The following is a 121,896-nucleotide window of genomic DNA, read 5'->3' as shown; positions in this document are numbered from 1 at the left end:
AAACAGTGTCTGTCTATGTGCCTCCGTGAACCACAGTCCTGCAGGGTACGCTCATAATACACTAATCTACAATGGACAAACAGTTCAAAGTGCTTTACATGAAGGTTCCTTCGATACATTCACCTCTACACAAGGAAGTCTGCTAGAATACCACACAGGTAACGAGTGAGCTGCAGGTGATCAGGAATCCTTTGGCAAAAGTAACGTTTGCTTGGAACAGAAGAGTCGGAGTGTTTCAGAGGAGAGTGAGGCTCGAGGATGAAGAGTTTCAATACGATAGAAAAATAGCTTATATGTTTAAACAGAGCGGAACAGAGCTCTGTGAAAGTCAGTTTATTAGTGCAAAACTTCTGGAAATGAGCAGTCTGATGGAAAAATCTGCAGGATAAAGTCGGATTTTTATGATACTGGATAAAACTGAAAATTGCTTAAATTTTGGAAAATTTCATTGATTTATAAGACCAGTACAGAGGACAGGAAAAAATCTATCAAAGTCTGTGCTTACAGTACTGTGAAAGAGTATTTGCCCCCTTCCTGATTTCTATTTCTTTCTTTCTTTTTTTTTTTTTTTTTGCATATTTGCCAAACTAAATGTTTTAGATTGTCAAACAAGTTTTATTGTCAGACAAAGATAACCTGAGTAAATACAGAAGTAAGTTTTTTTGTTTTGTTTTGGTTTATTTTAAGATTTATTTTAGGCATTTTTGTGCCTTCATTTGATAGAGGAAGACTGTGGACAGAGTCGGAAACAGGGACAAAAGCAGGAGAAAGACTTGCGGTAAAGGGCCTCAGGCCGGATTTGAACCCGGGCCGTCCGCATACATGGGCGCGCCTTAAGGCACTAGGCCGCCTGCACCCCCAAAAGTAAGTTTTTTAATGATGATTTCATTTATCAAGGGATAAAATCCATCTAAACCTACCTGGCCCTATGTGATAATGTCCCTGCCCCCCCTCTGTTAGCCACACCCAGACCTGATCACTCCCAAACCGGTCCCTTCAATAAAACCGGTCTGACAAAGTCAAGTAGGCTACAAGATCTCAAAAGCAACACATCATGGAGCCATCGAAAGAAAATTCAAGAATACATGAGAAATCACTGACATCTATCAGTCTGGAAAGGTTACCAAGACATTTCTAAGGCTTTGGGACTCCAGTGAACCATGCTGAGAGCCATTATCCACAAATGGGGAAAACTTGGAACAGCAGTGAACCTTCCCCGGAGTGGCAGGCCTTCCAGAATGACTACAAGAGCGCATCAACTACTCATCCAGGAGGCCGCAAAAGAACCCAGAACAACATCCCAAAGACCTGCAGGCCTCACTGACTCAGTTAGGGTCAGAGGTCATCAATCAGAAAGAGACTGAGCAAAAATGGCATCATGGGAGAGTTCCAAGGCCCAAACCACTGCTGACAAAAAAAAGAACACAAAGGCTCGTCTCACATTTGACTTAAACATCCTGATGATCCCCGAGACTTCTGGGAAAATGTTCCGTGGACTGACAAGAAAAGTTCTGGAAGGTGTGCGTCCCGTTCTATCTGGAGTCAAGCTAACACATCAGAAGAACATCAGACCAGCAGTCTAACATGGTGGTGGTAGTGTGATGGTCTGGACCAGGACCACTTGGATGGAACCATGAATTCTGCTCTAACAGAAAGTCCTGAAGGAGAATGTCCAACCATCAGTTCATGACCTCAAGCTCAAGCACACCTGGGTTATGGAGCAGGACAATGATCTCAAACATACCAGCAAGTCCACCTCTGAATGGACTGAAAACTAAATGAAGGTTTTGGAGTGGTCTAGCCAAAGTCCGGACTTAAATCTGACTGAGATGCTGCAGGCTGTTCATGATGGAAAACTCTCCAATGTTGCTGAATGAAAACAATCCTGCAAACGACAGTGGGACAAAATTCCTCATTGACAGTTACCACAGATGCTTGCACTTGTTGCTGCCAAGGATGGAACAACCAGTTCTTAGGTTTAGTGGCAATGGCTTCTTCACAGAGGACCAGGTAGGTTTGGATGGCTTTTTTCCATTATTAAATCATCATTAAAAAACAGACTTTTATATTTACTCAGGTTATCTTTGTCTAACATTAAAATATGTTTGATGATCTAAAACAGTGTGGAAAAATGCACAATATGAGCAAATACTTTCTCAGAGCACTGTAGCTGCATAAAAACACTGGTACCAAAATGATGGCTATGTTTTTGTGCATTTAAGTCATAGTAATGGAGTTTGCCTGCAATAGTTGACAAATGAAAGGCTAGACTAAGTTAAGTTTTATTTGCATTTCAGTCCAAATATTTGACTATTTTGTGCCATTTAGGGTTTGATTTGTACAATTATTTTTATAAACTTGCATACTTTGGAGGAAAACTCTTCCATCCTCAAGCCTGTGCACAGAAGGATAAAAATAAAGAAGAATACATGGGTGTAAATCAGTGCCAGGTTTTTGTTCAGATCATCATTCACACAGTTTTCAGTCTATTGCACATGAGACTTCCTCAAAGAGTCTTTTCTCTTGTCTTTAACAATCAGTCGACAGTCTCTGAAATCGAGGATCCAAAACGTCTTCTTTATGGTTTGAAACAAGATGACGGTCTTTTTTTTTCTCCTTGTTACAAGGCAGCTGCTCTTATTTTCATATAATCTGGATTAAATGTGCTGTGCCTTATTAAATAAAAAACACGATGGCATAGGGTGAAACCTGGGCGCTCGTACAGCATGTTAAAGGTTAGAAGTCTTTTCTAATTATCATAGAATTAATGTTCCTCAAAAGTCTATAAAACATCAGCAGGATAAAAAGCTGAAATATTCTTGTCTTCAGACGTTTTTACATAAATAGAAAATTAAAAAAACACGCAAAAGATTAAATAATCAAACAAAGCGGGAGTTTAAATTAAGACGGCAGAATAGAAGACGAAGAAGAAGTGTGCGGTGGGGAGAGAATGGAGGGGGCGGGGTTAAAAGCTGTTGGCACGAGGGGAAAGTAAAGGGGGCGCTGTCCTCAGTGGTTCAGTCTCTTAGGTGCTGCTAGTATGGGCCCTTGGAGTGTCCAAAGATCCCGATGGGGAAGTGTTTGACGTGTGAGGACCACTGTGCCGCCAGCTGGAAAAATTTGACGTCATTCCACTCGACGCCGTCAATCAGGACTGCAGAGGAGGAAACACACGTTATTTACACACTGTGCTCACTGATCGATAGCAAGGTACAACACAATGAAAACACAATTTCCTCTGTTTTAATGATCACATGTGGCTCTATGAAGTCTAAAAGAGCTTCATAAATATTCAAAATGAAAACAGAGCTATGTTAGCAAAAACCATAAAGTGTGAGTCACATCATTCATTCTGTTTACCACAATAGTCAAGCAGCTGGGTCCAGTAACATTACCAACTGTTGCCATTGCATGTAAGCTACATTTTTGCTGCCACTGGGCCAAAACCTCGTATCTCCATTTTTCATGACTTTAATCTTTTTCTCAGAAATCAGGAAAATATAACTAATTTGTGTTTTAATTTCATATTTTTAATTTTGCCTCTCACAATTACAACTTAAACTTGTGAATTTGGTTTTTCATTTGATATTTAGACATTTCAATTCATAATTTCGACCTTTAAGGATGACATTTTCTTATTTTAAGCCAAATACATGAATACATACATGATTTTAAATTTTCTCTCACTTTTTGACCTTTTCAACTCCTAACTTAGACTTTAACATATAAACTTTGACCTTAAAAACTTAAACTCATGATATTGACCTTTGTCTCTCATTATTTCCCTTTTAACTCATGATTTCAAAATTTCTCATATTTTGACCTTTAAACATATAATTTTGGCTTTTGTCTCTCATTTTTGCCTTCTAGAGTCATGATTTTGACATTAAATTTCATTTGTTTACCTTTTAAACTAATGATTACAATTTTGTCTTTTATTTTTACATTTTAAACTCTTGGTTTTGAATTTTACCTCTTATTTATGCTTTCTAGACTCATGATTTGACATTTTATCTCATTTGTTAACCTTTTAAACCAATGATTATGAATTTTTTTCTTATATTTTGACCTTTAAAACTCATGATGTTGAATTTTATCTCTTATTTTTACCTTTTAAACTTACAATTTTGGCATTTTATCTCAGCTGTTTACCTTTTAAACCAAGGATTATGAATTTTATCTCTTATTTTTGCCTTTTAAACTCATGATTTTGATATTTTATCTTATTTGTTTACCTTTTAAACTAATGATTATGAATTTTATCTTATATTTTGACCTTTAAAACTCATGATGTTGAATTTTATCTCTCATTTTTCCTTTTATACTCAGAATTTCAGATTGTATCTCAAACTTAGGCCTTTTTAACCCATGATTTCAAATTTCAGCTTATCTTTTAGCCCTTTAAATGCCTGGTTTTGAATTGTATCCTTTATTTTGACCAATAAAACTTGTATATCATATGTTTGCCTTTTAAAAACTTTATTTTGACTTTTGATATTGTGTTTTTTTCTGTTTAACTAGTAAGTTTGACTTTCTATCTCAGATTTTGAGCCTTTAAATTTATAATTTTAATACTTGTAAATCTCAAAATCATGTCTCACCAGTGCTAAGTTTTTTTTCCATATTTCATCACTGGTGAAAATTTGGTTGACAGATTATGGTTAAATGTGGACCCTGTTACGCTCTCTGGTTGGACCTAGATTCAGAATCTGGCCCCCGCTGTGATTGAGTTTGCTCTATGGGGTGTAAGTCTGGAGATTAACTTGGCCAATTTAACCCATTGTTTTAAAGTAGCTCACTAACTTTGGAGCGATGCAGTTAAAGATATCATCTCCATGCTGACTGAATCACACATATCCACTGGGAGCATCTCCCTCTGTGTGCTCGTCGTACCTCTCAGCATGGTCTGCTGTTGCTTGGCAGTGCAGATGAGCCTGCTGATGCCCTCGATCACTTGACTCTTGGACTCCACCTCCTTGTCTTTGCTCTTTTTTGGCAGGAACATGACTGGCAGAGGGAGAAAACGCCGACACACGCTGAGAGTTAATGAGGGGTCATAATCTTTCTGCTTCACTGAGTTAAAATGACATTTGGCGTGAAAACGACAGGATTTAATCAGTCCTGAGGAAAAGCAGCAGTCACATTCTTCCTTGTAATCTGCTACAGTACAGCACATACATCCAAACAGCGCCACCTACCCTTCTTATTCTTCTCCTTGGTCACTACAGTCATGGACATGGTGGGCTGGGGGCTCGGCTCTGCGCCCCCTAGTGGCAGCCGGCTGACCTGCAGCGAGCGGAAATTGCACTTCAGAGTGTTTTTGGAGGAGGAGTCCCGCTTCTCCAAGTCTTTCTTCCTTTCTGTGGGAGCCACCCAGTAATCCACCTGCAGCCCCATCAGCTCCGCCTGACCCGCAGAACTACGGACACAGAGGGAGAGAGGGAATGATGCTTTTTTAATGAATGCACAACACTAAGGATTCATTTTGCTGACTTCAGCAACAACCTGATTAGGATTTTCCGAATAAAGTCTACATTTTAGTCCAGGTTTGCTTCATCATCTCCTCGTGAGGCTTTGTACCTGTGCGCACTGAAGCTGGTGTTGACAGATGGAGACGATGGAGGGGTGGGCGACGCCTCTTTGAGTGCAGGTGAGACTTGAGGAGGGGTTGAGGAGAGCAGCGAGGAGCTGAGAGGTGCAGCATCATCAGAGTCTCCTGTGGAAAGAAAAAGTCACCTGATTAAAAAAAAAAAAAAATCAACAACATTTTTCATCACAAAGTTGGCTGCATCCTACGTACTGATGGGACTCAAAACTATGAGCGACCAACGTCACATGATGCAAACAACCCGATGCAACTAAAGTCTTGCTTCTATTCATGATGTACTGCACGTAGCTAGCATGACAGGATACATAACAATGCAGGCTAGGCCAGTGGGGTTTTACTTTCTTTTCTGACTTGTTAGGTCATAATCCCACATATAAAGCAAACAGGGGAATACTGATTAGTATGTAAACCTCGTGGAGTGCTGCTTTGATAACAATCGTCACTTAAGAGTGACAAATGCTTCGGGCTTGCATCAGAGAAAGCTCATGGTGCGTGCTTCGGCGACCCAAAGATTCCTTAGTGGTGCAGGGATTTGCATCCCAAAAATTGCAAATAAGGGCAATGGAAATATATTGACAAAAAAATAAAGGTTGACAATTAAAGCAAGTGTGGGAAACAAACTGATTAATGTGGTATTTCTGAGGTCAAAGTTTCCCTTATTAAAAGTTTTCTGTGGGATAATATTTCAAATTAAGACAAAAGAGCCACATGTGGCTCTAGAGCCACATGTTGAGTATCACTGCTTTAGGATTAATTTACACCTTTAAGCTATAGAGGATGCTGAGGTGGGGGAGGGGAAGCTTTGCCATCAGCAGCAGTGTGGTGCATCAGCATTAATGCAAGCAGGGATTAGTGATCAGTATGTCATTTAAATACACTGCTGAGTGATTGGCTGTGGGAGCGGGAGGCTTTAATTGGGATCAGCTGGCCGTCAGCTGATCACACTTGGGCGTATGACTACCATGTCCTGCATGATCTATTGCTAAGCTTCATTTGTTATTGCACATTAAGGAAAGATCATACTTCAGTGTTAAAAAAACTTTCATAACAAAACCCATCACTTGCCTGACGTTGCAGATGTTTGCTCCACGATGCCGACTTTCACCATCTGCAGAATTCAAAACAAAGAAATAATTGTCTGTGTCAACTTCAGCTGTTGTTTCAGTTATCTAAAATGGATAATAAGCACCTACAACTGGGCATACACGTGTTTTTATTTCTAATTATAGTGAATTTTAAGTATACAGTAAATTAAAAGTCAACTTACCCCAATAAAAGGGATGAATTTCTGACACGAGTCCTCATCAGGGCTGTGGAGCAGCAGCAGGAACAGACGGAGAGTTCAGATTATTAGAAAATAAGTGAAATTTATCCAGAACATATGAAAAACAAGGAAATTTACTGAACCTAAAGAACTAACTACTAAATTTACAGTTTAATTGATCTATAGTTAGTAACACTAGGATCTAATAATTAGTAAATCATCAAGGTTTTACGGGTTCCAATGAGTCACATTGGAAAATGTCATTATCTTGCATTGCATAGAGAGAATGCAAAGTCATCACATCCCAAACAGAGCATGCTGCACCTCCTGCTGGGATTGAAACCTCCACTACAAAGCAGAAAGCAAAACATGCAAGCTATCGGACCAATCAGAGGCCTCCAAGACACCAAAAAGCCATCCAGGAACTGCAGAAAAAAGCCGGATCTGTCAAACTGAAGCGAGGGGGAGGAAAACAACGACACTACTGCGTCGTTCAGAAGTGGATGCGAAGGAAGAGCACCAACCTACATCCAACTCTTCTCCAGCTCGATGCACGACCCCAGAGCGGCAGTGCATCACTACAAGCCGTTCATGAACTATTTTCCCGGCATGGACCAGAAAAATAGCCGGAGTATTTCTACGTCTACGTTTTTCTAACATGTATTTGATGATGTGAGAGGTTGTTGCTCTTGCCTTGAAGAAACCTGCCATCGCCCCCCCAGGGAAGAAACAGAGAGACTACAGGAGGGAGGGGAGACAAAGAGAGAAGACAGTCTGCAGTAGGTCACAGTTTGAACGTCATCAAGGCCCCTTCCTGTTCTCCCAACACGACACATCTCAGCGAGAGTCAGATTCAGAGCAGCCAGAGAGAGAGAAAGAGCCGGATGTCTGCCAGCTATGAGAGCGTTTGATGCTCAGCTCGCCTTGAAGGAGGATTCAGACGGAAAACACAAAGTTTCTGTCCGAGGTTTCTGAGCCACCTTAAAGGGGAGTGCAGGTGGGTTTTTAAAGCCTAGGGCCTGTTTATAAAGTCTTTCAAGGCCTGAATGAGTTCTGAAACTGAAAGATTATAGATTATAACGAGGAACACAAAAAAGCAGAAATACCAGGTAACGAATGAGGAACTACAGGCCAACCAACCAGGGACTAGATCAGTAACTACCCGCATGTTTACCACAGGAAAAATGAGTAACTGACCAGATGTACAAAAGAAAATAAATTAGTAACTGCATATGGACAAAAAACATATGTGCGACTGACTGCATGTTTACAAGAGAATAAATGTGCAACAAATTGCATGTGTACAAGGGAATAAATGTGCAATAAACTGCATGTTCACAAGGGAATAAATGTGCAATAAACTGCATGTCTACAAGGGAATAAATGTGCAATAAACTGCATGTGTACAAGGGAATAAATGTGCAATAAACTGCATGTCTACAGGGGAATAAATGTGATAAACTTCATGTGACAAGGGAATCAATGTGCAATTAAGTGCATGTGTAAAAGGGAATAAATGTGCAATAAACCACCTGCATGTGTACAAGGGAATAAATGCATTACTATCTGCATGTGTACAAGTGAATAAATGTGCAATAAATGGTATGTGTATGTGTACAAGTGAATAAATGTGCAATAAACTATATGTCTACAAGTGAAAAAATGTGCAATAAACTGCATGTGTACAAGGGAATAAATGTTCAATAAACTACCTGCATGTGTACAAGGGAATAAATGTGCAATAAACCACCTGCATGTGTACAAGGGAATAAATGTTCAATAAACTACCTGCATGTGTACAAGGGAATAAATGTGCAATAACCTACCTGCATGTGTACAAGGGAATAAATGTGCAATAACCTACCTGCATGTGTACAAGGGAATAAATGTGCAATAACCTACCTGCATGTGTACAAGGGAATAAATGTGCAATAAACTACCTGCATGTGTACAAGGGAATAAATGTGCAATAAACTACTTGCATGTGTACAAGGGAATAAATGTGCAATAAACTGCTTGCATGTGTACAAGGGAATAAATGTGCAATAAACTGCATGTGTACAAGGGAATAACTAAGTAATTAACTGCATGCTTACAAGGGAAAAAATGAGAAACTAACTGCATGTTTACACAAGAATAAATGGGCAAATTTTTGCATGGTTTAAAAGGAATTAGTGACTTTTGTACTGCTACATAAACAAGATTCAACATGTAGATGATTGCTGACAAAGTTTAAAATAACCCTATCACAAATTGTAAAATATAATCTTTCAGTTGCGCAATTTTGCATCATAAAATGTGTTATTGAAATTACTGTGTTATATTTTAGTTTTTTTTTGTTTTAGTTACTGAGTTTGATATACAACCCTCATATGTCTTAATTCTATATCTTAAAGCAATTAATTTGATATTGTGTAACTACTAAGAAAACTTCTTTATTAGTCATATCTACTCGATGGATCCATACCTTATGTCTATTCTCATACTGTATCACGACTGCTTTACAATAATCCCAGTAAAGTTAGAACGCTCTCATGTCAAATATCTAACAGTACAAAGACTGAACATGTCAACACTACAGCATCATCATTTTAATGACCGTCTAAGCTCAAGATTTCTACTCTAACGGGACGATAACAGACAGACATGAATGGCTAGAGGCACACGATGGAGAGGAAACAGCAGGGGGGAGGAAAAAAGAGGAAAAAGCTTCAGAGAAGGAAGAGAAGCAGAACTTATTTGGTCTCCTGCCACTTTATCAGCACATTTTAGCCTCCAGTCAGTCCTCTGGAGTCTCACCACACAGGACTGTTTGGAGGAGAATCTTTAAAGTCAAAGGGATTTTTATTTGTGGAGAAAATTCTTAAATGACGCCAGGATTTAAAATTTTTTTTTAAAAAAAGAGCACAAAAACACTGGATTAAGAAAACTAGAATTTTTGACCAAATATGTGCCAACCTTCATAGAAGCCCTCACAAAGAGGAAATGCTAGTTCTACATTTTGCAAAAATATTAAGCAATAATTTCCTTCCTTTCTGAAGAAAAAAATATTTAAATAAAAAGTAAATATTAAACTATTAGGCCAGTCTGTTTGTCTTAACTTCACATGAGATAAGACTTTATCCTGACACGTGGCTATGATAAAAAAGTACACTTACCTCTAATTAACCTCCTAAGACCCTGCATACATATGAGGACACAACATTTAAGCTTTCCTAACACACAGTTAGAATTCCTGCTATTGGAATTATTCAGAATGTCTGTAGAGGTTTCAGTAACTGGCTTGAAATGGTGGGAAAAATTTGGTATAACATTTTCAGGAAATTTCATGGAAATTTAGGGAATTTGTTTGGATATTTTGGGGAATTTCATTGGAAATTTTCAAGTATTTTCATTGAATTTTTGGGGAAATGTTTGCATGTTTTGGGGGGAATTTGCTTTGAAATTTTTGGATATTCACCAGAACTTTAAAAATTTCTTTTGTAAATTTTCAGGCTTTTCATTAAAATTTGGGAATTGTATTACTATTTTGGGGGGTAATTGATTTGAATCTTTTTGTATTTTCATGGATATTTGGGAAATTTATTTGTAAACATTCAGGATTTTCATTGGGAATTTTGGGGTGTGTGCTTTGATTTTTTACATTTTTCAATTAAAATTTCAGGGAATTCTTCTGGAAGAATTTTCTATGATTTTGATTGGGGATGTGGAATGTATTTGAAAGATTGGAATTTTTTGGTCTTTTGGAAATTTTCTTTGTTAATTTGTGGAAATTTGATTGGGAGTTTTGGCTGGTGTCCTCAAACCATTTGTATAAAATTCATGGAAAATATTCCACTATTTTCACTGAATGTTTGAGGGATGCGTTTGTAAAAATGTATCACTCTTTTTATGGATATTTATTTTGGGGATTTGATTGGGAATTTGGGAGTGTGTGTTTCCTGAAAATTTAGGGGAATTTTATTTAGAAATTTCAAGAATGTTCTGTTATATTCATTACATAGCATTATATCATTATATTTCCATTATATTTATTGAATTTTTGAGGATTGTATTTGTAAAACTGGAAGTTTGAAAAAAAAAATAACTAGGAGGATTTGCTTTGAAATTTTGGGAAATTAGTAGAATTAGCAGGAATTTACATGGAATATTGAGTGAAATTTATTTTGTAATGTTTAGGACTCATAATAAAGTTTCACTTAAACATCTGGGGAATATTTTAAGACATTCTGTGGTATTTTTCTGGTATATTTTATATTTCAAAACTTAAAAAAACCATTGAGCTATCTTCTTTGCATTTTGGAGAATTTTGTTGGTTTTGGAAAGAAAAAATACTTACATTCAGAGCTTTTAGTGTTTATTTTGTTGGTGCTTGGACTTGTCAGTCCACTAACAGCAGAAATGACTCCACCATCCCTCTCTAGATAACTGAAACGACCAACAGCATTAAAAATGAGAGCTCAGGTCTCAGGAGGTTCAGCTACAAACATTGTGACTTTTAAATCACAGATTTCCTGAACAAATATCCAATATGTTGATAATAAACTAGAGGCTGGTAGGTAGCTTTAGATCTTTGTTGATCAGCCCCCCCCCCAAAAAAAAACAAGATGGCCGTTAAAGTGGCAAGCTCCAGAAAATGCTTGGGGGGTTCAGGGAGAAAATGTTTCCGACACACACACACACACAAAGCGCATGAATCAACGAGCTACTGAGAAACTCAATCGACCACAATACCTTACTGCAAAATCAAAATGAAAGCTCTTTTTCCTTCAAAGACAGAAAAGAAAAAATACAACAAACATGTTATTCACGGACGCAGAGATGGAGAGACGGTGATGTTAACAGGACTGACACCAACACAAACATTAGTCAAACTTTATTTAAAACTGTTTTCAGAAGGGGGCTGAACGTCTCAGTGATTAGCATTCTTTAGTTAGCAGTTAGCAGGTGAAATGCTGATTCACCCATCCTAGCTAACTCTGCCTGGGATTAGAGTGACATTTACTTACATTATTCCTCTTTAAATATAAGAATATGTGAAATATCTACCCAAAATTCAAGCTAAAGTACCATCTTTATGCTCATAGAGTTCTTTTTAGACAAAACAATTCAACCCCCTCTTGAAAACATCTGAACCTCTGCATTAGAAGTATTTGTTAGATGAAAACACCCACTGGACTAATCTTTAAATCTTCCAGTGTTGCTCATAAATCATATTTAACTGCAGCTTTACAGCTCAGGATGAAATTGTCACGTCTCTATATTGTCTTTATGACTTTGGGTAAAGAAGCTGATGGTAAAAAGGAGAGCTACCTCTTCTGTTTGTAGGTGAGCATGGCCTCAGCGATGGGGAGCTGGTGAGCTCCGTTGGCTCCCAACATGTACTGGGTCACCCTGGACACCACGTCTGGGTTCTCCTGGGCTGCTCATGAAACAGAAACTAGTTAAACCTCCACTATTCACTGTACGCATGTTTGCATTATCAGGAACAATAATACAAATACTTATAATTTCATTTCTGATTCTGTAACTTAAAGTGACCAGTTTTCCTGATCGTCCTGAAACAGTTTTAAAGAACAAAAAACTTTATTTAAATTTCAGATTAGTGACATCGGAGCCCACCGACAACAGGAGCCTCCGGTTTGAGAAACAGGTCCCTCCAAGCAGCGTCCTGGAACAAACTGTTGTACCGATAGTCGATAGTGCCGAGATATTTGGAGACCGGATGTGCACCTAAAACAAACAAAGAGAAACAGTTAAATTCAGACCTTTAACAGCTGCAAGGAAGCCCATCGTCAGCCTAGTTGAAGGGTGGGTGTTCTTTAGCCCCCAAAAATGGGCCTTTGCCTTGTTTGACATGTCTTCCCCCATTCTTTCTTCCCACATTTCCTGTCTCTCTTCATCTGCCCCATCAAAGAAAAGCAATTATTCCCAAAAATAATGTTAAAAAAGACTTATATTACAACACAAAGGTACAATAAGGCATGTTTGACATCTAGGAAAAGTTTTTAACAAAAACATATGAAATGGACTTTCTTTGTTGCATAAAATGTGAAAAGGTTCTGATACAACAGGCACAAATTTGTCATGTCTGGAATGAGACAAAACACATGCTCTGTTCTCTCCAATCAAATGAAGCTCTCCTTTAATCAACTGACCTTTCCTGACACAAATTAAACAAAAACTGCATGTTATACCTCTCTTTCTTTCACTGATTTCATACATATACGTAATTAATGTGCAAATTACTGCACAGATTAATGAACAATTAATGAACAGACTAGTGGGTAATAAATGCACAAAATAATGATGCAGATTAATGCACATTAAATATACAAATGAATTCTCAAATTAATGCATGAATAATGCACAAACGTCTGCACAATAAATGCAGAGATAAATGCACTAATAAATGTAAACAGTAATGCACAAATTAATGCACAGAATAATGCAAAAAAGAAGGCACAATAAATGCAAAATATTGCATGAATTTATGTACAATAAATGCACAACGTAATGCAACAACTAATCCACAAAAATGCAAAAATTAATGGAAATATTTATGCCAAATATATGGACAATAAATGCACAAATGTCGCACAAATCAATGCACAGATTAATGCACAAATCAATGCAAAGATTAATGCAAAATATTGCACAAATTTATCCACAATAAATGCAACTTAATGCAAAATTTAATCCACAAATATGCACAAATTAATGCAAAAATTAATCCACAAAAATGCACAAATTAATGCATAATAAATTCAAAAAATAATAATAAAGCAAATTAATGCAGATTAAAAATAAAAATGAATTCTAAAACTAATGCATAAATTAATGCAAAAATTAATCCACAAAATGCACAAATTTATGGAAAAAGTTTATCTGTCAATAGCTGCACAATAAATGCACAAATTAATGTACAAAATGTCTGCACAATATATGCACAAGCTAATACAAAAATTATACACAAAAATGCAGAAATAAATAAAAAAATCTATGCACCAATGTCTGCACAAAGTAATGCACAATAAATGCACACAATAATGCAAAAATGAATGCACGAATTAATGCTGAATAAATGCACAAATGAATGCAAAAATTAATCCACAAAATGGCAGAAAGTAATGGAAAATGTTTGCTCAAATGTCTGCACAATAAATGCACAAATTAATGCACATTTCTGAAAAGAGCAGGATGGGGGAAGACGAAAAAGATTGATTTCTCATAAGCACATTCAAATATACATTAAGTTGTACTTTTGAGAGCAAGTACGCTACTAAAGATATGTTTACTTTGGCAAGACTTTATTCCAAAAAAAAAAAAAAAGCATTTTGACCTAAAAAAAAAAAAGGAAAGTAACAAATTGCAATACTCAAAAAAAATTGCATGCACTAAAAGGGGAGAAACCAGGCTTTTCAATCTTGAATACTAAAGAAAGGAGGAAGGAAACACTTACAAGCCTTTAATCCAAAGGCCAAATCATTTAAAAAGCCAAGATGTTTCAGCCTTTTAAAGATATGGCCAATATTTTAAAGGTTTTTGGTTTTTCCTTCTTATTTTTGCATTTTTCATGGCTGGTTTCTCTCCTCTAAGTGTGCTTCATTTCCAGCTGATTTCCAAGAGCACCCAGTATTTCTTCTACTTTGACCACACTGAGCTGCCAACATCCCCTTTATCCTGTTCTGAAGAACAAATTTAAAGTTTTTGTCTTGATTATGTCCAATATATTCAGTATTGTACAAATCTTAATCTTCACCCTGTCTGACGTCTGTCTGACAGCTTTGGTATCTTCACAGGTTTCCATATCAAAAACATTCTGCTGGTTAGTAACACATTTTCAAGTGCAGTGATTTTACATTTTTGGAAATTATTGAGGGATTAGGATGTCCTTGGTGGGTTAAGAAAATTCTCCTTCTTCTAAAGCATGATAATCTACTTAAAATAACCCTGAATCAGCAGAAAAATGGATCAACACAGAAGTGAAAACAACATTTTTTCAGCTCACATAAGTGGAACTTTAAGGAGAAGACAGCTGCAAAAATATAAGCTAAATAAATAAAGAAATCATCAATCCAAAAACAGAATTGATGCACCAGGAATACTTATAATTATATTTTAAGAAAATCATATAGTTAGATATTCACCCAAAGAGGAGAGTGTAGAATTAGTATTTAATCCTAAGAAAAAGGGCCTAAGTTCGTCTTTTGTCGGCTGTATTCGTGTGTATTTATGAGTAAAATAAGATTTAAGGTGTCACTGACCCAGAGGGATGATGAGGAACCTCATGTACCCTAGCCAGTCTGGGGTTTTATGGGAGAGGTGGTCCACAAAGAGCCTCAGGACGGCACTGAGGTAGTGCTGCGCTCCAGCCACCGCGATCTTTATGGGGATGGGCGTCTGGGAGTTACAGTTACAGCTGGGAAAGAAATACAAAGATGGTGCACAGTTTTAGCATTAATGGCATCAAATATGGCAAAAAAAAAAAACTGAGACTGCAAACAAAAACAGTCCTGGTATGATGGGGATAAAGTCAGCCAGTCGGGGCTGACTTACAATCTCTGTATGCGGGAGACGATGGTGTTGAACGCAGCCTGGATGTCGGCCGTGGTGCAGGTGCAGACCACCGGTAGATGGTGGTTTTGGAGCATGTCTGAAAGATACTGAGAGGAGACGACAACAGAGAAACAAACAAGTCAGAAACACATAACTTTCAAAAAGGAGATCAGGAATGTCATAAATCATCTGTTTCCATCTATCTGATGCTTTCTAGACCGGGTTGACTTTAATAAATGTGCAGCATTTGTCACTTTTTAACGTCTACCATCAGCTCTTCCAAATATTCCAAAATATTAAAGTATTCAGACAGAAATACACAGACTGTGATCCACTTTCAGCCTCTTTGCAGACGCTCTTACCTGGCCCTGCCAGTCTGACGTGTTGATGAGAATGATGCTGTCAGGGAGGTGATTATCAGACACCAGGATGTGGTTTAGCTGGTCATAAACTGTCTTTCTAGGGATCTACACAAGAAACATGAGACACCTTTGTGTTAAAATGGAGACTTTTAATCATGAGTTTTAATTCTAAGACCATATCGTCATTGAGGAGTGAAGTGTGATCTTGATCTTTTAGCCTGTTGTTTGGTGTTCAGCCCATTACTGTGTAGAAGAACACAATAAAAGCTACAAACCAGTGTTACTCAACCCTGCTCAACCAAAGAGCCAAACTGTTAAAAAATACCTTTGCAAGTAGTGAAAAGTGCTAAAAACAACTTCAGTAGAAATAAAAATAAGATAAAGGTGGAAAAAAAATGGTCCAAAAGTGGCAAAAACATTGCAAAAAAAGAGAGGAAGGTGACCAAAATGGGCAAAAGCAGTCAAGAGTGGCAAAAATGGGAAAAAATGAGGAAACAAGTGATATTTAATGGCAAATGGAAGCTTAATTGGGTGAAAAGTGGTAAAAAAAAAAAAAAGAAAAGGGGGCAAAAAATGTGATAAATGTGGCAAAAAAAAGTTGCAAAATTGGGCAAAAAAGAGGAAACAAGTGGTATTTGATGGCAAATGGTAGCTTGGATGGGCAAAACATGGGATAAATGTGGCAGAAAATTTGGAAAAGTAGCAAAAAAAGTTGCAAAAATGGGCAAAAAAGAGGAAACAAGTGGTATTTAATGGGAAATGGTAGCTTAAATGGGCAAAAAGGGGAAAAAAGGTGGCAGAAATGGGCAAAAAATTAAAAAAAAAGTGGTATTTAATAACCATGTAGCTTAACTGGGTGAAAAGTGGCAAAAAACTGTGAAAAAGGGCAAAAATGGGATAAAGGAGACAATTAAGTTTAAAAAGTAAAGCCTTCAGTATAAGTCTGGGAAACAAACTGATCAATGTGATTAAATTAAGACATCAACGAGCCACACGTTGAGTATCACTGCTATAAAACAACATTTTAGGACTGTGCAGCAGTCCTCTCTCCTACCTGTAGGTGGCAGCGTGTGTCCATGGACCGCTCGTTGTCCAGGCTGTTGGCCCTCTCGTTCTGCGGCCTGCTGGCCTGGCGCTCCTTCAGTGACGTGCTCCTGCCTCGCCTCCCTGCCAGCTTTGGTTCCTGCCTGAAAACAGCAGAAGAAGAGAGCTGGAGGACTGACAGGGTCAACAACAGGAAGAGAATTCACGGATCTGTGAGCCATGATTACAGAAAAGTACCCAATAATGAAGTGAATTATTCTGATTCTGATAAATCTAAATTTACTTTGTTTGAGTTTCCATTCACCAGAATTTTCTTCCTGAGACTGGAGCTTTACTCAGAATGCCTTTTTAGTTTCTCCCACTCATTTGGGATCAGAAGGGCAGGGACGGTAAAGTTGGTTTGATGATGGACTACAGGGACTTATTCAGGCCAAACATGAACAAAATTTCCACTAAAAACTCTGAATTATGTGGAAATTTTCTTTCAAATATCCACACAAATTCCCCCAAATGTCAAAGAATTTACCAAAAATTTCAGGGAAATTCTTTGACATTTTTTCAAAGTATCTCATTAAACAAATAAAAAATTTCTCCAGATTTTCCCTGAAAGTTTCAGTGAAACTTTACCATAAAGCCTAAACATTCCAACAAAAAAAATCTCCCAAAATTCCACATAAATTCCCTCAAGTAAACACCCAAAATATGAAAGCATAGCCCCCTTAAATGTCTAAGCAAATAAAAAGAAAGTTAAAAAAAAAGAAAGAAAGAAAAGAAAAGAAAATTCAAGGAAATTTGACAGAATTTCCCCCAAACATCCAAAAATATCCTGAAAATTTCATAAAAATTCTTGAAATTCCTCTCCCCCATTTCAAATCACATTCCCAAAAATGAACAAATATTTTTTCAATATTGACATGAAAATACCAGAAACATTTAAAAGAAAATCTTCCTCTAAATGTCCAATGAAACTCTTCAGAAAATATAAACACATACCCAAAATTTACACGAAAACAGCAAATTCATCCCAACAACAAATACATTTCCTAAATTTACATGAAAAAAAAAAGTCCGACATAAGAGCAAAATACTTAATCCTTGTGGGGTGTTGTGGGAAATGATCTCAAAAGTTCTAATAGCAGGAATCTAACTGTGTTGTCCTGTAACTGTGTTCCTCGTATGACCATGTCGAGTCTTAGAGGGTTGAATATGACAGAATTTCTCTGAAAGCCAGCATCACAGACATCACAGACATGCATGAGTCCTGGAACGACGTGTCCATGTTGTGTTTCTGTTTTTCTACCTGTTGGATGAAATGATGAGAGACTCGGTCTTGGTCATTTTGCCGCTCGGTGGCAGCCGCTCTAAAAACGTGTCCATGTTGTCCATCTCTAACTCTGTGGTCGGAGTCACCGCCTCCGGCTGCTCCTGATGGAAAACAGAGTGGAGAAAACAGAGAGAGGAGAAAACAGAGAGAGCAGAAAACAGAGAGAGGAGAAAACAGAGAGAGGAGAAAACAGAGAGAGCAGAAAACAGAGAGAGCAGAAAACAGAGAGAGGAGAAAACAGAGAGAGGAGAAAACAGAGAGAGCAGAAATCAGAGAGAGGAGAAAACAGCGAGAGGAGAAAACAGAGAGGACAAAACAGAGAGAGCAGAAATCAGAGAGAGGAGAAAACAGAGAGGAGAAAACAGAGAGAGGAGAAATCAGAGAGAGGAGAAAACAGAGAGAACAGAAAACAGAGAGAGGAGAAAACAGAGAGAGGAGAAAACAGAGAGAGGAGAAAACAGAGAGAGCAGAAAACAGAGAGAGCAGAAATCAGAGAGAGGAGAAAACAGCGAGAGGAGAAAACAGAGAGGAGAAAACAGAGAGAGCAGAAATCAGAGAGAGGGGAAACAGAGAGAGGAGAAAACAGAGAGAGCAGAAAACAGAGAGAGCAGAAAACAGAGAGAACAGAAAACAGAGAGAGGAGAAAACAGAGAGAGGAGAAAACAGAGAGAGGAGAAAACAGAGAGAGCAGAAAACAGAGAGAACAGAAAACAGAGAGAGGAGAAAACAGAGAGAGCAGAAAACAGAGAGAACAGAAAACAGAGAGAGGAGAAAACAGCGAGAGGAGAAATCAGAGAGGAGAAAACAGAGAGGAGAAAACAGAGAGAGGAGAAAACAGAGAGAGTAGAAAAGAGAGAGAGCAGAAAAGAGAGAGAGGAGAAAACAGAGAGGAGAAAACAGAGAGGAGAAAACAGAGAGAGGAGAAAACAGAGAGAGGAGAAAACAGAGAGAGTAGAAAAGAGAGAGAGCAGAAAAGAGAGAGAGGAGAAAACAGAGAGGAGAAAACAGAGAGAGGAGAAAACAGAGAGGAGAAAACAGAGAGGAGAAAACAGAGAGAGGAGAAAACAGAGAGAGGAGAAAACAGAGAGAGGAGAAATCAGAGAGAGGAGAAATCAGAGAGGAGAAAACAGAGAGAGGAGAAAACAGGCAGGTTTATGAGTTTGGAGCTGAGCAGAGCGTCGATGCATTTCTGTCTACAAAACAAGTTTCTAATCTTAAGGGTCACTTCTGTCTTTGAGGGTTTTCGCTGTTATCCAGCGTGAATTTTAACAATTAAATCAGGATGCTTTAAACTCCAGACTCAGACAGATAAAATTTCCTTAATAATTTCATGTAATATCCTTAAAATTAAAAAGCAAATTCCCCAAATTTACATGGCAAATTAAAGGCAAATTAAATTTCCCTTTTCTAAAAATCAATTATAACGATAAATTCCCTGAAAATGTGTTACCAACGACAAATACTTCTGAATACCCAAAAAAAATCCCTGGAGTTTCAATTAAATTCTAGACTATTTTGAAGTATGACCCCCCCACACAAAAAAATCCTACCCAAATCCTCCAAATTAACAATTAACAAATACATTTTCCAATTTCCATTAAAAAAATATAATTTCCCCAAAACATTTAAATCAAATTTCACACTGAAATTTGTAATGGAATTAATGGTTTAATTCTTGGAAATTTCAAAGGACATTATAATTAAATTCCTTAATATTTACCTATAATTTTCACAAATTTCCATGAAAAGTCTTAAAAATTTTAGAGGATAACCTCCCTCCTCCCCTAAAATATTCCCAACGAAATATATATATATATATATATATATATAAAATGGAATTAATGGAATTAAATCATTTAATTCTTGAAAATTTCAAAGGACATTATCATAAAAATTCCCAATCAAATTCCTAAAAATTTACATATAATTTTTCCATGAAAATCAAAATTTCCCCAAGCATCGACAACAATTCCCTTTAATTTTCATGAAAAGTCTTAAAAATCTTAAAGGATAATCCACCTCCTCCCCTAAAACATCCCCAACCAAATATATATATTAAACATCTCAAATTTACAGGAAAAACCTAAAAATCTTTAAAGCAAATTTTTCAATCCAATAATACAATGAAACTCTCAATATACAAAAGTATCCAAAATTTACTTGAAAATATTAGAAAATTCTGTAAAAAATGCAAACAAATTTACCCAGAATTTCCCTGAAAATTTCGTAGCAAATTCATGATAAATATTTCCAGCTGGCTCCACCAATCAGAGATGTCACCGTGACACTAGAGTATTGTGGGTAGTGTAGTTCTATTCCCTGAGATAAAAAAAAAACCTGTGTTTTTTCTTAAAATGAGGCCGGTATCATTATGAACTTGTGTCTGAGATGGGAGGATAAACTTTTGTTTCACTACCTTGGATGATTATGACATCATGACTGATAATAAGGTCAGCTAAGGAGAAAAATACTTGGATTTTAATGTCTGGAAGCAAACTGCTGAACTCTAGGGAGAAGGATTTAAATGCTTGTGCTGCACATTTAAACAACATGCTGAATCCATGCTCATTCACGGTACATAAAGGTATTAAGAGAAATCTAAACTATATAAGAAGAAACACAAACAATCAAAGCACTTCTAAAGGCTAAAAAAGCCCCTACTTTAAGGTTTTCCCCTAAATAACTGACTTAAAGTTGACAGTTATGGATCCTCAGCAGCTGAAAGAATTGATACTCACATAGGGGATGTTATCAGACACGCTGTCATCAGGATATTTGGCTCCTCCGGACTTTGTTTTATCTGGGTCAATCTGGTGAGAACAACAACAAGCATATCATGGATCCCATCTAACCTCAGGCTTTTATTTTAAAAGAAATTTAAGAACCGTTTCACTCCACATCTCATGACACTTCCACAGAAGCATCAGAGCTTTGGAACATGTCAGAGCTGCTTTAAAACTACAGACTGAGTTTTTCCTCCTCTGTAGCTCAGTGAATGATGCCCCTAAGCAGAACAATTATCGCCTTTCTGCCTCAGTGGGTTTTCTGATGTGCCGTCAGTACAGTTCACTGGTTTCTGTGGTTTAGCTCTAACCTAGTTTGTTTAACTAAATATAGCACGTGATCAGAGAAGGCTCAGGGAAGGAGGATCTCATCCAAAACAAGTGGAAGTTGTTGTTCCTTTGAAATCTGCAGTTGAAGTTGGACTGTGTTAATTATTGTGTTGTGTTATGTTAAATCCATGCGTCATGTGTCTCACCGGGCTGGGAGGCTCTCTGTGGCTCCGACTGCTGTGGATGCTGCCGATCTCTGTTTGAGAGCTGGAGAGGGAGAGACCCTCGAAATATGGCCTGAAACACAAGAAATACCAGTTGTTTCAGTTAAGGATGGATGGATGATGGATGGATGGATGCATGGATGGATGCATAGATGGATGAATGGATGACTGCATGGATGGATGGATGGATGGATCGATGCATGGATGCATGGATGGATGGATGCATAGATGGATGCATAGATGGATGGATGCATGGATGGATGGATGGATGGATGCATCCATGCATGGATGCATAGATGGATGGATGGATGGATGGATGGATGGATGGATGCATAGATGGATGGATGCATGGATGCATAGATGCATGGATGGATGGATGGATGCATGGATGGATGGATGGATAGATGCACAGATGGATGGATGCATGGATGCATGGATGCATACATGGATGGATGCATGGATGCATGGATGGATGGATGGATGGATGCATAGATGGATGGATGGATGGATGCATAGATAGATGGATGCATAGATGGATGGATGCATGGATGGATGGATGGATGCATGGAAGGATGGATGGATGGATGCATGGATGGATGAATGGATGGATCGATGCATGGATGGATGGATGGATGGATAGATGCATGGATGGATGGATGCATGGATGCATGGATGCATGGATGGATGGATGCATGGATGGATGCATGGATGCATGGATGCATACATGGATGGATGCATGGATGCATGGATGCATGGATGGATGGATGCATGGATGGATGGATGGATGGATGCATAGATGGATGGATGCATAGATGGATGGATGCATGGATGGATGGATGGATGCATGGAAGGATGGATGGATGGATGCATGGATGGATGAATGGATGGATCGATGCATGGATGGATGGATGCATGGATGGATGAATGGATGGATAGATGCATGGATGGATGGATGCATGGATGCATGAATGGATGGATGCATGGATGGATGCATAGATGGATGAATGGATGACTGCATGGATGACTGCATGGATGGATGGATGGATGGATGGATGCATGGATGGATGGATGGATGGACGGATGCATGGATGCATGGATGGATGAATGCATGGACAGGCTGATGGTTATACAGTAGGTTAGAGGAGGTGGGCGTGTCTTATCCCCCTCCCTTTCAGGTTCATGATGTTTTTAAAAACTTTGAGTTGTAGTTTCTCTCTAAACCTGAGAAGACTCACTTTAGTTTGGGTTTGGGCGTACTCAGGACGCTGTCATCATCATCGAGCTCTGGCCCACTGTCACTCGGGTTCTCAAACTCCACGCTGTCCAGGTCCAGGTCCTCCTCCTCCACCTCTGGTGGAGGCTCTGCGGGGTCCTGCTCTGAGTCCAGAACCTTTAAGGATACAAACCCACAGAGAAAGAGAGACATTAAATCTTCAGCAGATCCATACAGACTCACAGGAGGAAAATGAATCCCCAAATCAACAGGAGACAGAAACACCCACCTCATCTGACACTCTGAAGCGCTTCAGAAGAGCCACGACTCGCTGCTTAAAGTTCTGCTGCTAAAACACACCAGAGCAAACACAGTCAGTCTGTGACCTACTTCTGCTTTCCTATACAGAGAAAACTGCTCCTCCATTTCACTCATTTTACCGGCACTAGATACATTTGCAGGGTCGGCTGGGTATTGATTTTGTGGCTCGTGCTGGTGTAAATCAATAATCAAGCAGCATCGGTCCTTGTCTGCTTTCTGGGCTTTTATCTGCGGCTCACTGAGCTGTATGAAACCATCATACTCCAGAGCAAAAACATGTCTGAGCTGCCTCATTCAGGCTGAAAGGTGTCGAAGAATTCTTTACAGCCTGCTAATGAATCGCCTTCAGCAGGTGTTAAAAGGAAATCAGTGTTTAAATGAGAAGTTACTAATAAAATACAGCAAATGGAGCTAAAGGAGTCATGTAAACTACTTAATAAAGCTGTGAGAGATGGGCTGGCGAGTCTAAGCAGAGCTGAAAATGCTGCAAAAAGAAAAAGCATGGAGGAGATTCAAGTAGTGCTGATTCTGATTTAAAAGACAGAGAAATTCTCAGTGGGGCCTGGATGTTACTGTCAGCCCAGACATGCATGTTTGCAGCTGCATGGTTTTTAAATGGCAGCTGAAAAAAGATTCACTGTGCTGTTGCTTTATTTAATTTGGGTCTAATTTTGTGTCTGGTTTCTGTCTCTTACTCTGGTGATGGAGGGGGTCCGTACAATCGACCTCCTCTGCTTCTTTGGCTTCCTCACATCGTACTCGTCATCCTCCAGATCCTGAAAACAGAAAGCAAAACTGCAAAGAGACGCCTCTACGTATGTGGAGAATGACCTGGATGGACTGAGGTGGTTCCCCTTTAATGGAGCTTCCTAATCATGTAGGCTCACCTGACCCTGCACAGCGTCGTCGCTGGCTTCCTGCTCTGAGGAGAAGGATTCATATTCCTCCTCCGAGTAGTTATCTGAGGCAGGAGACGAGCAGAGCAGAGAGATTAAAGCACGAAGGTGATCGACGCCTCATACATATTTCATTGACCCTTTAAAGTTTGACACACAGCCAGAATCTAAATATACATAATGTACAGAGCACAGCCGGATCAGTATGGCATGGATTTAAATCATCTAAGAGTAAAACAACAGAAATCAAACCATGTAAGGGCACATGAGAGGGTACTGAAGCTGCTTTCTTATATTTACAACCCTCCTGAAAATGATACGTTTCAAGTGTAAACACAAACGGCCGACTAAGGGGGGATAAAGGGAGGAGCTTTCTGGGTCCCATGGAGGTCAGCAGAATTATGGTCTACTGTAAAGTTAAACTGGGATATCACTATTTTATTTCTAACCTGAATAATAACCACTCCTATCAGAGAAAATGTTTTCTTTACTTATGCTATTGTGCAAATCCAGCCTTGTAAAACCCTTTTTCTCGAATCTGAATTAATTTCACTGGTAATGTTATTAACATGGATGGGCAGATTGAACTAAACTATTTGGAGAGTAAAGCTGCGCCATGATGTGCAAAAATGCCAAGATGCAAGAAAATAAAGGAGAAAAACTGAAGGAACTTGGAGAATATTGAGATAATTGTGAAAATAGGCGAAATGGGCTACAGCTGGTGAAAAATGGTGAAAAATTTTGACCCAACCATGAGTCAAAATTGGCAAAAACCAAAAGTGGATTAAAAGTCCTAAAGAATGGTCAAAAAGCATCAAAAATAGGTGTTAATGGTAAAATTGTGTCAAAAGTCAGCAAAAAAGGGGCAAAAATCAAATAGAAGTGGTAAATAGAAGTGGTAAAAATGGGTTATAACTGCAGAAAAATGGGTAAAAATGGCCAATTTTGACCCAAAAAAGAGTAGTTATTGGCAAAAAAAAATTTAAAGGACAATTAAATGTGTTAAAGAATAGGCAAAATGCATTGAAATAGGTGTTAAGTGGTAAAATTGTGTCAAAAGTCAGCAAAAAAATCAAATAAAAGTGGTAAACACAGGTGGCTAAAAAGGGTAAAAATAGCCAATTTTGACTCAACGCGTAAAATTGCCAAAAAGTGGATCAAAAATGGGGGAAAAAAAATGAAAAAATGTGTTGTAAGTGGTAAAACTGTGAAAATAGTCAGCGAAAAAAAAAAATGGGTAAAAAGCCAATAGAAGTGTGAAAAAGAAGAGGAAAAATGGACAAAAAGCAGCCTAGTGGGTTATAACTTGTAAAAGAAATTGGAAATCATGGCAAAAAAGTTACAAAAATGGTTCAACCTGGAAAAAAAGGGGCAAACATGGGCAAATATTGGCAAAAATAGGGGAAAAGAAACAGAAGTTCAAAAATGACAAAAAGGCAGCAGAGGTGGCCTAAAAGTTGAAAAAAAATGAACACAAAAACATAAGCAATGGGTTAAAAGTCGGAAACCTGTCAAAAGTCAGCAAATGAGGGGCAAAAATCAAAAGAAGTGACAAAAAATGGACAAAAAGCAAAAAGTTAGTTTTGGCTGGCAAAACATTGCCAAACGTGTTCAAAAAGTTGCAAAAATTGGCTTAAACTGCAAAAAAAAAATGGTATAATGGGGAAAAGCAACAACAACAGGTTAAAATAGACAAAAAGCAGCAGTGTGGATTATAATGGGGACCATTTGGGAATTTTCTGATACTGGTGCTAAATCAACATTTTTTATAAGGCGCCGGTGCTTAAACGGTGCCTGAATCAATACTGTTGAAAGTCAGCTGTATGGGTATCATAAATGATTTGCAGAAATGTCTTTATAAAAGGTGCCGGTCAAACATGGTCTAAAAAAGGAAACTGGTGTAACTTAACACAAAAACCACTCAAATTCCATAACATATTTCTTGCCTTTCATCGGGTGGCAGGGGGTCAAAATAAAGTATCAGTATCTACGTTGTAATCCAGTCCGGTAGGTATCGGATGTGTTGGTACCCGGACCATGTCAGTACCGGTTTTCGCTGTTCATCCCCGATTAAAAGTGGATGAAATGGACATAAAGCATCAAAATGGGTTAGGAGAGGCAAAGCTTTGTGAAAAGGGGCAAAAATTAGGAAAAAAGGGGAAAAGAAATGGGCAGACATCGATAAAAAGCTGCAAAATTGGTTATAACTAGCAAAATGACGGGCGTTCCGGTAGTCAGGTGGCCCAAATCCGAGTTTAAATCCGGCCTGTGGCACCATTTCTCCCATGTTTCTCCCCGCTCTCCTCCCTGTTTCCGAGTCTATCCGCTGTCCTCCTCTATCTAATAAAGGCACGAAAAGGCCCAAAAATAAATCTTAAAAAAAAGTACCAAAATGAAGCAGAACAGTCTCACAAATGGGCAAAACTGGCTAAAGGTGACAAAAAGACATGGCAAAAATGGAAAAATAATAATAAAAATGTACATAGAGTGGCAAAACAGTGGCAAAGTGGTATAAAAGGGAAAAAAACAGTGAAATTTGATTTTAGGTAGCTAGAACTGATGAAACAGCATCAAAACTGTGCAAAAACGGGCAAAAATGGGATAAAAGTAAAAGGACAGAAAACAGTGAAATATGGTTAAAAGTGACTAGAACTGACAAAACAGTTGCAAAAGTGGGTGAAAAGTGGCAAAAAAGGCATGAAAAGGCAGCCAACTGCAAAAATGAACTTTAAGTGGTAAAAAGACGAAGCAAAAATTGGCAGAAATTGTGTTAAAAAGGAGCTCAAAGTTGCACCAAATAATTCCAACATCAGAACCATGTTATAGTTCGTCACACTTTTCAGGTCCAAAGTGAGGAAACAGTTAGCCCGGATGCTAGCACCAATGCTACTGATCCCACACACATGCACTGATGCTATCAGTGAATCTTAAATGGGGCGGGCCACTCTCTGGGTTTTCAGGGGACCCGCTGATTCTGTGGACAGGCCTGGGTGTGGGTGATGATTATATAAAATGACTGGTGAGCAAAAGGTTAAATTTTGATTCTGTAAACTCTTCTGCTCATGTTCAGGTTTTTGCACTCTTTAGTGCAGAGAGGTTTAGTCCTGGGGATTACGATGGAGTTTAACACAGGGAGACTGTAGTTACCAGAACACTTGATCTTCTGTCCCCCCTGCAGAGCTGCGTCCTCGTGGTCGATGGGCTGACTGGACAAGGAGAAGATCCAGATCTCGGCCACCTTCCCGAGCATGTCCTTCTGGTTACTGCAGAGAGGAAGAACCTGGCCGCCCTCCGTCGGGTGCTGCATCACCTGTGGGAAAAAGATGAATAGGACTGAGTTCTCAACCCTGAAGTGTTCTTGAGATATTTTATCCTAGAAAACAGGGCGGAGTTACAAAGGCACAGATGAATAGACTTCCTGAAAACATGGCACTTCCTGGCTTGTACAGGCCAAAAATAAGAGCAAATTTCTCTAACTGCCTCTCTTTGACTCCTCACCACCAACAAATTCACAACCATTTTATTGGGATGTTTCAGATTAAAAGCCTGCTGTTCCTTGTTGTAGCTGCAGCTCTGTTGAAGCGTGCTATCAACCGAGTTTCAGGCTGATCCTGATGCATTGTGAGCATATTTTAACACACTCCAGAGAAGCAAAGCGAGGTCACTTCAGGACAGCGACGCCCCGAATCTGAGCGAGTCTCTCTGTTCCTACTCACTGAAGTGGAGCCATGTCAGCTTTAGCAGATTTAATACACTCTCTTTTTTCATTTCTCATGTCAGAGCTTCTTTGTATTCATGAGTTCAGAAGCGAAAATCATTCCAGTCATGTGCTGAGCCCGAAAATCTGTTTCATTTTCTACTTTCCTCCCAGGCTCTAAACTGTGTTTTATTTGTCATCTCTCAGCTGCAGAGATGTGACCTTAATAAGCTCCTCAGAGCTTTGTCAGCCATGTGGGAGCTCCTGCATCATCTGGGCTGCAGAACAAGCAGAAGAGAAAAGTCACTTATTCATGAATTTATGGCATAATTTAACCACAGAGTGAGATCACTTTAAATGAGGAGGTTCTCCTTATTCTAGGAGACACTTTAAAAGGTCAGATTCATTCTCCAAAAATGAGAATTCCAGTATTAAACCCATGTTTCAGTCCCATTAGGAGGTGGAACGACCTACTTTGAGATGTTCTAATGACAGAAAAAATAAAAAAGGTCACAATGAGTAAATGTCCAGCTAAAACATCCACCAGGCTCTCATTTCTACAGCAGTAAACCCTCCTAAATTCCAAAAGTGTCAGACATAATAGTTGTAAAAAGTATACTCCTGCCCGCCACTCCTGGGAAGGTTCACCGCTGTTTCAAGTTTTCTCCATTTGTGGGCAATGGCTCTCGGCATGGTTTGTTGGAGTCTCAAAGCCTTAGAAATGTCTTTGTAACCATGACTGATAGAAGTCAGTCGAGTTTCTTTAGACGGCGGTATGATGTGTTGCTTTTTGATTCTTTTAGCGTACCTCACTCTGTCAGACAGGGTTAGGGTTAATGATGGGTTAGTGACCTGCAGGTCTTTAGATGTTGTTCTGGGTTCTTTTGTGGCCTCTAAGATGAGTCGATGTTACGCTCTTGGATTAATTTTGGTGGGCTTGCCAGGCCTTGGAAGGTTCATCACTGTTTCAAGTTTTCTCCATTTATGGGCAATGGCTCTCGGCATGGTTTGTTGGAGTCTCTAAGCCTTGGAAATGTCTTTGTAACCATGACTGATAGATGTCAGAAACTTTTCATCTGATGGCGCTGTGATGTGCTTTAGCCTACCTCACTTTGTCAGACAGGTTCTGTTTAAGGGATTTCTGGATTCAACAGGTCTGGCAGTAATCAGGTCTGGGTGTGGATGGTGAAGCTCACGACTGACTTGTTGTTCATGTTTCAGTCTTGTTGTCCTTAATTTAATGGCAGGACCTGCAGTGTAACGCCAGCTAGGCTAGCTGCTCACAGGAAGTCCATGTTTCCCTCAGAGCTTCAGGAAAGGTACAGCTTCCTTCAGAAAGAACTGGGAATAAATATGCTTTGTTTTTCTCACTACGGGTGTCTTTTTTCAGTCGCTCATGGTGGAATATGACCTTGTGTGTCCTTCACACAAAACATATTCAAACTAGGTAGAGGCAGGAAGTAGCACAGTACTCCAGAGGAAACATGAGTGAGGGCTGACTCTGCAGGCAGCTCAGGATCTGCATTCATATTAACAGCAGTATCCAATCACACCTTCTTTACTATTGACTTTACAGCTGAAAAGTCACATTTTTGTGTTATATATTTCTTTTGAGTTTATACCCTCTAAAACCCTGCATGCACACATGAGGAAATTATATTTTGGCTTTCCTACAACATAGTGATAATTTCTGCAATAGCATTTTTTTAGATAATTGTCTGGAATGTCCACTGAATTTTAAGTAATTTACATAAAATGTTCTTTCAACAATTTTCATGGAAATTTCCAGGAATTTCTTTTGATATTTTGGGGAATTTTCTTGGAGATTTTCAGGTATTTTCATGGAAGTTTTGGGGATGCATCCGAACATTTTGGAAAGTTTCAATGGGAGTTTTGGGGGAAATTTTCCTTGAAATTTTTGAGCATTTTGATGTGAATTTGTGAAATTAGTCTGGAAGTATGGCATTGGTTCAGTAGGCACTTGTTTGGAAATTTTCAGGCATTTTCACGGAAATGTGGATTACTTATGTTCCAGCACTTTTAGAGAACTTGACTTAATTTTCTGAAGAAAAACTGCTTTAAATTTTTAGGTATCTTCATGAAAATTTTGAAATTTTTTATGTTAATATTTGGGAATGTCTATTAAAATAAGGTTGAAGAAGTCCTTTGAAATCTTCAAGAATTTTTATGGGAATTTTAGAAAATTTGTGTGTATATTTGGGGGGAATTTTCCTTCATTTTCTTTGAATTTTGTGTAGTTCTTTTGTAAAGTTTTGGTAAATTTTATAAGAAAATATGGAGGGAATTTTATCTAAAAACTAGGCTCTCTTGTGTAAAGATTTCATGAATATTCATGTATATTTTTTGAATTATTTATTGGAATGTTAAAGCTTTAAAAAAAATTACAGAAATATTTTGGAAATATTAGAAGAATTTTGGAGGTACTTTTTATAGGATAAATTGAAATATGTTTAAGAATGTTGACCAAAATTTTGGGTTATGTCTTTGAAAATGTGCGGATTTAGGAAAGGAAAATTTCCAAGATACTCAGAACTTTTATCAGTCCTAAATAAAAGGATAAACTAAAAGTTTATTCCAAACAAAAAGTCAGGTCTCAGGAGGATATCAGCCACATATTTCCAGGCCTATCTTGTTTTCTTGAAAAAAATATTTTTTAAATGAAGATTTTAGTTGATATTTGGGAAATGTGATTTTTTTTCACATGCTGAGGCATTGTCATGGTGTTGAAAGATGAAAATAACATGGTACATGAGCTCAAACATGTAGGATTGTGATCAATCCAAGTGTTTTTATTTGGAGGGTTGAAAATAAGCTCATCCTAGAGTAAGTTTCCCTACACTTTTGCTTCAACACCATGACAGCGTTGATTTTCCCTGTGGACCTTGTTGTCTGACAGTTTACCTCGGCCATGTCGATAGATCCCACAGCCAGAGTCTTGTAGCCCAGGATGGTTCGGTTCTTGTACCTCTTCCTCCTCTGCAGCATGATCTGCAGCTTGTTTCCCTCTCGTTTTAAGAAGTGAGGGTACTGGAGGCGAAGAAACACAGAAAAATAAAACAAATATAACAAAGGACTTAATTCAGATACTTGGATGGTGACATTTATGGCTGTGGAAGCTAATATTTCATGACTTTTTACATGTAAAGAATCCAAAACAGTTATTATGTGACCCTTTACATACACTAGATCAGTGGTTTACAAACTTTTTTCACCCAAGGCACACCTAAGGTTAAGCCAAAATCTCAAGGCACACCATATACACATCAATACAAAATAGACTTTTGAAATAATATAACAGTCAAGGTGGCCCATAAGGGGGGATACAGGGGAGATGTTTCTTGGGCCCAGACAACAGAGGGGGGCAAAAGTGGGCAAAAGGTGGAAAATATTGGTGAAATGTGATGAAAAAACATGGCAAAATTGGAAAAAAAGTGGTCAGACAAAGTCAAAAATGGGTAAAAATTGTCCTAGGGTGCCAAAAATAGATTAAAAGTGGCAAAAACATGTTGAAAGTGTCAAAAAGGTGGCAAAAATGGGTAACAAGTGGCCAAACTGGGTTAAATGTTGTAAAAAGGTGGTGAATTGGGTTAGAAGTGATTTCAAAAATGGGCAAAATTGGCCAAAAAAGTGGCCAAACAAATGCAAAGTGGGTGAAAATTGGAAAGAAGGTGGCAAAATAGATTATAAGTGGCAGAAGAGTAGCAAAAAGTGTTAAAATTGCTAAAAGGAGGTAAAAAGGATTAAAGGTGATGGAAAAAGGGCAAAAAAATCCAAATAATGGCAGTAGGCAAAACCCGGTAAAAAGGTAGCAAAAATTGTGAGCAAAAATGTAGCTAAAAGTTCCAAAAAAGTTGAAAAACTGGGTAAAAAGTATTTGAAAATAGTTGCATGATTGCAAAAAGCAGCAAAAAATGGTCTAAGTTGTCAAAATAAGTGGCAAAATGGTCAGAAAAATTGGTTAAATTGGTTAAAAGTAGCATTTCAACACCAATTTCAACTTAATAATAGCTTGCCAAATGAGGTAAGTGTTAGCCAGGATGCTAGCACCAATGCTACTGATCCAACACACATGCACTGATATCATCAATAAATCACAGCTGGGCAGGACCTATCCTCTGGGTCTATCAGGGCCCAGCCAGATCCCTAAGGCACACTTGACTTGATAATAGTGCTGAGTCTCAGCATTGTCACAATGAGCTTTCAACAAGAAACACATTTTTAGATACCACAGCAATAAAACGTAATCTCTAACCACCAAATATTGATAATATGTTGTGTTTATTTAACATAAAGTGCAGGAGAACTCCTTCACACCGTTGTGATTGCACAAAAACATTTACAACATTTTAGTACTGAAGCATCTCCAGACAGCAAGTTAGAGGAAATATGCATGTAGTGAATGAGGTTTATAGCTAATCAAAAGTAAAAAAAATAATAATTAAAGCAGACATTATAGACCTAGAGAGCCCTCAGCCCCGTCTTATTCTGCATACTTTACTGTTTCTTTAAACCCAATAGCAGCTTGGTGATATCTGCCTCTCCTACCTGCAGAGAAAAGGTGAGAGCCAGGTCGGTCTCCACGGACCCACTGGGTGGCAGCACAATCTCATGGGACCTCAGGATCCGCTTCGAGCCCTGAAGGAAGAAAAAGGTGAGTTACACTCAGTGGGAATTTCTTTACCTGCAGGAAATCTGTTCCTCTGTGTCAGATGTTGAATATTCAGCCAATATGTAGAATTTCTGCACTGAAATGTCTAAATTACTCAAAAAGCAACTGAACTGATGATTCATGTGTTTCAGTTAAGTACTTAAAGAAGCTCAAATACGTCCAGCAGTTTTAAAACCAGAGAAATCCTTTGTTTTTACACTTGTGCTGCTGATTTTGTACTGATTTTAAAAATGTGGGAGACCACAGACATGAGGACACTTTCAGCTTTTTATCTGATAGGTTCTTTGCAGTCATGTGATTCAGATGACATGTAAATGTCCGCTGGGGTTCAGGAAGTGGGGGAGCCATAGGAATGAATGGGAAGAGAGGAAAGTTAGAACTTTACAGCTCTAAATGGAGCTGGACGCTGAAATTATCAGAAAAATTCTACATACACAGAATATGAGCCCTAAAAGGTTTTTTTTTCCCCACAGTTCAACCGATTTGCTTGTTTTGAAGAAAACCAGTGTCATAAATTACTCAGTCCTGCAGACCTCCTGGTGTTGTCTAGTCAGATGAAGGGAGACCAGACTCTAGAGGAGTCTAGTACTGAGCTAGGAGGCTAGCTGAGCCAATTTAACATATCAAAAATTCTATTTTTATCACAAGCATGCTTTTATTTAAAATGGAGATGCACCGTAGCTAGCTCCTCTTTGAGTGTCAGTTTCCTTTCCTGCTTCCTTTGTAGTTATTTGATCCATATTTTAAAAGCCAAACTGGTACCAGATAAGGAGCAACCAGCTCTACTGAGCTGAGCCACATGATCTGGATCTCTAAAGAAAATACGAACATCCAGTCAAAACAAGGGAGGCTGGAGGCTGGACAACATCTGAGGAAACACGGTAAGATCTAAAGGTCTAATGAGCTAAACTGTGGCAAAACCGGACTGAACCAACCCAGACCACTTTGTGGAAAAGGACCATACATGAGTGTTGTGTGACGCTGCTCGTCCAGGCTTTTTTCATCCCTGCCTGCTGCCGTTTTCTCTTTATTTATGTAAATAATGAGCAACAACTTTGTTCTTGTGCTTTTTTTTTTTATTTTAAGATTTTAATAAATTTTTTCACTCAGAGTGTAAGAGGCCCAAAAGGGACACCACATACATAGCAGCAAAAACAAACAAACAAAAAAAAAAACATGTATTATATGTAAAAATTATAAAAATTAAAAATTATAATATATATGCCATTTTTCCCAATTCTTCTTCTTTATTTAATCAAGATCAGACCTGATCATAAATATTAAATATTGATTAATTTTGAGAATTTAAAGGTCACATATTTGACCTTTTTAGGACAAGTTTACATCGATCTCAGAGGCCCCAAAAACATGCCTGTGAAGTCTGTTGCTGAAAAAACACTCCAGTATTGAATTTTTGCGTGTCTAAAAACCCCTCTGTTTCAGCCCTGCTCAGAATGAGCTGTTTCTGTGTCTGTGGCTTTAAATGTTACTGAGCTGTCTGACTCCACCCCTGACCACGCCCCTCTCAGGAAATGGATGCGGCTTAATGGATGTGGCTCTCCTGATCCTCCTCTAAGGAGAGGAGGGCGGAGATTTCTTATAAGGGGGGGGGGGGGGCAACTGAACCTGGGGGTGGGGCTAACTATCCACATGACATCATGAGGGGAAAATCTGAGGACGACTTGTTTCAGCACACGTTTTCTGAGAGTTTGTGACTCACCAGAGTGAGGGGGGATTTTTCTGGTACTTGAGCGGACTGTGGACAGGCCAAGGGCACATATTTTTCTTAGAAAAGCCTCAATAGTGATTATTGCATAATATGTCCCCTTTAACCCTTTAAACATTAGTTCAAGTGCAAAATGCCATGATTTTTGTGTGGTTAAAAACACAAAAATGAAATATTCTTCATATCATACATGCAAAATTTTATTTCCTTGAAGGGCATTATCACAGCCTTGACGGTGTTGAAAAAGAAAAAAAATCTATTTTTTAATCCTTTTTTTAAATTTTAAGATTTAAATACATTATTGCAATATTAATTCTATAGAAAACCATAATAAAACATGCATTTTCCCACATGCAAATTATGGTAAAACACCTGACATTTGATGACAAACAGGAAAAACTGCAAATTTGAAGCAAAGAATTAAAGTTTAATATCATGAAATGCACATTTTTACTACGATGGCTGGGGGGTCAAATATTGTGGTTTTAATGGGTTTCTATGGGACATTTTTTGGTCCCCAACAGCCTGAGTGGTAGAAAATGTCTACAAAGCTTTATATTGACGTGTTCTCATATTAAAATTTAAAAATTCTATTAAAAAGCCCTATAAAATGTATGTTGTTAGCATTAAAACAGTCAAAAATTAGAAAAAGACCAAAAAAATGACCATCGATTATTTGTCCTCTAAAGAGTTAATGTCTTTTCTCCCTCCTGATGTGAAATACATCCTCAAACAACCTTTCTTAGTAGAAACTCCTCACATAGAGCAGTTTTTATTGTTTTAATGAGAGAACAGTGGAGGCTACATATTTTATATGTATCTCATTATATAAATCTTACTGTTGTTTCTGCATGCTGAAAGTGTACCACAGGTCTTTAAAAGTCAGTAAAGTTGTAGTTTTTGTTAGAAGCTATGTAGATAAAACAGCTTAAATCTGACACAGACTTTTTATCTACTAAGTAGAGACGTGGTGGTGTGAGATTAGGGCAGAAAAACTCAGATCTGATGATAACTGCTCTTCTCCTGCCCTCATCTCAGCACGTGTTCCATTTATTTTTGTTTGTATGTGAATGTTCTGCAGGTCCGTACACGTCCGAGTGTTTCTGCTGCATACCTGGATTTTCACAGCGATGACCACAGAGATCAGCTCCTTATCGAGTTCTCTCATCACAACCAGCTTCTTCAGGGTCAAACTGCACAACCTGAACATCCAGAGAGAGAGAGGAGACGTGTTTAGTTCTGCTGTTTTTATCAAATATGCATTCACAGATGAGTCAGTCACAGCGAGAGAGCAGACGGTGTTTGTTCAACAGTTTATCAGGGTGATAAACAGACAGATCTGTCACACACAGGGTTAATGAGTCTGAGCAGGTGGGATCATGCCACAGCTTTACACAGGTGTTTATGTCACCTTTATTACACCAAACCCAGGGAAACATATAAGAACAGACCAGCCGTTGTAATATCAGAGCTAGGTTAATGAAATCAGTGCATAACATAAATATCAATTAAATAGGTACAGTGATGAGACAAGAACAGATAGCTTCTAAGAAGCTACAACACCCTCCTGAGATCCATTTTTAGTTTCTCACACTTATTTTGGGTAAATTTGACCTGATAAATTAAAAATCTAAAGAACAAACAGCACCCCGGAAATATGACTTTTCTGAGTAGCTTCTTTTGACGCTACGTTTTGGCTGATAAAAAAAATACAAAATTTAAAAAACATAACTCCTTAAATATTCCACAAATATTTCAGTGAAACTTTCTGAAAAAAGCCGAAATATATAAATACACCCCCCCAAAAAATCCATCAAAATTCCCCAACATTTCCAGTAGATTCCTCAATCCAATCAAATCCAAATCTATCAAAATTCCCTCAAATGTTATAGAAAATTTTCAATTTAATACCCTAAACATTCAGTAAAATTCCCTAGAAGTTCCAATGTCATTCAGGAAAATTTCAAAGCAAATTCCAACCAAAAAAGTCCAATTAAACTAAAAATAAATTACACCAAAATTCTGTATAAAATCATAAAACATAAAAAAAAAAAAAAAGATCAAACAAAACAATCATCCAGGCAAATAATTTCCCAAATTCCCGCTAAAGTATGCCAAAAAATTCATTGCAAATCTTCAAACCAAACTACAAAATAAAGCAACATATTCCCAAAAATTTTAAGGAAAACTCCTTAAAGTTTTAGAGTAAATTCCATCAAATATTATGGAAAATTTTCTATTTAATACCCCTAAACATTCAATTAAATTCTCTAGAAGTTCCAATGTCATTCAGAAAAATTTCAAAATAAATTTCCAACCAAAAAGTACAATAAAACTAAAAATAAATTTAACCAAAATTCTGTAGAAAATCCTAAAAAAATAAAAAAATAAAAAAGATCAAACGAACAAATCAATCATACAGTCAAATAATTTCCCAAATTTCCAAATTAAAGTCCGCCAAAAATTTCAATGCAAATCCCGCCCCACAACTTCAAACCAAATCTGTACAAAACATAGGAGCATATCCCCAAAAATTTCAGGAAAATTCCTGAAAGTTTCAGAGTAAATTACCCGACCCAATCAGATCAAATCCAGTCAAATTACAAATACCTTCCAAAATTCCGAAATTCCATAGAATATTTTGGGGAGTTCCCAATTTAAAACCTCTTAACATTCAATTAAAATTAATCAAATTTCTAATGATATTCATGAAAATTTTGAAGCTTAATTTCACCCAAAATTTTCAATTAGATAAAAAAAATCCACCAAAATTCCATAAAAATCATGAGGAGAAAAAAATAACCAAACTAATAAAATAAAGCTTCCCCCAGATTTACAAAAACTCAAATCATTTTTCCTAATTCTGATTTAATTCCCCCCCCCCCCCCCCCAAAAAAAAAAAAAAAAAAAAAAAAATTTTAACGCGAATCAACCGCTAAAACTTCAAACAAAACTCTTCACAACCCCGGAGTACATGACCAAAAAATTCCTGAAAATTTCAAACCAATTTCCCCAAACATTCTAACTTCTATGGAAATTCTGAACAATTTTGTCAGAAATTCTAACAGCAGAATTTATTTCTATGTTGTAGGAAAGCCCAAAGTAAAGTCCTCTTCTCCACATGCAGAGTCTTTGGAGGATCTGGTGCAGGGAGTTTCTGACTCTGATTATGAAAAGTTACACCAACCTTTAACCACCAAAATCTGATTCATTCCCACCAAGACCAAGAGCAGGTTTGTGCAAAGTTGGACAAAAATCACATTCTTGACATATTATGCTCTGCTTTTTAAATCCCAGTAACCTTGTACCTCCAATCCAATCCTTGAGCCATGTGGACATTTGCAAAGGATGACCTCGAATGGCCCTGACCTTTGACCTACAAAATATAATGTGTTCATCCTTAAGGCAGAGAAGATGCTTGTGAAAAGTTTAAAATCCCTCACAGCATTCTTGAGACATTGCATTTACAAAAAAGGTTTGGACAGATGTCTAACCTGGAAAAATCACGCCTCTGGTCTTGGCAGCCAGTATGGAGGCACAGATGAATGTTCCTGCTAATTCTGCTCCATAGTATGAGCCACATAAACCTATCTCACTCATTCTTTATGCTCTGTTTGCTTGTCTCTGTTGTTGCTCTACAAATGAAAATGTAGTGATTGATTTTGATTTATTTTACAAAAGAATCTCATCAAAAATGCAGGAATGCAGAAACAAAGAAGTTTTCTCATCAATGAATCCTGAAACTAAAGAAACTGGCTCCAAATCAAACAAAGTTTCTAAATTCCTTCTCTTGTTATTTAGCAGCGGGGCGAGCTAAACCCTCTTTTTTAACTGGCAGGCCTGTGCCAACAGAAACACAGAAGCAGCCGGGAGGCTTTGTTAAAGCAGCGTGTGAGCTTTAACAAGCCTGTCACGATTTTTTAAGACACTTCCTCAGCAGACCGGAGTGAAAGAGAAAAAGCTTTTCTTTCCTCTTTTTAAGGAGCTTTTCTGCAGTGGCAGAGTTATTCAGGAGAACCGGCTGCTCACAATCCACAGTCCTGTTCTCAGCCTCCATTTATCATCTGCTTCTCCCTCAGCAGCAGAATTAAAGCGTGTTAATGTGGCGGCCGCTCAGAATGACATCACTGCTACGTTATTCTGGAGCGCCACAACAATACGGTATTAAATGTCGTCCAGCAGAGGGAATGGCTTTATTTTCACACACTGTAAAAGAATGTGGGTCAAAACTGCCATAATAAAGACAGAGAGAGAAAACTACGGAAGCCCGGAGTGGTGACTGTGAAAGAAATCTAGTGACCCATTTTTATGTAGTAGAGTATTTCTCTCAGAGTTAGCTCTTCTCCCCACAGCGAGCCATGGCTCTGACACCTAACACGGCAAATTTAGGAGGAGTTTCTTTTGAAAAGTCTCGTACGTGGAGGCTGAAGTCAGACTGTGTGGCTGAGTGTGTGTGTGTGTGTGTGGGTGGTTTCAGAGGGGTCACATCCGAATCCTTGTTTATCTTCCAGTCATGGCGACCGAGGTGGAGCGGGTGTGTTTGGAGTTGGAGCTCATCAATATTGATGAACAAATTCTTTTGTTGCAAATGTTGAAGCGCAGACGACAGGGAGGACGTTTGCAGAGGTGGTCTGTACGACCGCTAAACGAGTCCAGGCTGAGAACGGGTGAATTTACCACACTGGTTCGCCCACTGAGGGACCTGGATGAAGAAATGGCGTTTTGAGGGGACCAATCACAGCCCTTCAGTCCTCGTTGCCGCGACTTATCTTATAATTGAGTGTTTATTTTCATTATTGTAACTTTATGTACAGCCCTTTGAAAGCACTTTATACTAAAAAATGTATTATTATTATTATTATTATTATTATTATTATTATTACTATCTATAAATTAAACTTCTAAATACTACCATTTACTTGTGTTTTTGTTTGAGATAAATTAGTACAAGTATGGTGTTTAAATGAAGAAATATTAACTAAACTAGAGTTATTAAACTTATTTGTGGTTTGTAAATCAGAGTGTCTTATTTCACTGAGCAATAATATTTATAAACTGCCCAGCAGACAAACACATCAGGTAGAAAATAACTCCTGCTGTAAGGTGAATGATCAGGTGTGCTGTTACCCCGAGGTAGCTGAAATCGCTGACTGATGTCCAGGGGTCTCTGGTCAGTGAAATGACTGTAGCTCGGGCCAGCTGCTCCACTTTAGTTGCCTTTTTAGCTGTCATACAGTTCCCGGATTCTTGTGACAGTAGTTTCTACAGGTGTTCTGAGATACGGGTCATCAGAGGCAGCCCGGATGACGTCTTGAAGCTAACATTAGCAACATTAGCTATCATGGCTCTATCTTGTGTCATTGTTAGCGTCTTTGCTAACATTAGCAACATCAACTATCATGGCTTGATCCCGTGTTGTTGTTAGCATCTTTGCTAACATTAGCAAAGATGTGTTTTGCCCAGAGGTGGTACTTCAGACTCGTGCTTTGTGTTGAAGTCAGTTTATCGCCTCAGTATGGACACACAACTTCCAGACTTCCATTAAGCAGCTTTTTGAACTTAAATTTGCCGTGAAGCAGACCTGGGTCCGTCTCCTCACTTGTTACTGCTGACTGGGTTTGACCCGCCTTTAACCTTTCACCCCAGGGATGTAAACTACGGGAGGAAGTTGTGGTCAAACTTAGTCACATGATTAAATTGCGTTATTATTTTTTTAACGCGTTAAGCTTCCCAGATTAATCACGAGCGTTGACACCTTAATAGTAACAGGCCTAAAAAAAACACTTGTTTTTTTTGGTCAGGGAATGTCTGAAATGCATTCCTGCTGTTTCCATGGTGATGCTGTACAATAGTTTACAAATTGAAAATGCCTCAAAGTTGGGGAATCTGCTCTCGGTCCCATGTGCAGTCATACAACCAAAATTTTAAACATGCCAGAAACCAGTCTGACCAGTCACGAGTAACTGGTCGTGTCCCCCCCTGCAGGATAAATGATGCGCAGCAAAAGCCCCAACTTCCAACTGAGTCATGTGACTCAAACTCATGTCTGAAGCAGCTGAAAATTACATCCCACTTTACGGGGTCCTGCACCTCAGATTGGGAACCTATGGCAGTAGCACAATACTAATTCTTCTTCCAATTCCAAACAATTAAATAACCAAAATCTGCACATGCTCGTCATCAAAATATGTTGACAACAGATTCAGTCCTGCTGTGCAAGAAACATTCCTACAACATAAATACAATATAAATGAAGGAGGAGAATGTTGAACTGTCATCCTTTAACAGTCTTAAATATGGAGGAAATACCTTCATCAGCCCTCTGTTTAAATCTCCAGTGGCACTTGCATTGCCTCTTTAATTCACACGTCTTTTTATCTGAAAACATCTTTTACGTTGTTGTTACATCACATTAGTCCAACAAGCCTTGAGAATAAGCTAGAGAACCGTCTTTTCTTTGTGTTTTTGATGAATCCTTCCTGGATTAATCGGTGCTCAGCATTAGAAGGGAGGTGTTCAAACATAAAAACAGCTGATTATTCCCTTTAACGTATTACGTAGAGCCCAATTCCTAAATTTAAAGAGAATAAATGACAGGTATGTGTGGGTAACACTGAAACCATTCCTTGTGACATTCAGAGTGAGGACTGGAGAGTTGACCTTGGATGTAACTTAACTCCTCTCCATTTCTCCTATTTTAAGAGTTGGAGGGAAAACAGTGACAGAGAGGTGAAGCTGTAAAGAAAAGAAAATCAGCCAGCACTTTCATAACCCTCTGAGTGACACCACGCTGCAGCGGACAGGAATCAATCAGCCCCGGGAGAAAGGAAAACACTGAGACGGAGAGAGAAGAAGCAGAGATGACAATAGCGGGTTTGAAGAGGTCTGAATGAAGACCTTTCTCTTCTTCACGGCCCAAGAAACCCCAGGCACAACAGACACAAGGCCAGAGAAGGCTCACATTGTCTTCAGCCAGCACTCACATAGACAATACGCTGCATTCTTCTTCTGCTGTTTTGTATTCTGCCCCGTTCTCATTGGTTCCGAGCCCACAACAGCATCTATTCCAGTTATGCAAGGTGGCTGGATGTTGGTTTGCGTGGGCAGAGAAAGTCAAATAATCGCAACAAGTCAGGCTGCTCTGCTCATATTGTCACGCTCAGCTTTTGCATGTTTGGTTTCTGTGTTTTTATAGGAAAGCTACCATTGTAAACAGCTTTCTACTGAAATAGCACTTATTTTGTAGGGGAATCTTTCTGTCTTTTAAAAATAACCCCTAAAAGTTTCTATTTCTGCCTCAAATGAAAAGACCCTGCTCTTAAGATTATCCTCCCTAATGTATGCATTTCCACTGGCCAGGCTTTGAGCCATATGATGGTATGAAAAAAGAGTCCAATGTAAGTGAGCCAAAACTGCAGTTCCACAAATGGCCACTTGGGGATGGCTCCAAAAGTAATTATATCTACTGGTATTAATTTTCATATAATGCCCATTACACACCCAAAAAAACAGAAAAATAAGATTCTTCAATGTGTACAGTGAAGTAAAGAAACACTAAATACAGCATATACTACAATACAACACAACACGAAAACAATTTTTTAAAATCAAGATATGACACAATACAAAACAATGCAACATAATGCAAGTCAATACATGTCCAAGATATGCGAGGAAAGATCAGGACACTTTATGGACCTTGCTTTGTGCACTGGTGCACAGTCATGTTGGAACAGGAAGGGGCCATCCCCAAACTGTTCCCACAAAGTTGGGAACATGGAATTGTCCAAAATCTCTTGGTATGCTGAAGCATTCAGAGTTCCTTTGACTGGAACTAAGGGACCAAGCCCAGCTCCTGAAAAACAAGCCCACACCATAATCCCCCCTCCACCAAATTTTACACTTGGCACAATGCAGTCAGACAAGTACCGTTCTCCTGGCAACCGACAAACCCAGACTCGTCCATCAGATTGCAAGGTGGAGAAGCGCGATTCGTCACTCAAGAGAACGTGTTTCCACTGCACTAGAGTCCAGTGGCGGCGTGCTTTACACCACTGCATCCGACACTTTGCATTGACCTTGGTGATGTATGGCTTGGATGCAGCTGCTCAGCCATGGAAATCCATTCCATGAAGCTCTCCTCCACTGTTCTTGAGCTAATCTGAAGGCCACATGAAGTTTGGAGGTCTGCAGCCATTGACTCTGCAGAAAGTTGGTGATCTCTGCGCACTATGCGCCTTAGAATCGTAGCCTACCACTCAGTGGCTGAGTTGCTGTCATTCCCGTTCGCTTCCACTTTGTTATAATACCACTGACAGTTGACTGTCATTAGCTGACAGCCAGCTGATTCGTTTTAAGCATGTTATTAACTAATCACACTAATGCTGCCATATTTAAACTGCTCTAACCTGGCTACACTCTGCTGCTCCCTCTGCAAGCTGCTTTCTGCAAACCCTCCTCCACCCCAGCTCCTCCTTTATACTTTAAATTAATCAATGTCATTGTGTTTTCATCGATGCCTGTTCTACTCTGGGTTTTTGCTGCTTCTCTCCCTGCCCCAGGCTTTCTTTGATCGATCTGACACGATTTGATACAATTCAGTCTGACTCGATTCATGTCCAAGATACAGTCCAATAAATCAGAATGCAATAGGATACCATGAATCAGAAAAAACATACCTTACAATAAAATTATTTTCAATGCAATTTGATATAATGCAAAACCATACAATATGGTGCAAGGCTAAGCAATGAATGATATGAAATAAAACAATACCATACAATACAACGCAGTAATTCCAGATATGTTACAATCTGATACCAGACTAGAGACCTGATGTTTACAGGGGAATTTCTCTTGAACTCCATTAAGTATAAAAAAACCCCAGAAACTTTTGTAATGGTTGCGTCACACTGGTTTAGCAATTTATCATTCAGGGGTAGGAATAAGAAAGAATTTATCATCTGTGATAAGTGAAATGTTTTAGTCCTGATGTGTCAGAGAAAACATAACTTTTCTGTGATTTTAAAGTGGTTCAGTCCCTGAGGTGTAAAAGTTTGGAGTTTTCCAAGGTGACACCACACTTTCATCACACCTATCTCATCAAAGAGTTTAAAGAGAAGCTTCAGCAGTCGGTGTAGTCTTTAAAGATGTGTCTGTTCCTCTGATACAAAGAACGATATCTATCTGAAGGTTTCACCAAACAGCTGCTGCCTTATTTCCCTCTAAATTCAAGTCCTCGCTCTCTGTTCCAGCATTCAGCCACTGAGCTGTCTGTCCGTCTCCACACACAGCTGCCGTCTTGGCTCTGCAGCAAAGAAACCTGTTCCCGTCCTGTCCCCTCGCTGCCGACTCAGAGGGAATCAGACACGCAGCCTGCCGCCTGCAGACGGGGTCTTGCCAAACTCTGATACAGAGTCCAGGTCAGCACAGATGCTCTGGCGGAGGCTGAGGGGAGGACCGGCCGGCTCCGTGTGGAGCTGTGAGAGCACAATAACAATCGTTTCACCTGCCAAGAACAACAGACCAACAGGAATCTGTTTATGTGTCACTGAGGCGAAGACGAATCAACAACAAGCTCAAAGTAAACAGAAGAAGAGCGGGGGCTGAAGACCGACATAAATCACTGCAGACTTTAAACATTCCAAAATATGTTCATTCTACTACACTTACATCATGATAGATACTTCAACTTGCTTGCTGGAGGAGGAGGCAAATTTCCAACATCCATGCTTACTAAGGGTAACATGCAAAGCTGTAGCTAAAGACCTCCAGATCCTGAATGACGCTAAAGAGAGGGACTCCATGTTTGTCATCAGGCAAATCCATTTAGTAAAGCTCTAATTTACAATGTTTGTGTCAGACCCAAAATGATTTAGACCAACCAGTGTCAAGGAGAAGGAGGTGGTAGTTAGCAGTACTGGAAGCCAGTATCAGTGGCTGCTGCTGGTGAGTTGAAGCTCAGTACAGCTGTAGTACAAGTTTAATTATTTACACAGCGTAAATCACATTTCATGCTTGATAAATATTGATACTGAACAACTGTTACAAAGTCGGGATTCTCCTGGAAAGGATGGAGCAAAGAGCCAGATGCAGAGCTACATTACATACTGAGGAGAGAGTCTGCACTCAGGCCATTAATTAGGACCATCTACTACCACAGGTAGGAAGTGGCCAACTCAGTGGATAACTTCACTCATGGTGCAGAAGAACAATCCTTCACCAGAAACATCAGCAAAGGAATCCCAGCAGTGACCTTTGTACAACAGACAACATCTAAACTAGTGTTACTCAACACTGCTCAACCAAAGAGCCAAATTGTTGGAAAATACATCTGCAAGAGCCACAATCTAAGTGGTGGGAAGTGGCAAAGATGGGGTTAAGGGGCAATAAAAAAATAAACTTATGGTGGCAAAAATGGTCAAAAAGCGGCAAAAAAAGTGTCAAAAATGGGTGAAAAAGGGTTAAAGGGCAATAAAAGTATGTTTATGGTGGCAAAATTGGTCAAAAAGTGGCAAAAATGGATGAAAATGGGTTTAAAGGGCAGTAAAAATAAGTTTATGGTGGCAAAATTGTCCAAAATGGCAAAAAAAAGTGTCAAAAAGGATGAAAAGGGTCAAATTGGCAAAACATGGCAAAACCTTGGTGAAAAGTGTCAAAAAGGGGTGAAAATGGGTGAAAATGAGTTTAAGGGGCAATAAAAATAAGTTTATGGTGGCAAAAAGGTTCAAAAGTGGCAAAAAGTGTCAAAATATGTGAAAGGGGTGAAAATGGGTTTAAGGGCCAATGAAAAATAAGTTTATGGTGGCAAAATGGTCCAAAAAAAAAAAAAGTGTCAGAAATGAATGAAAAGGGTCAAAAAATGAGTCACTGATAACTAAAATGGGCAAAAATCAGCAAAAAGGTGAAAATATTGGCAAAAAACCTGTGCAAAGATTGGCAAATTAGAAAAAAAATGGATTTAATGACAAAAGGCAGCTTAAAGGGGAGAATAGTGGCAAAAAATGGCAAGAATGGGATAAAAGTGGAAAAAATAAGTGGAAAAAATCAGCCTGTGTGACGCCAGCCGTCTGATTACAATAGGCCGACTCAAACCGCTTTGGAAGCAATCCATGGAGGCTTCATACTGAATACGTGGCCTCAACCAAACTTTGGATCAACCTAACGACCCGCCCACTAAGCTCAACTTCCTGTCAGCTAGCTAGCTAGCATTCTGGCTAACAGAAACGTACCTTCTGCCTGTCGAGCTATCTGTCAATCAAATGAGACGCTCCAATCAGTGCACAGTGATTTTTTTCCTAAATATAATCTAAACCATTGTGGTACAACCCCGTACAGTGAGAGCACATGAAGACACTAGCTAATGAGACATGTTTTGTGTTTTGAACCAGGCTGTAAACCAGTTTATTTCTAGCGTAAAAACACTAACATGTGTCCAGACGGGACTCCAGTGTTCCTGCAGCCAACCTCGAGTGGACACTCGCAGTATTGCAGTTTTTTGCACTTCCCCATTGGCCTCATTTTTCAGGACCAGAGTTTGCCGCTTGATTACATCTAAACACTCTGCCAAAGGGCATGATGGGAAAACTCCACCCCCTGATTTCAAACAGAGTTAGATTATAACTGACTGTCTCTAACTCCAACACTGAAGGCCATTCCAGTCAGAATGGAGATAAAATTACACTTCAGGGATGCTCAGATGGCCGAGTGGTTAGGTGACGCCGCATGTTCCCTAAGTCATCCTGAGGCTCCTTTCCAGCACGTCTCTCCCCCATTTTCTCATTCCTGTTTCTGATTCTATCTACTCTTCTTCTCTACTAATAAAGGCATAAAAAGCCCCAAAATGTGAGATTTAAAATCAACTCTGAAATGAGAATTCAGCACTCCAGCTTTTGCTGTGTTGGATCCCCCTTTTTAAAAACAGAAACCCCCCTCCTGGCACCGCCCCAGACCTCCATGTAGCATTGAAGAGGCCCAACAAAGTCTTCAGCAACTTGGGACGGATCTCATTCCACACCTGGTACCCCAGCAATGGGACTCCCCTCAGCAAACTTACAGGTGAGTCTTCCTCTTGACCAGACTCCGCCTCCTCATTAGAGGAAGTGTTGGTAGGGTTCAGAAGCTCCTCGCTAAGCGCTCTTTCAAATGTTCCTTTCACCACCCAAAAACATTCCCAGTCTGGATCTAGTCTGAGTTTCCAGACGACATAAACACGGCTATTCTAACAGTAAACTGGTGAGACTGATTTCTGTGATATGTGACCCATTATCATGACTCAGTCTGCCATTATGCAGAGGGATGCTTCAGTTTAACATCGGTATCAGCTGATGTCAGCCCTGCTGACAAACATCCATCAGGAAATAAAGCTGCATGAACAGATATGAGTAGGCGGTGTTCATCTGGAAACTGCTGAATCAAATTAGAGATTTTATTAGGCAGAAGAAGTCACCTATCAGACAAACTTCTATCTGTTTTCTTAGTCTAATGAGAGAAATTTCTGGCATACTACAAGTCTGACACCTAAATAAAACCCATCAACACCAGCTATTTTTTAAACATCAGTATCAGCCTTGTTTTTCTCTCCCCATGCATGTCTATTTTGCAAATGTGATTGGAACTCTGCATCACATTTGCACAATAGTTTTGCTCCCAGCTCAATCCTCAGCGGAGATGCACGGTGATGTTTTTATGCAGAAAGTGTTCATCAGCCAGGATGTCGACGGCACGCAGGTCTGGTTACATAAACTTCCGAGGTTCAGTTCCTCCTCCTGGATTTGCTCCATCTGTTCAAAGTGAGAGTCGGGGAATCGGACACCGAGTGCTCTGCTGCACCGAGCCGCATCCATAATGAGATTTCCACACTCCACACCGCCACTTCCTGCTCCATATGCACACGCATGCCGAGGCACTCAAAATAGATGCTCAAACACGACGTAAGAATTGAGTTAACGGGGTATCTGGTATCAGGAGAGGAGTGGGCCAGAGTGGCTGATGGGTAATCCACCCTATGCATCAAACAGAGTGATGCAGTTAGAAAAATGAGGATGATTGTAGCCCATATCTGGGCGGAAAAAGTCACATTTTTGCTCTACCACAGGCAGGAAGCGACCAACTCAGTGGATAACTTCACTCATGGTGCAGAAGAACAATCATTTACCAGAAACATCAGCAAAGGAATCCCAGCAGTGACCTTTGAACAACAGGCAACATCTAAACCAGTGTTTCTCAACCCTGCTCAATCCAAGGCCAAAAAATGCATCCCTCAAGAGCCACAATCTAAGTGGTGGGAAGTAGCAAAGATGGGTTTAAGTGGAAATAAAAGTAAGTTTATGGTGGCAAAATGGTCAGAAAGCAGTAAAAAGGTGTCAAAAAGGGGTGAAAAGGGGTGAAAATGGTTTAAGGGGCAATAAAATAAGTTTATGGTGGCATAATTGGTCTAAAAATGGCAAAAAAAAGTGTCAAAAATGGGTGAGAAAGGGGTAAAATAGGCATAAATGGCAAAACCTTGGTAAAAAGTGGCAAAAGTGGGGAGAAAGAGTGGCAAAAAGGGGCAGAAAGTGGCAAAAATGGGTGAGAAGTGACAAAAAAATGAGTCACTGATGACTAAAATTGCCAAAAATATCAGCAGAAAGGTGGAAATATAGGCAAAAGACATCAAAAAAATTGGTGAAAATGGGTTTAAGGGGCAATAAAAATAAGTTTATGGTGGCAAAAATGGTCAAAGAGTGGCAAAAATTGTCAAAAAAGCGGCAAAAAGGGGCAAAATAGGCAAAGCATGGCAAAAGTGGAGAAAACAAAATTGTAAAAAAATGGGTGAGAAGTGACAAAAAATGAGTCACTGATGACTAAAATGGGCAAAGATCAGCAGAAAGGTGGAATTTTTGGCAAAAAAAAACCCGAGCAAAGATTGGCAAGATAGGAATAAATGGAATTTAATGGCAAAACCCAGCTTAAATGGGCGAAAAGTGTCAAAAAATTAGATATAAGTGGCAAAATTAGCCTCAAAATGAAAAAAATAAGTGGGAAAAAATGGGCTACGAGCAGTAAAAATTGATTTAAAATGGCAGAAAAAAGAAAAGGGGCAAAAGATTGCAAATAAGGGCAATAGATATATACGGACAAAAAATAAAGGTTGACAATTTAATCTTATTGTATAAGTGCTGGAAACAAACTGGTTAAAATGACATGCAATGGATAATTTTTAAGGTCAAATTTCCCATTTTAAGGTTTTCTGGGGAATCATATTTCAAATTGAGACATAAAAAGACCACAAATCATCACAAAGAGCTGCACGATGCTACAGAGCCACTGGTTGAGTATCGCTACATCACTAGAGATCCAAACAAATGAATTACATCCACAGACTGTAGAAAGAATTGGACAAACCTGTGTGACGCCAGCCGTCTGCTTACAATAGGCCGACTCAAACTGCTTTGGAAGCCAATCCACGGCAGCTTCCATTTTGAAATCGCGGCCTCAACCAAACTTTGGATCAACCTAACAGCCCGCCCACTAAGCTTGACTTCTTGTCAGCTAGCTAGCTAGCATTCTGGCTGACAGATTGAGCTATCTGTAAAATATAATCAAAACCCTGTGCACCAAACAGAGTGATGCAGTTAGAAAAATGAGGAGGATTTTAGTCCACATCTGGGTGGAAAAAGTTACATTTTTGCACCAGAGCAATAAAAAAAATTCCTAAAAAGAAAACTGTGATAAAAACAAGCCCTTCGTTTCATATCTTTCGATAGTTGGGGTTGGATGTGACAGCTGAGCTCAGGTATATTTCATATATTTTTTAAAGTCCTGTGCAGAGGAGAAAGGAGCAGGCAGGGGGGGTTCCAATTTGTTCCAGCTGAGGTAAAATGCAGAGTGAAACTGCGACTGAGAGGCTGATAACGAAGCCTCATCCTGGGAGAGAGGAGACACGCCGTGCTTTCTGAGACTTTCAATCTTTGAAAGAAAAATCCAATTTCTGAATCTGCTGAATTGAAATTGGATTAAAGCCGACCTTCAACACTTCAGGGGGGAAAAAAAAGAAGCAAAAAAAATCGTTTAAGAGCACGACAAAGCACACAAACCCTGACTTTGCAGACCTCCAGCGTTTCCACTTTGTGTGTTAACATCACGCAGGAAGAGCGGGGACGACTCGCTGCAGCAAATTAGAGTGAAACACCTTCTTAAGGAAGCGTATTCTGACGTTAGTGAGGGAGAAAAATATTAGATCCCCTACTCTGTACATCAGACTGTAGCCTGGCATGGCTCTGATCATGCATGTGGCTGTTTTTCTGCCTTAATGTTTCTTTTCACTTCTGTTTTTATGTTTATTGTGCAGAGGAGATCTGTATTTTAAGCAACAGGCCAATTAAAGGAGGAGGAGGCGGAGGAGCACGCATGTGGTGTACCAGAGAAGTGTTAAAACAAAGTGGCTCGCTACTGGAAAGTAAAGCACTGTGATATTTTCCAGTATATCTTCACACCCTTGTTATTTTAGCTCTGACTTTCCTAAATTAGCTGGAGTATATGGAGCAAACCAACCCTTCTGCATAGCAGTGTAGCCCCACTCCATGTAGCCAGTCTCCTCTTAAAGGGGACATATTATGCAAAGATCACTTTTTCAGGTTTTTCTAACAAAAACATGTGCTGCCGGCCCGTTCACAATCCCCTCAAATAGCATTCCCTCCCATCTCTTTTTCTCCACCTATTAGAAAATGTGTGCTGAAACAAGCTGTTCTCAGATCCCCTCATGATGTCATGTGGGGAGTTAGCCCCGCCCCCAGGTTTGGTTGGCCTGATCCTCCTGATCCTCCTCTCACCTGCCAGCTGACAGGAGGATCAGGGATCCACTTCCATTAAGCCACATCCATTTCCTGAGAAGGGCGTGGTCAGGGGCGGGGTCAGACAGCTCATCAACATTTAAAGCCACAGACACAGAAACAGCTTGTTCTGAGCAGGGTTCTTTTAGAAATGCAAAAATCCACTACTGGAGTGTTTTTCTCAGCAACAAACTTCACAGGCATGTTCTGGGGACCTCTGAGACCAATATAAACTGGTCTTAGAAGGGTGAAATATGTCCCCTTTAAACTGGCTCCTGTGGAGAACATATGAACTATCAACAAGTACTGCATGCAAACAGACTTCAAAAATCCAGAACTATTCCTTTAAAACTCCAAGAATGGATGGGTTATATATACCCAGAGGATTTCATGGTGCAGCCTGTTGATTTGTGAACTGTCATGGACGCCCCGTTGACTCGCTGGATGAACATCCAGGTCACCACTAGGGATGGGCACAAGTACACGACTATTTGAGTAACGTTTACTACTCCAGCAGTGCTGACGAGCTGTTTTAGGTGAACTAATAACTGAATTTACTTGGTAAGAAATCCAACCTCACTTCCAAAAAAGCTGGTACTTACCATCCCTTGTGATTCACGGCTGGATTTACAGAGCCAATAAGATAAGGAATGGGTACATGTTGTCACCTCTCAATGTGTGCTATTGGTTGAATCCTTTGTTGAACCACTTTTCCTGCATGTTTTATTCCCTTTGTGCCACTTTTTATCCATTTTGGCCACTTTTTTCTATTTTTGACTTTTCATTACATTCTTTTTCAACAATTCTTGCAACATTAAAACCAATTTTTGTCCCTTTTAACCCGATTTTTGCCACTCTTTAACCCATTTAAACCACTTTTCCTGCATGTTTTATCCCCTCTGTGCCACTCTTTTATCAATTTAGCAACGTTTCTTCTATTTTTGGCCACTTTTTATCCCTTTCCATAACTTTTTCTGCCAATTTTTGTCCCTTTGTGCCACTCCACAACCCATTTTTGCTACTCTCTAACCCATTTTCACCACTTTATCTGGTCATTTTGCAGCACTTCAGCCAACTTTAACCCTTTTTTAAATCTCTACTAATTATGATTTCAGTAAAACAGATCAGATGTGAAGTCATTCTAAAACTATTTCTAGTATTAATTGTTTGTGGGATGGATTTAACAGCTGCAGACATTTAAAACCAAAGGATAATCTTAAAACCACAACACCTTATTTTCTTGCTTTTCTGAATTTAATGATCTTTCGGGGGGGACATGAGGCTTTGGGGGGCCTGATATGGCCCCCGGGCCTCCAGTTGAGGATCAGTGTTGTAGAGCAACATATGCTCCCATCCAGACAACGTCTGACTATTTCAGCAAGACAGTGCTAGACCACATTCCACATTGATCACAACAGCATGGCTTCACGAGAGAATAGTCCAGGTCCTAAACTGGTCTGCCAGCAGTTCAGACCTTTCAGCAATAGAAAACATTTGGAGCATCAGAGAAGAAGACCCAAGACTTTTGAGTAGCTAAAATCAGACAAGAATGGGACAACATTACTCTCCCAAAACTCATTCAACATGGGTTCTACATTAGCTTTGATGAGTGTGATTCCAGTCACACTAGACTGTTTACATGTACGTAAAGACTCCAGTTTTAGTTGGACTTTGACCTTTAAACAAGCTGACTTAATTGCACAAATATGGGAAACATTTCAAAAACGAAACATTACCAATATTTTTTTTTATTTCAGCAGTGTCCTCAGCTGTCCTGAGCAGAGATGGATATGCTGTACTGAAAAGTATCAAAGTTTGAAGGATCTGACAACCTTCGGGAGCCTTTGGCGTCACATTTTGAAGCGTTGGGCAGCTGAACGTCTGTATTTGATGACTCAGGAGTGATATAAACATCACTCTTTCTTCCTCTCAGTACGAGAGTGTTTGTGTGTCAGCGAGCTGATGTGACCTCGATTCTGTCGTCTCTGGAGGTTCTGGAAAACTCTCATCCTCTCGCCTCTGTCCATCTCCCTCTCTCTGTCTGTCAGTCCTTCTCCTTCTGTTTTTCTCTATGTGAGCCTGATTCAAACCAGCTCTGTTGCCGTGACTCACTGAGAAAAACCGAGAAAACAAACCTTCAGAGACTCAGCAGGAAGTGGAGTCAAATTTAAGCATTTCTTCACTAAACTGAGAGGAAACTCTGAGCTGTTGTGTAGTAAGACGGAGGCAGCAGATCCTTCGTCTGTCAGAGTGAAAATGTCACACCTTTCTTTGGATCTGGCATCATCAGAAGACTGAGAAAAAACATAGGAAGTCTTATTTCTGCATTTCACTCAAACTTTCAGAGCAGAAATCTTTGTTGCAAACAGGAATTCATGGTAGAGTCAACAAAACATTTAAAACTGAGACTAAGATGGAAAAAAATTCTGCAAGCAGCACTGAAGGGCCCTCGCACCCTAGTGTATGTCAAGTGCATCCCAACCATGGGAGTGTGGGAATTACAGCAGAGCACAAAAAGCCTGTCGATCTTCCTAAGACATTTATTTATCATGTAAAATGAGAAAAAAACAGGACAGTATATGTTAGAACTACTTCTGCTTTCTTGCAGTAGTTGGCACATTAGCAAAATCATAATACACATTTAAATACACATCTACATATGCAGAAGTGCAAACCCTTATCATACTTGTGAGATTTGATGCAAATCAGAAGTCAAGAGCTACAGTGACTTCCTGTGAAACGGTGAATTGCTCACCAATAAAGAAATAGCCTAAATGTGCCACTTACTGTTGCCACTTGGGGTGCCACATTAAAACGATGAAATTAGCATTCGAATATGTAGAAGGGCAGACCTTGATTCTACATGTGAAATTTGCTTGGTATGAGAGTTTTACATACTTCCTGCTAAATTGGCGAGATATTGAAATACTTGTCATCACCAGGGAGACGTCCTTTAACGAAAGATATCTGTGTTGTAGCCAATTATTGATGCCTTTCTTTCAAAATAAGCTCAATCGGTTAAAGGGATACTTCAACATTTTGGCAAAATTCGCCCACTGCCATAATCCCTATAGTCTTAGTAATAGGTTTGTTTCCTTTAGTTGTTGGTGCAAGCTGTTTTTAGAGCTGGGGGGCTGATATGCCAGCTGCTCAGCTAACGCTATGGAGACCTTCGATATTTCCAGCTTTCCCTCATCAAACTCATCAAATACACAATCCAACAACTCCAAAATGCTCTCGTGAACGAGTTGTGACCTGTACATTCATACTCCAGGTGAAACCAGGTAACTATGGCACTGCCTGAGGTGCGCACTGTGTCACTCCGCCCAGTGGTTTACTCAGCAAAGTAGTTCCGAGTATTTGCTTCATGTGTCATAATGTTCCATAATTGTACGTTTTAACATAGCGTGGTGACTAAACTAAAGGGAACGAACCTATTACTAAGACTTAGGGATTATGGAAATGGGCAAATTTGCCAAAATGTTGAAGAATCCTTTTAAGCACAATGAGAGAAATGAAGATATGACCCATTTGTGTCACTTCCTGTTGCCAGAAGGGGGCACTATGATGAGATGTTTGCGTGTGGGCGTGTTCAGTGTGATACCCTTGTCTTTCAAGAAAGAGCAGAAGATCACAAAATTGGGGCTCGTTATATATAGTATTTGGATACTAGTTATAATAGGTTAAAGTCATTTGGCACCATTAAAAATGCCTTATTTTGAAATTGAGATGAAGCTAGTGGACTTCCTGTTGGGATTTGGGCATGGCTCCAAGAGGATTTTTTGAAGGTCTTATAATGACCCATATACAGACCAAAATTTATAGGCCTTGGCTGAATGGTGAGCAGGGGCTGAATTTTTAAAGTGAAAATTCAAAAAATCAGAGGCTGAAATGTTCCATTACCAGAAGGGGGCGCTGAGACAAAGTAATGATATTGATGTATGAATGTATTCAGGATCAATGTGTGATCATCCCTGTAAAGTTTACTGATGATAGACATAAGCATTAAAAAGTTATACAATATTATTGGTGTATTTTCACTGCAAATAAATGTTCAGAATATAGTTTATGTTTGGGCTCTGGTAACAGCCCCGCCCTATTGTGAAAACTCACAGTTTGCACAAATTTTGATCCCTAGGTTGTCTAGAATGAGCAAAAAATTCTGGAGTCCATCTGATGAAACCCCCAGACGAGTTTGGTAAAATATTAAACTTGTGAATCGCCCAAAAACACCAAAATTTGACCTTTAGCTGTTTGTAGTGTGCTTCCTGTACATTTTAGAGGATGGCCCCAAGAGACCTTTTTTTTTTGTCTTATCCTGATACATATGTGTGCCGTTTTTAATGCACGTAGCTCTTACCCAGTCCCCTATCTCAGTTTTAGGGCGCCTGTGGGTGTGGGTGTGGGTCCGCCAAAATACAAACATTTCCACTGGGGGACAATTTTCTGTAATTTTTGGTGAGTTTCTGAGCATGTTAACACCCTAAATTAGTGACTCTTCTGACAAAAAAATGACATACAGATACAATAGGGTCCTCGCCACTGAGGTCGAGGCTCGGGCCCTAACTAACGATGAAATCTGACTTCATTTGTTCCTGAAATCCCTATCTCCAAAGTTTTGGATCAGGATCTTCCCATGTGACATTAACCTGCAGCAGTCTTAGTCCATCCATCAGTGTGGCAGGCTGCGCTCTTCATTTAGCTATGACTTACACAGTTAAGTACTGTTAAATTAACAGGTCCGCTCTCTGCAGCAGCTTACACGTCAATCACCTGCCTGTCCCCCATCAGAGCGAGCCCACCTGCTCACAATGACTCATTTAAAAGCCTCTTACGGATGTGCTGTACTGTATGAGAGTGCTGTTCACTTTGAAGAAAGAAAATCAAACCTCTATTATCTTCAACTCGACCCACACATCTGCTGAGGCTTTAAAAGAGGTTGTTTTTATTCTCTACAGCCTCTGAAGAGAGCGTCAGCTGAACAGTACAGATGTGACTATAATTGCTGCATGTTCGTCCAACACGGCTTATTCATCAAAACGTTTTAAACTTCAGAGAAACTTTGAGAGGACAGATTGTCCACCTGTTACATATAACAAGGCATGATTGGTAGCAAACAGGAGCACAACTAAAGCGTTCTGTAGCTGTTTTAAGCAAACACAACAGGCTGTTTTGAATGGATGAAGTCACCAGTTGGCCCACTGCCTTATCTATTTTGGCAGATTTAATCCGTTTCCATGTTTTCTAGCGCTAGAAATAACCACAGCTGTGTCCAGAACCACATAATTCATACTCAACCATACTGCATACTGAGCTAACTGATTCACCCATACTGAAAGCCTGTCATCTCCACATACCTGACTTTGTTATTAAAATATTTGCTGCAAATTTATGCAAAAGCTGCATAACAAAGCTCCACACCTGAGACCATCACAGTCTGTGCTGTTTTCACAAATGATACAGAACCAGGCATTTTCAGAGCTCTGCACCAGTTTTTCTTAACACCATGCTCTCAGCACTTTCAGATGAAGATGGTTCAACTTTTGGATTTTGCATTTTGCCACTTCTCCCTCACTAGGTAATTAAAATGAGGAAGGGGCAGGGGTTCTGATTTTAATGGTGGAAGGGTAAACTAATAAGACTTGTCTTTTCAAGTCAATTCAAACAAATTGAAAAACTCTCTTGTCCTAAATGTAACCATTTAATTGCAAATTATAAAGGAGGTGGCTGGGGTGGAAGAGGTGAAGCTTTGTGCTATAAAGGAAGTGGCTGGAGCGAAGAAGGTTAAGCTTTATGCTATAAAGGAAGTGGATGGGGTGGAGGAGGTGAAGCTTTATGCTATAAACAAGGTGGCTGGGGTGGAGGAGGTGAAGCTTTATGCATTAAAGGAGGTGGCTGGGGTGGAGGAGGTAAAGCTTTATGCTATAAAGGAGGAGGCTGGGGTGGAGGAGGTGAAGCTTTATGCATTAAAGGAGGTGGCTGGGGTGGAGGAGGTGAAGCTTTATGCTACAAAGGAGGTAGCTGGGGTGGAGGAGGTGAAGCTTTATGCTATAAAGGAGGAGGCTTGGGTGGATGAGGTGAAGCTTTGTGCTTCAAAGGAGTAGGCTGGGGTGGAGGAGGTGAAGCTTTGGCTATGGTGCACCAAAATTAATGCAAGCACGGTTCAGTGATAAGGATGTCATATTCAAATACACTGCTGTGTTGAAAGAGCTGTGATTGGGGTCAGCTGGGTGTCAGCTGATCACAGCTGGTCATATGACTACCTGGTCCTGCATGAACTAACGCTGAACTTCTTTAAGACCAAGAGGACCAAGCACAGAAATACTCTGAAGTTGAATACTAAGTGTATATGCTGTTAGAAAAAGTTGAAAATCCTATCAGTCCAACTAAAATTAGTCCAACTAAATCTGGACTTTTAAAATTCATGTTAAAATGTCAGTTTGAATGAATTCATAGCTCCAAAACCAAATGTGGGTGGAGACTGATTTGCATGCATACTCATAAATCGGACCCAATCTGGACTTGGCTCTCTGAGTGTGCTTCATGGCTCCTGCACAGGGCTTTGACTCTGTCACAATCAGTACTAATGCTACTCATAGCAGGAGTCACATTATTATTTGCCTTCAGATATCCTGGGAGGAAATAGTGCATCGCATTTCAATGAAGAGTAAAGCAAGAGTTTGTGCAACATCTACAGAGCTGTAAAGTTGTTCATGTTATTACTGTAAGAACAAAAAGTAATTAGCTACTGGCTAACTTGTTGGCACAGTCAACCAGAACTGCGTAGGTGCAAAACTAGCTAAAACAAGCAGGCAGAGCTGAACATACTCCTCTTAATCTGTTATCACTTCCCCTTTAAAGCTTGTATGTTGACAAAGACAGCAGTCCTGTTAACTGTCCTGATGGAGCTGTAGGCAGACTGAAGAGTGCATATAAACACAACAACAGGAGAAAAAAAGAAGGTAGAAAATGGATAGAAAAGGAGGAAATAAAGAGAGAGAGAGGGAAGAGGAGGGGCAGAGGTCACATGGGACACAGTGTCCTGCCCGTCCGCGCGGCTCAGTCTGAAACCTGAGAAACAAACATCACAGAGAAATGCTGCACTCCTGCTATTTAAACAGAGAGACTGAAAGCGTGGTCACTGCGTCAGAGCTGGAGGCTTCCTGCTCTAAACATGCTTCATGCTCAGCCTGGAATCACAGACACGCCATACCAACACCTTACCGTCAGCCTCCCCCCGCTCCCACCCCTCTTCCCCCTCTCAGCGTGCCTCACCCGCTGCACACGTGACACAAAGTTAGTAAATAAGACGCATGACTGAACCGTTGCAGACATTTCTGCTCTGTTGGGCATCAGAGAGGAGAGAAACAGGAAAGGTGAGACTGAAATAGAGCAGACAGGGATAAACCCTACACCTGGACATACAGGTATAGAACACTGTAAATAAACAGTGGAGTTCCTCAGGGGTCAGTATGAGGCCCACTGTTTTATTCTGTCAAGGGGGTTCAAAATTAATGGCCCTTTATCCCATTTATACCCTTTTTTCACCAATTTGCCTCTTTTATCCCCCTTTTTGCCACTTTTCGCCCATTTAAGCTGCCTTTAGCTGCTTTTTGACCATTTATGCCACCTGTAACTCATTTTTTGTTACCCATTTCTGCCACTTACTGCCCTTTTTTCCACACTTTTTTCCAACATATTTGCCCCTTTTCACCCATATTTTGCCACTTTAACTTTTTATTCTGCCTTAAGCCCACTTTTGACACTTCTTTTTGCCAAATTTTGCAACTTTTATCCCATTTTTCAAGTCAAGTCAAGTCAAGTCAAATTTATTTATAAAGCACCTTCAAGAAGACAGCAGTCCATCAATGTGCTGTACATAGAATACATAAAAAGAAGTAGATAAATAGTTCTTGCCCTTGTTATCATGTTTTTTGGCTATTTTTCTAATTTTTTGCCACTTTTCTCCCATTTAAGATACCTTTTGCCATTAAAGGCCACATTCCACCCATTTTTTCCTAACTTGTTGTTGCATTTTGCCCATTTTAGTCACTTTTCACACATTTTTTGCCATGCTTTTTCCACTTTAAATGCCTACTTTGCCCCCTTCACCCATTTCTTCCACTTTTTCTGCCACTTTTTACTATTTTTGCCACCTCTAACTTTTTTTGTTCCCACTTTTACCCATTCTCTATACTTTTCACCACTTAGATTGTGGCTATTGAAAAGTTATTTCTCAACAGTTCAGGTCTTTGTTTGAGCAGAGTTGAGTAACGGTGGTTTAAACTGTATTTAAATGACAGTAAAAAGTTTCAAAAATGATGAATTGTGAATGTTGCAAGTTTCATAATAAGCAGAAGTTTGCCTGTGTTTTTTGGCACTAAAAACCACAAAATGATACAATTTTGCAAATGTTTCTATTTACACAGAATTAAAAACACGGTCTCAGCTTCCACTCTTATGCAGATGACACCCAACTCTATCTCAGCACCAAACCATCCACTCAGCTCCCTCCCCACTCCCTGGTAAACCGCCTCCACGACATCAGAGCCTGGATGACCTCTAACCAACTCAAACTCAACAGCAATAAAACAGAGCTCATGATTGTGGCCCCCAAAGCACTGCTGCAGAAGGTTGGAGATCTCATGCTCAATGTAGACGGGACCTCCATCTGTCCATCCTCCGAGGTCTGAAACCTGGGCGTCATCCTGGACTCCACCCTCTCCTTCCAGTCCCACATAAAGTCTGTCACCAAATCTGCCTTCTATCATCTCAAGAACATCTCCAGGCTCCGACCATCACTCCCTGATTCTGTGGCTGAAACACTCATTCATGCTTTCATTACCTCCCGCCTGGACTACTGTAATGGAGTCCTGTCTGGAGTTCCCAGCAAAACCCTGGACAGGCTTCAGTACGTCCAGAACTCTGCAGCTAGAGTTCTCACCCGCACTAGACCCTGGCAACACATCACTCCGACCCTCATCCACCTCCACTGGCTCCCTATCAAGTCCCGCATCAACTACAAAGTCCTCCTCCTCACATACAAATCTCTCCATGCTCTGGCTCCCCAGTACCTTTCTGATCTCCTCCATCCATACACACCATCCCGCAACCTTGGATCTTCAGACACCGGCCTACTTTCCATGCCCAAAACCAAACTCCAAACCTATGGAGACAGAGCCTTCAGTGCTGCAGCCCCCACCCTCTGGAACACTCTTCCTGCTGTCCAATAACAAATGTATGAGACCACCCTAACCCTAACCAAAGTAAGGTTTCTGCCACAGCTGCCCTAAATTAACAGCATTGGTAATTACCAAAATCATTTTTTATGTTTCTGCAATGGTTAATACACCAACATGTAGAAGCTCTTTAACCATAATGATATTTTTAATGCTAAAATATAATTATTATTGTTATCCATGAATTTTCAAATTTACTGATTTACAAAAAAAAAAAAACCTGGAAAAATAGTAAAGCACATTATTATTTCTTGAGTAATATGTCAAATTATAGTTATTTCCTGCATTCAAAAATTAGTTTTAGTGGTTGAATGTTATGTTTGATTCATTTCTGACTTCTCAGAGAGGCCCAGTGAGCCGGCTCAAATTTGGGTATTAAAAAGGTGAATTCAGTTTGAAATTCCTCATTCCTGTTCAAAATGATAAAACGTGGAGAGCTGACTGAAAATGAAAGAGTTCGCATTAAAGCACTTCATGATGCTGGATGGTCTCTGAGACAAATATGACAGGTGGTCTAATACATTTGTTGAGCACTGTACATATTTCATTCAGAAAGTTTTCCAACCCCCTTCACTTTTGTCAATTTTGTTATGTTGCAGCCTGATGCAACAGTCAAAAAATATATATATAAATATAGATATGTGTAAATATTAATCTATACTCAATAAACCATCATAACAAACTAAAAACAGGATTTTAGATTTTTTTGCAAATTAAATAAAAATAAAAAACTGAAACTATCACATAAAGATAACTTTTCAGACCCTTTGTAACAACACTTAAATTGTACAGCTCCTTACAAAACTGTCAAAGTGAAAACAAATTTCTACAAAGTAATGTCAAGTAAACAAAAATCTGTAATGTAAAACAAGTGACAGCACAAATATTCACCCCCCTAGTATAAAGACACCTGTGTCTGACAGGACCAGTCACTTGATAGCCAGTATTCCTGGCTATCATTACACCATGAAAACAAAAGAACACTCTAAGCAACTCAGAAAAAAGTTACTTAAAAGTCTAAGTCAGGGGATGGATGTGAAACATTTCCAAGGCTCTGAACATCCCCCACAGTTCAGTTAAATCCATCATGAAGAAATGAGGGAATATGTCACATGTGAAAATCTGCCTAGATCAGACCGTCCTCAAGAAGGAGACTAGTGAGAGAGTCCACCAAGACACCTATGACTACCCTAAAGGAGCTCCAAGCTTCAGCAGCTGAGATGGGAGAGACTCTGCAGACAACAACTGTTGGCCGGGTTCTTCACCAGTCAGAGCTTTATGGGAGAGTGGCAAAGAGAAAGACACTGCTGAAGAAAACTCAGATTCAATCTGGACTAGAGTTCACCTAAAGGCATGTGGGAGACTCCATGGTCAAGAGGAAGAAAGTTCTTTGGTCTGATGAGACCAGAATGGAGCTTTTTGACCATCAGACACCAAGCACTGACATCACCACAAACACACCATCCCCACTGTGGAGCACGGTGGTGGCAGCATCATGCTGTGGGGCTGCTTCTCAGCAGCTGATCACTTCTTTAACATTACATATTTGTATCTAATTTACATTATTTTGTAAAAATCTGTTTTCACCTTGACAGTAAAGAGTTTTTTTCCAGCTTTTTATCCAGTCTAGGTTGTAAAGTTCAACATCAATCCCCAGGGAAAATGTTTGTGTTCTGTGACACTAATTTTACCATCTTTCCAACCGTAATATTCTGTCCTTGTCTCAATGTTCCTTCTGTCTGGTTTCATTAATTCTGTCATCATTAAAATGCTCTTTGAGCTGCATGTCTTGTCGAAAGTTTTCTATATAAATCAAGTTTATTTTTACAATGTGACCAGTACTAACTCATCTTTATTTTCCCAACATTGTTTATAGGGCAGAAACAGATAAAGTTTCTGTTTTTAGCATCTATAAAGTGCTGACTCTGTAAAAGCTATAAATTGGCTCATGTTGGGAAAGATTTAGGCTGATAATTGGAGTATTTTCTTGTTTTTCTTCCCTCCTGTGGGTTGGTATAATCCCTGTGGAGACAGGAACAGGAGAGATGGCAGGAAGAGTCTGGATGGCGAGGACGAGGGAGGTCCAAGGTTCTGGATCAGAGCCCAGACTGGCCCCTTACATATTAACCAAAGGTCTCCCATCCTCATGTGTTACATCAACAAGGCTGTGAGTTTGAGACAGGAACAGATGGAGGCAGAGAGATCTGATGATAGCAATGAAAAGGTGAAGAAGAAGAAGTGAAAGTTACATAATGAGAGTGTGAGCGTGCCAGAGACAGAAAGAGAAAGAGAGGCGAGTCAAAGCAGATCCATCAGTGTATTTCAGACGCTGCAAAAACAGATCTGACAGCCTGAGCATCTTCGTCGAGATTTTAGTCTCGAGCTCTGACATCTGCCGACTACAACGGCCAATTACTGCTGAATCTAGAGACGCACTCACAGCAGGAATGCAAGACGACTACTCAGACAGGAAAGGTTATTTTTACTCAAAGGGAACTGTTTATTTACTGTTGACACTGTTGATTTTGCACTTGAGAACTGCGGAGTTGAAGGATGACAGAAGAGGATGAAGGAAACATGAAATCCTCTTCATAGTAGACTCTGGTTTTCTACATTTGCAGGTCTGGTATCTTTCTGTTTCCAGGTCAGAGATTTATCGTTCTAACCTCTTTCCAAAAACCTTAAACAGCCGTGATGAGAGAAAGAGAGCAGCTGTCCTCCTTCCTTCACGTCAAGGTCAGACAATTTTCCTTTCTATTATAAATCTTACGTTAGACATAGGAATTCAATGAGTGTATTAAATGGGACATGCAGCAGTGGACTTTTCCCTCTCCGTTTAGCTGCAGAGCCTGTATCAGACGCCACTCACGCCACTATAGCCATAACCAGAGGAGAGGCCTTTATGTCTGTAAAAGATGTCATTAGGTGGTCGTATACAGATAGATATCAGACACAGACGGCAAAATAAGGCAAGAGGCCCACCCTGGTGTAGGCTCTGTCTGAAATATGTACACTGAGAGAGGAGTGGGTATCCTCTTCATCTCAGCTGCTTACTGTTAGCAACTGCTGCTACCGTTAGCTTGTTGAGGACACGCAGAAACTGTCAACAGGTGTTCGGGGCAATTTCAAAATAAAAGCACAGCTTAAAGGTGACAGTTTAGATTGATGTTTTGCCTTTCTGCCAATCTGATTGGATAATCAAACAACCAATCGATGAAGCAAAATATAATATTGTGCAGAACTTTCAGGGAATGTTTGGGCTGCAGTAAGGCGTAGATGTGGCGAGTAAGCTGCCTGAGGACACCATCGGATGGGAAGGAGGATTGACAAAACCCCGGTCCTGCTCTAGATGTCCTTACCAGGAGAATGGGAAAATAATCTGCTGCAAAGATAAGAAAATCAGCACCTTTAGGAGAAGAGTAAGGGGTGGATGTGGTGAGAAAGCACAGCCTAGGTTAGCGTCCAGGTGGGTAGTAGGGTCGCCAGGAGCCCCTGGTCTTACTATGGCTGTCCCAAGGGCATGAAACCCCCAGGCAGTTGCCAGCGGTGTTAATTTTGGCAGCAATTTTTCATTCAAGTCTTAGTCTTAGTCTTTAGATGAAATGTCTTTTAGTTTCATTCATATTTTAGTAATTTCTACCCTTTTCAGTTTTAGTCTAGTTTTAGACAAAAATTCTGTAAAAAGTCCTCACATTTCAGTCTTTACTTTTAGTCCAAACTTTTATTTTCTTGCCTAAATCTGGTACCAAATCATGGTAGTGTGTTCTCTGCACTCTGCCAAACCTGGGGTCCCTGCTTTCTACAGCTGAGAGGCAGAATAGCTTCAGCTGCATTGTTTTTTCACAGATTTACCCACAGTGGAGAAATATCATGGATTTTTAATGTCTGACGAAAACTGCATTACATTTTAGTCTAGTTTTAGTCATCTTGACGAAAACTAAACTTAGTTTTTGTCAGTTTTAGTCGTCACAGATATATTTTTTTAGTCTTAGTCTAGTTTTTGTCATGGAAAAAAGACTGTCGACGAACATTTTTAGTCACAGTTTTAGTCGACAAAATGAACACTGGTCACCAGGTGTACGACCAGGGGTGATCAGGCTCGGACTGAAGAAACGTTTAAATGTTGAGCTTGTCCTTGGCTGCCCCGCCCCCTTCCACTGTCACCCGCAATTCCATATACAACGTCTGCGCAGTGCTACACAGTGCCACATTTAGCTCCGACTAGAGGGGAGCGACCTTACGCACTGGAGGCGTGTCTAGAGTGCTGCGGCACACAGCCCTGATCAGCAGGCAGAGATCACGGGAGATCTGCAAGCTAACCCAGGAATAGTGTGTCAACAGTGGATTAGTTGACCTTTTAGAGTTAATTTACCACCCCTTCCAGCATGAGTCCATGACATTAAACCATGGATGAATACATGAGGAAGTTAAAAGGTTAATGTTGAATTAGGATGTGTGGTTTTATGTAAAATTTTTTGGCTAAATTCCCTTAAAAGTTAACATTTCCTCATCAGTGGTGCTGTTCTGTGACCCACTGACCTCTTTAGGGGTGTAGCTAGGGATTTAGGGCCCCCAGAAAGAATATTAAACTGGTCCCCCCTTAACCAGCTACCAAGCTACAAATATAGCATAATTTTTAAAAATGTCTCTGCATTTTAATGTATTTTTGAATCATAATTTCCCCATTTATCAGCAATAATTTTACTATGGTTAAATGAAATTATTTGCATTATTTTGCAGCGCTGGACATTTAGACATTTTAAGGGAGGAGCAGGGGAGTCCAGTATTTTATTTTACACTATTTGATATAAATTTCAGTCTGCTGACTAATTTATTTAGTCGCTTTTGATTCAATAATGACACTTATTACTAAGAAAAAAAAATTAAAAACCTGAATTTTCATTGCAGGCTTCTCCAGGGCCCCTCCCTACTGTGGGCCCAGGTGATCAGTATCCTTTAACCCCCCTGTGCTGTGCCCATGGACCTCCTGGTGACCCTTTGCTCTCACTGCAGGATGAGACGTGATGTTGATATAATGATATTTATGATCAGGAATCTGTGCATTTTATTTTGAAAATACCAGAAACTCTACTACAAAGAGGCAGCCATAAGTGCTCAAGAATTGGTGAAGGTCACCAATAAATATGGACACATATTAAACCATAACACTGGGGTATGCTAGCATCTAGTGTAACATGTTCCAGATGCTAAAGGTCAACTCTGTTTGCTGAAGCGTTTACTTCTGTTTCTTTGGTATGGAAACAGGAATCATTATTGTCTGATTAAGTTTCAACTGAAACGTGCCAACCCTACTACAATCATGTAGCCTATTAGCTCCAGGTGTAGCTGGCCGCGTTCCCCCCCATCAGAGGGAGAGCAGAGATTCCTTCTCTGAGCTGCAGGCCTGTTCACATCCTGATAACAGAAATACAGACTCATGTTGTAGCAGCTGAAAAACATCCAAGTGGAGCTCTGCAGAGGGAGAGAAACCAAGCAGTCACACAGAAACACACACACACCATAATCAATCTGGCGTGGTTTTTGCCCATTATTCAGACGTGTGCCGCGGGCTCTCCAGCCCTCAGCTGCTCATGCAATATTCAGCGCAGGGATTTACCGGCTGGCTGCAGAGACGCTGGAGTGAAGTGACACAGCAGGAGAGGAGAGAGAGGGAGTGTGTAGAAGATAGGACACACAAGGCCTAAAATAGATCAGAGTTCGACCTCTCTGACAGGAGAAGACAGCTCTGACAGCCACAGGACGAGAACGACTGAGTGGATGAATGAATGAATGAATGAATGAATGAATGAATGAGAGTAAGCGCGATGGCCGACCACACAAACGTCCACAGAGAAAATCATCATCACAAACTTTCAATATAAACTTCTTCTTCTGCTACAGACTTCAGTATAATAGGTCCAAACTTTGCATACATATTCAAAGATACATCATTCATACAACCGCAATTCCAAAAAAGTTGGGACACTGTGTGAAATGTTTATAATAGAATGCAATGGTTTGCAAATCCTGTAAACCAGTGTTACTCAACCCTGCTCAACCTAAGAGCCAAACTGTTGAAAAATACATTTTCAAGAGCCACAATCTAAGTGGTGAAAAGTGGCAATTAAAGTAAGTTAAAGGCTGCAAAAATGGGCAAAAAGCAGCAAACACTGGGAGAAAAGTTGCAAAAATGGAGGGGGAGGAGACCAAATAATGGGTTAGTGGCAAAAATGTTGCAAAAAAATGAGTGAAAAGTGACTAAAATGGGCAAAAATTAGAAAAAAGGTTTGAAGAATGGGCAAAAAGGCAGCTTAAATGGGTGAGAAGGGGTGCAAAGGGGCAAAAAAAATGCAAAAAAGAGATAAAAGTAGCAAAAAGGGGAGAAAAGTGACTAAAAAAATGTCAAAAATAGACTAACAGCAGAAAACACTGGAAGAAAAGTGGCACAAAGGGCAGAAAGTGGCAAAAATGGTCCAAAGGTGGCAAAAACCTGGAGAAAAATGAGTGAAAAGTGACTAAAGTGGGCAAAAATCAGAAAAAAAGGTGAAAAAAATGGGCAAAAAGCATCAAAGAGTGGCAGAGTCCAGATCCTGAACTTGCCTGCCTGCAGTCCAGAGAGAAAAACCTTGCAAAGATGACCCAGGACTGTTGAGCAGCCAGTATCCCACATCAGACTAGGACCCCGTCCACACGGAGATGAATTCTGGTGTATACGCAAAAGTTTTTTGTCGGATTGGCGTTTCATCCACACGGAAACGGCATTTTGAGTAACTGTAAACGATACTTTTTGAAAACGGGTCCCAGAGTGCATAAATCCGTATACGACTACGTTTCGTCTCCGTGTGGACGGCTATCCGCATCTTTCTTGAAACGATTACGTCACACACAGCGTAGCTCTCTTACGATGCCTGCGCGGGTCAGACCAAGACAACAATGGCTGAATACAGGGTTGTGTTCGTGCTGCAGAAGCTACTGAGCTTGTTATGTCTTTTACAGCAAAATCTGATGCTCCTTTACCACCACCAGGAAACGCACACAACATATGTCCAACGCAGAGAACAACCAGAAGGGCAACTAGAAGAAAGTTTGTGCCAGTTTTTTGTGATCTTCTTCTTTCATTTGGCGAATGTCCGTGGCAGCGTTACAGCGCTACGCACAGGCTTAGCATATGCACTACAGCGTTTTCAGCGGTTCTGTGCTTACGCGGATATTTCCTGAAACTATTCCATCTTTACGTAAAACTTTTTCAAAACTAAACAGCACTATATTGTTTTCATCTCCGTGTGGACAGAGCCTAGAATGGGACAACATTCCTCTCCAAAAAAAAACCAAAATTGGTCTACTCACTTCCCTTTAATTTACAGACTGTTGTTAAAAGAAGAGGGGGTGCGACACATTGGTAAACATGGCCCTGTCCTAACTTTTTTGAGATGTGTTGCTGCCATCAAATTGATGTGTTGTTTATGTTCTAACAGGGGTTTACGAAATCTGTAAATCAATGCCTTCTGTTCTTATTCACATTTTAGAGAAGCGCTCCAACTTTTTTGGAAGTGGGTTGTATAAATATCATGTTCAGGCGAGCAGCCAAAAGGAAAACAGAAACTAGCGATAGGATAGGACACTGTAACAGGAGGCTAACTGTCCTGCAGACGCTCGCTAACGTCACGTCGTTACGACACTCAGGAATCACTGAGACCAAAAAACCGTGTCAGAAACTTTAAATGTCTGTTGAAGTTGCATCAGTGATAATCCTTGGTTTACAGTAAACATATGAGGCTGTAAAGGTGGATGGATGACCCATGCAGCTGTAATCTCACATACAGGCCAGAATAAAAGCACAGCTGGCTCACATTCATCCTCTTTGAAGCAGATTCACACATCCAGTGTCTCTGCTGCTCATGAATAATAAACCCACGACTGGAGGCAAAGTCTAAACTCCGTCCGGCCCTCGCCTCCCATAAAGCACGCTCATATTTGTTCAATGAATCTGTGTCAGTAGATCATTAAGCTCCAGAGGCCGACACACTAACACAACCACAGAGGGCTGATACTTACAGCTCTGCTCAGCCCCTTTTCACACCTCAACAATAACAAGCTTCACCATGAAAGGAGGCGAGGACTGAGGCTTCTCCTCCAACCTGTCAAACACAAATAATTACAAAGAGAGAAGAAGATACGCCACGTTTTTATCTGTGAAGCACAGAGGGAGAAATGTAGGCTGGCTTTATCTCTGGGAGCTTAGAATAAACAGTGTAACACTTGTTTATTCTGCTGCATTAATTCATTAAATACATGAACGTCAACTTCACAAAGAACACAACAGCAGACAGTTGGCATTTTTCTGACTGCATGCACAGTTAACCTCAGGACAGGAAGAAAGAGGAGAGAATCATCTGCATTTTAAAACAGCATCCTTCTAATTGCTTCAACAGCCGTGTGTGTGTGTATGTGTGTGTGTGTGTTTGGTGGAGATGATTTGAATTTTTAACCATCACAGCGGGCTGATAATGAGCACAAAAAGATATTGTGCAAGCTTCAAAAGAAAAAACAACCCTCCAGGGGTTCGAAACAGAAAAGAGGACTTGAAATGAAACTGTAAAAAGGGAAAAAAGGGAGGGAAATGGAAAAAATAAAATAAATAAATACAAAAACAACCTGGGAATGAGAAACTGATTAAAGTGAAATCTGAGATAGCCGGCTAGATGTGAAATATATCCTCTGTCAGGGATATGTGACTCAGCCTATCAGGTTATTATGAGGTACCCAACTATCAGACAGTAAAACTACAGCAGTGAGCCTATAAGAAGGGCTGTGGGGGAGTGTAACTGGTGTAAATCTTATAAGAGATTAGTTGATGGGCCTCCTGACTCTCAAATAGTCCTTCGGTCACTGAGCATTCATTTTAAATTGTTGAGGAAAATCAAAGCAGTTCTCAGATAGAAGAATGGCAAACAGGAAGTCTCGGGTTGCAAAAACATGCAGACCTTTTTTTAGTAATGTTTTCATCTGCAGAGAGGTAAACCGTAGTCAGGTCAGGTATGGGAGCATGGCGCTTTGGCTCTTCGCCGTGTCAACCTTGGCCCTCTACTGCTCCGGCCTCCTGATGGCCGTCCTCGGAGTCTGCACCAGGCCCATCATCGTCACCAGGCTGGAGAAAGTGTGTCCCAGTGGCCAGCAGAAGCCTGTATCCCTGCCTATCCCTGAAGCTGTCACAAAGGAGCCCAGGCAGTTGGTACCTCTGGCCATCAGTCAGCAACCAAGGACTGCATGGCTCTGGCTTTTGTCTGCAGATACTGGGAGTGCCACAGCACCTTTCCCAGTGAATACATCACCCCATGTGTGAGGCCAAGTCTGCGGTTGATCTCAGCCTCGTATTTAGCAGATGAACCAAGACAGGTGAACTTCTCCACAACTTCCAAGCTCTCACCATCCACAGACACAGATTCAGTAGAGGCAACCAAGGCATCCCTGGATCTTTGTTTTGCCCCAGGAGGTGTTCATCGATGTAGGAAAATCTAGCGTCAACTAGGGCTGGGAAATTAATTGCAAATTAGATTAAATCGCAATATGGCCTGCTGCAATTTTCAATTCCCAGAAGGTGCAATATTTCTTTAATCTGAAATTTGTGTCAAAATACCAGTTTAAGAGTTTCTTTGCTGCAGAGATGTTAGGCATTACATATCATGCAAACATTCTAGTGGCATTTTTTTAGAAAGGTTTACAAAAAAAAAAAAAATCTTCATTTTTGTATTTTTTCCTTGTTAAATATGAGAATTATATTCTCTTTTACACAAAAAAGATCATTCCCTTTAATACAACAGTTCATATCCAGTTTGCAAAATGAGTTGAAATCATCACAATTAGATATTTTTTCAGAACTGTTCAGCCCTGGTGGAGTTTGCATGTTCTCCCCATAAGTGGGTTCTCTCCGGCTTCCTCCCACCTCTAAAAACATGCTCATTAGGTTGATTGATCACTCTAAAATTGGCCCTGCCATCCAATATTTGATTTAAGGAAGATACACATTTTTTTGCTTTTTTCATAAAAAACAACATTGACTTTAAGTAATCAAACTGGCATTTAAAGGGTTAAAATCCTCACAATGATTGAATGTTTGGTAGTTCTGAGCACAGCTGAAGTTGTTCAACAGATTTATGCAAACAAGCAGAAAAAAGATTAATCTGTTACGTTACATTTTTGTCCTTAATGGCTTTAAAGGGGAGTAATTAAAGTGATGCCTGAGGGTTAAGGATTGAAAACTATGTACAGGAAGTTTTTAGATTCTGCCTCCAGCAGAGACATCTTTTTGATTTTTCCTTAAACTTCCAAACTCAGCAGATAATTTGGTTAAACTTCGGGGATAAACATGGTGAAAAGGTGAATTCAGTCGACAGGGAGGCGGGGGATACGGACCCTCCCCCTTTAAATGAAGCACCAACCATGAAATTCCTCACACGCCTCCTCCTCTGTGACTCCCCCTCACCCTCCCGTGTCGTCCCCAACGCCCCTTTGACGGCTCAATAATTGACTGCTTATCTTTTATTAATCGAGGATCCATTAGGCCGCACAAACACGTCTGGGGTTCGGTCTGTGCTCGCTCGGAGACAAAGCCCCGCCGGCCCCGCCATCACACGCCCCGTCTTTGTTTTTGGCATCTGCTCAATGTTTCACTGTAACACGGCTCCTTCATTATCCTGGCACACAACAGAGGCGTCCTCACTGTTACCCACAATGCAAAGGGGATGCTTTCATCAAAAAGCTGCGCAGAATGAATGAGCTTTGCACCAACAAAATGTCTCATTTCAAAACAAAAAGACTTGATCTTAATTTTGAGGGATGCTTCTGCAGCCTTGACAAAGGGAAAACAAATCAAACGGCTCTTTTATAACCAAAACAGAGGATAAATTTACTGTTTTCAAAGATCCAAACGCCATTGCCTCCATGTTGCCTCAGTGAAGTCAGACAGAACAAAGGCAGAGGAGAAAACAGAGATTGATGAAAAGATCAAATTTAGCTTTAATCAATCTGTGATGAAGGCTGAAAGATAAGAAACACAGAGGTCACTGCTGCTGACAAACTACGGAGAGCCACAGAGGACAAAAACAGAGAATCACCTCTCAATGGTACAAGATAGAAGATTAGAAATAATGACCAGATAATAATCAGACAGTTCCTGAAGTTTTATGAGTGTGGGGCTAAATAAATCAACTAAATATGACGTCCAGAGTGTACTGAAACACAGCCTTGAATGTAAATCATCTATCTTATTTATTATGGAAACAGTTCTACAGACATGCCGGCAGCTCTGGAAGCCTTCAATGTGACACTTCTAACCTCTAGAGCTGAGCAATGCAACTTAGAAATTATATGTCCCAGCTTTTTTGGAACTTTACTTTTTCCTCTGTTATATCAGGGCATTGGGAAATGAAATCAACAGGAATTAAAAGGATGTTCAAGCAATACGACCCTCCTCCTTTCATTAAAACAAGCCTGTCCAAAACAGCCCATTTCCTGATATGGCTCTGTCATAATAAAAGTTTATGAACAACATAACAACTAGGGACTTTTATTAAAAAGAACTTTTCTGAACAACGTGTTAGTCAGTGAAATAACTGAGCTTCAGCAGAGCCACGAGGACAAGCAAGTGTGTGGAGTAACAGTATTTACAGCAGCTCCTTTGACCACAATCAGAGCCACAGTCAGCCTCTTTTAATCTTCCTGGACTTAAAATACGTAACATAACCTCAAAGTGGTTATATTATGAAGATGTAAAGCACTGCTGGGCTAAACTCAAGACAAATTAGATCAAAATTGCAATTTCAGCTGAAATTGCATGGGGATGCTGAGAGCTGAACTGTAGAAGAACTGCTGAAAAAAGCTAAAAGCACAAAAATAGCTGAAAATAGTATAACAGTTATAAAATGGCATAAAAGTAGCTGAAAATTGCATTCAATAGCTCAAAAAGGATAAAAAATAGCTGAAAGTAGCCTAAAAAAGCCAAAAATAGCCTAAAAATAGCTGAAAGTAGCCTTAAAATAGCTGAAAATAACATGAAAATAGCTGATTTGTTTTTGACATTTATAACTGGTGACAATACATACATTACATTGCCAAAAGGATTCACTCACCCATCCAAATAATTGAAATCAGGTGTTCCAATCACTTCCATGTCCACAGGTGTATAAAATCAAGCACCTAGGCATGCAGACTGTTTCTACAAACATCTGTGAAAGAATGGCTCGCTCTCAGGAGCTCAGTGAATTCCAGCATGGTGCTGTGATAGGATGCCACCTGTGCAACAAGTCCAGTGGCGAAATTTCCTGGCTCCTAAATATTCCACAGTCAACTGTCAGTGGTATTATAACAAAGTGGAAGCCGTTGGGAACCACAGCAACTCAGCCACCAAGTGGTAGGCCACGTAAAATGACGGCCTTCAGATTAGCTCAAGAACAGTGTGTGGAGAGCTTCATGGAATGGGTTTCCATGGCTGAGCAGCTGCATCAGAGCCATACATCACCAAGGTCGATGCAAAGCATCAGATGCAGTGGTGTAAAGCACGCCGCCACTGGACTCTAGAGCAGTGGAGACGCCTTCTCTGGAGCAACGAATTGCGCTTCTCCATCTGGCAATCTGATGGATGAGTCTGGGATTGGCGGTTGCCAGGAGAACAGTACTTGTCTGACTGCATTGTGCTAAGTGCAAAGTTTTGTGGAGGGGGGATTATGGTGTGGGCTTGTTTTTCAGGAGCTGGGCTTGGCCCCTTAGTTCCAGTCAAAGGAACTCTGAATGCTTCAGTATACCAAGAGATTTTGGACAATTCCACGCTCCCAACTTTGTGGGAACAGTTTGGGGATGGCCCCTTCCTGTTCCAACATGACTGTGCACCAGTGCACAAAGCAAGGAATGGTCAAAAATTCCCATAAACACACTATTAAACCTTGTGGATAGCCTTCCTAGAAGAGTTGAAGCTGTTATAGCTGCAAAGGGTGGACCAACGTCATATTAAACCCTATGGATTAAGAATGGGATGTCACCTAAGTTCATATGCGAGTCAAGGCAGGTGAGCGAATACTTTTGGCGATATAGTGTATATGTTGTCTTTTACCCTGCCTGTCCAAAAAAATTCACCAGCTGGATTCAACTTAGCAAATAGGTAAGAGCCTCCCATTGGATAATGACAGCATGGATGATTATGTTTCAGCTGGCAACAAGTTATTTAACCCTAACTGATGCAGTGAGTAACAACCATGTCAGACACATCCTGTGGTCATGAAAAAAAAGACGTTTATCTGTTTCAGAAGGGTCAGGTCATTGGCACCAAGCAAAGTGGGGAACCACTGCTCTCAAGGAAGAAATGTGCCCCCCCCCCAAAAAAAAAAAAAAAGAAATTGATCCAAATTATTTTGGGTCTTTTAATTTTTCATCTTCTTCTCCCTTTGGATCAAATTCCCTGTTGAATAATTAATGAGTTTTTATCTGCATCACTTAAAAAAGGTTCACCCCTTTGGATTTTTTACCCTTTCTTTGATTTTATAAATTAATCATGGTCAATATAATTTGGCTTTTTGACAAAAAATACAAAATAACTCTTCAATGTCAAAGTGCAAACAGATTTCTACAATGTAATGTCATTAAAAACATATAATGTAAAATAAGAGAGTGCATAGATAATTGCCCTTTCAAGTCAGTCTTTAGTAGAGTCACCTTTGGCTGCAATCATAGCTTTGAGTCTGTGTGGACATTCCCTAAACCATTTCCTTGTAGCTTTCTCTGTATGCTTCAGCTCATTGTCTGACTGGAAAATAATCTTCTCTCAAGCCGTAGTTCTCTTATAGACTGATTAAGATTGTCCTCCTGGATTGATTTTACCCTCTACAGTTAGAAGTCTTCCAGGCCTGGCTGCTGAGAAGCATCCCCACAGCATGATGCTGCCACCACCGTACTCCACAGTGGGGTTGGTGTGTTTGTGGTGATGTCAGTGTTTCGTGTCTTGTCTGGACTTTCTTCCTCTTGACCATGGGGTCTCCCACATGCCTTTCGGTGAACTCTATTATGTTAACCGCTGTCAGGACAGATCCTCAGCTGATGGAAAACGTGTCTCATTTTAAAATAGGCAGCCGGCAGAAGTTTTATAAACATGTTCAACAAACACAGAGTGATGTTTTAAGAAATTAACTAATGTAAGTAGATTAATACCTAGTCACAGTACAAAAAAAACAACTGTTCCAAGGCTTCATATTCACAAAACTTCAGCATTAGTTGATGCCCCATTTATACGACGTTTTGATTCGTTTTCCGTTTTCGTTTCCGAAAAGTTCCATGTTCAGACAGCAACATTTTCAAAATGATCTCCTTTCACATGAGACTTAGGGAAACACCAAAAACGATATGCCTGCACCAGATTCTGACTCGACCCTCAGAATCTGGTGCTGGCACGAAATACATCTCTGCTGATCCAAGTGATGGTGAGGCAAATCAACACTTTGTTGGAGAAGTACAGTTAAATTCAAAAGACTGAGGAGCATGAACAGTACGCTGGTGTCGGCCATCTTTGTTTTGGGCTTCCCGTCCGCGCATGAGTTATAAGCCTACTCGTGCGTGGATATTTACTGCAGCCACAGTACGCATGTCCGTTTTCAGAAAGAACCCTTTGCCCTGTTTACACAGAGACGGAGAAAAACTTCCACTCTGGAGCCCGTTTCCAAAAAGTTTCATTTTCAGGCACCAAAACGCTGTTGCCGTGTAAACGGACAGCCAAAACGTTACAAAACTTTTGTGTTTTCACTCAAAAATGTTGTCATGTAAACGGGGCATGAGTTTCACATCCATCACGGATGGATCAGGCTGATGTGAGCCTTCAGGCTCTACTTTGTGTTCTTAAAATCCGGTCCAGATAAACATCAGGAAACTTGATTTGTGGCCAGATATCAACATCCACAGACTAGGAAACGGTTTCGATATCTCTCGAGTCCAAATATCCCCGATTTAAGCAGATAGTCCGTTTTTCTCCTGTTTACGCCCACTCCTCACAGAGCAGATTTCCCTGTTTGCAGCCCAGAGCCGAGCAGCTGTGTTGCACGCTGACGTGATGTCAGTGTAACCCCCTACTGTTGTGTGTGTAGCTCCACCTTTTTGGTACGGATAGGTGTGACTGGCACCCTTACAGAAGGGTGCAAAAAAGTGGGTCGGTATGGGTCGTTTTTTTTGGGACCCTTTCCAACTTTTGGAAATGCAAAAAAATGCGTGCTGTTCCACACCGAACTGAGCCGCTTGGTGGAAAGGACCTATTGGTGGCTTCTCTCACTAGTCTCCTTCTTGCATGCTCACTCAGTTTATGAGGACGGCCTAATTTAGGCAGATTTCCACGTGACATAGTCCTTCATTTCTTCATGATGGATTTAACTAAACTCTGGGGGATGATCAGAGACTTGGAAATGTTTTACATCCATCCCCTGACTTATAGTTTTTAATAACCTTTACTCTGGAGTGTTCTTTTGTCTTCCTGGTGTAATGGTAGCCAGGAATACTGATAAAGCATGTCTTTATACTACAGTCACTGCATTTGGGTGATTTTGACAAACTGTGAGACTACTAGCACCAACTGGATGGACCTCTGTTGAATTAGGTCAGTCACTTTAAAGGGGTGAACATTTATGCAATCAGAAATTTGCCTTATAAAGCTGTGGATGCCACTTGTGTATGCATTTGTTTGGTCTCTTCTCATGGAACAGTGAACACGACCCATCACACCTGTTATTACACTTTATGCACATTAGCTCACATCCTGGTTACCGTTCCTTTTACTGTTTATTCTCTCTGTCTGATGAGTTTGAATCTGCTTACAGGTTTGAATCCTTCAATAGCAGGGACACATTGAGTTTTATGCATAAACATCAATATTCAATGCAGAAATCAACATTTTGGAAGCATAATTGCATAGTAAATATGCATCCCTGTGGGGTTTTCAGGTAGTTCTGCTCATCTAAACAACCGTCTGTATCTAATAAATATGAATAGGACCACATCCATTTTCTTCTATGAAATTAAACAAAAGCCTCAAACTTTGTTTTCTAGCCTGCGGCAAAAAGGGAAAATACCTCCCTAGTTGGATGTTTGCTGTCATAATTGGCTTCTTATCTGTATAAACACCAAAACATCCACAATTATTTCCTCTCATGGTTGGAGATCTTTCACTTCACACACAGCTGAGTCTTTCTAAAGCTCTCTGCAGACATAAATAAGAAGCTGCTGAATCCTGAAGAGCCATCCACAAAGAAGAGCCTCATAATCAAATCTCCCCTCTTCTGCCCTGTGCCAGACATCTTCAGCCTGGAATACGAAGGCGGAGAAAAACACTGGAGTACACTGACGTAGAGCCACATTCACTAAACCAGAAGATTTTTTATGTATAATGGATGCAACCGATTAAAAATGCAAGACGAGGAGAAATGAACTCTCTTCCCTCAGAATAACAGTGACCTAGAAACTTCCATTTAAACCACAGTCATACTGAAACAAATTTTATCTCTGTGGATGTTTGTGTCTTTGTGCACTTTGCACATCCGTGCATTTATAGATAGAAGTAAGCGTCATAAAGAGAAGGTAAAGGTAGGTTTGTAGGTTAGGAGTGTGCACTCATGTCTGTGGTTGAATCAGCTGGTCAGCCACATCAGGTGTTTATTCTAACCTGCTAAAGATCACTAAATGATCCGTGTCCTCTGAGAGGAGCAGATACAAACAAGAGCTTTGTTTTTCAGCTCCGCTTGGCTCCACCCATGATGCCAGACCGCTGGACATCCTCTTTAATCATCACAGGAGGGAAAAGATGCTTCTTCAGCTCATCTGTTACCAACATTTTTACCCAGGACTCCTGAAAGCATTACAAAACAGGAAGACCTAAATGTGTGGTCACTTTGGTTAACCAGAAATGTTCAGACTGTCAGATGAAAACACTGATACACATCAGAGTAAGTCTGCTCTGGACGGACTCACCGTTAATCACACTGCTCAGGTTTATCACAGGGAAAAGAGCTGATACTTGCTTTGGTTTTGTTTGGGAAAGTTTCACCCACTCTGTCCACTAAAAAATACAGCCATGGGTCTCCGTGCAATGACAAATATCAGGGCCTCTATTAATATTAAAGCCTGCTGTTGTATGGAACTACTCAAACATGCAAGAAGGGTGAGGCTTCAGTTTGTAGATGCAGATCAGTGGCAAAGTTGCTCATCTCTTAAGCAGAAGTTCAGCGGTTCAATTCCCAGCTCCTGCCGTCACATGGAGACTACGGTCATTTTTACACCTGACAGTCCCGGGTTTTGGTTCGGTTTGGGGCTCATATTACAACATTGTTGTGGTTTGGTCCACATTTACATTGCACTTGGTCAAACAAACCAAACCGTCATCATCAAGAGTTAACATGTTTGTGGCGCTGTCATCCAAAAAAAAAGCTGTGAAGAAAAGAAGACAAAACTGGAAAGCCATCTCCTTTCACCGGTCATTCTTTACCACCCAAACAATGAAAACAAAACCAAATTTATGCTGTCTTGGGATTCTGCCTCGGACAATTATGAGCAGCCAGCAAGGCAGCAATCTGTCCAGCATGTCATTCTTTACATGAGACGAATGAATCGGTACTGAAGAGGAAGGCAAACCAAAATGAGAGCGAGAGACTACGACATGTCACCATGGTTACAACAGCTGCAGAGCGAGGTGCTGACATGTATTTGAGTGTATTAATGACAGAAATATATCTGTAAATCATTCTGCTTCATGCCACTTCCTGCCTTTGGCTGGCAAGTTGGTTTATTTTACTTTCAATTTCATTTTTAAGTGGCGTTCTTTGATCCAGAGTTAATTTGAGCTCTCACAGCACTCCAAACAAACCGGACTGTCCAGAAAACGGACCAGAGCAGACCACCACTGAACACCAAATTCCCCTCACTGCTGCATCACTGGCATGAATGTGTATGAATGAGATTACTACTGGCTACGAATCTCAGCAGCTTTCACCATCAGTGTGTCAGTGTGTGAATGGGTGAGTGAAAGGTGTTAAAAGAGCTTTGAGTGTCAGACTTTACAAGTCCATCTCTCCTGGATTTCCCACTCCATCCCCTGTCCAACCAAATATGGGCGAAAGCCCAAAAATAAATCTTTAAATACACACCAATTATAGGTGATCTGAACCACACAGATGCCCGTTTGACCCTCAGAGTATTGCTTTGTGCAGTATGCATGCTCTGCATATGCACCAAGCAAAAGCTGCTGAAAGAAAAAGCTCCAGTCCTGACTCTAAGACAAAAATAAAACATTTTTCATTCAACCAAACAACAATGCATGTCACATGAGGGATAATCTGCAGGTTAATTACAAATTAAAGATCATTACGCTGCCTTTCCAAGCTCCATCAGACCAAATCACTCAAATCCATCCAAATCCATATATCGTAGTTCTTCGTTGTCTCAGAGTTAAAAATGTGGACTAATGTTGGATTACACAAACAGTGAACACTTCTGATCCCATTAGAGCTGAAGCTGAAGTGTCCTACATAACCATTTCCACACAGGAGAGAGTTTATTAAAAGGACTTAACATTGCATAAGAGGAAGAAGTGGCCCAGCTTTTTGTCTGAGTGGTTACGGAGCAGTCTGAAAATTAGGAGTGCAGTCACAACAGCGAAACCACATCTGTGTTCTGTGTGGTTGAAGAGTCCTCGGGCCGGATCTCTATTCGTCACTGAGCGGTAAAAACAGACGCACACAGAGCCGTGTCCATTTATTAAAGTGTTTATAGACTGAAGGGGCTGAGAGAATCACATTTCACCTTTAACTGTGTTAATCTGGCGCTCTTTAGAACCAAATGTGGAGTGGATGTTATGTTTAATGCAGAGTGTCCATTTTTAAGGCAGCGAAAACCTCGATTTGAACATCAAATATTAAACATGTCTGCTTAAGAGTGGATCTCAGATGTCAGCAGCTGTTCCCGAAGAATTCTCTAAACTAAATCTGATTCTTTCTAAATCCCCTAATTAAAGTCAGTAATCTTTTTAAAAAAAACTTTTATCAACAAGACCATTCTGTTTTTACGTCGACCCTACGACTGCTTGGTTTACGCTACTGAAAGGCATTCACTTGTGGTTTCTGCTGTGTGAGTCATAGAAATATTATAAGTAAAGGCTGACTATGAGGCCAAATGGCCCTGACCTTTGACCATTAAAATCTAATCAGGTAATCCTTTATTCAGAGAGAATGTTTGTGCAACGTTTGAAGGAAATCCCCTGAAGCATTCTGGAGTTCACAAGCAAAGGATGCACCAACACCTAGAATATGGACATGCCCTGCATGTGCATAAGACCTGGCCCAAACCTGCACCCGCTGATCTGCAGATCTGCTGCAGCATTTGCATGCATAAGAGCATGTATATATGTTAACAGCATGCAGCATGTGCATGCATATGTATGTGATCACACTGTACCACTGTGCTCTGCACTGTACTTTCTAATAATATCATTATTATTGTGCGATGCATGCTTACACATGCATATGCATTGCTCGAGCATGCTTTGAATATTAGAACTGGTGTGCACACTTCTGCTGGTGTTTTGTCTGATTGTTATTGTTGTATGCAAATGCAAGACATACCCGTGTCTAAATATCAGCTCTTGTTGTTACTGCTCCAGGCTGCAGGATCAGTCTGAATCAACTAGATTGTTTTTTACACCTGCTTTAACTGCTACGTCTTTTTTATATACAGTATACACTAGATTGCCAAAAGTATTTGCTCACCTGCCTTGACTCACATATAAACTTAAGTGACATCCCATTCTTAATCCATAGGGTTTAATATGACGTTGGTCCACCCTTTACAGCTATAACAGCTTCAACTCTTCTGGGAAGGCTTTCCACAAGGTTTAGGAGTGTGTTTATGGGAATTTTTCACCATTCTTCCAGAATCATATTTGTGAGGTCACACTGATGTTGGACAAGAAGGCCTGGCTCTCAGTCTCTGCTCTAATTCATCCCAAAGGTGTTCGGTGGGGTTGAGGTCAGGACTCTGTGCAGGCCAGTCAAGTTCATCCACACCAAACTCTCTCATCCATGTCTTTATGGACCTTGCTTTGTGCACTGGTGCACAGTCATGTTGGAACAGGAAGGGGCCATCCCCAAACTGTTCCCACAAAGTTGGGAGCATGGAGTTGCCCAAAATCTCTTGGTATGCTGAAGCATTCAGAGTTCCTTTGACTGGAACTAAGGGGCCAAGCCCAGCTCCTGAAAAACAAGCCCACACCATAATCCCCCTCCACCAAACTTTACACTTGGCACAATGAAGTCAGACATTGCTGATCTCCTGGCAACCGCCAAACCCAGACTCGTCCATCAGATTGCCAGATAGAGAAGCGCAATTCATCACTTCAGAGAGCGCATCTCTACTACTCTAGAGTCCAGTGGCGGCGTGCTTTACACCACTGCATCCCATGCTTTGTATTGACCTTGGTGATATATGGCTTGGATGCAGCTGCTCAGCCATGGAATCCCTTTCCATGAAGCTCTCTACCACTGCTCTTGAGTTAATCTGAAGGCCACATGAAGTTTGGAGTTCTGCAGCGATTGACTCTGCAGAAAGTTGGTGACCTTAACACACTATGCGCCTCAACATCTGCAATCCCTCCGTCATTTTGCATGGCCTACCACTTGGTGGCTGAGTTGCTGTGGTTCCCAATGGCTTCCACTTTGTTATAATACCACTGACAGTTGACTGTGGAATATTTAGGAGCCAGGAAATTTCACCACTGGACTTGTTGCACAGGTGGCATCCTATCACAGTACGAGGCTGGAATTCACTGAGCTCCTGAGAGCGAGCCATTCTTTCACAAATGTTTGTAGAAACAGTCTGCATGCCTAGGTGCTTGATTTTATACACCTGTGGCCATGGAAGGGATTTGAACACCTGATTTCAATTATTAGGACGGGTGAGTGAATACTTTTGGCAATATAGTGTATCTGTGAACTCCAGCAGAACACATGCATTTAAACCGATGATGACGGTGTGGCAGATATTCCTCCAAAACCAGTATTAATACTGGCTTACCAGCGCCTTCACAAACCCACACTATAAAAACACCTTAAAAAGGAAGTTTAGAGTTGGTTTAAATGGGGTCAAACCTCCTCTTGTGCCTCACTTGTGTTATATTTTGACCAAAGCAGGGCACAGACATTTCATGTAGAGGAGGAATCTTGAGCATCTTCAGAATCTTTATGGAGTGACTTCAGGTAACAAACTGTCCTGAGTGGATGTGGTGTGTTTGAGTTCTGGGAGATACCACAGGAGCCAGAGCACCATTTTAGGACAAACAGCTCCAGGTTTCTGACGGCTGCGGTGATAAGCTCCTGGTTGTTGGAGCATAATATTTCTCTTACTGGGTCACACATCAAGGTAACCCACTTTTTAATGTCTATTCTGTCAACTTTGGCTTTTTATATCTGCTATGTGGTGCGATGAGTATCGTTTCAAAGACAATGAGGCTCTTTTTTTTAAAGCAGGTCAATTATAAAAGCTCCTCTCTAGATTAGGCTTACATAAACAGAGCTATTAGGGCATGATACACAGACACAGGCTGGATGTGAGCCCCTTATTTCTCTAATTAAAATCCCCCTAACTTCACTCCATGCCTGTGTTGTAGCAGATTAGCGCGGCCTTGCTGCGGTGGTTTCCTCAGCATCAGGAGGCCATAGAGGTTATGTTTACAGCCTGTAAAGAGATGCTTATTTCTGACTGGCAGAGATAATGAATGCTCATTTCTACAGTCATCAGAGGCAGAGATGAAGGGTTTAAGCTACCGATGCCAACCTCAGGATTTTCACTGGGTCCATCTGTCCAGCCGATTCATGAGGGAGGAGTCCGGTGGGAACGCCAAAGAGGTCGAATGACTCAGCCACCCGGGAGAAGTATGCCAGACGTGGCACAGCAGCTTTCCTAATGACTACAATATGTTAAAACCTTCCTAAGCTCTCTTCCCGGCCACAAGTTTTCTAAAAAGGACCTGACCTACATTTCTCCTCCATGCTCTGAATTCAGAAAAAGTTCCTTAAGCCGCAGCGAGGGGAGAACCGAAATAGCCGCTCCCTCTTCTCACGCTGCCTGCAGATCCAACCTGCAGGGCTGTCATGCAATTAACAAAAACTACAAGAATTAAACATGCATTTATGAAAACCATCAAGATTAATGAGTACAAACAGACAGGAAAACCTGTGATAAAAATACCAATGCTCTGCAGCATCTAAAGCTCCAAACACCGGATGCTTCAGCCATCAGCACAGCCAAAGTGCAAAGTAAACACAGTTGCTGTGGAAATGAGTGACTAATGTATGAAAAGGATTTCCCTGGAAGTCAATGTTTGCACTCACAAATCAAAAACGCAGCAACAGAGGCAAAAATGGCTGAGCAGTAACTCCACTCTGTGCAGGATTTCAGATCTCCACAGGCCTGAATAATCAATAGAAGAATGAAGAAACAGCTCATGCATGTCAGAGAATAAATCAGAAGGCAGCGCTGAAACCAGTCACGATGAATAATAAAGCAGGATAAATGCCTCAAGAGCAAAATGTAAATGCAAAAAATGTTGCAGCTCTCAATTGAAGCTGATAAAAGAAAACGGGCTGCACAAATGAGGCAGAAAATTTAATTTCAGAGGGAGAACCATGCAGAAGAACTCCAATGTACTAAATCTATGTTTACTAGCATGACGTTGTAATTAGAGGAGGAATTCTGGGGTTTAAAGTCAGCAGGAAGAAGCCAAATCATTCTAGCTGTACCATTAAAACTAAGGGTCGACCGATGCTGCTTTCAGGGCCGCTCATCAGCTGTTTATAAGACCGATCACTGATGTTTGGAGCCAATATTTATGTCAGAGCCAAAAAATAGCTTTGCAAGAGCCACAATCTAAGTAGTGAAAAGTGGCAAAAATGGGTTGACGTGGCAATTAAAGTAAGTTAAAGTGGTGGAATGATCAAATCGTGGCAAAAATTATTAAACTAGAAAAGCACTCGGAGAGCGCAGACCTCCACCATTAGCCCTATCTCCCAATAGTACAGAATCCTTTCAAAAATTCCTGGATCCAGATGGTGGTCCCAATCAGTCCCAAAATCCTATCAGTTCTTCCTTATGCCATTTCTGCCATTTCCTGAAAATTTCATCAAAATCCGTCCATGACTTTTTGAGTTATGTTGCTAACAAACCAACAAACTAACTAACAAACCCTGCCGATCACATAACCTCCTTGGCGGAGGTAAAATAAGTTACAGGTGGCAAAAATGGTCAAAAAACTTTGAAAATGAAGCAAAAAATGAGTGAAAAGAGACTAAAATGGACAAAAGTGGCAAAAATGGGGGAAAAACTGGCATTCAACAGCAAAAAACAGCTTAAATGTGAAAGAAGGGAAAAAAATGGCAAAAGGAGGGAAAAAATGATGATAGCAAAAAGCAAGATAAATGAGGCAAAAACTGGTGAAAAACGGCAAAAACTGATAACAAAAAATGAGTTACAGGTGGCGAAATGGATCAAAAATGTGGCAATAAACAAGTGAAAAGAGGCTAAAATGGTCAAAAGTCAAACATCCAGGGGTAAAAACTTTTTAAGGCACTGTAAGTTCACTTTGAGTTTCTGCTTTTAACTCTGTTTTTGGTCTCCACCACCAAATGTAATTGCCGTATTATTAGCTGTTCATTCAGGATACACAGGATGACTTTAAAATCTTAACTGCTACCAAAAATAAAAGTGCACTGGTATATAAACATAGTATAGATAAATGAATTTTAAACATGTGGTGTTGAAGAAAACTGAAGTACCAAAAATGTTGGTACGCCTTGGCTGTGAGCCTCTTTTTGCTCTACCAGGGTCCCTTAAAACCTGACCGCTGTCAGTGGTTCTCAACCTTGGGGTCGCTGGGCACTGAGAGGGGGCCACCAGATGTCTCAAAAGTACTAAGAATATTCTTTTAATGACACTGTTGCCACTTTTCACCATGAATGCCAAATTTAACCCCTTTTCATTTCATTTCATTTTTTCCCACAAAATTTAACACATTTTTGTCCATTTTAAACCCTTTCCACCACTTTTTTCTGCCTGTTTTTGCCTCTTCTAAACCAATTCTTGCCACTTAAGCTTGCCAATATTACTACTTTTTTGCCCAATTTGTCCCAATTTACCCACATTTCACCATCTGATATGCCCATTTTTGCTGGTTTAAGCAATTTCTGCCAATATCTGCCTTTTTTTCTTTCTTAGTTAACACTTTTTTGCCAGTTTATATCAAATTTTCATCCAATTTCACCAGATATCCACCCATTTTTGCCAATTTAAAGCCATTTCAGCCACTTACTTACTCTTTTTCACCACTATTTTTGACCATTTTTGCCACTTTAACCTATTTTTGCACTTCATTTGGTTGTTTTTTTGCCATCCTTATTTAATTTTTGCCACTTTAATCCATTTCTACTACTTTAAAAATCCAACTTTACCACCTTTTCACCATTTCTTGCCATTATTACAATTTTTTACAAAAAGAATGTACATTTTTAAGCTAATACACAAATGATTCAAAAACACACTTGTTTCTTTGATAAGAGTGGTTATTTTATTTTTTCAGGCTAAATATATAATATGGATAACAGCTTAACTTTACAATGGACCATGATTTTGCTGAAATGGTCAAAAGTGGCAAATTGGTATAAACTGGCAAAGAAGTGGCAAAAATTTGGTGAAAAAAGTATCAAAATTGACTAAAAAATTAGTTACAGGTGGCAAAAATGGTCAAAAAACTAAAAAGTGGGCAAAAAAACGAGTGGAAAGAGACTAAAAGAGACAAAAGTGGCAAAAATGGGGGGGGGGGCATTCAATGGAAAAAAGGCAGCTTAAATGGATGAGAAGGGGCAAAACATGGCAAAAAGTGGAAAAAAATTGCAAATAGCAGGAAAAAAAGAAAAAAGTGGTGAAAAGGGGTAGAAGAAGTGGCAAACGTGGGCTTAAAAAGCTGTAAAATAGATTAAAAGTGGCAAAAAAAGGGGGCAAAAAATTGCAAATAAGGGCGATTGACATATACCAACACAAAATAAAGGTCGACAATTGAAGGCAACTGTACAAGAGCAGGAAACATCTGATTAATGTGACTTGCAATGTTGAATTTTTGAGGTTAAAGTTGACCTTTTCAAAGGTTTTCTTGGGAAAAAATATTTCATATAAAGACATAAAAGAGCCAGAAATCATCACAAAAGGCCACGCGTTGAGTATCACAGATTTATGTTCAGTGAAAATGAGCCACTGGTAAGGTTAGATTAGAAACATGTAAAAGCATGCAACCCTGCCATACAAAAACACTGACTGCTCCATTAAACCTCAGATGGTGCAGAATCAATAAAAACAACGGGGCTGCTCAGGACCGCAAAGGAAAGCTTACCCATAAAATAATGCATATTCAAATTTTTTCAACTCTTTTGAATTCATTTTTGAATGAAGACCAGACCTGATCATAAATATCAAATAACTGAAGCATCACATGGTGTCCTAACTTTTTTGGAATTGGGGTTAAATCTTAGCAGAGTCTCATCTACATCAGGCACAAAGTTTTGATAAATCTTTCCTCCTTTTTTTAGCCCGTTAACCTAATTTTCCTCCAAAGTGGTGCAGCATGGTGCAGAGTAAACAGGTCCCAGACCGGCCCAGGTAATCAGAGCGCTCTCCATAATTTGGGCTCCATTTGGAATCAAGGCCACCTCTGCTGCAAACAATCACATACAACATAATAAAGCTCTGTAGAAGAGGAATGATCTAAGAACACAGGAGCACTGTGGACTTCTGATAATCAATGACAGTGGATGTCATCATCTCTACTTCTACTGGCTTTAACGGGTTTATGACGACGCTTTCAGATAAAAATAAAGTGGGCCATAAAACTGAAATATAATCCCAGTCTAAGGTTCAGATTGAAATAAACATGATCTCAGAGGAATTCAAGAAATGACCACAGCCTCTTAACACCTCATTATGTGGTGGTGGAAACACAGAGACGCTGTCAGAGCCTCAGACAGCATGAGGGGAGAGAAGAAGACTTTCTGACATAAAACTTCAGAGACACGAGAAAACAAAACTGAAAATAATCCTAATATTTATCCTAACATACCATACGTGGTGAGAGAGGCCACCAAGACTCCTATGATTACTCTGAATCATCTTCAGCAGCTGAGATGGGAGGGACTCTGCAGACAACAACTGTTGGCTGGGTTCCCAAAGTTGGGAACCAATGTACTAAATACTGCCTTAAAGGGGATGATTGAGTTATAAAATCAAACAAGGGTCAAACATCCAGGGGTGAATACTTTTTAAAGGCGCTGTAAGTTCACTTTGAGTTTCTGCTTTTAACTCTGTTTTTGGTCTCCACCACCAAAAGTAACTGCCGTATTATTCGCTGTTCTTTCAGGATACACAAGATGACTTTAAAATCTTAACTGCTACCAAAAATAAAAGTGCACTGGTATATAAACATAGTATAGATAAATGAATTTTAAACATGTGGTGTTGAAGAAAACTGAAGTACCAAAAATGTTGGTACGCCTTGGCTGTGAGCCTCTTTTTGCTCTACCAGGGTCCCTGAAAACTTGACTGTTGCCCCTAGAGCAGTGGTTCTCAACCTTGGGGTCGGGACCTCCTTGGGGGTTGCTGGACACTGAGAGGGGGTCCCCAGATGGCCTAAAAAATACTAAGAATATTTCTTAAATTACACTGTTGCCACTCGTCACCATGAATGCCAAATTTTAACCCCTTTTCAACTTTTTTCCCCACCAATTTTAACACATTTTTGCCATTTAACACCTATTTTTGTCCATTTTAAACCCTTTCCACCACTTTTTTCTGCCTGTTTTTGCCTCTTCTAAACCAATTCTTGCCACTTAAGCCTAATGTTACCTCTGCTGACCCAGTATTGCCACTATTACAACTTTTAACGCCCAATTTGTCCCAATATCCACATTTCACTATCTGACATGCCCATTTTTGCTGATTTAACCAATTTCTGCCAATATCTGCCTATTTTTCTTTCTTAGCTAACACTTTTTTGCTAGTTTATATCAATTTTTTCATCCAATTTCACCAGATTTCCACCCATTTTTCCAACTTAAAGCCATTTCAGCCACTTACTCTTTTTCACCACTATTTTTGACCATTTTTGCCACTTTAACCCATTTTTGCACTTCGTTTGGTTATTTTTTGCCATCCTTAATTAATTTTTGCCACTTTAACCCATTTCTACTACTTTAAAAATCCAATTTCACCACCTTTTCACTATTTTTGCCATTATTAACCATTTTTAACAAAAAGAATGTACATTTTTAAGCTAACACACAAATGATTTAAAAGATACTTGTTTCTTTGATAAGAGTGGTTATTTTTTCAGGTTAAATATAAAATATGGGAGAAAAATATAGAAAAAAGTGGAAAAATTGCAAATAGCAGGACAAAAAAGACAAAAACTGGTGAAAAACGGCAAAAGTTGATTAAAAAATGAGTTACAGATGGCAAAATGGATCGAAAATTTGTCAAAAAATGAGTGAAAAGAGGCCAAAATGGTCAAAAGTTGAAAATTGCTCATAAATTGGCAAAGAAGTGGCAAGAAAATATGTGAAATTAGCAGAAACTGGGTGAAAAAGTATCAAAATGTATTAAAAGGAGTTACAGGTGTCAAAAAGATCAAAAATAAAACTGTAAAAATGTGGGAACAAATGAGTGAAAAGAGACTTAAATGGACAAAAGTGGCAAAAATGGGAAAAAAGTGGCATTCAATGGAAAAAAGGCAGCTTAAATGGGTGAGAAGAGGCAAAACATGGCAAAAAGTGGAAAAATTGCAAATAGCAGGACCAAAAAGAAAAAAACTCTTGAAAAGGGGCAGAAGAAGTGGCAAACGTGGGCTTGAAAACTGTAAAAATACTTTAAAAGCTATCCTTATTACATTTTTGCCACTTTAACCCATTTCTACTTCTTTAAAAATCCAATTTCACCACTTTTTCACCATTTTTTGCCATTATTAACCTTTTTTAACAAAAAGAATGCACATTTTTAAGAAAGCTATTTACTACACAAACGATTTTAAAAAAAGGATACTTGTTTCTTTGATAAGAGTGGTTATTTTTTGGGGTTAAATATTAAATATTGATATCACAGCTTAACTTTACAATGGACCATGATTTGGTGACCTCCATGGCCCCCCAGCTTGGCTGGGCGCCAGAGAGTTCTCCCCTTTATCCCCCCTCATGGGCGGCCTTGTGCACATAACTATTCTTGAATGTTCATGACTGTTCAACCACCTCCAGGTACAGTGGGGGTCCCCGGTCTCTGGCACCTTTATTTTGGGGTTGTGGGCTGAAAAGGTTGAGAACCCCTGGTCTAGAGGATTTATTGTAAGAAAACAGGTGAAGATATGTGTCTTAGAATAAAGGCTGCCTTGGGGGGGTTATTGTTAAACTGGTGCAGGATTTGATGACTAATGGAAAAGGGGTAAAGTGTTTAATTTGAACCTCAAACACCGTCAGTGTAAGTCCAACATTTGAGTGTTAGATATGACATCCTGAGCCCTCTGTGACGTTGGAAACCTTTCTTATCATGAGTCTCTTTGCCGTTTGGTCTTCTCCCCGTCACCCTGAGGTCTATTTAGTCTGAAATACCATCTGAAGAGGACGTTACGCCCCCGGACTGAACATTCGCAGTGACACGAGAAGAGGCCAAGGTTGATTTCTTGCTCCTCTACATCACAGCTGACATTTTCTTCCGAGACGTGAACACGCTGCTGAATTAAAGGAGGGAAATGTCATTCTGCGACTCCATATCTCCAGTGGCACATGTGCTTGTTCCCTTTTTTCCAATTAGCATGAATTTAATTGGGGGAGCGAATGCTAATGAAACATCAGTGCTGTAGATCCATATTTAATAGAGTTTTAGCTCCACAGCCCTGAGGTATTTAACGCGTCCAACACAAAAGCAGCCGTTCATTTCTCTGCATTTTCACCCAACGGAGATTATCGTCTCTCTGTGTTGCTCTGAGGTTTCTTTGTTGCCGCTGATTCATCCTTGACAGTGCAGACAGCAGTTAAAGCAGGATATTTAAGGTAATCTGGTGTTTATGTCTACACTTTATCAGCTGTACATTATCTGACGGACGGCTGCAGGCCTTGTCTGACCAGGAACTAAAAGCTCAGCACAGGAATGTAAACCATCAGAGCACTTTCAGGTGTCTTTTCTCACTTTTAGGCGGACAGGAGGTGAAGAAACTGCAGTCCAGTTGTTTATAGTGCAGCAGGGCTGACATTGTTAGCACCGGTGCCTTACAATCAAATATTATCTTTGGAGAAATAAACCAAGAAGCACGCAGTCAGGCGTTTGTTTGGCCACTGAAGCATGTGGAGAGTCAGCTGGAGGCTAAATTGATCAGCCTGCAGCGTCACAAAGCATCTCAAATGTTTCTGTGTGAGCGGAGCGAGGAGGCGACTGCCCTTTCCCGTCCTGCCCCGTCTGTCCTCCAGGACGCGCTGCATCAGCAGCATGGAGGAGGGCGGATTTCTTACATAAAGCCCTCTGACTTAACGTTCAAAGAACACGGCACAGATCCGCTTCAGAGAAACATCAGTGGAAAGACAAGAGGCAAAGTCAGGGGGCAGGATGAGACGGGCTTCTGTGGATTTTAATGAACAGAAACTCCACTGTAGGCTCTTATAGCAAATCAAAATCATATGGTGATAGATTCAGTAACATCGGACAATACGATATTGTTATCCAAAATATGAAGATGAAACTGGTGATGAACACCCCTACTAAACAGCAGATTCATCTGCCTTTCTTGGGTGGATGTGTCATTTATTTCATGATTACTCCACTGATTTCTTTGCTTTTATTGAGGGTGCAGGTTTAGAAGTTTATTTTTTCTGCAAAGGATGTGTGGTTTCATGTAAATTTCCAGCTTAAAAGTTAACTTTTTCTGGTCAGTGACACAGTAGCGGCGCAATAAACGTCTATCTACATAAGTAAAAGGGGCGCTGCGCGTGTGGCTGACCCGCAGTTCTCCTGCTCCTGTCCTCCCCTGTTATGTGTCAATGTCTTTTTTTATGTTTATGATGATTGATTGATTGATTGACATGCATCGCCTCGAAAGTCCACCCACCAAAAGAGGGTTTGGGTGTCTGTGGAAACTCAAACTATTTTGGGGTTTGGCGTACCAAACCGTACCAAAGTGTCCTCAATCAAACCACCTGATGGGAACACGGCTGTAGAGCCGAGGCGGTTTCACAGTGGCTGTCGCTGAAAAAAGACCTGGTGAATTTTGCCAGTTGAGTGGCGCTTCTGGGACAGGCTGGAGACGGACCAGAGGACACGCTGCGAAACTGCAAGGAGAGACTAGAAAGTCAGATATTTGCTCTGCAGTGTGCTTTGCGAGTGTATCGTGCACAGAAGGGAGTATGTGGAAATTGGAGGTATTGAAAAATGGATCATTTCCAATGACTTCTTCAAGGCAAGGCAAGTTAATTTGTATAGCACACGTCAGCAACAAGTCAATTCAAAGTGCTTCACACAGAACATTAAAATACAACGACAGGGAAAAAGAAACACAATGGAAACATTTTAACCCCTCAAAACCTGAAAACACAAGTAATAGCCAGAAAATTCTAATTTTTTGGAACTAAAAATGTTCATTTAACTTTCTACTGAAATTTTTAAAAATCCAAATTTCCATAAAATTTAACAAATACATTTTTAGTATCTCATTTCATTCATTAGGTGTTTATGGTAACTGATAATCCACTTAAGGGCATTCTTATCATTTATCAGATTGTATTCAGAAGCTTTATTGAGTAATTTATTGAGCATATTGAATAAATAGAGGTATCATAAAAGTATGTATCAAATATGCGACAACAGGCGTTAAGGGGTTAAACGAAACATGTAAAAGGTGATTAAAAATAGCAATTAAGACCCACAAAGATAAAAACCTCCTAGACAGTTTCTAGACGTTACTGACTGATCCCGGATGCCAGAAACAACCTTGGTCCACAGACCGGATTCTGTCCCAGACAGTTTCATGTTTCTGGCCAATCCCTTTGTATATATGCCAGAAACAACTTTGGTGGTGGACCAGATTCTGTCCCAGACAATTTCACGTTTCTGGCCAATCCCTTTATACACTGCCCGGCCAAAAAAAAAAGTCGCCACCTGGATTGAACTAAGCAAATAGGTACGAGCCTCCTATTGGATAATTACTGCATGGGCGATTGTCTTTCAGCTGGCAACAAGTTATTTAACCCCAGCTGATGCAATGAGTAACTTCTCATTTCTTAAACAACCATGTCGAAAGACATCCTGTGGTCTTGGAAAAGATGTTAGTCTGTTTAAGAAGGGTCAAATCATCAGCATGCAAAAAAGGCTTCAGTTTGCTAGGGAGCATAAAGATTAGACTCTGGAGGAATGGAAGAAGGTCATGTGGTCTGATGAGTCCAGATTGACCCTGTTCCAGAGTGATGGGCGCATCAGGGTAAGAAGAGAGGCAGGTGAAGTGATGCACCCATCATGCCTAGTGTCTACTGTATAAGCCTGTGGGGGGAGTGCTATGATCTGGGGTTGCTGCAGTTGGTCAGGTTTCAGTTCAGCAACATTATGTGCCCAAAGAATGAGGTCAGCTGACTACCTGAATATACTGAATGACGAGGTTATTCCATCAATGGATTTTTTCTTCCCTAATGGTACGGGCATATTCCAAGATGACAATGCCAGGATTCATCTGGCTCAAATTGTGAAAGAGTGGTTCAGGGAGCATGAGACATCATTTTCACACATGGATTGGCCACCACAGAGTCCAGACCTTAACCCCACTGAGAATCTTTGGGATGTGCTGGAGAAGGCTTTGCGCAGTGGTCAGACTCTCCCAACATCAATACAAGATCTTGGTGAAAAATTAATGCAACACTGGATGGAAATAAATCTTGTGACATTGCAGAAGCTTATCGAAACAATGCCACAGCGAATGCATGCTGTAATCAAAGCTAAAGGCGGTCCAACGAAATATTTGAGTGTGTGACCTTTTTTGGTGGCAACTTTTTTTTTTGGTCAGGCAGTGTATCTATGCCAGAAACAACCTTGGTCGAAGACCGGATTCTGTCCCAGACAGTTTCACGTTTCTGGCCAATACCGGATCCTTATCTGAGCTCCAAGCTCTTAACTTAAAACAATTTAAAAGAAAAATGTTAAAGGTGATAAAAACAGCAAATAAAACCCCCAAAAGAGAAAAACTCACATATTAAAGTAAAAGTTACAGTGCAGAGTTCGAGCAAAGATAGAAAATTTGAAAAGTGATAAAGTTTTTTAGTCAAAGGCAGCAGTGAACAGGTGAGTCTTCAACCTTGATTTAAAAGAACTCAAACTCTCAGCAGACCTGATGTTTTCTGGCAGTTTTCCAGATATATGGAGCATAGAAACTGAACGCTGATTCTCCATGTTTGGTTCTGACTCTACACAGAATCTCAGACACTCAGACAACCTGAGCAGTCTGGATGATTCATACTGGACTAGAAGGTCTCTGATGTATTTTGGGCCTAAACCATTCAGTGCTTTCTAAGCTAACAGTATCTTAAAGTCTACTCTATGAGTGACTGGGTGCCAGTGTAGAGACCTCAGAACAGGACTGATGTGGTCCACTCTCTTGGTCTTAGTGAGGACTCGAGCAGCAGCGTTCTGGATCAGCTGCAGTTGTCTGACTGACTTTTTAGGCAGACCAGTAAAGATACTGTTACAGTAGTCAACTCCACTAAAGATAAATGCAAGTCTTAATCACAGCAAACACAGGCAGTGTAGATGGAAACTAAGCTGGTTAAGATGTCCACTGATAAAATCTCTGCATGTTCCTGGTGGTATTTATTTCAAATGAACACTTAATCCAGCCTCACAGATCTGCTGGTGTTTGTAGACTCTCATTCCCGTGTAAACTTTCAAACATTGGTACAGAACCGGCACAGAGAGCAGGACAACAGGAACAAGGAAAACATACAACAATGAGAGGCTCTAACTGGCCCTCGTTCATCCTACTCTAAATTCCCGCAGTGTGAGCATCCCAGGCAGCCGGGGGACAAAAGAGCGAGTGTCTCAGCGCGGCTCAAAGCGATATCTCAGCACTCTCGCCTCCAACAGGCCCAAATATGACAGCCTACTGCGTCCAGCTGTCACTCGAGGGCCCGTTCAATCCCGCCTCTGTCTCCGAGACTGGCCCCGTCTCACGCAGCACTTCGCCTCACGCCTGTGGGCCGATGTGCAGAAATGCAACCGATGCCCACTTCAGAAATACCAAGATAAACTGCAGCGTGTCCCGGCCTTTGTTCTTCAAAGCAAATCAGCTTAGGTTAGATCCCTCGCTTGATTCACTTCACGCACACCGTCGACGGCTGAAGTGGCTCTTTAAAGACACGTCCATCTTTAGAAATGAGCGTGCAGCTTCTGGAGTGCATTCAGACGCTCTGAGCGATGAAGAGGCACACCGGGAGCTCATTTAAATGCTTCTCACGATAAGATGACTGAACATAAAAGTACCTTTTTCTTCCTTCACTCTCAGACAGACTGTTAAAGAGGCCGCTGAGGAGGAGAGGAAGGACAAAGCTCTGCGTACCCTTCATGTACTTTAAATTACGGCTGTCAAAATTAATTCTTCTGTGCTTTCAAAATAACATGTTTAAAGATTTATTTTGGGCCTTTACACCCCAATCCAGACAGGATGGTGGACAGAGATCACAAACCAAGAGGACAGAGAGAGTGGGACCTGGGCCAAACCCAAACCCAGGATAACAGCCTCTGCATGAAGGATGCACAGACAGAACCACCAGGCTTACAGCGCCCTGATTCTGCACCCTGGTGGTTAAATGCATCTGCAGGATGTGCTACATCAGTGGAGGGTCAAGAAGAAGAGCTGGGGGGCAAAAGTAGGTTGTATGCAGCCAGCCTGGGTTCAAGTCTGACCTGTAAACTCCTTTCACAAGTCCTTCCCCACTGCCCTCCTCTATGAATAAAAGGAATAAAAGACCAAAAATTAATCTTGAAGATAGGAAAGACAAAGAGCTTGACCTATGATCTCCCAAAGCTAGCAGTGGCTGAATTGCCCTTTGGGATAAATAAAGTTGTCTGGATCTGAATCAGTGTATCCTTGAGTCTGGGTGGATCTTTGTTCCAAGTTTGGGGGAAATCTTTTTAAGTGTTCTTGAGATAATGTGTTCAGGAACAACAGTTTAACATGAGGCTCAATGACCTTGAACTTTGACCTCTGAGTTGTCCACTTTGCATTCTCAGGAGTAGCCCAGAAAAACACTCCAAAAGACAGAAAACCCCAAAGCACTAAAGGTTTTCTGTAATTAGACTTGTTGCAGGTTAAATCCCACTGCAAACTCCGTTAGTCCCAACATCCAGAGGTTTAAATACAGCTTGATTTCAGTGAGTCTGTTTGGAGGTTTGCAGAGTTTCTGAACCTCTCCTTCAGATCAGTTCGGCTCTTTATCGAGCGCCTTTCACCGTTCAGACAGCAGGAACTCAGCTTGTTAACTCCACGTCAAATCAGCCGTCTCATTCAGAGATATCTGCCTCTAAAGGTGGAAAAACAAACAGACTGATGTCCATCTCCAGAGGTCACTTCATTCCTTTAAGTTTACTTTAAAAACAGAGGAGTTTGTTTCCCTTCTAAAGTTCTCTGTGTTCTTTCTGACTCTCTTTCTAAATACTAAAGTTGTCAGAGTGTTCCACTCCTTGATGCTTCTTTATACCACTTGTTTAAGGACGACACCATCTCTGTTATTTTATTTTGAATATTTTAGGGGTTTTATGCCTTTATTTTGGCCAACAGATGCACTGACAGTCTCACCCATGGTCTCACTAGACCACTGGAAGTCATGGCAGAGGGTGAATATTCCTCTATTCCTCCCAGCATTGTGAGTATTCTCGCTATAATTCGCTGTCTGTCTCTCTGTTACGCTCCGACTCGTCTTTCAAACTCTATCAACTCCAAAACTTTGAATAGAAACACACCCAAAATGCTGCTGGGATTGAAGTTACTCATGTCCGCCATCTCCTGGTGTAAAGTGGTAACAAGGCAGACCGCCGCCATTAGCCCTGTCTCCCAATAGTACAGAATCCTTTCCAAAATTCCTGGATCCAGACGGTGATCAGGATCACTCCCAAAATCTAATCTGTTTTTTCTTATGCCATTTCTGACATTTCCTGAAAATTTCATCAAAATCTGTCCACAACTTTTTGAGTTATGTTGCTGACAAACAAACAAACCAACAAACCCATCCAATCACATTACCTCCTTGGTAAAAAGAGAGAGAGCAAAAAAAAAAAAGGCAAAAACAGGCACAAGAAGTGGTAAAAGCAGTATTTATGCTGGCAAAAATGATTTAGATAGACAAAAATGGGTTGAACTGGTCAAAGTGGGCATCTCAAACAGTGAAAAGTGGATGAAATGGGCAAAAATGAACATTAAATACAAAAAAGGTGTTGATAGTGGCAATAATGGTTAAACAGAGGCAACAATCTACAGAAAGTGGCAAAAATTGGTTTAGAAGTGGCAAAACAGGCAGTAAAAAGTGGTGTAAAGGGTTTAACATTGATAAAAATGGGTTTGGAGTAGCAAAATTGTTGGTGAAAGAGGATGAAAATGGGTTAAAATTTGGCAAAAATGTTGTGAAGTGCAAAAAATGGGTCCAATTTGTGCAAAATTAATGAAAAGTGGCAAACAATAATAATGAAATCGGGTGAGGAAAAATCATTTCAAAAGTATTCTCCATTTTTTAAGGCATCTGGTGACCAATTTTTAGTGTTTCGCGACCCCCAATGGGGTCCCGACCCCCAGGTTGAGAACCACTGCTGTAGACCATAAAAACAGCAAATCTTCACATTTTAGTTGCTGAAAGGGCTAAAAATGTAAACATTTGTTTAATTCGAGGCTCATATGTTGAATGCACTACCAAAAATAAGCTTTCTTTGGATTAACTAATCTCATCTTGGTCATTTTGCAGATCTGGTCAGTGTTGGTATGTGAACAAGGCACTGGAGGTCCTTTAAACCTTGAAAACATCATGTCTCTTGATTTTCTGGTCATTTCTGACAGCCTTAGAGAAGCTTTAAGACCTCCTGTCATTTATATTACAGAGCACAGTGTTGTAAATCATCTGCAGTGTTAGGGTAGACATTATTTCCCTCCTGGAGTCTCTCATCCGTACGTCACAGGCAGCAGTAATAATCCCAGTCTGAACACCGTGTTCTCTCTCTGATTTGATGGTTTCTCCTCTAATTTCTCACTGATTTAATGACTCTCATTCACACTGAGGTCTCTGAAGCTCAGAGTTGTCAAAAGTGCTGCCTCGGCATCGATCTCACATTTGCAGGAGCCACACCGGGACACGTGCAGCTCCACGCCGCGAGGCTTCATAATCACCTATCACAGGACAGCGAGGGGGCGTCGCCACCTCTTGGAGAGGATGGCTGGATTATAATTGCCTGTGTTGTGGAGATCCAGATGTCAGGAGCCGGATGCTGAAATGCAAATGTGCTCGTTCTAGAAAGAGTTGATTTAAGCGGACGTTCTCTGCTGCTGCTCACGGTATGAAGGAGGGCTGTCACTGCGGCAGAATTTTAATCCAGTCAGAGGTGAACAGACTGGGAAAGCCAGAGTAATACTAATGTTTGAGGGGATGTTTCTGCAGCTCAACTTTAGCTTTTTCTCCAGGGTTTCATCATTAAAACAGATCAGTTTGCCACTTCTGCTCTGTAAAAATCTCTTCTTTACTACATGCTGTCATTAAACTGACGTAAACACAGAAGATAACCATTGCTACGGACATGCCACATTGTTTGCCACTCATGTATCAGCTGATATTGATGTTAAACTGATGCATCTGTGGAAATGCATGCTTTCAGAACACAGCAACAAATTTTGGATGATTTCTTACTTTAACTGAAAAAATTTACAGGTAAAACCTTGGCAACAAACAGAGATTGGGGCGCTGGGAGCCTTGTGGTTCTGTTCGCACAGTCCATGGTGTTGAAAATGATCATTTCCACAATGCATCCTGTTATCAAATAACCTCTCACTACTCCATGTTAGGACTACGCTAGCGCAAGAACACGGAAATACTCAGTCTCAGTCAACACAAAGATACAGAGCAAATCAGGGAGAATTAGAAAAGACAACTGCAAAAAAAAAAAAACATTTTAATACGAGGATGGACCCACTGTTGTGTTTTTGTCCACACCTAACTTAAATATTGATTTCAGGTGTTTCAATCAGACCCACAGGTATAAAAATCACCTAGACACGCAGTCTCCATTTACAAACATCTGTGATCCTAAATGGGTCGTTCTGAAGAGCTCAGTGACTTCAAGCAGGGTGATGTGATGGATGCCACCTTTGCAATAAGACGATTGGTGAAATTTTATCCCACAGTCAACTGTGAGTGATGTTATTAGAAAGTGGAAGAGTTTAGGAACAACAGCAACTCAGCCACGATGCTGAAGGCCACATAAAATTGCAGAGTGAGGTCAATGTTGCTCAGGAGCAGGGTGCATAAAGGTTTCAAACGCTCTGCTGATTCCATAGCTGAGGAGTTCTGAACGACCTGGCAGAAGCTTCACGAATGGTTCAGCCTCACATCACTAAGTCTAATGGCAAGCCTCAGATGGAGTGGTGTTAAGCAGTGGTTTTCAAACTTTTTTTTGACCAAGGCACACCTAAGATTAAGCCAAAATCTCAAGGCACACCATATTTAAATCGATACATAATAGACTGTTTAAATAATGCTACAGTCAAGATGGCCTATAAGGGGAGATAAAGGGAACAGCTTTCTGGGGCCCAGCCAACTGTGGGAACATGGAGATGCCAAAAATGGGTAAAAAGTGGCAAAAACTTCTTTAAAATTTCAAAATAGTGGCAAAAATGTGTTACAAGTGGCCTTAAAGAATTAAATGATGTTAAAAGGTGGTAAAATGGGTTAAAAGTGATCAAAAAAGCAAAATTGGGCAAAAAAGTGGTCAAACACAGGCAAAAGTGGGTAAAAATTGGCAAAAAGGTGGCATAAGTGGGTTGACAGTGTGAAAAAGGTTGCAAAATAGATCACAAGTGGCAGAAAAGTGTCAAAAAAGGGTTAAAGTTGCTAAAAGGTGGTAAAATGGGTTAAAAGTGATGGGAAACGGAAAAAAAATGGCCAAACCATAGTTAAATATTGGGCAAAAAGTGGGCAAAAAGGGAGCAAAAATGGGTTAAATGTGCCAAAAAAATTCTCAAAAAGTGGCAAAAAGGGAGCAAAAATGGGTTAAATGTGCCAAAAAATTCCCAAAAAGTTGCAAAAAGGGAGCAAAAATGGGTTAAATGTGCCAAAAAGTTCCCAAAAAGTGGCAAAATGCTAAAAAAAAAAATCAGCAAACTGGTATATGTTGTCAAAAGAAGTAGAAAAAATGGGTAGAAAATTGGTTAACTTGGTTAAAAATAGCATGAAATTAATAATTTCAATACCAGTTTCAACCCCATAATAGCTTACCATGCTTTTCAGCTCTTAATGAGGTAACTGTTAGCCAGGATGCTAGCACCAATGCTACGGATCCAACACATACACTGATTTTACCAATAAATCCCAACTGGTTAGGCCCCATTCTCTGGGGTTTTTCAGGGGTCCAGTCAGATCTGTGGGCAGGCCTGGTTACAGTACTCACCATAAAGCTGTAGTAATAACGTATGGTACAAATTCCCACGGCACACCTAGACCTGCCTTAAGGCTCACCAGTGTACCCTGGCACACCATTTGAGAACCACTGGTGTAAAGCACACCGACACTGGACTGTGGAGCAGTGGAAACGTGTCAGACAGGTGAGTCTGGTTGTGGAGGATGCTGCCATGGTATGGGGCTGTTCTTCAGGCTCTGGGCTAGACCCCTTATCTCCAGTGAAGGCCGATCTCAATGCTTCTGCATACGAAGACATTCTGGACAATGCTATGTTTCCAGCTTTGAGGGAACATAATTACAACAAGGCATGCAATGATGAGTAAGCCCGCCTGGGAGCACCATCAGGTGGGAAGGAGGATTGACACACCTCTGGTCACATCTGGATGTCCTTTCATATCACCAGGGGCATGAGAACACAATCCGTTGAAAAGATGTCAAAGTCGAGATCTTTACATCAGAGTGGATATGGCAAGTAAGAGCAGACTAGGGTACCATTCAGGTGGGTAGTAGTGTCATCATGAGCCCCTGGTTTGGAAAAACTGTCAACAGTCTCCGGGTGTATCACCACAGAAAAAAGAAGAAATGCCATCGAGCTTGACCTTGGCTGACAAGTATCTAGCCTGACTCTGGCTGACCTCAACCTATCCTCTGGCCTTGGGTTGCTGCACATCAGCCCCTTAATGAACCTGCCTCTTGTCCAGGGACAGCTGGGAAAGGTTCCAGCCCCGTGACCCCTGTACCGGACAGCAGTGTAGAAAATGGATGGATAATAATATCATAACTAATAAACTAGGGAGTTTATACTTATCAGACTCCTTGCTTCCATTGAAAAAAATCCAGCATGCATTGTGAAGCATTGTGTTATCAAATGGAATTGTGAGATCAGTCGAAATGCACGGCTCTACCTCATGCAGAGGCTGTTGTCCTCAAAGCGGGCTGCTCAGGATAAAATTAGTCTTTCTCTATCCTCCGTCCTATCTGAATAAAGGCTTAAAAGCCTCAGAATCAACCTTAAAATAATAATGACCATAATAATAATAACAGAGAGTGTATGGTCAAACCTGTGGTACCAAAAGTATCAAAGAATCCAACATTTGGGATGCAGTCGGAAAACAGAGACGACCTTTAAAGAAAGACTCCTCTCCTTTCAAAGTGAAAAGGAACAAAGTGACCTCTGAAGACGGACAGCAGTCAGTTTGTTTTTCCTCCTTGAGAGGCAGATATCTCTGAATGAGACGGCTGATTTGACATGGAGTTAACAAGCTGAGTTCCTGCTGTCTGAACGGTGACAGGCGGCGCTCGATAAACAGCCGACCTGATCTGAAGGAAAAGCAGAGAAACTCAAGCAGGTTCAAGTAAAACCCGCTATTGTTAGACCCGACGGGGTCAGCGGGGGATTGAACCCACGACTGTTTTACTCACAGAAAACCTTCTGATCTTCTTGTTTTCTACACTGAATAAAATCACAGCTGTTTGTTGTTTTTCCTGGAAATGAATTAGTCTTATTTCAGCTAAAAGCCATGCAGTGTAATACCCACCGACGGCATTAACTAAAGAGGATAGAGCGGGGCGAAGGAGGGCCGCTCACTGCTTTAAACACAGTAAAAACACACATTTACTCCACTGTCTCTAAATATTAATGACAGCTCCTCCACAGGCTGACAGCAGGCATCAGTCAGGACAATTATTCATCCACAAAGTCCCAGAAATAAATTAACTGTCAGAGCGGGCATTATTCCTGTCATGGAAATAAAATATGATCAGGAGAAGAAAATATATCAGATTTCAACAGGATGTCAGAAAGTTCTGATTAAATCTCCCATTAAAAGTTGTTTTTGCAGAGAAGTTTTTCCTGCATTCATGAGCCAAAACAAGAAAACAAACATCACATGTGGATGTCAGCTTGAAAATCAGCATTAAAAAAAAAAGGGAAAAATAAATGCTTCTGAATGGATGATGTTCATGCAAGCTGCTAGATTAGTTATACCACCAGATATGTGCACAGTGATATAGTACAAGATATTTGAGAAAATAACTACATTAAAGATGATTTTATTTGTACCATGCAAAGTCCAAAAGTTGTTACATTTAGAAGAAAATCTTAACTTTTCTGCAGCTTGAAGGGTCAGTGTACTTTCTGGCAGATCATTTCTTGGTTGAAACCAAAAGGGGGAAACTGTCATTATTCTGTTTTTGACCAAAAATGAAAAAAAAAAAAAAAAAAAAAAAACGAGCTGTTTTTTGTTTTGGACCAAAAATGGAAAAAACGAACAAAGAAGAAACAAAGAAGCCATTATTTTGTTTTTCCATTCTTGATTGAAAATGAAACGTTTTCCTTCTTTTCATTTTGATCACAAAAACGGAAAAACGATTAACAACATTTTAAAATATGGGATTTTTTTTTTCTTTTTTTTTAATTCCATGATTTTGTTTTCTTCATTTAATGGAATTCTCGAGGAAAAGGAAATCATGTGACCACTGGGAAAGGTGAGCATTTCAAAATAAAAGCCTTCAAGTCAAATCAAGAGCCATCCATCGTGTTTAGCAGTATGATAATAGTTATTTTTATACATAATGCAAGCTGTGTATGGACGTGAATTGAGAATAAAAGATAATAAAAGGTAATTAAATTACAATCCATTTAATTGCCACTATGTATACATAGTATAAAGAGCATTTTGGCTTATTAAAATACTGTAATAACATTTCTTCCATTTTTGGTCAAAAAAGGAAAAACAGAATAACAGAGTTTCCCCCTTTTTATTTAGTCTGGTTAAAAGCAAGAAATGAATCTGCCAGAAAGTACACTGACCTTGAAGCCACAGAAGATGACACTGCTCCTTAAAAAGTATTGGTCTGAAGGTTCAGTCTGTTATTGTTGCTATAAAATGTAAGAAAATGCAAGAAAGGAAGCAAGAAGTTTGCTTTTTTCCAATGATGCGTCCATGCCTGATAGGGCTGTGACAATACCGGAAGGTTTAATGTGATCAATATCAGTAATATTCAACAATATTGACAACTATTTTAATACAACAACAAAAAAGAAGATCAAGGCATGCAATACACATTGATTTCTTATTTTCAACTATCAAAAACTGCTGGCAAACTCTTGCAAACACTGACAACATTCAACATTGACTCGTATCTGAAAAGGCTGGGTAAAATGCATTCATGTCATAAGAAAAGAGCACAGCAAATAAATACACCAAATGGACTAAAGTATCTGTCCACACCTGTTAATTATTGAATTCAGGTGTTTTAGTCAGACCCACAGGTGTATAAAATCCTCGCCTAGCCATGCAGTCTCCATTACAAACATCTGTGATCCTAAATGGATCGTTTAGAAGAGCTCGGTGACTGTGATGGATGCCACCGCTGCAATGAGATGGTTGGTGAAGTTTCATCTCTGCTGGATATTCCAGAGTCAGCTGTCAGTGATATTATTAGAAAGTGGAAGAGTTTAAGAACAACAGCAACGCAGCCACATTCAGCTGTGATTCCATAGCTGAAGAGTTCTGAGCTTCCACTGGCATTAATGCAAACACTGAAACTGCAGCAGGAGCTTCATGAACGTGTTTCCAGGTTTGAACAGCTCCATGCTAGCCTCACACCACCAAGTCCACTGCCAGAGTCAGGTGAAGTGGTGTGAAGCCAATCTACACTAGACTGTGGAGCAGTGGAAAACTGTTCTGCGGCAGTCAGATGGGTGAGTCTGGGTGTGGAGGATGCTGGGAGAGCGTTACCTGCCTGGCTGTGAAGTTTGGTGGAGGAGGAATATTGGTATGGGGCTGTTCTTCAGGGTCTGGGCTAGGCCCCTTATCCCCAGTGAAGGCCAATCTGGACAATGCTATGCTTCCAACTGTGTGGCAACAGTTTGGGAAAGGCCTGCACAGAGCTCTGACCTCAACCCTACCGAGCACTTTTGGGATGAATTGGAACAGAGATTGTGAGCCAGGGCTTCTGGTCCAACATCAGTGCCTGACCTCATGAATGCTCTGCAGAATGAATGGGCACTCATTCCCACAGAAACACTCAAGAATCTTGTAGGAAGCCTTCCAAGCCGAATTGAGGCTGCAAAAAGAGGGTACACTCCATATTAAAGTGCATGCATATGAACAATGTCATTACAGCCCCTGTTGGTGTTATGGCCAGGCAGCAAAATACTTCAGCCCATGTGGTGTAAAACCACCAAAAGTTGCAGACCAACTTCTGCATTAAGTGCACAAAAACATCAGCATTGCAAAGCACTAAAACAGCAGAACCAATGTTTTCTCAATGTTTTTCTGTGAATCTGCCTGCTATGTTTGATGGCTTCATTCTTGTCTTGTACCCTATCTGATGAAACAGATGCAGTTTTTAATGTCTCAGTACTTTAAACTCAACCACTAGTTTAATCAGTGGTGCCCGCAGAAGTGGAGATTCCCTTTATTTACGCCCCATAGTATTTTAACAAATGACACTTCCGGCAAAGGATCTACAGCCTGTGACATAAACTGCTCTTGGATGTAAGGTTCACTAGAAATGGGCCTTTTGTGTCTGCAAACTGATTCAGGTAGGACGGATCATCGATATCCCAGAGTACGACCCACACAATGGCCACTTTTAATCATCACAATTATGAGTAAATAACTTTGGATGTCTTACAGAATACCATTCCACATTTTCATACTTCTAAGTACGCCATTAGACAGAACATTTGGGATTTTATATGAAATGTTGCTGAAAGAAAAAACAAAGCAGAGCAATGACTGTCCTCTCTTTCCCCACTGACCAACCTGAAGCTATGTGCAAGCTTGGTGATGTTACCTCTCAGTGACATTACTGCAGCTCTAATCTGGACTATCTGTCATTTATTCAAGTCAGTTCTTTTGCACCTTACCTCATAGTTGGCCAGCAGTTCACCCTACTCTACTATTCTTACTAAAACCACCCAACAAAGGCAACATGTTTTTATCCAATTAGAGGCGGTCTTCTCTTCCCTTTCTAGGGAAATAAAGCAGTGCTTCTGAATGGAGTGCATCAGAGGGGATTTAGAAGTGGGTTTACTCTGTGGAGGCTGAGAAATAAGAGGTTATAAAAGGCCGGTAGCCAGCCCATAGGAAAGGGGATGGGGGTCTTTTTCCCAGAAAGAGGACCTTTATGCAGTTCCTTGTTATTTGAGGTTCATTTTGAGCTTCAAATGATGTGCAGCTGAACTGTGCAGTGCAATGGAAAAGTGTTTTCCTGATTTCTTATTTTTTTGCACATTTTTCACACTTAAATGTTTTACATTGTATGAAGCACAGATGGCCGAGTGGTTTAAGGCACACCCCCTGTGCGTGGTCGGCCTGGGTTCAGATCCTACCTGTTGCACTTTCCTGCATGTCTCTCCACGCTCTCTCTAACTCCGGAGGCCCAAAAAGCCCAAAAATAAATCTTATTTAAAAATACAGATCTCAAAGTCAACGCATTATGGAACAATCTAAACAGAACAGATGAATAACAAAGTCCCTGACATCTACCAGTCTGGAAAGGGTTTCTAAGACATTTCCAAGGTTTGTAACTTCAGCCAACCACGCTGAGAGCTATTACACACAAATGGGGAAAACTGTGAACAGTGATGAACCTTCACAGGAGTGGCCGGCCAACCAGAATGACTCCAAGAGCGCATGCACGACTCATCCAGGAGGCCCCAAAAGAACCCAGAACATCTAAAGACCTGCAGGCCTCACTGACTCAGTTAAGGTCAGAGTTCAGTCTCACATTTGACTAAAACGTCCTTACAATCTTCTGCGAAAATATTCAGTGGACTGACCAGACAACAGTTTTGGAAGGTGTGCGGCCCGTTCCTCCTGGAGTCAAACTAACACATCAGAAGAACATCAGACCAACAGTCAAACATGGTGGAGGCAGTGTGATGGTCTGGACCAGGACCTGGACCACTTGGATGGAACCATGAATTCTGCTCTAACAGAAAATTATGAAGGAGAATGTCCAGCCATCAGTTCATGACCTCAAGATCAAGTATACTTGGGTTATGGTGCAGGATAGTGACCCCAAACACACCAGCAAGTCCACCTCTGAATGGACAAAAAAAAATAAAATGAAGGTTTTGGAGTGGACTAGCCAAAGTCAAAGATGCCCTGGCCATTCATGCTGGAAAAAACCCTCCAGTGTGGCTGAATTAAAACAATCCTGCAAAGAAGAGTGGGACAAATTCCTCATTTCCGGCTGCACAGATGCTTGCTTGCAGTTGTTGCTGCCAAGGATGGAACAACCAGTTATTAGGTTAAGTGGGGGATGACTACTTCACAGAGGACCAGGTAGGTTTGGATGACTTAATAAGTGAAATCATCATGAAAAACTGACTGTATTAATGGTCTTGGTGAATACTCGATTCTGATTGGCTCTGGAAATTGCACTGGTGTCCATTAACTTCTGATATATGACACCGTTCAAACTAAACAAGTAGTTCCAGTCAAAAAATCATAACACTGTTCCGAATTGATGCGCAGCAGCCGTTAGCCCAGTAACCATAGCAACCTGAGACAGTCATATTTTCTCAGCAGGGAGTACAGCGCTGCCAGCCTAAGGAACCTGTGGACCGGCGTCAACCGTCACTTAACCGACATAAATAAAATGACAGACTCCAGGTCTAAGACCAGTAACATAAGACAGTCTTATCTTCTATATCTGATGTACGTCTTGTTTCCAGGCTCACCTTAACTCTGAGAGGTGAGTGTTGCTAAAAACTCACTTCCCTCCTGTTCTAACTGCTATAAACTATTTTCAGAAGATTCAAATAACACAAACAAAAGAAAAGAAGACATTATTTCTCTGATAAACCGGCATGATAATATCTGCTAAATATTGACGTGTCTGATGGACAATCAGCACCTGCAGGGCGTGGACAGCTCCGTTTCACGTCTGTGACCTCGTAGTGCAGAAGGAGGAATTATTCTGTTTATTCAAACAGCTGGTCTGATGAAACTAAGCTTTCTATCAGAGGACTGTTCATGTTAACGTACAGGTTTATAGTCTGACCACAGACGACTCTCCAGCTCACTCGTCTTCATGTCTATTCATTGATAAATCTGTTCAGAAAGTGCGCTGAGCGGACTAGTTTTTTTGTTCTGTCGTGACTTGGTATCTATGGCCCGTCCTATTTACTGGAGTACTGAATAACATTTACATTCCATAAGAACGTTATGGGATTGGAATGGCTATTCCAGTTATTAGTCAAGCCCTCAGGCGTTGCTGGGAGAAAGAATTTGTTGTTTTAGTAAAACTTTCTATTTTGACAAAACGTATGAAATTAATTATTTTTGTTGGTAAGTGACCATGGTTTAAGCGGGTTAATGCCCTTCAAAGTGTGCAATTATAAGGGATTAATGGATGACGTGGAGGCCTGAACCGTCCGACGCACAGCTGAGAACAGTTGCTTCCACGTAGTTCATTAATCTCTAATAATTGGACACTTTATCGGGCATTAAAATTTTCTATCAAAATTCGTTTGATGATCTGTAAGTGTGACAAATGTGCAAAAAGTTAGACATCAGCAAGGGGCAAATGGAAATGCAAAGTATTCAGGATGAAAATTGGTGGCCACTAGCCTCACAAAAATGGCAAAAACTCTCCAGAACAACTATCTGGTTTGTCCATTTTAGGCTACCGTAGAAATAAGGGCTGTCAAAGCATCAGGGCTTTAAAAATCAAAACCTGTGTCAGAAATAGCAGCGCTGTTTTATCACCAATGCTGGAAACTTCTTGTTTTTTAATCTCCAAAAGGTGCAGGGAAAGTCCTGCTTACTGTCCGCCAACTGGCACCGTTTCAGAATGAAAACGCTGCCAATGTTTTTGTGCAGTTTAGACGGCGAGCAGGAGGTTGCCTGCATTTTTAGATGGCTTCATTCCTCTCCTATGCACCTGTCTGACGAAACAGATGCAGTTCTCTACAGCTCTGGTGATTTCCAGTTAAATCAGCCAATAAAATAGCAGACTGTGTCGCTTTTAGGGATAAAAAATTACATGAGTATCAAAAATATTTTAAGTTTTAGCAATTTAAATGACTTACTTTCACATCACTACATGAAAAAGATTAAAAATGAGCAGAAATATGAGTTAAAAATTAAAAGAAAGTTAGTTTACCTTTATTTTTACAATTGATGAGTCATTTAGGACATATTTTGCACAAATGTTTTATAATCTGTAACAGTTAGAAGATATAAATGCAAGTATTTTATCATGTTCTTTGTTTTTAAAGACTATTATTAATAATATTAAGTATTTCCTAATTGCAGCCCTATCACTGCATCTCCCGAGCCACATATCTGGATATAAAAGACCAATAAATGCCAGCTGCAGTGACAGAAAAGCTAAAATCAGTAACCTGAGCAGTAAGTCATCATTATAGGAACACAGCCCCTGGGTCTCTGGGGTCACCGGAGCCAAATGGTCTCCATGGTGCAGCCTGGCACAATGACCTGGCATGAAACTGGTTATGTATGCTGACAGCTGAGAGGGTGCATCTGCAGAATGAACACCTTTAAGACTGGTTGAAGCCAGCAGAGAGGCTGGAAATCAGAGATTTGAGGTTAAAATTCCTCTTCATAGCATGAAACACAGCTTTAAAGCAGTGCAGATGGCTGCTTTCGCTTCCTCCCGCTGCAGGGCCTGCATGGGCATCCTGCCTGGCATGATGGGAACAGCTAGCTGCTGGTAAGCCTCTGTGCAGCTGAGGAGAAATGACAGCTTGCATGTTCGGCGCATCGAAGCTTTAAAGTTTAAAAGCAAGCAGACTCGTGAGGAGCGGACTTTCTTACCTGGGGATGCAGTTCGGGGAGGATCCGTCTATCTCCCAGGTAGCAAACAGGTTCATGGGCACGGGTCTGTTCAGAGCCCCGCTCCCGGGGAAACTGAGCCGGCCACTTCTCTCCGCCATGGTCCGAGCTGATGGGACCGTCCGACACCGAGCTGAGGAGGAGTGTAAACAGGAGACCACGGAGGGTCTTCTGTCCTTGTGTGTGGGTGTTTGAGAGTCCGTGGGGGTTCAAACAGGCTCACATCAGAGCGGAGCAGGACGGGTTCATTTCTCCGGGAGGGTCGGTGGATCTGCAGAGAGGAGCCGAGCTGAGTGAACGACCGACCGCTGAGCTTGTTGTGCCTACCACGCTGCTCCGAGGGTATGAGGGGTGATCAGTGCCACGGAGCGGCAGGAGGGAGGGAGCAGGAGGAAAACAAACAGTAGCCTTTATGGCTCAAAAAGATACGTGCCAACCAGGGGCGTAGCAAGAGACTTTAGGCCCCCAGAAAGAATATTACACAAGGCCCCCCTTAATCAGCTAGCCACGCAACAAATGTGCAACTTTTACGGATATCTATGCATGTTCATGTATTTTTTAACCCTAATTTCACCATTTATGAGCAATATTTTTACAATGGTTAAACTGGATTTACTTCCATTATTACACAGTGCTGGAATACACCATTTGAACATTTTTTAAGGTAGGAGCAGAGCCCCCGAATTTTATTTAGTCTATTTCAGTGTTTCCTACAGAGCCCAGGAGGTGACATGAAAGTGTTATTTTTAAATCGATTTTTAAATCGCGTGCATGTATTTAAAAAATTAACGTTAAATAGTATATACGTATATACGTAAAACGCGCATGCGAGATACAGAGATATTGCGCACGAGATACAAATAAAACGCGCGCTCGCGCACCTAAAAAATAAACATGTTCATGTCACCTTCCGGGCTCCGTAGTTTCCCAACCATTTTTCCTTGGACCCCCCCCCCCCAAATGTACCTCAGAAAAGTGGAGCCCCCCAGGACCCAAGAGAGAAGAAAAAGTGACACACTGGTGCCAAAAATCAACATAGATTTGAACTGTTTTACTGATAAATCCCTAAAAAGGCATATGCATGCTATTCTTATCAAAAGACCTTTATATAAACTACTTAATAACTGCTTTATCATGGTTTAGTCCATATTTGAAAATCTAATTTCGGCCGCCTCTGAGTAGAGAAAGCCTCACTACCCTCCTAAGATCTTCTGCGCCCCCCCTTGGGGGTCCCATACCCCAGGTTGGGAACCAATGGTCTATCTGATACAAATTTCAGTCCATGGACCGATTCATTCAGTTGCTTTTGATTCAACACTGACACTAGTAACTAATAAAAAATAAATAAAAACACTTGCTTCATTGCAGGCTTCTCGAGGGCCCCTCCCTTCTGTGGGCCCGGGTAATCAGTGCCCTTTTGCCCCCTCTGCTACGCCCATGCTGCCAACACTCCCGTTTTTCCCGGGTTTCTCCTGTATTTTTCTGCCATCTCCCGCCCACCTCCCGTTTCATCATTTCTCCCAGGAAACTCATCATTTTCACGGCTCTACTAGAAATACGCTAATTCATAAAAACAGAGTGCGGTTTGATGTTTGTCTGAGGGCACCAAAGTTGCCAGATCATTCAAATGTAAGCCCCATAAATGAAGCAGTTACTGTTAAAAGTTTAATGTTGTTACTAATGTAGTTTGTAAAAGTGTCCACTGGGTGTCGCCAGGCTCCTTTAGTAAGAGGAAGTATGCTAGTCTCTATGACGCAACCTGATAAAATGATGGAGCTCAAGTCTGCATGAACAGATAGATGGGAAAGGATGGGAGCTCTGTTATTATTTTTCATCCGCTCTTCTTTCTTTTTACCGTCTCTGCATTACGATACTTTATCTTAATGACCATATAATATTCAGCGCACTAATGTCTTCGTTAAAGCGTGTCAGCATGTGATTTAAAACAGCAACATACTGTAGAAAATTACAGTAAAGTTAAATCTGTCAGGATTTGCAGAAATGTCACAGATGAGGATTTTTAAGACCGCATGAAAAGTTTTACATAAAAAGAGGGTGACAACATAGATTAAAACGCCAAACATTTCCAGCTTTGACAAAAATATAACATGAATGTGCTCAAATGTTGAATTTCAGGAGAAAAAAAACTAATTTTTAAGTTAACCGCCATATTTTAAAATCTGGATAATCAAAAGTAAAGTGGAAAAATCCTGTTATTTTTGCAGAGGCATTAAAGGTCACATTATTTTACTCCTTTAAGACAAGTTTATATCGGTCTCAGAGGTTCCTAAAACATGCTTGTGAAGTTTGTTGCTGAAAAACCCTCCAGTATTGGATTTTTGCATGTCTAAAAACCCCTCTGTTTCAGCCCTGCTGAGAACGAGCCGTTTCTGTGTCTGTAGCTTTAAATGTTACAGAGCTGTCTGACTCCGCCCCTATCAGGAAATGGATGTGCTTAATGTATTGAGCTCTCCTGAGAGGAGGGCGGAACTTTCTTCCAAACGGGGAGGGCCAATTGAACCTGGGGCGGGGCTAACTCCCCACATAACATCATGAGGGGAAAATCTGAGAATGGGGGGGATTGCAAACTTTATATTTAATGTTGACTGGGGCTGTTAGATTATTGTAATATTATTACAAATACTTGTAAAATGTCAGATATCAACAACCCAATTCCAAAAAAGTTGGGGCGCTGTGTCAAATATAAACACAACAAGTCAATCATTGTCAAATCTGATAAACCCATATTATAATCACAGCAGAACATAAACATATCTGATGTTGAAACTGAGACATTTTTACATTCAATTAAAATATAAACTCATTCTGAATCTGATGGAAGCAACACATCTCAAAAAAGTTGGGACAGGGCCATGCCTCCATTGTGTAGCATCCCTTCTCTGCAGCAAACATGAGCACAGTTTGGCTGACAAAGCAAATATGTCTGAAAAAAAGTGTATTTCAAAACTTGTGACAGGTTGTTTTTAGTGTTTGGATTGGCAAAGGAAAGAAGATTGTCATACATAATTTTGATATTAAATACACAACCTAGGATCAGGATATCTTTAGTATCCACAGGGGAAATTTGCTTCGTAACTAGTGCCTGCAACAAAAACCTTTAAAAAAGAACAGACACAAATGCAATATCATGAAGAATTGTCACTCTGTAGATCCTCAAGTTGGAAGGACTTTTCTGCAGCCAGAAAAATCATTTCTATTTAAATATTCACAAATTACAATGAAAACAAACTGCACTACGTAACCATGTACCTGTGACAAACACTAATTTATTTCTTCTATTCAGCTAATATTACAACGTTATCGACACCTGTAAAAGACTGAACACACATTTCTCATCACAATGAGCAAATTGTTAAAAATGACCGTGGCACTGTTTTCCCACCATACATGAATCTGCTCTTGAACTTCTTTCACCGGCCTGGCTCTGGCATCAATCACCCCTCATACAACTCCTCCCAGTAAACGTCATTGAAGGCAGTCTGTGCTGCAGTTTGACCACTTCAGTTGGCAGGTGGAGGTGTTGTCATCGCTGCAGCTCTGTTTGGAGCTTCTGTGGCCACAGCTTTCCTTTCATCAGACAGATGCTCTTTTTGATCTCTTTTTAAATTATTATATTATTTTATTCCTGTGTTTAATGCTCATTTCAGTCTGTATGACGCTGTTTTATGTCTCTTAAGGTCAATTCTCCATGTATGCATCTCCATTTAGACATTTTTGGGCCATTTCGTTTATTTTGAGGGATTTTGGGCCACTTTTTGGTTATTTTATCTATCTCAGTAGCTTTATGTGTCTTTTAATGGTTAATTTGTGTTTCTTTTCTGTTATCTAGGGTATTTTTGTCTCAATGGTCATTTTCTATCTGTTGTATCTTTATGTGAGTCCACTTCTGTCTCACTGTGGTTGTTTTGTAATTCTTTTTAATCATTTTATGGCACATTTTTGTAGATTTGTGCTCAAGTTTGTGCCTTTTTGTGTTTTTCATGTCTTCTTTGGTAGATTTGTGTTCATGTTTGTGCCAATTTTGGGGGTTTTCTCACTTTTTTGGTAGTTTTGTGCTAATGTTTGTGCCTTTTTTGTGTTTTTCATGTCTGTTTTTGGTACTGAAGTGCCAATTTTTGTGTCTGACATTTCGATTTTTGGTAGATTTGTGCTCAATTTTGTGTTTTTCATGTCTTTTTTGATAGTTTGTGCTTGTTTTGTGTCTTTTTTTGTTATGTGTTTTTTGGTATTTTTGGGCTATTTTTGTGTCTTTACTGTCAGGTCTTCTCTGTGTGCTTCCTGCCTGATTGTTCATCTTAGTGGTCCTTTAATAATCTTATTTGGTGTCTGTTGTGTGTCTGTGCTGCTGTTTTGTGTCCTTTAGTTCGGCTTTTGTTCCACTTCTAATCTCTTTTCTTTTAGTTTTGTTATCTTCGTCCATTTTTCAGCCATGATTTGTTTATCTGTCTTCTGCTTTTATCATTTTGTGCATCTTTGGTCATTTTCTACTCTTTTTAATTGAAGTCTGTTGTTTTTTTTGTCCTTTTCTGGGTCATTTACAGTGTTTGTGATGACCTCATTGCCTTCTTATTATTATAGGTCATCATATCAATAAAAAACAGTCATGTTCTTTTACAAACCCTCGTCTTCCTCCCTAGAGCCAGAAAAACCGATGACTTGTAGCTTTAAGTAAATACTGCCACCTTGTGGTGACCATGGATGTCAGAGAACTCAATGACCCCGTTTTTTTAGAGCACTATTTTATATAATTACCAGTTTATTTTTGAGTCTTTAAAGAAGCTGACAGATATTTAAAACTGACATTTTATGCTCAATCACCCTGACAATAACAGTTTCATCATTTTCAGTCTTTGCTGTTTGTTGCATTACTCTTTACAGTAACATTTTCTTACATTTTGAAGTTAAACAGCTAATTTCCCAGGTTTCTACGGCCTGTCTGTTGTGGACGTTGTCACTGCAAGGATTATTATGAGCTCCTGGATGAGGACTCATCATGTTAATCCCTGAGAGGCTGATCAGTGGGACTGGTTTAATCAATAAGGTCACCTCTCCTGTTTCACCTGCTGTAGTCAACTCTGTTAGAGTTTCTTCAGAGTCTCATTGAAATAGACATAAATACATTCTGTTTACATAGAACCCTGCAGATAAACTTACGGTTTATTCAGAAAGTATTCGAAGCCCTTCACTTTTTCAGTTTTATTATGCTACAATCGTTTTTCTCTCATTAATCTACACTCAGCACCCCAGAGTGATTATTAGTGAAAATGTGTTAAAAATATAAAACTGAAATATCACATTAACTCTTTGAAGCACCTTTGGCAGCTATTTTAGCCTTGAGTCTGGTATCCATTAAACTCAGCAGGTACTGACTTCGCTATGTGATAAAGGTGTGGTTAAAGAGGAAACAGGAAGTAGTACTTTGATTATTTAACCAAATGATAATATTGGAGGGTTTTCCACCATGAGCTGCCGGTTTAAGGTCACACCACAGCGTCTTAGTTGGATTTAAGTCCAGACTTTGACTTGGCCACTCCAAAACCTTAATTTTGTTTATTTTGAGCCATTCAGAAGTGGACTTGCTGGTATGTTTCAGGTCGTTGTCCTGCTGCATAACCTAAGAGCGCTTGAGCTTGAGGTCATGAACTGATGGTCAGATGTTGGCCTTCAGGATTTTCTAGTGGAGAGCAGAATTCATGGTTCCATCAATCACAGCAAGTGGTCCAGGTCCTGGAGCAGCAAAGCAGCCCCAGACCATCACACTGCCACCACCATGTTTGACTGTTGGCATGATGTTCTTTTATCAAATGCTGCGTTATTTTTACTCCAGATGTAACGGGCCGCACATCTTCCAGAAAGTTCAACTTTTGTCTCATCAGTCCACAGAAGATTTCTCCAAAAGTCTTGGGGATCATCAGGATGTTTCTTGGCAAATGTGAGACGAGTCTTTATTGTCAGCAGGGGTTTTGGCCTTGGAACTCTCCCATGATGCCATTGTTGCCCAGGGTCTTTCTGATGATTGAGTCATGAACTCTGACCTTAACTGAGGCCAGTGAGGCCTGCAGGTCTTTGGATGTGGTTCTGGGTTCTTTTGTGCCCTCCTGGATGAGTCGTCGTTGCACTCTTGGAGTCATTTTGGTTGGCCGACCACTCCTGGGAAGGTTCACCACTGTTCCTAGTTTTCTCCATTTGTGGATAATGGCTCTGACCAGGGTTCACTGGAGTCCCAAAGCCTTGAAAATGTCTTTGTAACCTTTTCCAGACTAATAGATTTCAATCACTTTGTTTCTCATTTGTTCTTGAATTTCTTTGGATCATGACATGATGCGTTTCTTTCTGAGATCTTGTAGCCTACTTCACTTTGTCTGACAGCTTCTATTTAAGGGATTTCTACATTCAACAAATCTGGAGGTAATCAGGCCTGGGTGTGGCCAGTGAAATTATACTCCACTTTTCAAGAACTGTGGTTAATCACAGTTAACTCATGATGTAACAAGGGGGGCAATTACTTTTTCACACAGGGCCAGAAACGTTTGGATTTTTACCCCTCAAAAAATTAAATAATCATTCAAACACTGCATTTTCTATTTACTTGGGTTGTCGTTGAAATAAAAAAACTGGTTTGATGATCTGAAACATTTAAGTGTGATAATACAATAATAATAATTACAATAATATTAATACTACTGCTACTCCTACTAATAATAAAAATAACGATGATGATGATCGTGATCATAACTTTATTTATACAGCACTCTAAAAAACAAGGGTTTACAATGTTCTTAATGTGCAGAAACAATGACAAAATGAATCTGTGAAACAAAGATCTGGATTATGATTAAAAAAAGACCTGGATTATGATTAAACAAAGATCTGGATTATGATTAAACAAAGATCTGGGTTATGATTTAACAAAGATCTGGATTATGATTAAAAAAAGATCTGGATTATGATTAAACAAAGATCTGGATTATGATTAAACAAAGATCTGGGTTATGATTTAACAAAGATCTGGATTATGACTGAACAAAGATCTGGATTATGATTAAAAAAAGATCTGGATTATGATTAAACAAAGATCTGGATTATGATTAAACAAAGATCTGGGTTATGATTTAACAAAGATCTGGATTATGACTGAACAAAGATCTGGATTATGATTAAAAAAAGATCTGGATTATGACTGAAGAAAGATCTGGATTATGATTTAAAAAAGACCTGGATTATGATTAAACAAAGATCTGGATTATGATTAAACAAAGATCTGGATTGTGATTAAACAAAGATCTGGATTCTGATTAAACAAAGATCTGAACCATGATTGAACAAAGATCTGGATTATGAATAAACAAAGATCTGGATTGTGATTAAACAAAGATCTGGATTATGATTTAAAAAAGACCTGGATTATGATTAAACAAAGATCTGGATTATGATTAAACAAAGATCTGGATTGTGATTAAACAAAGATCTGAACCATGATTGAACAAAGATCTGGATTATGATTAAACAAAGATCTGGATTCTGATTAAACAAAGATCTGAACCATGATTGAACAAAGATCTGGATTATGATTAAACAAAGATCTGGATTATGATTAAACAAAGATCTGGATTATGATTAAACAAAGATCTGAACCATGATTGAACAAAGATCTGGATTATGAATAAACAAAGATCTGGATTGTGATTAAACAAAGATCTGGATTATGATTAAACAAAGATCTGGATTCTGATTAAACAAAGATCTGAACCATGATTAAACAAAGATCTGAACCATGATTGAACAAAGATCTGGATTATGAATAAACAAAGATCTGGATTATGATTAAACAAAGACCTGGATTAAGATTAAACAAAGATCTGGATTATGATTAAACAAAGATCTGGATTATGATTAAACAAAGACCTGGATTATGATTAAACAAAGATCTGGATTATGATTAAACAAAGACCTGGATTATGATTAAACAAAGATCTGGATTATGATTAAACAAAGACCTGGATTATGATTAAACAAAGATCTGGATTATGATTAAACAAAGATCTGGATTATGATTAAACAAAGACCTGGATTATGATTAAACAAAGATCTGGATTATGATTAAACAAAGATCTGGATTATGATTAAACAAAGATCTGGATTATGATTAAACAAAGACCTGGATTATGATTAAACAAAGATCTGGATTATGATTAAACAAAGATCTGGATTATGATTGAACAAAGATCTAGATTTTACTGAATCCCTCTCCTGATGACTGAAACGTTGTCTGATGTCTTTTTATTGTAAAATGGTTGAATAGGATTTAATTATTATCTTCGGGACTAGACCCAGCAGCACCCTGTGATTTTCAGCCCAGGTTGTGGTAGCGTTGGTCCTTTTTGGCCAGATCCAGATTCTCATAGATGGTCACTTCATAGCCTAGGATAGGAGGATGGTACTCATTGGACCGGACCTGAAACAGTCAAGTTTTATCAGACAGTCAAAAAAGAGAATGAAGATCTGAAATGATGTGAAAAAGTGTTGTCCTCCTTCCTGATTTCTGATGTTTTGGATATTTGCCAGATTCAATTGTTTCAGGTCATCTAGCTACATATGGCCAGGTAGGTTTGGATGGCTTTATTGCCTTAATAAAAATAAATCATCATTTCAAAACAGACTTTTGTATTTACTCAGCTTATCTTTGTCTCATAAAATTAACATGATGATCTGAAACATTTATGTATAACAAATATGCAAAAGATGAGGGGGAGAAGGGTTTAGGGAGCAGTTTGATGAAGGCCCAAAGGATGTGATGGATTTGTTTTTAACCTAGGACATGATCAATGATATCCTGGTTTATCTCAGTGATCAGATTAATAAAAACAGCTAAAAAGGTCACCTCCATTTTCCTTGAGTACAGATGAGAATCAGCGCCAGCCCCAAGATGATGATGATGAAGGCCAGAGCCGCAACCACATACACCAGAGCATCTGTGAGATGTTAAAGACAAGACAAAGGCTGGGGGTTGGCTTCCAGAACTTTCATGGGTTGGCTTTCTCAACTTTCATGTATTGGCTTTCTTAAACTTTGCTGACTGTATTACCTAACTTAAGACAGTGGGCTTCCTTAACTTTCATGGGTGTGCTTCCTTAACTTTCATGGGTTGGCTTCCTTAACTTTCATGGGTGTGCTTCCTTAACTTTCATGGGTTGGCTTCCTTAACTTTTATGGGTTGGCTTCCTTAACTTTCATGGGTTGGCTTCCTTAACTTTCATGGGTTGGCTTTCTTAACTCTATGTGGGTTGCCATACCTAACTTAAGTGGGTTGATTTACCAAACTTTCATGGGTTGCTTTACCTATTTTTCATGTGTTGGCTTTCTTAAACTTTGCTGACTGTATTACTTAACCTAAGACAGTGGGCTTCCTTAACTTTCATGGGTTGGCCTCCTTAACTTTAATGGGTTGGCTTCCTTTACATTAATGGGTTGGCTTCCGTAACTTTCATGGGTTGGCTTTCTTAACTCTTCGTGGGTTGCCATACCTAACTTAAGTGGGTTGATTTACCAAACTTTCATGGGTTGCTTTACCTATTTTTCATGTGTTGGCTTTTTTAAACTTTGTTGACTGTAGTACCTAACTTAAGACAGTGGGTTTTCTTAACTTTCATGGGTTGGCTTTCTTAACTTTCATGGGTTGTCTTTCTTAAACTTTGGTGACTGTATTACCTAACTTAAGAAATTGGGCTTCCTTAACGTTCATGGGTTGGCTTCTTTAACGTTCATGGGTTGGCTTCTTTAACGTTCATGGGTTGGCTTCTTTAACATTCATGGGTTGGCTTCCTTAACGTTCATGGGTTGGCTTCTTTAACGTTCATGGGTTGGCTTCTTTAACATTCATGGGTTGGCTTCTTTAACGTTCATGGGTTGGCTTCTTTAACGTTCATGGGTTGGCTTCTTTAACATTCATGGGTTGGCTTCCTTAATGTTCATGGGTTGGCTTCCTTAACGTTCATGGGTTGGCTTCCTTAACGTTCATGGGTTGGCTTCTTTAACTTTCATGGGTTGGCTTCCTTAACTTTCACGGGTTGGCTTTCTTAACTTTCATAGGTTGGCTTTCTTAACTTTTCATGGGTTGGCTTCTTTAACTTTCATGGGTTGGCTTCCTTAACTTTCACGGGTTGGCTTCCTTAACGTTCATGGGTTGGCTTCTTTAACTTTCATGGGTTGGCTTCCTTAACTTTCACGGGTTGGCTTTCTTAACTTTCATAGGTTGGCTTTCTTAACTTTCATGGGTTGGCTTCCTTAACTTTCCAATTGGCTTTCTCAACTTTCATGGGTTCGCTTTCTTAATTTTAATGGGTTGGCTTTCTTAACTTTTAAGGGTTGTCTTCCTTAACTTTCATGAATTTGCTTCCTTAACTCTCATAGGTTGGCTTCCTTAACTTTTACGGGTTGGTTTCCTTAACATTTATGGGTTGGCTTCCTTAACTTTCATGGGTTGGCTTCCTTAACTTTAATGGCTTGGCTTCCTTTACATTAATGGGTTGGCTTCCGTAACTTTAATGGGTTGGCCCCCTTAACTTTCATGGGATGGCTTCCTTAACTTTAATGGGTTGGCTTCCGTAACTTTCATGATTTGGCTTTCTTAACTCTATGTGGGTTGCCATACCTAACTTAAGTGGGTTGCTTTTCCAAACTTTCATGGGTTGCTTTACCTATTTTTCATGTTTTGGCTTTGTTAAACTTTGTTGACTGTATTACCTAACTTAACACAGTAGGCTTTCTTAACTTTCATGGGTTTCCTTCAAATTTGCTGGCTGTATCACCTAACTTTAAGTCAGTGGGCTTTCTTCACTTTCATGACAGGGCCATCACTAGGATTGAAAGACGGGGGGGGGGGGGGGCTTAGCCCCAAGGGTTGCAGGTAATGCTTGACATATAGCGTGCACCAGTCTTTTCTCCACACCTTAAAATATTTAATCAACTAATTAATTAATTAATTAATAAATACTTGTAGAGCATTTTTCAGGCCTATAATCTGGCTCACTCTCTTATCATTAGAAGCCTGAAAATACTTTAGCGAGAGCCACATTTCAAAATTGGAGATGTAAGGAAGATCCATAGATCAACTGATCCATAGTTGAAATAAAATAAAACAGTGAATTGTTGGATTATTGTGTAGTTAAATAGGATGCAATAGGCCACACAAACTGTCTACAGTGTTTAGAGGAAAGGACATGTTATTGATAATGAGCTTTTTTTTCCTTTTTTTTATGCAAGATCCATCTGGTCTGATGACGTCTTAAAATATTTAGTTTGAGCTCTGAGATGCTTTTAAAAGAGCTGATGAATGAGGGTTGGCTATTTGGGTATTTATATCTCACACAAGGGCATTTACTGTAGTTCTGTGGCTTTATTAACATAAAAGAGATGCTTTCTAATTTTTTCAACTCATTATAGATGCTTTTAGTTAAAGGGGGAGGGGCCTCATATTGGTCTTTGCCCTGGGCCTCAAAATGACTAAAACTGGCCCTGTTAAATGTATCCACAGTTAGATCTGGGTCCAAAACTGGTTGTAGCTCTAGTATGATAGCAGGATTATTCAATAGAACTGATATAAAATTTCTTGAACATGTAAATATAACCATCTACATCCTAGTTGCAGTTTCACCTGATGGACAGTTGCTGCGTTGCTTCTCAGCAGCAGAGGCCTCCTCTGTTGTCACTGGGGGACTCTCAGTGGAACTGGGATCTGAAACCACATTTATGAACAATTGTGAATTATGATCTATGAACAGTTTTCTCATAAATCCCTCCCTAACCATCACATCACAAATGTCCAACAATCACACAACACTCACCAGGGATGACGATGAGAGGGAAGGTGTTGAATAAAAGTGGAGACAGCGCTCTGCCGTATCCACACCTGTACCATCCAGTGTCAGACCTGGTCAGGTTTGAGATCGTCAAGAACAGCCCATGAAATGAATTGTCTATATAATGGAGGCTGACTCGGCTGCTCTGCGCAGCAATAATGGTTTCAAGGATAACATCTTCTGTTTTAGTGCAGTCGTCTCTACAGAGGAACTTCCACCCTTGAGGGCCTAGATCAATACCGCATCTGCGTGCAAAGGTTTCTCCTTCAATGTTGGTACGAGCAAACCAATTGTTTCCATGAACCGGATCTGAGAAGAGAAAAGATGAACAGTAGCTGTTATTAGCTCCTCTAACACCTAGATATAACATAATCCTCTGAGTCATTCAGTATAGCTAATACTAAAACACTAAGTCTTCTATCAAACAGGGTATCGTTCACAGGATTGGAGTTGCTTCAACTGGTCGCTATTTAGCTACCGCCTCTTTCTCCTTAAGTGAAGCTGATTAGTCCGGTCATTCTCTGACCAGGAACAAGTGAATCAGTTTGAAGCTTTGGAGGAAAACCCATCGATTGAAGTTCAGATCACTCTACGAGTCATTAATCCTACAAGGTGAACAGCTACTGAGCCTCTACTCTCACTCATTATATTAACATGTTATTATGAAGGATTTGAACATTTTAAGGCCGAGTTCAAACTCACCATCAACAACTCTGACCTCAAAATCTGCGTACACCTGTGTAGTGTTGGTCTCTTCGATCCCACACCTGTAGCGTGCTGAGTCAGACTTCGTCAGGTTTGTGATGGTCACTGCCAAATTGCTCTGCTCAGAGCTACTTCCTGCTGTGGATACCTCTGTGTAACTGATGCTGTATCTGCCATTTGCAGCCATGACACCATGCGTTTCAACAAGAATATTCTCTCCTTTACAGTCGTGCTTACAGAAGAACTTCTTGTCACCATGCGCTGTGAAACCACAAAGAATCGTCCCATTTCCTCCTGTAGCTCCAGTGTAGATGTTGAGTTTGGCGGTGACAGGACACAGAGCTGTGGGAGAATCAGAAGATCAGCATCAGTGCTGACTGCCAGAACTGTCAGTACGATATCTTTGAAGATCATGACATGTTGATTTTGGTCTCAGGTTTTTCTTCAAACTTTCCATCCAAACCTGCCTTTGTGCTCTAAACTGCCTCATTGTTCTTAGATTTTCTCTGTACTCTAAATATCTGCTTGATCCCCAATCTTTAGTTGATGATCACATTTCCCGATTAAACCATTCTCCTCTCATTTAGATTGATTCTGCTTATTTGTCAGACTGACACTCTGGTTTTACTTTGAGCACCAACCTAGGGTTGACGAGGACCCTATTGTATCTGTATGCACCATTTTTCTGTCAGAAGCATCACTAATTCGTGGGCATTAACATGCTCAAAAACTCACCAAACTTTACTGAAAATTGTCCCCCAGTGGAAATGTTTGTATTTTGGGGGAATTGTTCAAGTCCATCAAGCAGGGGCCCAGCAGGGGCCAGAAATGTGAGAGAGGGGACTGGGTAAGAGTGAAAATCAGTATACACATGTATCAGGATAAGATTGGAAAAAAAAAAGTCTCTTGGGGCCATCCTCTAAAATGTACAGGAAGCGCACTATGCAAGTCACATGTCGATTCACAAGTTTCATATTTTAACAAACTAGTCCGGGGGATTTCATCCAATTGATTCCAGAATTTTTTTGTTTATTCTAGACAACCTAGGGATCTAAATTTGTGCAAACTGTGAGATTTCCTCACAGGGCAGGGCTGTGACCAGAGCCCAAACTGAAACTATATTTTCTACATCTTTTACAGTGAAAATTCACCAATAATGCCTTATAGCATTTTAATTCCTCTGTCAGTCATCACCAAACTTCATAGACATGATCACACATTGATCCTGAATACATTCATGCACCAGTGTTATTACTTATTACCTTTTGGCAATTGAACATTTTCACCTTTGATTTTTTTAATTTTCCATTTAAACATTGAGCCCCTGCACACCATTCAACCTAGGTTTATGAATTTTGGTCTGCATATGGGTCATCATAAGAGCTACAAAAAAGCCTCTTGGACCCAAGCTCAAATCCCAACAGGAAGTCCACTAGCTTCATCTCAGTTTCAAAATAAGTCATCTAGTGAAAAGCACATATTTAGTTTAACCTGGAATCAAAATTAATTTCAATTGCAGAGAGCATTTTTGATTTTGTGAAGCTCTTGTTGGAGTAAGTCAGTGGTCATCTGTGCAGTGTCAGAGAACTGTATCATCAGCATAAGGTGGGTACTACAGTGATAGTACAGATGTAATGTTGTTGATATCACAACAAATAATTATTATGTTTGGTCTGAATCTGTAATCTTCCAGGTATGCAGATGACATAAACACAGAGTAAAAACAAAAACGCTATTCATGATTATTATTAATCATTATTATTAATCATTATTATCCTTACCTGACAACAAGACCAAGAAGATGACCTGTTGGATCTTCATCCTGAGTTTATTCTGATGGAGAAAATCAATAAACTGACTGAAGACTTCTGTCCTTCTGCTTTAGCCAAAATGAATTGCTGTTTTCAATTAATATTACTTCTCCATTTAACTCCAATAAAACGAGACGTTTCAGAAAAGGGGAACAGAGAGCATTTTGCTTGCACTGACAAAAAATAGCCTCATTATATTGTGGATTAGTAGAATCACCCTGAAACTGAATGGGAAGTTTTAATAGTTTCTTCCTCCCTGCTGCATGCATGCAATATTAATGAGCTAGAATAGACTAAACTACACTGAAAAACTAAGCTGAACTACACTAATGTAAGCTAATGTAAGCTGAGCTGAACTTTACTCACCTGAACTGAACTAAACTAAACAACCTAACAAAGATTAGTAATAATAATGCACTTCATTTGTATAGCACCTTTAAAACAGAGGTTTACAAAGTGCTTTGACAATAGGCAGAGTTACAATTACGACAAAGCATCAAGCATGAAAAGAAAGACAAAACCCTAACAACTGAAGAACCCATGAAAAACTCAGCCAGCAATGTAACACCAACATCATAAAAACCCAGAGGAACATTATAAACACAAAATCACGTCAAATTAGAAACACATTATCAAAACCCAGATATGTAAGATTCAAGAAAAAAGGGGAAACCAAGACTAAAAATCCAAAATACTCTAGACCAATCCAGGCAACACGGGAACCCAACTACATAAAAAGAGACCAGAAATGTAAAAGCATTTAAAATATTAGGGAGAGACAGACATAAATATAAATTAAAATAGTAAGAATAGAGTTAAAATAATTCAAATGTGTAGAGATTAAGAAGTCATAATACAGAAGTTAAAGTGCTAGAC

The 121,896-nt window shown here is 40.1% G+C and overlaps 2 protein-coding genes across 5 annotated transcripts; both read right to left on the bottom strand.

The window, feature by feature from the left end:
* Positions 1 to 1,713: 1,713 nt before the first annotated feature.
* On the bottom strand, positions 1,714 to 106,921 carry pacs2 (phosphofurin acidic cluster sorting protein 2). 4 transcript variants are annotated; one of them, XM_041812580.1, is made up of 25 exons: positions 106,608 to 106,921; positions 35,096 to 35,183; positions 32,132 to 32,221; positions 30,488 to 30,613; positions 27,016 to 27,178; positions 23,860 to 23,933; positions 23,668 to 23,748; positions 22,941 to 23,000; positions 22,674 to 22,828; positions 21,421 to 21,511; positions 20,900 to 20,971; positions 18,138 to 18,262; positions 16,848 to 16,980; positions 15,794 to 15,898; positions 15,432 to 15,538; positions 15,140 to 15,294; positions 12,495 to 12,605; positions 12,186 to 12,294; positions 11,607 to 11,639; positions 6,876 to 6,918; positions 6,674 to 6,716; positions 5,581 to 5,716; positions 5,199 to 5,419; positions 4,894 to 5,007; positions 1,714 to 3,154 (listed from the first exon to the last, which is right to left on the bottom strand). In XM_041812580.1, the coding sequence occupies exons 1-25, from the start codon at positions 106,724 to 106,726 to the stop codon at positions 3,036 to 3,038; spliced, it is 2,673 nt and encodes an 890-aa protein (XP_041668514.1). In that variant the 5' UTR covers positions 106,727 to 106,921; the 3' UTR covers positions 1,714 to 3,035. The 4 variants fall into 4 exon arrangements, with proteins under 4 accessions (XP_041668514.1, XP_041668516.1, XP_041668515.1 ...); XM_041812582.1 differs by having other exon boundaries at positions 18,138 to 18,256; XM_041812581.1 differs by having other exon boundaries at positions 22,941 to 22,997.
* Positions 106,922 to 113,475: 6,554 nt separating this feature from the next.
* On the bottom strand, positions 113,476 to 121,053 carry LOC121526166. Its single transcript, XM_041812591.1, has 6 exons — positions 120,991 to 121,053; positions 119,207 to 119,551; positions 118,490 to 118,813; positions 118,300 to 118,380; positions 115,528 to 115,618; positions 113,476 to 115,101 (listed from the first exon to the last, which is right to left on the bottom strand). Exons 1-6 carry the CDS (start codon positions 121,028 to 121,030, stop codon positions 115,068 to 115,070), a joined length of 915 nt encoding a protein of 304 aa, XP_041668525.1. The 5' UTR covers positions 121,031 to 121,053; the 3' UTR covers positions 113,476 to 115,067.
* Positions 121,054 to 121,896: the final 843 nt, after the last annotated feature.

The sequence above is a fragment of the Cheilinus undulatus genome, linkage group 18, assembly GCF_018320785.1.
Source record: "Cheilinus undulatus linkage group 18, ASM1832078v1, whole genome shotgun sequence".
Classification (NCBI taxonomy): domain Eukaryota; kingdom Metazoa; phylum Chordata; class Actinopteri; order Labriformes; family Labridae; genus Cheilinus; species Cheilinus undulatus.
This window is presented reverse-complemented; position numbering and strand designations above follow the sequence as displayed.

Bases quoted from the DNA above. Each gene is read 5' to 3' on its own strand.
- pacs2 (XM_041812580.1), bottom strand. From the start codon at position 106,726: ATGGCGGAGAGAAGTGGCCGGCTCAGTTTCCCCGGGAGCGGGGCTCTG. The intron at 18,263-20,899 runs GTGAGTATCAAT...GTTTTCCATCAG, and splicing joins TGTCTGATAACATCCCCTAT to GAGCAGCCGGAGGCGGTGAC. The intron at 11,640-12,185 runs GTAGCTCTCCTT...CTGTCTTTGAAG, and splicing joins CTCACCTACAAACAGAAGAG to GAAAAAGAGCTTTCATTTTG.
- LOC121526166 (XM_041812591.1), bottom strand. From the start codon at position 121,030: ATGAAGATCCAACAGGTCATCTTCTTGGTCTTGTTGTCAG. The intron at 118,381-118,489 runs GTGAGTGTTGTG...ATGTGGTTTCAG, and splicing joins CCCTCTCATCGTCATCCCTG to ATCCCAGTTCCACTGAGAGT. The intron at 115,619-118,299 runs GTGAAACTGCAA...AACATCTCACAG, and splicing joins ACGCAGCAACTGTCCATCAG to ATGCTCTGGTGTATGTGGTT.